The 141,277-nt window shown below is 46.7% G+C and overlaps 5 protein-coding genes, 1 long non-coding RNA gene and 1 pseudogene across 20 annotated transcripts; 5 read left to right on the top strand and 2 right to left on the bottom strand.

The window, feature by feature from the left end:
* The window catches only part of LOC132524961 (taste receptor type 2 member 39-like), a 1,111-nt pseudogene extending 249 nt beyond the window's left edge, over window positions 1–862 (top strand).
* Window positions 863–32,720: 31,858 nt separating this feature from the next.
* On the bottom strand, window positions 32,721–37,421 carry LOC132524092 (uncharacterized). Of its 2 annotated transcripts, XR_009541791.1 has the most exons (4): window positions 37,273–37,421; window positions 34,938–35,020; window positions 33,739–33,870; window positions 32,721–32,811 (listed from the first exon to the last, which is right to left on the bottom strand). It is a non-coding gene; the product is annotated as an uncharacterized LOC132524092 (long non-coding RNA). The 2 variants fall into 2 exon arrangements; XR_009541790.1 differs by lacking the exon at window positions 32,721–32,811 and having other exon boundaries at window positions 33,463–33,870.
* Window positions 37,422–56,910: 19,489 nt separating this feature from the next.
* Window positions 56,911–61,524, top strand: GSTK1 (glutathione S-transferase kappa 1). 4 transcript variants are annotated; one of them, XM_060156488.1, is made up of 8 exons: window positions 56,912–57,069; window positions 57,593–57,674; window positions 57,874–58,002; window positions 58,314–58,414; window positions 58,573–58,608; window positions 60,397–60,513; window positions 60,847–60,940; window positions 61,219–61,524. In XM_060156488.1, exons 1-8 carry the CDS (start codon window positions 56,998–57,000, stop codon window positions 61,266–61,268), a joined length of 681 nt encoding a protein of 226 aa, XP_060012471.1. In that variant the 5' UTR covers window positions 56,912–56,997; the 3' UTR covers window positions 61,269–61,524. The 4 variants fall into 4 exon arrangements, with proteins under 4 accessions (XP_060012470.1, XP_060012472.1, XP_060012471.1 ...); XM_060156487.1 differs by having other exon boundaries at window positions 56,911–57,069; window positions 60,847–61,524; XM_060156490.1 differs by lacking the exon at window positions 57,874–58,002.
* A 12,541-nt stretch (window positions 61,525–74,065) lies between these two features.
* On the top strand, window positions 74,066–77,169 carry TMEM139 (transmembrane protein 139). 2 transcript variants are annotated; one of them, XR_009541789.1, is made up of 2 exons: window positions 74,066–74,127; window positions 75,575–75,715. XR_009541789.1 is itself a non-coding variant. In XM_060155933.1 (2 exons), exons 1-2 carry the CDS (start codon window positions 75,032–75,034, stop codon window positions 75,966–75,968), a joined length of 720 nt encoding a protein of 239 aa, XP_060011916.1. In that variant the 5' UTR covers window positions 74,857–75,031; the 3' UTR covers window positions 75,969–77,169. The 2 variants fall into 2 exon arrangements, 1 of the variants encoding a protein (XP_060011916.1); XM_060155933.1 differs by lacking the exon at window positions 74,066–74,127 and adding an exon at window positions 74,857–75,357 and having other exon boundaries at window positions 75,575–77,169.
* Window positions 77,170–77,467: 298 nt separating this feature from the next.
* On the top strand, window positions 77,468–94,348 carry CASP2 (caspase 2). 9 transcript variants are annotated; one of them, XM_060156483.1, is made up of 11 exons: window positions 77,468–77,616; window positions 80,484–80,634; window positions 80,940–81,107; window positions 81,267–81,348; window positions 81,940–82,034; window positions 82,312–82,488; window positions 88,081–88,209; window positions 88,359–88,449; window positions 91,401–91,550; window positions 91,691–91,800; window positions 91,940–94,348. In XM_060156483.1, exons 1-11 carry the CDS (start codon window positions 77,543–77,545, stop codon window positions 92,069–92,071), a joined length of 1,359 nt encoding a protein of 452 aa, XP_060012466.1. In that variant the 5' UTR covers window positions 77,468–77,542; the 3' UTR covers window positions 92,072–94,348. The 9 variants fall into 9 exon arrangements, 6 of the variants coding, with proteins under 6 accessions (XP_060012466.1, XP_060012464.1, XP_060012465.1 ...); XM_060156481.1 differs by having other exon boundaries at window positions 80,940–81,128; XM_060156482.1 differs by having other exon boundaries at window positions 91,401–91,800; window positions 91,940–92,079.
* A 4,671-nt stretch (window positions 94,349–99,019) lies between these two features.
* CLCN1 (chloride voltage-gated channel 1) lies at window positions 99,020–131,647 on the top strand. The gene is made up of 23 exons (XM_060156479.1): window positions 99,020–99,277; window positions 102,491–102,611; window positions 103,009–103,140; window positions 103,739–103,867; window positions 104,102–104,235; window positions 105,434–105,511; window positions 106,540–106,618; window positions 112,791–112,916; window positions 113,247–113,331; window positions 113,554–113,655; window positions 113,987–114,071; window positions 114,346–114,495; window positions 119,084–119,153; window positions 119,340–119,450; window positions 120,831–121,044; window positions 121,279–121,412; window positions 123,672–123,910; window positions 124,195–124,306; window positions 124,727–124,803; window positions 125,038–125,076; window positions 128,772–128,876; window positions 128,978–129,064; window positions 129,600–131,647. Exons 1-23 carry the CDS (start codon window positions 99,098–99,100, stop codon window positions 129,969–129,971), a joined length of 2,961 nt encoding a protein of 986 aa, XP_060012462.1. The 5' UTR covers window positions 99,020–99,097; the 3' UTR covers window positions 129,972–131,647.
* Window positions 131,648–131,956: 309 nt separating this feature from the next.
* FAM131B (family with sequence similarity 131 member B) lies at window positions 131,957–140,449 on the bottom strand. Of its 2 annotated transcripts, XM_060155931.1 has the most exons (7): window positions 140,331–140,449; window positions 137,689–137,798; window positions 137,350–137,385; window positions 136,943–137,036; window positions 136,435–136,632; window positions 134,844–134,987; window positions 131,957–134,626 (listed from the first exon to the last, which is right to left on the bottom strand). In XM_060155931.1, exons 1-7 carry the CDS (start codon window positions 140,356–140,358, stop codon window positions 134,154–134,156), a joined length of 1,083 nt encoding a protein of 360 aa, XP_060011914.1. In that variant the 5' UTR covers window positions 140,359–140,449; the 3' UTR covers window positions 131,957–134,153. The 2 variants fall into 2 exon arrangements, with proteins under 2 accessions (XP_060011914.1, XP_060011915.1); XM_060155932.1 differs by lacking the exon at window positions 137,350–137,385.
* Between the last annotated feature and the right edge of the window lie 828 nt (window positions 140,450–141,277).

The following is a 141,277-nucleotide window of genomic DNA, read 5'->3' as shown; positions in this document are numbered from 1 at the left end:
AGAGTGCTACAAAGCTTCATGATGCTAGAACTCACCTTCAGTTCAACATCCCCACACTTTTATGATCAAGACATTCATCGTATATGATACGTTCAAAGGAAGTTTCATGTTCTTAAATGATTGTAGCCTCTGGTTTGCTGCCTGGCTTAGATTCTTTTACTTCGTGAAGATGGCGGATTTCTCCTACCCCCTTTTCCTCAAGCTGAAGTAGAGAATTTCTGGATGGATGCCCTGGTTTCTGTGACTATCAGTGTTTGTTTCCTTGGGCCACAGTGTGTTCTTCCTCAAAAACATCTACACTATGCATTGCAACCATCCTTTTTCTAGCCCCTCCTTCAACTCCACTAAGAAAAATTACTTCACTGAGACCAACGTTATCAGCCTGGTTCTTTTCTTTAACATGGGAATCTTCGTTCCTCTGATCACGTTCATCCTGCCTGCCACCCTGCTGATCATCTCTCTAAAGAGACACACCCTACACATGGAAAGCAATGCCACTGGTTCCAGGGACCCCAGCATGGAGGCTCATGTGGGGACCATCAAAGCTATCAGCTATTTTCTCATTTTCTAAATTTTCAGTGCAGATGCTCTATTTCTTTCCATGTCCGACATCTTTGATATCAATAGTTCCTAGAATACTTTGTGCAAAATCATCATGGCTGCCTATCCTGCTGGCCACTCCATTCTACTGATACAGGACAACCCTGGGTTGAGAAGAGCCTGGAAGCGGCTTCAAGGGTTGCGTTCACCTTTACTTAAGAGTGGACTCTATGATCCACACGCAAAGCACCTACCCCAACCAGCTCTGCCTTTCCCTCACCTAGATCTCTCTCTTCCTGCCTCCTTTCTTCCCCAAACCTGATCTGATCCTTTCACTCGATGTGTTTTTTGTATTGGAATTGGACCTTCATTCCTCTTTTGCTTCATGGGCACAATCTTAGTGATGCCTGACATATGCTTCACCTGAGTCTTCCATTTCTACCTCCCCTTTCTCTATCTAAAGCAGTGGTTCTGGACACTGGCTACACATTAGAATCTCTAGGGGAAATTTTTTTAAAAAAACACCCATGTCCAGGCCTGACCCCAGATCAGTGAAGCCAGGATTTCTGGTGTTTGAACTTGGACAATTTGTTCAGTTCTCAAGGTGATCCTGATGTGTAGCCAGAGTTGATGTAGCCACCAAAATAAAGGAAGGCTTTGCAACTTGAACTTCTGGCAACTCCTCTCTTTCCCCATCCACATGTCTTTTAAACAGATTCAGATTATTCGGGAAGCTTTCTGAGTAACAGCTGGAAATGCATTTTATCTCCATCCTCCAAAGACATAATCTGAATAATTTGGAATATTTATCAAAATTAACAGTACATAAAATATCTTTCAACCGAAAAATTACTAAGAACTTTTCCCATAGATAAGAGATGGTTTATATATATATATATATATGGAAAAAATATGTGCGTGAAGATGTTCACTGCAGGACTATTCATTAATGAGGGAACTCATATCTGAAATGGAAACTTATGCAAACATTTTTTTTTTTTTTTTTTTTTGCGGTACGCGGGCCTCTCCCGTTGCGGAGCACAGGCTCCGGATGCGCAGGCTCAGCGGCCATGGCTCACGGGCCCAGCCGCTCCGCGGCATGTGGGATCTTCCCGGACTGGGGCACGAACCCATGTCCCCTGCATCGGCAGGCAGACTCTCAACCGCTGCGCCACCAGGGAAGCCCCTATGCAAACATTTTTAAAGTGAGACGGATGCATGTGTCCTGAAATGAAAAGATCGCCAATATGTTGTTAAGTACAAAATACAAGCAGATATTCTGTGATTCCATTTATGTTTTTAATGCAATATAAATGCTTCTTGTGTATATATATGTATATATAATGTTTCTAGAAGGATGTACCAAAAATGATTTAACATAGGACTTCTGAATAGTGGCATCAGGTGTCTGGGGATAAATGAAACATTTACACGTAATTTTATAGCTTTTTGCGTTTGAACCATTTAGAACATGTATGCACTAATTTCAAAATTTTAAAACATTTATAGTTTTTTTTAATTACAAAGAAACTAGGTAAGTGAGCAACGTTTGAGGGAAAGAACCGTGTATCTTAATGAGTTGATTGAAACCATCGCTTTTTATGAAAATGCAAACCTTCAAAATCCTAAGTTAAACATCTCCACTCCTATCACTACCTCGTATTTTTCATTTTATTAGCTCAAGGGCTGCCGTGGAAAATCGCCAGCTTTCAATCCACTGACATGTCTAGATTCTCTGTCCCTCTATCAACCCCTCTTCACTTTCCTTCATAGCAGTTTGGAATACTGGTTAATCATACCCACACCCTTAAAAATGTTTTCAGCATATACAGATGAAGTGAGATGATGTCTGAGATTTGCGTTGAGATAATTCAGCAGGGCAAAGGGGTAGAGAGGTTTTGATGAGTCTCATGTTGATGATTTTTTTCAAACAAGGTCTCAGGTACATGGTTTTTTATACTAGTCTATTTCAGGGTATGTTTGAAATTTTCCCTAATATAATTTTTATATAAATGAATTATAAAACACTTTCATTTCCTGGTCCCTGTTTCCCATCACCCCCATCATGTGGAATAACTGCACATCTAGATGAACCCAACTATTTAACATCTCACATTTATTTCTTTTTAAAAAATTTTTTTTTTGGCGGTACGCGGGCCTCTCACCGTTGTGGCCTCTCCCGTTGCGGAGCACAGGCTCCGGACGCGCAGGCTCAGCGGCCATGGCTCACGGGCCCAGCCGCTCCGCGGCATGTGGGATCTTCCCGGACCGGGGCACGAATCCGTGTCCCCTGTATCGGCAGGCGGACTCTCAACCACTGCGCCACCAGGGAAGCCCCCCACATTTATTTCTAAGCAGCCTGGTGTTGCTTGAGATCTCTCACAACTGAAGTTATGTTCCTACAGATTCATGCTCTTCAGCCTCAAATGAGCAACATCACTGGGCATTTCTATCCTGTATTTCCCTAAGAAAGTCATTCATTAACTACCCATGATGACTATCTCATATCTCTTCCTCGGTCCTAAACCTCCAGTCTATCATCTCTCTGCCTTATTTTCAACTGATGAAGTTGCCCTTACATTTTCTTTTTTGATAGAAGGAAGTCATTAGGAGGTCATTCCTTCACCTTGCCATTAGCGAATCTATAAAACCACTAATTTTCTCCTACATTTCTAATGTTTCAATAGAAAGAGTGCCCTTCTATGAACATAGGTACAGAGAACAAATTGGTGGTTGTAAGAGGTGGGGGTGAGAGGGATGAGAAAAATAGGTAAACTGGTTTTATTTTTAAGTTCAAATAAAATTTAAAATTTTTAAATAAATCTAGGCAAAAGGAGATATTACAAACAGATCATAATCATGAATTTGAATGTGTTACTCAAAATTCTAAGAGCTATTTTTCAATGTCCAACTTCAAAATATACATGTTGAACACGTGTACATTTCTGGTCAATATATACTTAGTAGCGGGATTTCACAGTTACAGAATATGTGTATCTTCAGCTTTTATAGATGCTCCCAAACTGCTTTCCAATAAAGTTCACTGCATTTTCATACACTCTGAAATACTACATAGTACTAGAACAAATTCAGATAAATCACAAAAATGAAATCTCATAAACACGGATATAAGAGAGGATGGATATTACGGTACCATTTTTAACAATATAAGCATTACCGAAACTGCTCTCTGCAATTTTAAGACAGGATATGTGGGGTGACTATTGTCTAGAAAGGAGCAAAGGGGGACTTCTGGGGCACTGGTACCATGGTAATATTTTGTTTCATGATCTGGGTGCAAGTTACTTATTTTTAGTTTGTGAAAATTGATGAGTTATATAACTTCAATGAAGAGTTTAAAAAATTAAGTGGCTATACATGTATATATGTATTTGTGTATAAATACTTCAATTAAAAGGTTTTAAAAATCCTAAACAGGGCTTCCCTGGTGGCGCAGTGGTTGAGAGTCCGCCTGCCGATGCAGGGGACACGGGTTCGTGCCCCGGTCCGGGAAGATTCCACATGCCGCGGAGCGGCTGGGCCCGTGAGCCATGGCCACTGAGCCTGCGCGTCCAGAGCCTGTGCTCCGCAACGGGAGAGGCCACAACAGTGAGAGGCCCGCGTACCGCAAAAAAAAAAGAAATAATTTTAAATATGATAAACGCAAATCAAGAATTTAGAAAAATAATTACAAAATAAATCTAAGGAAATCATAAGGAAAACACGATTTATAAACATAATTCATTAAATATTCATTTCATGAAATATCAAAAGGTAGAGAATTAAAAATGAATATAAGAATTGGTTCATTGCAAAAAGACAAAATTAGTAGTGTTAACTTATATAATTGAGAAAGAAAGACAAAGGAATACACAAAATTTTTGAAAAAGGAAAACTTACCACAAACTGGAAAAATTACAATATTCTTAAGAATCTATTTTGTTCAACTATAATAAGCGTTTGAAAACCAAGATAAGATAGATGTTTCTAGAAAAGATGTAGTTTACTAAAATTGACTCCAACAGAATTATTCATTGTAGTTGAACTAGAGAAAGTTGTCAAGAACCACACCCCCAAAGTGCTAGGAATAAATGTCTTCAGAAGGGAATTACAAGGACTTTTTTTTTTTTTTTTTTTCGGTACGCGGGCCTCTCACTGCTGTGGCCTCTCCCGTTGCAGAGCACAGGCTCCGGACGCGCAGGCTCAGCGGCCATGGCTCACGGGCCCAGCCGCTCCACGGCATGTGGGATCCTCCCGGACCGGGGCACGAAGCCGTGTCCCCTGCATCGGCAGGTGGACTCTCAACCACTGCGCCACCAGGTAAGCCCTACAAGGACTTTTTAAAAGCAGATAATTTCAAGCCTATGTAAATTCTTTCACAGAATAAAAATTAAGAGAAGCTTCCAAATTTGTTTTATAAAATCAATATAATTTTGATATCAAAACACAAAAAAAACTGTCTCCCAGAAAACTACAAACCAACCTCACTTACCAATATTTAGGCAAAAATGCTAAATAAAACTCAAAGAGATCCAATATACAAGTTTATTCCATAAAAGTAAGATGGTTTAATATTAGAAAATGTGTCAATGCAATTTAACATATTAACACTTAGGAGAAAAATCATATAGTAATTTTTATAAATACTTTAAAAACAGGAGCAAAATTCAACATCAATTCCTATTTTTAAAATATTAATAAAATAATAGATGGATAATTTCTTAATATGATAAAATATATCTACCCTAACCTGATAGCATCATTAAGGAGGGAACACTATTATTTATATTAAATTCAGGAAAAAGACAAAGATGTTCACTTTCACCCTATTAATTAATGTTGTCCCAAGATACTACCCAATGCAATTATAAAAGAGAAATAATTTGAAAGGATTTTTAAAAATTAGAAGGGAAAAGACAGAAGTATTATATGTAGAATATATAATGGTATAAATAAAAACTCAAACAACTGAAAAAATTATTACAAATAATAATAGCATGAAATATGGAAGGGAAAAAAAACCCTTATAAGAGCAAAAAAAAGATAAAATATTAGCAATAAAGTTAACAAAAAATAAGCAAGATCTACATGAAGACTACTATAAAATGCCCCAGAGGTACACAACAGGAAATTTGAAGTAGAACAGCTACCATGTCATTGAGTGGAAAGAATCAGTCATTAAATGTAACATTTCCATAAATGAATCAAAATTCAGTGTGATATACACAAATGCCAAAATTTTTCTATACCAACTGATTACAAACATCATGTGGAAAAATAAAGTAAGCATATCTAGAAACATTCTGAATACAAATCAAAAAAATGAGGGAGGATTAATCCCATGAGATAAACATGTTATGAAGCTAACATAATCAAACTAGTGTGATACAGGACAATAAACAGCCAATGAAACCAAGTAGAAAGTCCAGAAATATGAGAATTTAGTATATGATAAAAGTAGTATAGCAAAACAGTAAGGAAATGATGGACTATTCAAATAAATGGTGTTAGAACAGTTAGACAGCCTTCTGGAAAAAGACAAATTTGGATGCATCTCCCACATCTTATACCAGGATAAATTCCAAATGGATCAAAGACTTAATGTTAAAAAAATTAAATGCTAGAAGAAAACTTGGAGACTTCAAAATTATCTTTGGAGTTAGGGAAGACCTTTCTAAAAATAAAACAAGAAAAAACCATAAAAGTTTATTAAACCTGATTACATACAATAAAGATTCCATATGGCAAAAACTACCACAAGCAAAGTCAAAGACAAATAAAAAACTGAGAAATAGTATCTGTTGCTCACATCCTGGATAGAGGCTAATTTTGCTAATTTTTTTTTATTATTAAGGATCCTTAGTTTTTTGGGGGGGTTGTTTTTCGGTTTTTTTGGCCACGCCATGGGGCTTGCAGGATCTCACTTCCCCGACCAGGGATTGAACCTGGGCTACAGCAGTGAAAGCCCGAAACCCTAACCACTAGGCAACCAGGGGACGCCCTAATTTTGCTAATATATAAAGGGCTCATATAAATCAATAAGACCAATTACTAAATTTAAACATTGGCAAAGAATATGATCTGGAAGTTACAGAAAATGAAGATGGCTTTTTAAAATTAAAAGCTTACAAAATGCAAAAAGGTATACAGAAATAAAAATTGTAAATCACCCATTATCCTTCAACCCAGAGACAGCTTTTGCTAATATTTTTTAAATGTGCATATGTGTGGTTGAAGAAAATTGGGCTCTGAATATAAATTTCTGTGACATTTTGTTTTTACTTAACATCTTGATGTTTATTTCCAATTTTATGAAATTGCTTTCCAAAACCTAAAAAACAAAAAAAGTTAAAAATGCTCAGCCATAAGCATAACTTATAACAAGTGAAAAATTAAGACTACTCTAATTTTCAGTCATCAGATTAGCAAAGATCAAAAGTTTGGTCACACACTGTGCTGGCGATTACAGGGACCACACAATCTCACAAACTGATGGAGTGTTAATTGCTACTTCCTCAAATGCAGTTTAGTAAGACCTATGAAAATTATGAAGGTATATCAGTCATGAGAAAGAAAGACATCCTGCCATTTGCAACGACATGGATGGACCCTGAAGACATTACATTAAGAGAGATGAGTCAGGCAGAGAAAGAGAAGTACTGTTATGATATCACTTGTATATGGAATCAAAAAAAGCTAAACTTGTTAAAACAGAGAGTAAAATGGTAGTTACCAGAGGATGCGGGGTAGCAGGTTAAGACAGAAATTGTTTAGGATACAAATTTGCAAGGAGTAGTAAGTAAGCTCTAGAGATCTAATGCACAGTAGTGAATATAGATAACAATATTGTATTGTAATCATCAAACTTGCTAAAAGACTAGAAGTTAATGATTGCAACCACTAAAAAGAAAGAATCATTATGTAATGTGACAAAGGTATTAATTATTGCTGCAATGGCAATCATATCACAGTTTATAAATGTTTCAAATTAACATGTTGCACACCTTAAATTTACACTATATGGCAAATATACTTCAATTTACAAAAAGAAAACGGAGATGCTAAAAAAATTATGGAGGTACATACATTTACTTAGCAATTTTATTTGGGGGATTTATTTTACAAATATACTTGAATACACAAAAAGTGACATTTGTTGCAATATTCTTTATAATAGAAAAAACAGTAAAATCAAAACATCCATTAACAGTCATCCATACAAAGGAGAAAGAACAGAGGGCAAGGAGGAGAAGAGAAAAGAAATACACAAATGTGCTTATATGTGGATAAGGAACAGCTTCCAAATGTATCATTAGGGCCAAAAAACAAGTTTAAAAAGCAGTGCCTTGGGCTTCCCTGGTGGCGCAGTGGTTGAGAGTCCGCTTGCCGATGCAGGGGACACGGGTTCGTGCCCCGGTCCGGGAGGATCCCACATGCCGCGGAGCGGCTGGGTCCGTGAGCCATGGCCGCGGAGCCTGCGCTCCGCAACGGGAGAGGCCACAACAGTGAGAGGCCCGCGTACCGCAAAAAAATATATAAAAATAAATTAAAAAAATAAAAAGCAGTGCCTTTACTATACTATCATTTGTATTTAAAAGGGTTTTTTAAAAATACTTGAGCGTATGTTTGCTTTCCTATATAAATTCTCTCTGGAAGATTTTAATAAGAAATTAATAACTATTTTCTTTCAAAGAAGTTAATTGTGTGGCTAGGAGACAAGGAGAAGGGGAATTTTTTGCTGTATACATCTTTGTATCTTCCGAATTTTCAACAGTATAAACATATAATCTATTCAAGAAATGAATAAAAATAAAATCAGAGGTGTTTTGTGATATGTTACTAAATGTTGAGAATGAAGTCATGCTTACTGTATAAAGCACACCAGGCTTCCTATAAAATGCTTACTATAGGGCTTCCCTGGTGGCACAGTGGTGGAGAGTCTGCCTGCCGATGCAGGGGACACGGGTTCGTGCTCCCGGTCCGGGAGGATCCCACATGCCGCGGAGCGGCTGGGCCCGTGAGCCATGGCCGCTGAGCCTGCGCGTCTGGAGCCTGTGCTCCGCAACAGGAAAGGCCACAGCAGTGAGAGGCCCGCGTACCGCAAAAAAAAAAAAAAAGAAAAAAAAATGCTTACTATAAAGGCCACTGCCACTCGTGTGTTTCCCCATCTTTGGTCTGTTTCAGCCACAAGTGGCAAAAAAGACTTTTTTCTCAAGTTATCCAGAACTAGCATATGATACATGATGGCCATTCTCTGAAGGCCAGGAGTATTCTCAATGTGTGTCAACTTGGGTTATGAGGGCATGTGTCTCTGGTCCAATAAATTTAAGAAATGCTGTATTAACCATAGCAAACAGTTTTATCACCACAGCTCTCCTCAGAGCCTTTAATTTGCCAAGATGCATTGAGAACCTCCATTTGGAAGTTTTAGAATGAGTTCCTATTTTGTGTGTTTTGAACGGGATTGTTTATCGCTAGATGTATAAATCAATTTTGTTACTGACATCCCTCCCTTTTGAGCTTTCTGATCTCCTATGCTTTCTTCATTATGCTTACATTTATAAAGTGGTTTAAGTCTGCTTTGTTGAATTGTTTTTTTTTTTAGATTTCCTTCCTCTTCTTAAACTAGAAATAAATTTTTTTCATACTGAAGAATGTTCAGTGAGATTTCTACCAACGTAAAATCTTTGTCTGCTTAATAAGTGTTTGCTTACGTGAATGAAAGATATTACCTGCCGTCATCAGTAAACAAAGGATGTTGCAGCCATCGAGCCATCACATTACAGCCACCCAGATGGGGAGCCCTGAGGGAATTCAGGATGGAAACAGAATGCCCGCCATCAAACCATCAGATACGGCAGGCACCCCCTGACGGTGCAGCCTGAGGAAACCCAGGATGAGAAAGCACAGTATACTGACCCCAATAGCTGCAGTGCACATCAAAGGAATGATTTCAGTGAGCCCAGATTCTTGCATCTTCCCATACATAGAAAAGTGCTAAATTCCTTAACTTGAGATATCTGGTTTGCTTTAATTGATAGTAATCTTTTGATGTTCCGACTAGGTGGTCTTTGTTGCAAAAATTCCTATATCCTGGCTTCCCCCCACCCCCTTTACCTATTCCCCCTTTACCTTTACCTAGTCTCTCAGAGTTAGCTGAGATGCTGCGTCCCGGGCTTAAGGCCTCAGTTTTGTCTGCCGAATAGAACATAACTCTCAACTTTTAGGTTGTGCATGTTTTTCGGTCAACATGTATAAATCTAAAATGTAAAACATCTCTCCAATTGAGTCCTTTATTTCCTATACACGAAAAAATTGTTTCTAATTTACCATCACTATTGGTATGACAAAGGGCTTCCCTGGTGGCGCAGTGGTTGAGCGTCCGCCTGCCGATGCAGGGGACACAGGTTTGTGCCCCGGTCCGGGAAGATCCCACATGCCGCAGAGCAGCTAGGCCTGTGAGCCATGGCCGCTGAGCCTGCGCGTCCGGAGCCTGTGCTCCGCAACGGGAGAGGCCACAACAGTGAGAGGCCGCGTACCGCAAAAAAAAAAAAACTATTGGTATGACAAGCCCTAGAAAGCCGCCTCTCTAAGTTCTAGTACATTAGTGATAAAGGAGCATCCCCCATATCATCTGCTGACTTTTTTAACGAAAGAATTTCTTTCACTCAGCCCTAGAGCGAGGGTAACGTTACCTACAGTCAACTTGAGAAGGCCAGAAAGAGATGTAAAAAACTAGAGACTAAAAATCAACTGAAAACAAAATCTGAGGAACCAGTAGTTACGGGAAGGCTCAGAGAAGAAAACTGGGCTGAATCTTTTAAAAAACGGAATTATTTAACAAAAATAGTAGCAACAATGACAACAAAATAACCACAAGTGTGGGAAGTGCAAGGAATGGTAAGAATAACCTGTTTATCCTTGAGCAAACAACTACACTTTCCAAATTTTAACTTCATCATCTAGAAGTGAGAGGGGTAATAATGCTGATCTCACAAGGGAGTCCAGGACAATAATTAAGATAATTTATACATGGTAAATGACTGATACAAGATGGCCATTTCGTTATTTTTTTTATAAAGCCATATAAGGGTAGCAACTAATGGTGAATCACCAATCTCCAGAGCTTAATCTATAATAAATTCACCAAATAAAACTTATTCCTCCTTCTCTTCCTATCTGCAAAGAATTAGGTTCAATTCCTTCTGAAATTGAAGCACTATTTCTTTTTCTTATCAGGAAGAAGCAGAAGCTTGTCCTAAAGGTCCCATTTTCTGAACTTCAACGTCCATGGACTTGTAAGAAGGGAAAAATATAGGCAAAGAGCAAAATCAATAAAGACCTTGAAACTCTCAAGCGTGAAAGAGATCCTATAGATCACTTGAATCTATTCAGAGCAGGTCTGGACTTTAGATGGAGTCATTGCTCATGACCTGGAGTGGAAAGGGCCACCGTCCTGAGACAAAAAAAGGGTGAACTGCCCTTCCCCATTTCATAACCAGTCTATAGGACAATGGATAAACATGGACACCTTGGGTGGAGTCCTCACTGGGCCAAAGACTTAGCTGCACTAGACAGCATTCCTCACATGTACCGTCCTTAAAAGCTACCAACAAATAATACGACTTTTTGTTGACACCATGAAAGCTGTCCAGGAAGGAACATGACTGTTTCAGGTGTGAAACATCTCATCTTTATTTGTGATTTGATCCCTCCTAAAGATTCTGTTATTTTTTTAAGTACCTGATATCCAAAATGATGGCATGGTATTTTTTCACCTTAGCAAATGAATTCTGAATAACATACTGGATGCCGAGAAAACTGGTAGGCCAATTTTGTCAACACCTTTTCCCATCTCATTATTCTTAATGTCTTAATGAAGACATTAAGTCAATAAATATCAAAACATAGCTATGGGCAGCTGGAAATAGGTGAGGGACTTCCCTGGCGGTACAGTGGTTGAGACTCCGGGCTTCCACTGCAGGGGACACGGGTTCCATCTCTGGCCGGGGAGCTAAGATCCCACATGCCTCACAGCACGGCCAAAAAAAAAAAAAAAAAAAAAGCCATCACCTGTGAGAAAATATTTATGGAAACAATTAGACTCTTCATCAAGCAGCTCCCCAAAGCAAGTAATAGATGATTGGGGAAGTACATGTCACATGTCACGATTGTTTGTCACTGTTTTCTGGTAATATTGTGAGGTTTTACTTTCTTGTGAAATAGCCTGATTGCTAGAAAGCTATTAAAAGCCTCATAACTCAAATTCTCAGGTACGGCTTTTTTTAAATTAGATTACCAATACTTATAAAAACATAACAATGTTCCTCATTTATAAATCTCCCCCCAAAAAATTACAGAAATGAAATTAAAGTTGTTTCACTTTTTTAAAATTATTATTATCAAAGTAATACCAGCTTTTGGTCCAAAAAAAATCAAATGCTGAAAAGGTGTTTTGTGAAAACCATCAGTCTCCCTCCTCACCTCAATTTCCACTTCCCAGAAGCTATGTTTTTGTTGATTTCTGGCTTTAGTTTTGGGGTGGTTACTGTCATAGGTCCAAGTGCATGTACCCAATACATGCACACATACACATTGCTTTATCCATCTGTAAACAATATCCATTGACCCATCACCGTAAAAGATGAGGACTGAAACGTCACTTCCGTTGCCCTCAAATTGCCCCTCTCCTCCTCCCAAATTTTAAGAGTTATATTACTACTTGTATTCCTTATTCTTGTTGCCTCAAAACTATTGAATGATTTTAAGTTGCAATTTCTTGTTCTACTATTTATAGTTAATGACTATCAACTCCACATGATACAAAAAGACTATATTAGCTCCCCTTGACTTCCAATGACTTCTCCCATTTTCTACTTTCTAACTTCTGAAAGCAACATGCTCCTTTTGCACTGTAATATGCTGTTCTGTAACTATAGTTCAGTCTTCTATGCTTTATCTATGAATTTATTTTAAATGTGGAAAACCAACAAGCAGCATTGCTAATGTTGTTATTAAAAGTATTATTGGACTTAGGACCAAAAAGAGCTTTCCGTTAAGTTCAGTGACACAGTCAATAGACCCAGATAAAAGGAGATTGTTTCCAACATAAAAATCAAATGCATTTTATTTTCTTACACTTCATCATTGACTCAACAGCAGGCAAAGTCTAGTTTGGGTTTGTAATTCTGCTCAATTGTCTTCCTTTATGTTGTTTAGATCATACACACTCCAAAAAATGATAAGTATACACTTTACCATTTCCTCAAAGGAATTCAGATTTTTGACCATGTTACTATCAGTTAGATGTAATCCACTTTTTTTTCCCAGAAGCAGCTTTCTCAAAGCCCTTCATCCTCCTATTCCATTCTTGACAAATAGCTCCTAACCCTGACTCATATTCATCACTACTGGAAATTCCTTCACTGCATGTCCCACTGGAAATTCCTTCACTGAATGTCTCGGTTATATCCATCAACTGTTTCCTAGATCTCATGTCTTACTCTTTTTTTAATTGAAATATATTTGACATATTGTATAAAGTGAAGATATAGCTGTTAACTTAATACATTTATATATTGTAATATGATTGCTATTGTAGTGATAATTAGCACCTCTATCATGTTACAGAATTATCCCTTTTTTAGTGGTTGGAATCATTAAGTTCTAGTCTCTTTGCAAGATTAATGATTATGATACAGTACTGTTGTCTATATTCACTACACTATGCATTAGATCGCTAGGATTTATTTACGACCCCTTATACGTCTGTACCCTTAAACAACATCTGTTCAATCCCCCCAACCCCCAATCTCCTGGTAGCCACTATTTTAACCTTTTCTTATTTCCTACCTTTCTTATTAGAATATATTCTCAAGTCACTTGCTCAGAAAGGTTACCATAAAAAAGTAAATTCTCTCAGTCCTTGAATGTATGGAAAGGATTTGGGGTTTGTTTGTTGTTTCTTTCTTGCCCTCACTCTTGATTGGTAGTTTGGTTAATTCTAGGTCTAAAATTATTTCCCTTAAGTACTTCGAAGAAATTTCATTATCTTTGAGCATTCATTGTTACTAATCAGAAATCAGAATGCAACATGGACCTCTGTCCTTTGTTGGTTTTTGTATTTTCTTTCTCTAGGTTCCAGGATCTTCTTTTTGTCCTTAGTGGCTCACAGCATTACACTTCATCTGGATGTAACTACAGTAACCATATAATGCCTAATTTTTTTTTTTTTTCGGTATGCGGGCCTCTCACTGTTGTGGCCTCTCCCATTACGGAGCACAGCCTCCGGACGCACAGGCTCAGCGGCCCTGGCTCACGGGCCCAGCCGCTCCGCGGCATGTGGGATCTTCCTGGACCGAGGCACGAACCCGTGTCCCCTGCATTGGCAGGCGGACTCTCAACCACTGCGCCACCAGGGAAGCCCATGCCTAATATTTTTAATGTAATTTAAAGTCCAGAGGCTGGACAAAATGCTCCAGGAAGTTATTAAAGAGCTTGGATCCTTCTAGCTTCTTATGCAATCCACTTATCATGTTTCTGAACCTCCTGTTCATGGCCACAAGGATGGCTGTGACACACTGAGGTATCACCTCTACATCACATGCAAAACTGGGTATAGGGACACCCCTGCAAGGAAATCTGCAGAAGAAATTATTTTTCATTGTGTGTGCTTGTACTCTTAAGAAAAGCAGGGTACTTATAATGAGAAAGAGGGGAGAATGATCATGGCTTAGGTAGTTAGTCTCAAATGTTCCATTTGATGAAACTTACATAAGACTAATTCAGGGCTTATCAATCAAAAGACCATGTCTTTCATCAGCACTCAGAAATTTTCTTCTATTTTTAAAAAATAATTGCTTCCTCTCCATTTTCTCTAATCTTGCTCCCTGAAATTCCTCAGTCAGATTCTAGACCTCCTGGATGAAACATCTGTGTCTCTTATCCTTTCTGTCCTCGTTTTTATCACTGATGTGTGCTCTGCATTCAGAGAAATTACCTTAACTTCTTCTTCTTTTTACTGAAGTCATATATTAACTGAATGTAATTTTAAATCATATTTTTAATTTCTAAAAGCTTCTTCTTGTTTTTATTTGTAATAGCATCCTTTTCTTCTTTTATGGATACAATATCTTCTCTGAGGATATAAGTTTGAATTTTTAAGTGTCCTTTGATCTTTATTTCTTCAGGGGTCATTTACCCTGAAAGCTTATCTTGGCTTTCTCTTGCAAGCTATGGATTTTGCTATTTCTGATAATCCCTGATTACTAATTCATGAGGGAAAATGAAAGGCTGTTTTGCATAAAAAGTGTTATTCCCTAGTAAGACAGTCTCCTGAACAGAACGGTTGACAGAGAGCTCTGCTTTGTAACTGGGTCATCCATCCGGTTCACCAGGACCGGCTTCTGACAAGTGGCTTTTCTTGGAGGTATGAGAGTGAGGAATCTGACATTAGCCTGGAAATCTAAAATGTCACAATAAGAAGGACTCTAATCTATGTGCACACACCGGCACTAGAAGCCCTAGTTCTTCCTGGGAAATGTATTCAATTTCTCTAGAAATGAATTGTCCATATGGGGGCTGCCAATGGTTCTGTGTGCAGGGGTGGGGAAAAGTTGGAAGGGATCACTGAAGCAGCTACCTGGCACACAAAATTTTAATGATACCTCTGGTTTTGCACCATACCTCACTCTCACTCTCCAAAGCTAGGAACCCTAAATGGGCCCTGGATGTGGCAAGTTGATGAGCTAACTCTGCACGTTCCCAGAGGTCAACCACGTGCCTATTCTGAGCATCCTCTACTCCACTTTGCCTATGATACATTTTCATTGATGGTCCACATCCAAGAAATGGGATGAATTCTCTAGTCTGCTGTTGGCCATCCCCACGCCTCTCTCTTCATCATTAAGATTTTTCTGCCAATGGAGTCTCAAAAGGGGAGGCAAATGCATCTGTTTGGTCTAACATTTAAAATCAGAAACCTTCTACAAACTTTTTTATTATGCAAGAACCTCTAAGCATATTTCAGCAGCTTAATCTTTGATGCCTACAATGTTTTATCATGGACCATCTTGTATGGCCCATATCTTAATTTTGGATCATAAAAATGCCCCCAAACTCGTTTTCTACAGGAAATTTCTAAAGAAATTTTTGAACTGGAACATTAACTCCATTGATAACAGGCTGATCTTGTTTTTGTTTTATGTCAGTGTTTTAATCACCTGTTAACAGACCTGTTAATTCCTTTTTAATTAATTTAATTTATTTATTTTTGGCTGCTTTGGGTCTTCGTTGCTGCACGTGGGCTTTCTCTAGTTGCGGTGAGCGGGGGCTTCATTGCGGTGCGCGGGCTTCTCATTGCAGTGGCTTCTCTTGTTGAGCAGCACGGGCTCTAGAGCGCAGGCTCAGTAGTTGTAGCATGCGGGCTCAATAGTTGTGGCTCACGGGCTCTAGAGTGCAGGCTCTGTAGTTGTGGCGCAGGGGCTTAGTTGCCCCGCGGCATGTGGGATCTTCCCGGACCAGGGCTCGAACCCGTGTCCCCTGCATTGGCAGGTGGATTCTTAACCACTGCGCCAGGGAAGCCCTGTTAATTCCATTTTGTGACTCCCCTCTTTGGAAAGTTTATCAATCCTTTAAGTTGGTGAAACAGTGGCAGCTCCCAATTCCCTTTTCTCAGTAGTTTCATAGAAAATTTCCAGAAAGCTTAAATTCATGAAAGCTGATTGTTGGGCTAGAGATGAGAGGTTTTATCAGTAAGTTGTTAGGTAAGTGTTTTCCTTAAAATAAAGAAAAACATCCATATGGGACCTCTTAGCATGTACTCTACACAGCAGTGTGCACGTCCCTCACCATTACCTTGGGAATTTTTTTCATAGGAGCTGAGAACAAACAGAGAAAAGATAAAAGTAGAACGCAGGCCATCCCAGCCGACTCTAACTTGCCCGCCAAGTATATAAGAAGGCATGGTGGCCGATTCCCTGAAGTCTTGTGCCTATCTCACCATGGAGACACTCTTCCAGCCATCAAGTAACGGGATTCTGTACAACAAACCTAGCTGAACACACAGATGGAGGTACTAGTGCCAGGAGAATGAGCAAGAGAAGGGGCAGTTTAAGAGAGAAGAAAAGGTGACATACTGGACACAGGGGTCACAGCGAGAGGAAAGAGGGTTACAGGTAGTAACTCTGCAGATGGGAAAGATGGGCTGGTGACTGGATAGTTATTTGGCTTGGAGACCAACTTCTACCTTTAACTAGCAGACAGGCGCAAAGCACGAGAGACTATCTTGAGTGGGATGAGTGTAACATGCAGTGAGTGAGTTTTCCCAGAATTATGTTTTCACCCACCAGGTGGCTGGGGGGTGGGGGGTTACTCGAATACTAAACCAATTACTTTAAAATGTAAGCTGCTTTTTCACACATTTGATTTGCAAATGTAAAAATTCATCCCTATCTTATCTCATCTGGGATCTCAAAAATTCCTCGCAGGGCATACATCTGCACAGAAACCAATTCCAATCGCTGGACGAGAAATTGGAGTAACGTCGTCTCCAGGCAGGACCAGTGAGAGGCAAAGGACAAGAGGCTGAGAAGTGGTGGGAATAGATGAGACGGACTCTCAGAAGGCACTGCCGATATCAGAAATGGGGATGAATTATAATGAGACTGACTTTGAAAGAGAAATACAGATGCTTGAAAAGCCCAAGGAAGAGCCATACTGCACTTTCTTCTCTCTCCCTGAGCAAACCCCTCTGTTCTCACTGTTCAATAAGAGCTTCAAAAAGCCAATGACTTCTAAAGTTGTGTCGTCCCATATCTCACTCTGGAACCCCAAGCCCTCTGTGTCTCCGAAGTCCTTCCTCCTATCTCCTTTTTGGACGCAGGTTTTTGCTAAACTAATAACTGTCTCTAACTATCCTGTGCCTTGCAAGTGAAAGCTCTTTCCGTTTGAAGAACTATTATGGACTGGCATTTATATCTGAGATTAAAAATAACCCTCACCAGACTGCCTGTAAGATGTGGTTTTCTGAGAACCTGCAAGCCTTGAGAATGCAAATCAGAAAAGGATCCGATTGCCACCAACACTTCTTGAGAAAACTGCCATTTGCATCTGCACACCAGGTCCCGGATGTCTGCAAATAAATCAGTGGCTCGTTCAAACCAGAACCCAGGCACAGATTGAAAGCTCATGTGGAGGTGGATTTGGAAGAAGGAGTGAAAAGGACACAGCTCTGGAAATTGGGATGAACGAGCCCAAGTCACTGTCAGAAGAGAAGGGGGCAGCACATTCCTCAGTGTCTAACCCTAACCTGACTTTGAACTGTATCGACAATGTTCCTTTAGTTCAATGGGTGTCATTTGCAACTGCTAGCCCTCCCTCCCTCCCACCCACCCCCAAGACACCTTCCTATACTTTCATTAACTACATCCTTTTAAAGAATGTCATCATTGCCAGGGACACATTTTCAGGCCTGGCATAGACAGAAGTGATTTTACTAAAAACGTGTCAATAAACAGTGATAATAGTAGCCCATCATGGCACAAAGTAGAAACAAAGTCCAGGGGGGACCTTCAAGATGGCTGGGACGAAGTGAGAGAGTAGCACCGACATATATACACTACCAAACGTAAGGTAGATAGCTAGTGGGAAGCAACTGCATAGCACAGGGAGTCAGCTCGTGCTTTGTGACCACCTAGACGGGTGGGATAGGGAGGGTGGGAGGGAGACGCAAGAGGGAGGGGATATGAGGATAGATGTATACGTAGAGCTGATTCACTTTGTTATACAGCAGAAACTAACACACCATTGTAAAGCAATTATACTCCAATAAAGATGTTTAAAAAAAAAAGCAAGTCCAGTTTTATCTTCCTTAGGAAACAGATTTTCCTGAAATCACTTCTATCCACACGCCTGAAGGTAGGAATCCCATTAACTCTTTATCTGGCCCCCTAAATACCGTATCATATCAAAATATCAGTTACAAAATTAAAAACCTGTTTTCTTTAAGATTCTATGCTTCCAAGCTCTGACCTGGCTTTCCCCAATGGGCTGTGACCTCTGGTCTGCAGCTTCAACTTGTACTCAACCTTCCCCACTTAGGAATTCCACAAAGTGTGTCTGTTTTAGTCTAGAATAGGCTGCAGAACCCATGGTCCTACCGTCCTTGTTTCTAGGGAACACACTGATGTCTTTAGGGGTGAAGGGGCATCACATCTGCAGCTTCCTCTCACACAGTTCAGAAAAAAAGTAATATGTATACAGTTGGCGTTTTGTATCCGTCGGTTCCACAGTCTCGAATTCAACCAACCACAGATCAAAAATATTGAAAAAGGAAAAAAAAAATTGCAGAATGTTCCAAAAAGCAACACTTGAATTTGCCAGCTCCTGGCAGCTATCAACTATTTACAAAGCATTTACTTAGGTATTATAAATAATCTAGACATGATTTAATGTACAAGGGAGGATGTGGAAGGTTGTACGCACATACTACATCATTTTATAAAAGGGACCTGAGCATCCTCTGATTTTGGTATCCACAGGGGAATGGGGGCGTGATTGGAATCAATCCCCTGCAGATACCAAGGGACAACTGTATACATATTTAGAGAGAAAGACAAGAATCTAGTAATATGGGCTTCCCTGGTGGCGCAGTGGTTAAGAATCCACCCGCCAATGCAGGGGCACGGGTTCGAGCCCTGCTCCGGGAAGACCCCGCATGCCGCGGAGCAACTAAGCCCGTGTGCCACAACTACTGAGCCTGCACTTTACAGCCCATGAGCCACAACTACTGAGCCTGCGAGCCACAACTACTGAGCCCACGTGCCACAGCTACTGAAGCCCAGGTGCCTAGAGCCCATGCTCTGCAGCAAGAAAAGCCACCCAATGAGAAGCCCGGGCACCTCAACGAAGAGTGGCCCCAGCTCGCCGTTTACCCACGCGCAGCAACAAAGACCCAACGCAGCCAAAAATAAAAATAAATAAATAAATTTATATTAAAAAAACAGAATCAAGTAATGCAGTAATGGTAACATTTCAATCATCCGGACGAAGGATATGCAAGAATCCTTTGTGCTCTTCTTGCGATTTGTCTAAAAGTCTGAAATTAAGTCAAAATCAAAGTTAAAAGAGGGACTTGCCTGGTAGCGCAGTGGTTAAGAATCCGCCTGCCAATGCACGGGAGACGGGTTCGTTCCCTGGTACGGGAAGATCCCCCATGCCGCGGAGCGACTAAGCCCGTGTGCCACATGTACTGAGCCCGCACACCCTAGAGCCTGCGCGCTGCAACTAGAGAAAGCCTACAAGCAGTAATGAAGACCCAACACAGCCAAAAAAAGAAAAAAAAAGTTAAAGAAAAATTACCTGAAGAGCACTGTGAGCTTTAAAGGAAATAATATCTATGGAAAAAATGCTCTATAAATTATAAACTGCTACATAAGTGTTTTTAAACTGGAAAATTACATCAATGAAATTCATTTGATGTAATTTAAAAAATTAAAATTAAAAAAAATTTAAAGTTTCAGTGGCTTAAGAAAACACGTATTTGTAACAGAGCAGTAGGGCTTTATGGGGCCTTTCCGGATGGACCCCTCCCCCATATCCTCTGCTTTAGCTCCTCTCTGAAGTACCTAGATAATAGTATCTGATGCACATTTCCTGGGTTGTTTCACAGATGCTAAAACCCCCACCAAATGGAACAAATTAACTACTTGATGACCATGAGCACGTAGCCCCCAGACCTACTGGCACCTAAGGATTAATACTGTTAACCCCTGTGACACCACCCTGTTACCTCACCATCAACAAATCAGAATTGTGCACGAGCTGATCACATACCCTGGGATGCACCCCACCCCCCAAACCTTGCCTTTAAAAATACTTTGCTGAAATCCATCCTGCTTGGTGCCCTTCAGCAAACACTGTACTTTCCTTCACCACAATCCAGTGTCCGTAGATTGGCTTTACTGCGCGTGGGCGAACGAACCCAACTTTGGTTCAGTAACATTTATTTCTTGCTCCTTCAAAGCCTTCTACATGCCCACGCCCTCCAAGCGCAGCTGTTCTCCATCTCAGGCATTCAAGCTGCTTGGAGCTAATGTTCCACCACCTCAAACGAGGCCCAGGGGTCACCTTAGCAAGAGAAGGGAGCTTGTGAGCTGCTGCCCTTGCTTTTCTGTGCATTGGTAAGGATGTCACAAATCTCCTTCCATTCAGGGCCAGAACAAATGACACAGCCCCGCCTACCTGTAAGGGGGGCAGGAAATGCAGGGACTTCCAGGTCATAATCGTGGAGCATTCCTGTCTCTGCTCCAGTATCTCCTCGAGTTCCCATTTTCTGCTGAACCCTTGTATTTCTCAATATATGTGGGAAAGGAAAAGGAGAAGAAAGGTATATATCTTACTTTATTCCTTCATTTCTCTTCTAATCACCTCGCAATGCTCCAACCTGGACTCCCTACCTGACCCCCAGTCAAATAGAGCAGGAAGCATCGCCTCCTTTAGGGACGGCCCAGATCAGGCCACCCCTGTTCAGAAGTGTAGTGGCTTACGCTTGTCAAAACAGAAAACAATGCTCTCCATCATGTGTATAGACGTGGGGTCTTGACTGGACAACAAATGAAGACAGCATTGAGAATAAAGACAGGCAAAGAGTAAACAATAAGCGTGTAAGAATTTCCCAAATCCACAAATACTGACCAACGTCCACTCTACACACACCTGGACTCTGCACATTTAATATTCTCAACAGCTTGTTTACACCCAGCCAAGTTCCAGCCACCTTGGAACAGACAAATTTTGGAGGTCACAGTACAGCACAAAAGGTGTGTGTGAGGCCAGAGCAACAGCCATCTCCGGGGCGACCACAGAATGTAGGTAACAACCCACCGCCCTACTTAAAGAAACAAAAACCACAAGTGCAGAGCACAGGGCTAACAGCCTCAAACACCCAGACAGATGGGGGAGAACGAGGCTCCAGGGAGAGAAGAGAGTGATCTTAAAGCAGGGCAGTAAATGAAGAAAGCACAGGGCTGCTTGGGTTTTACTGATTTCTGCACCGAGAGAAGGGCAATTAAGCAGCTCTTCAGGGAGAATCGAGTTACAAGGGTCCCTGAGCTCACTGGTAACTCATCCCACCTTCACGGTAACGTTTCTTACCCGTCGTCACAGAATAAGGACGGTTCTACTCCGCCCACCACAAACCGTGAAAATCTGGCACCAGAGTAACCCCCCCGTTTCCTCTGGTCACAGCCCTAAGCCTTGGAGTGCGCTTCCCAGAGCTTAGCTCTTCCATCATCTCCTGGGCCACCTCCTGAAGCAAAGTCGTGTGCTAACACACCCAGCACACACCTAAGGTAAGTCTTAGTTCTTGCCTTCTTCCTTCCTTCCCTCCCTCTTTCCTCCCTACTCTCCTTCCTTCAACAAATTACTTACCAAGATCCTAACGTGTGGCCAGGCACAATCTCCTTAATTTAGAAAATGAGACTTTACAACGTGCAATTTAAAAGTAAGAAGCACCTGTTCCCAGGTAGATAGCTAGAAATACATGCAGAGAGACAGAATCCAGCTCCGGCTGGATATTTCTGCCCACCCACCTGAGGAGAAAGAAAAAATCCAGGTTTTTTTCATTGCCCATCCTGGGTAGTATTGTGGGCATGAAAGCAGCATACGCCCACAGGGGTAGATACATAAAAAACGTCCTACTTCCAATACCTGCCAAGCACCTGGAGTAAAGCTTTAAAAGTTCATTCCTGGGCTTCCCAGGTGGCACAGTGGTTAAGAATCCACCTGCCAAGGCAGGGACCATGGGTTTGAGCCCTGGTCCGGGAAAATGCCACATGCCGTGGAGCAACTAAGCCCGCAAGCCACAACTATTGAACCCACGTGCCACAACTACTGAAGCCCGCGCACCTAGAGCCCGTGCTCCACAAGAGAAGCCACCGCAATGAGCAGCCCGGACACTGCAACGAAGAGTAGCCCCCGCTCACCGCAACTAGAGAAAGCCCGCGCGCAGCAACGAAGACCCAACGCAACCGAAAATAAAAAATAAATACATTCAAAAACAAAAACTGATTTAAAGAAAAACAAAGTTCATTCCTATTTAGAACCTAAAGAAAGGTGAATTCTGCTTAACTGCTCCCTGCCTCTCCCCACATCACTTTTGAGCGTGTTTCTTCTCTCTGGACCTGGAGCTCTGACGAGGGCCGGGCCCACTTCTCCTGCTTCGCATTTCCCCAGGCCCTATACTGATGTGGAAGGCACACAACATTTGTTTATCTTATCGCGTTATCCTCATTGCCTGCTGCACTCTCTCGTGACTACTCCACTCCATTCAAACCAACCAGCACCTCATTTCACGCATGAAACCTGCATCCATGTTTCGGGCTCCATGATCTCCAAAACAACAACAAGCAAAACAAAGCCATCTCACCCCAAATCATCACCTCTCTCTTTCAGAAAGAACTGTGAATAGAATATAGCTGTCATGTTTGAATGCTTCAAATAGTCATTATAATTATCTATAAACACACCCCATATAATAAAAAACAATAGGTAACTTTGGTTTTAATAATGGTCGCCACTCACAGTTGTCTTTGTCTATGGCTTGGTCCACTGTGTCGCAGGTCCCAGGAGTGAAGGAAGCCGGCTTGTCCAGCCACAAGGGGACAAACGGGGGTTTCGCTATCTCCTTGGTGTCCTCAAGAAGCCCACGGAAGTTTTCTGGCGATAGTTTCTGGGTTCGGGCAGCCATACATCTACACGTTGGGAAGCATGTTGGTCGGATTCGGAGCTGCAGAGGTGTGAGCTGCGCCCCTTCCTGTGGAGCCGTATGCCCTGGCTTTTCCTGCCAGCACAGACTGGAAAGACCGTCTACATCTTTTTCCCTATGTGAGTGCCAGTAATTCAGTCCGGGTCCTTCCAGCCTTTTCCCACTCTTTTCTCTTCTCTCCTTCCTCTAATTCCTCCCACAAATTTCTACGTAAGAGAAAAATCATCCGGCGTTCCTGAGAAAATAGGGAAAACCACGGGCTTCCGGAGGCCTCCCCACTGCTCGGCCTCCGGCTGCAGACAGCTCCGCACTCAGCCGCCTCTCCCCTTCTAGGAAGAGGGTCTTTTTAGTTCATGGGGTGAATCAGTAGAATTTTGAAATCCCCTCTCCCCCAAAATCATCTTGTAGCAGGTTTATTCAACGAGCCGGAGTCTGCAAGGGACCCTGAAAAGCGATTTTCTCTCACCCCATCATTGCCTTTGGTTTTACAGCCTAAAAGTTCTTTTTCCAGCCTCGAGCAACCTTCCAGGTAGAGCCCGTGGCTTTCCAGACAAGTCAGGAATTAAAACAGCATAACCTTCAGTTAAAAACAAAAAAAATTCAGTTCTATTGTAATCAAAACCATTATCTTCCACTTAATTTAAAGTCCGTCCTCCCTCCAGCTAGGCCTGAGCTACACAGCCGCTCCGCCCCACGGACGGGGGAAGAGCTAAGTGAGATCTCTTCATCAACCTCGTTTCCCACTAGCTCAGGCACCTCCCATTCCTGGGAGGAGCCAGGAAAGAAGGAAGTTGAGTCAGCCCTCGGTATCCCCAGGTTCCTTATCTGCAGATTCAAGCAACTACAGGTGGAAAATATTCGGGGAAAAAATTTCCAGAAACTTCCAAAAACTAAAACTTGAATTTGCTGGGCACCCGGGAACTATTTACAAAGTATTTACGTTGTATTACTCTGCCATTTTGTATAAGGACTTGGGAATCTGCAGATATCCTTGGGGCGTGGGGCAGGCAGGTGCGCGAGGATCCTGAAAGCAATCACCTGCAGATACCAAGGGAGGACTGCAGAAAACACAGAATATTACTTAACTAGTGCTGATGCCATCTGGCTACTCCATGCCCAAATACCGACTGTCATTGGCAGAAAATACCTTCCCCAAAGCTGTCCACATTCTAATCTGTGAAACCTGTGAATACATTACCTTCCATTGAACAAGGGACTTTGTGGATGTGATGAAGTTTAGGACCTTCAGATGGGAACGATTGGCCTGGATTATCCAGGTGGGCCCAATGTAATCCCAAGTGTCTTTATAACAGGGAGGCAGGAGGGTCAGAGTCCGAGAAGGAGGTGTGATGGTGGAAGCAGACGTCAGGTGATATCATTGCTGACTGGGAGCTGGGAGCTGAGGAAGGAGGGCAGCCTCAAAGAGTTGGAAAATTCAAGAACAGAAATTCTCCACTTGAGCTCCCAGAAGAAACACAAGCCTGCTAGCACCCTGATCTTAGCCCCCCGAGACCCATGTTAGACTTCTGACCTCCAGAGCTATGAGATCATGAATGTGCATTGTTTTAAACCACAAGTTTTTGGTAATCTATCAGAGCAGCAATAAGAAACTAATATGCTGACTCATGGAGAACTTTCCAGACTCCCACAGTGGGTATCTTGGCATGTACTGTATGGCCAGGCTGCTCAAGGTGGCTGTTCTCTTGTTCTCTGTACATCCCCTACTCGACCAGCGCCTGCTTCACCTACACCTACTCACACGACTGACCTTGCCCCTCTGCTAGTTTCCATGGTAACCAATGAGCCAATCTGACATCAATTCCCCCTTAACTAGCAATCTCTCCCCCTCCGTGGCCACCCCCCTACCTCTACCACCCCCACCCCGGAGGGACGACTGCCACCTTGTCCAGCCTGCGGTCCGCCGCACACAGTGGGGTGCGGCTCCAGGACCTTGCCTCCAACATGTAAGATCCCCCATCCATTAAACCACTGACGTCTCTGTTGCTGACTCCGGGCTCTTTCTTCGGTCTTAAAGCTGGGCATGCGCACAGGCCTTGTAGGCCGTCAGGGTACAACACAACACGTACCTTTCTTGAAAGCACTGTTTCTCAACCAGGGGCAATGTTTGCCCCCACCCCCAAGGGGTATTTGATAAAGTCTGGAAACATTTTAAATTACATTAACTGGTACAGGGGGAGGGGGGCAGTGATTTCTAGTGGGTGGAGGCCAGAGATACAGCTGACCAGCCAACAATGCACAGGACAGACTCCTACAACAATTATTAGGTCCAAAATGTCAGTAGTGTCAAGGCTGAAAAATCCTACTCTAAAGCAAGCAATGAACTCTTTGGCCTCTTAGAAATCTCTCTCCTGTCCAACAGACGGTCCCCCTCCAAGAGGGTCCTTCAAAATACCTTGAGATTGATTCACTTCTACCACCTGTGCCTGAGGGGAGGGTCATGAGCCTTCTTGGCTCACCAAACATCCCCAATTCCTGCAGCCCCTACTGAAGGATCCTCTCTTTTGTAGGTTAGAGGTGGGAGGTTGTATGGCTCTTGACATAACTGACGCCATCTTGGTTCCACACAGTTGCTCCAGTCCTTACGCTGACCCTACCCAGGGCTGTGTGGCATATCACTTCCCTGTCATCAAGGGCTTTGTAGTTAATAGACATTTTTTTTTTTTTTTTTTTTTTTTTTTGCGGTACGCGGGCCTCTCACTGCCGTGGCCTCTCCCGTTGCGGAGCACAGGCTCCGGACGCGCAGGCTCAATGGCCATGGCCCACGGGCCCAGCCGCTCTGCGGCATGTGGGATCTTCCCGGACCGCGGCACGAACCCGTGTCCCCTGCATCGGCAGGCTGACTCTCAACCACTGCGCCACCAGGAAAGCCCTAATAGACATTTTTTAATAATCATTAAGACCAAGTGGCCTTTATGCTCTGTTAGTCCCCCAACAATGAAGAACTGTGCTGATGTGTTCCCAGCTCCCAAAGACTAGTTACCCATTCATAAATCCTGACTTAGGAATGCACATCCTGCTTCTTTCCAAGCACGCGCCCCCATACCCTCTTATAGGTTAACTGTAAAGTTGTCCCAGGGGCCCCTCAGGGTTGTAGAGTGCAGCTTCTAACGCTTCTGGATTGTTGTCTCCTGGTCACACACTGTGAGTAAGTCACCCTATAAGAAATGGATCCAGGGCTTCCCTGGTGGCGCAGTGCTTGAGGGGCCACCTGCTGATGCAAGGGACACGGGTTCGTGCCCCGGCCTGGGAGGATCCCACGTGCCGCGGAGCGGCTGGGCCCGTGAGCCATGGCCGCGGAGCAACGGGAGAGGCCACAGCAGTGAGAAGCCCGCGGAGAACAAAAAAAAAGAAACTGATCCACTGATTTTATGCAGCTGCCTGCCTTGTTTTTCGGTCTCAAGGGAGAGCAGATACAGGGATATATGTACAGCTGATTCCATTTGTTATAAAGCAGAAACTAACACACTATTGTAAAGCAACTATACTCCAATAAAGATGTTTAAAAAAAAAAGATAACTTCTCAGTTGGTGGGCACTTTTCATTCCCTCCTTCCTTCAACAGAGATGAATTAAGAATTCTCTCCAGATTATGTGGCCGCTTATCACCAATTGTATTCCACTTGAATGGTTTAGAAAACATTCAAGAGCCTCATTTAACATCCTGTTAACACACCTTCCTTAAGACAATTAAGGCATTGTTAGAGTTTAGAGATTTTCCTGTTAACTGATTCTGCAGGGAAGCATTGTAAGCAAACATTTCCATGAAATGACGATGATTTTCATTTCCTGAATGTGTCTTTCACACAAATTTGTAGAATTGGAATGGGTAGAGACACACTCTAATATTGTATGTATCAGAGAAAGGACATGTACAAACGAAGGAAAAGCGTATAGAGAGCATGGCGGGGTCTGTGTGCTTCATCTAGTCATTCATGAATTCAACAAATATTCTACTCAAACATGACCTTTCCATCAAAACTCTCCCTGACCAGTGTTTAAAATAACCCACTTACCACCCTATGCCCACTTTCCATCCTCTCACCCTTCTTTCTTTTTTTAATTGAGATGTAACGGCACGCCATAAAATTCACTCTTTTAAGTGTATAATTCAGTGGGTTTTAGTATATTTACAAGATTTGTGCAACCAATCACTGCTATCTAATTCTGGAACATTTTCATCACCCCAATAAGAAACCCTGTTTCTTTAGCAGTTATTCCCCATTTCCCCTCCCTAGTCCCTGTCAATCACCAACCTACTTTCTATCTCTGTGAATTGGCCTATGCTGGGCATTTCATATGAATGGAATCAGCCTTTTGTTTCTGGCTTCTTTTACTTAGCATAATGCTTTCAGGGTTTATCCCTGTTGTAGTATACATCTCTACTTCATTCCTTTTTCATGGCCGAATAATATTTCTTTGAAAGGATATACCACATTTTAAAAAATTTCTCAGACAATTTGGGTTGTTTTCTCTTCTTCACTATCATGAATAATGCTGTTACATATGTTCACATTCAAGTTTTTGTGTAGACATATGTTTTCAATTGTCTTGTCCTACCTAGGAATATAATTTCTGAATCATATGGTAACTCAATGTTTAACTTTTTGAAGGACTGCTGAACTGTTTTCCAAAGTGGTTGCACCATTTTACATTCACACCAGCAATGTATGAGGGTTCCAATTTCTCCACATCCTTGTCAACACTTGTAATTGTCTTTTATTTTTGCCATCCGAATGGATGTGAAATGGTAGCTCATTGTGGTTTTGATTTGCATTTCCCTAATGACTAAGAGGGCTGAGTGCTCTTTTTCACGTACTTATTGGCCACTTGTATATTTTCTTTGGAAAAAATATCTTCAAATCCTTTGCCTGTTTCCTTTTTTGAAGTACAGTTGATTTACAATGTTGTGCTAATCTCTGCTGCACAACAAAGTGACTCAGCTTTACACATTCATTTTTAATATTCTTTACCATTATGGTAAAGAGACTGGATATAATTCCCTGTGCTATACGGTAGGACCTTGTTTATCTATCCTAAATGTAATAGTTTGGCTTTGCCTGTTTTTTAATTGAGCTGTCTTTTTATTGCTGAGGCTGTAAGAGTTCTTTATATATTCTGGGTCCTAGACTCATCATATATATGATTTGCAAATATTTCCTCCCGTTATGTGGGGTGTCTTTTCACTTTCTGGATAGTGTCCTTTGAAGCACGAAGCTTTAATATTTGAAATATTTGAAAATTTTGAAATATTTAAAAATTTTCTTTCATTGTTTGCACTTTATATGTCATATCTAGTAAACCTTTGTGTAATCCAAGATCACAAAAATTTACACTTATATTTTCCTGTAAGAATTCAATAATTTTAGCTCTTACATTTAAGTCTTTGACCCATTTTGAGTTAATTTTTGTACATAGTATGAGATAGAATCTAACTTCATTCTTTTGCATGAGGATATTTAGTTGTTCCATCATTTTTGAAAAGACTCTTCTCCCCCCATTAAGCAGTTTGGGCACCTTGTTGAAAATCAATACTTTATTTTCTTTATGGTGCTTATCACCATCTGAAATTATACCATCTGCCCTTCTCAAACTCCCTCACTCCTCTCGCCCCATATTTTCTCCCCCCACCAACACACACAAACTAAACTAAGTTTCACAAAGACAAAATTGTCTCACTTACTGTTTATATCCCATGTTTGGGATATAGTCAGCAATTAATAAATATTTGTTGAATGAATGAATAAAGGAAACTCCACTTTTTTTTTTAGGAAAAAAAAATGGCCATTGTATGTATCTACACTTCCTGAGTGCAAGAAATCATTTAACTTAGGGCAAAAAAAGATTGTTGTGTGATGGGCCTAAATGAGATTTCATTACCACTTCCTGGACTGGGTGTGAAGAAAGTAATTAGGCAAGTAACTACACACTGATAAAGAGAGAGTCTGCAGAGAACTTCAGTAGAAATCCAAAGGCAAGTGTAAAGGGACTATCCAAGATGCAGTACTTAATATTCAACAATGTCCTCATCGCCTAACGATGTCTACTTACCTCTGAATGGTGAGCTCGACGTACTAAACCAGCTCTCAGGTCAAGCGCAGTGTTTACTGGTATTCTAGTATTCTGATGTTTTGAATTCTTCAGAAACAGCCTCTGTAGTCACCTAAAGTTAGTCTATTTAAGGAATATAGTTTTTATTTGCAATATGTCTTTCAAAAATAAATATTAACCAACATGTTAATTAAAAGATACACTATTAAGAGACAATATAAGGACTCTTCTGATGGTCCAGTGGTTAAGACTCCGTGCTTCCATTGCAGGTGGCACAGGTTTGATCCCTGGTCTGGGAACTAAGATCCCACATGCTGCACGATGTAGCCAAAACAAAACAAAAAAAACCACCACAACAACAAAATCTCATATTTAAAAAAAAAAAAGGAGAGACAATATGAATTTTCTTATAAAAGCTTTCTGAAGTATTTCTGACCATGAATATAAAGATTCAGAGCTCTCCCTAAAAGTGAGTAGATAAAACTCTTGGCCAACCGCCTAAAATAGAAAAGGTTCTCAAAGACTTTCCTGAGTATCTTCTTTGGAGAAATGTCTATTTAGGTCTTCTGCCCATTTTTGGATTGGGTTGTTTGTTTTTTTGTTTTTGAGCTGCATGAGCTGCTTGTAAATTTTGGAGATCAATCCTTTGTCAGTTGCTTCATTTGCAAATATTTTCTCCCATTCTGAGGGTTGTCTTTTCATCTTGTTTATGTTTTCCTTTGCTGTGCAAAAGCTTTTAAGTTTAATTAGGTCCCCTTTGTTTATTTTTGTTTTTATTTCCATTTCTCTAGGAGGTGGGTCAAAAAGGATCTTGCTGTGATTTATGTCATAAGAGTGTTCTGCCTATGTTTTCCTCTAAGAGTTTTATAGTGTCTGGCCTTACATTTAGGTCTTTAATCCATTTTGAGTTTATTTTTGTGTATGGTGTTAGGGAGTGTTCTTGTTTCATACTTTTACATGTAGCTGTCCAGTTTTCCCAGCACCACTTATTGAAAAGGCCGTGTTTTCTCCACTGTATATTCTTGCCTCCTTTATCAAAGATAAGGTGACCATATGTGCGTGAGTTTATCTCTGGGCTTTCTATCCTGTTCCATTGATCTATATTTCTGTTTTTGTGCCAGTACCATACTGTCTTCATTACTGTAGCTTTGTAGTATAGTCTGAAGTACAGAAGCCTGATTCCTCCAGCTCCGTTTTTCGTTCTCAAGATTGCTTTGGCTATTCGGGGTCTTTTGTGTTTCCACACAAATTGTGAAATTTTTTGTTCTAGTTCTGTGAAAAATGCCAGTGGTAGTTTGATAGGGATTGCATTGAATCTGTAGATTGCTTTGGGTAGTAGAGTCATTTTCACAATGTTGATTCTTCCAATCCAAGAACATGGTATATCTCTCCATCTATAGAGTCATACAGAGTGAAGTAAGTCAGAAAGAGAAAAACAAATACCATATGCTAACATATGGAATCTAAGGGAAAAAAAAAAGGTCATGAAGAACCTAGGGGCAAGACGGGAATAAAGACACAGACCTACTAGAGAATGGACTTGAGGATATGCGGAGGGGGAAGGGTAAGCTGGGATGAAGTGAGAGAGAGGCATGTACATATATACACTACCAAACGTCAAATAGATAGCTAGTGGGAAGCAGCCACACAGCACAGGGAGATCAGCCCGGTGGTTTGTGACCACCTAGAGGGGTGGGATAGGGAGGGTGGGAGGGAGGGAGACGCGAGAGGGAAGAGATATGGGAACATATGTATATGTATAACTGATTCACTTTGTTATAAAGCAGAAACTAACACACCATTGTAAAGCAATTATACTCCAATAAAGATGTTAAAAAAAGACTTTCCTGAGGCTCCTATTTAGAAAGAAAGAGCGTGCCCGCCCACTAGTGGAAGAATTAAGTAATTGCTTGATTTTCCAAGAAGGATTCATTGACTTCATCTTATGGTGAAAACTGTTAGCTAAGCTTTAGAGCCACATAATTCATTGCCTGCACGAGAGGTGAATTGAAGAGATCATTGAAAACTCCAGGGACTACAGAAGCCAGGAACATAAAGGTCTATTTTCTGGGTAAGAAAAACAAACCAAGTGCCAGGAAAATAATCAAACTGTATTTTTCTGAACTATGACTGCAACCAAACCACATAATATGTGCATGTGTGATACTGACAATTGTATCTCAAATTCAAAATTGAAAAAAAAAATCAAGATAAAAGGGTTTCCCTGGTGACACAGTGGTTAGGAATCTGCCTGCCAAGGCAGGGGACACCGGTTCAAGCCCTGGCTGGGGAAGATCCCACATGCCGCGGAGCAACTAAGCCCGTGCACCACAACTACTGAGCCCGTGAGCCACAACTACTGATCCGACGTGCCACAACTACTGAAGCCCATGCACTTAGAGCCCGTGCTCCGCAACAAGAGAAGCCACCACAATGAAGAAGGCTGCGCACCTCAACAAAGGGTAGCTTAGCCCCTGCTCGCCGCGGCTAGAGAAAGCCCGCACACAGCAACGAAGACCCAACACAGCCATAAATAAATAAATAAAAACCAAGATAAAAATTGGAATATTTTACTTCTAATATTTTCTTTCACAATTTGTTGACTTTTATTTTGGAACCAGAAATCTGCAACTTTTTCTTTGGCAGCAATATTTCATTGCTAAATCTTGTTTTAAGTTTGATATGAACTCAGAATTCAGCCTTGACAGGTAGTCTTGACTAGAAGTGATGTTTGACATTGGAAAAGAGCTGTTGAAAAACGTAGGCATTTTCAAAGATTTTCCAAAAGTCTCTGCACAATTGCTAAGGTATTTGCAGGAGTCTGACTTTCTAGTGTCACTGTACTAAATTTTCCATCCTGTATGACACCATGGACCGTCTTCCACATTATAGGTAAGAATTGATAAAGGAGCACAGAGCAGTGGGAGGTTAGTTCCAGAGTTTGAGATCAATAAACCACTTTGGAAAGTCAGTTGTCAGTGTATCCATCACGGAATTCAGGCCATCAGTTACAGTTCGAGAAACTAATTCTAGCACAGAAAAGAGGACCAGGTAACACTGTGCCGGATAACTGTCTCCATCATGCTGTATAACTACTGTGGACGGCTTTGTAGGAAATACTCAAAGTGTCTGTCAACCCAAAGGGCCAAGTATGTGACAACGATCTTTGCTGCTTAACATAAGCAAAGATTTTTCTTTTTCCTCAGATGATGTGAATGAGTTTGTTTCAACAGTTCAATAATACTCCTTAGCTTCAGCCATGACTAAGCCTCTCAACCTACCTGCCGTGAGGAGACTGCTGTGTTACGTGTCCAATTCATCAAACAGCACCTGGAACACTCTGTGGTCCAAACCCTAGGAGGAGATCCAGCTTACAGGTGGTGAGCTCTGTGTCTGTGATGCATTCCATTTTTAACTTCCAGCAGAAAGCAATTTCTGCTGAATGATGCAAATGAGTAGATGTAAAAGCTGTGTCCTCATGTAACTTACGACATGAAACTTACATTTAATGCAAGTCCAATATGAGCATCATCTATCCCAGGAACATCATCTACATAAAATTGTTTGAAAGTTTCCTCTGTTACAAAAATGAATTTCTTACTCACTTCCTTGTATTGTGCCTGTCATGGGCATGCTGTCCAAAATATTTTCAATCATAAAAATTCTCAGGGCTTCCCTGGTGGCGCAGTGGTTGAGAGTCCGCCTGCCGATGCAGGGGACACGGGTTCATGCCCCGGTCCGGGAAGATCCCACGTGCCGTGGAGTGGCTGGGCCCGTGAGCCACGGCCGCTGAGCCTGCGCGTCTGGAGCCTGTGCTCCGCAACGGGAGAGGCCACAACAGTGAGAGGCCCGCGTACTGCAAAAAAAAAAAAAAAAAATTCTCAAACCCTTGGGGCTTCCCTGGTGGTGCAGTGGTTAAGAATCCGCCTGCCAATGCAGGGGACACCGCAACTAGAGAAAGTTCACGCGCAGCAACAAAGACCCAACGCAGCCAAAAATAAAAATTTTTTAATTAATTAATTAAAAAATACCCCTCAAACCCAGAGTGAATAAATAGAGCTAATTATTACATCTAAATACTACTAAATATGTAACCTCATCAGCTGTAATAGCAAACGTCACAATGTTTAAAACTTTTCACACAATTTATCTTTTCGTTTCCTAGCCATATTTCCAGGACATTGAACAACAGCATTTCCAGTTATGCTTACATTTGCCCGGGCTTCCGTCTTTTCAGGACACACAATTTCCGCTACATTCAAAAGATACTCTGTTACAACTTGCGGTCTGTGAAGACTTTGATGTCCCAGGCAGATTTTTCCCTTAAACACATAACTGCTTATTTTATGAACAACCAGCACAAACCTTGCTGACACTTCAGTTCTCTTGGGAGCGCATTAGGCTTTGATCACATCGCTTCCACATCCCTGGTCTTTGTTCTTACAGCGGTTTATTTCATAGGGCATCTAGGCTGTTTTCTTTAATTACATTTGTCAACTAAGAAAAAACAAAAGGTACAACCTAAAGAGTTATGTTTTATTCAGGGACATTACTGAGGACTATGGACTGGGAGACAGCCTCTCATATAGCTCTGAGGAACTGTTCCAAAGAGGTAAGGGAAGAGCCAGGATATATAGTTTTTGTTGGGGAAAAACAAAAAACAAAAAAACATGTAGCTGAACATCAGAAGATTACTGCTAATCACAAAAAAACAGACATGTCAGGTTAATGATTTTAGTGCTTTTCTACATATGGGAAGATGCAAAAGTCTGGGTCCATTGAAATTATTCCTTTGATAAGCATCTTAAATATCTAGGGCCAGATAGTTTTTTTCACCATCCTGAATTTCCTCTCAGGGCACACAGTGGGGTGGCAACAGTGACTGACGGCTCGATGGTGGGCATAATTCATTGTTTACTGTAATGGCAGGCAACATTCTTTGTTTACTAAAATCCAAGCAATATTTTTTTGTCCCCATATCCTTTCCCAAATAAGCACATAGGAATGGTTTTCAGTTTATAAAGAACATTTGACCCTCTAGGCTTATCTTCTTTTTCCTCCTTTTCACAGAGATATGAGAAATATCTTTGCTTTCCTAACACTATGTAGTAGAAGTGATTTTCACAAGCTCAAATCTCAGTTTTTAAAAATATTTTAATTTTCAACCTCTGGATCTGGTATCCCTCTACCTGGTGGGAGAATTGTCCTCTTAGTTTCCTCCAGGAAGTCAGTCAGTCACTTCCACGAAGATGTTGGGTGGCTTGGTTCCTGTTGCCCCAGAATTGACCCTAGAGCCCACACTATAAACCACACAGGAAAGTACCCTTTACCTGTAGTCATTCTCAACCACCCCCTGCTCCAAATCAGACTTGCAACGGGGAGCTTTGGAGATGCCAATGCTTAGCTTTTCTCCAGAACAATGGCTCAGAATTTTTGAGGGTGGGAGACCTGGGTGTGGATTTTTTTTTTAAGCCCTTCAGGTAATTCAGGCAATTCTGGTATGTAGACAGGGTTAAGAAGGACAGATTAAAGAAAGCAGCCAAGAACTAAGGTTATGTACTTACCCTGAAAGTTTACCAAAATGAGGAAATGCCAGCCCTACTGTAACCAGCCAGGACCCCAACAGCAACCCTCCACCTCGGTCATACTTTTAAAAAGGTGAGGGGAGGGAAAGAAAAGGAGGGTGACATGAGTCATGGGCAGCATGCTGGACAGTGCCACAAAGCCCTCTCGAGGAACTCACTTGTGCTCCTCAGGAGATAGCCAGTACAGGGATGCCTGGCCCCCAGAGGCACCATGGCCAGATGGTGTAGGGGAAGCAGCACCCGCAAGACAGTACATTTACCACAGCAGCCAGTAAAATAATGAGACATCCTCCGGCCCCCCTCTCCACACCAGCACCCTGGAGGAAGAGGAAGGAGAGACCAGTGTCTCAGAGCCTACCCCCTTCCCATCCAACCCAAGCAGATGGGCCTCAGCTCAAACTGTGCTTGGGACAAAGGGAGAAGGTAAGGTTTAAACCAAATATGACACTAACTTGGATTGAATAGTAATAACTAAAAAAGACTAGGAAAGATGCAACCTGCCCAAGATATCACTACGGGATTGAAACCGAGCAGGACCCTGTGGGGTCCCACCGGGTACAAAAACCTTTCCATGTCTCCTGTCTCTTGTTTGTAGAAAAAGGTTTTAGACTCCTAGACCTTTCCTTGAGTTCCAAAGCGCAGATTCAAACAGTTACAACTAGGGAAGTGAGGGAATGCAGAAACAAAGGAAAAGCAAGCCCAACAAAATCTTTTCCATGACGGTTAGCTTAAACTAATGCCTTGATTTATGACCCCAAACTGTGGAGATAATGTCCTGTGGCTTCAACCAGCTGCCTCAAGTGAACTTAAAATTGATGACACCAGGAGGGCTAATTAAGAAATGAAGCTTCTGAACCACCACAAAAGCTCTGAGTAAATAAAAAAATGCTTCAGCCAAAGCTTTTGCTCTCTCCTGGAAAGAAGGGATCGCAAGGCCATGATTTACTAGTTTGCTTTGCAGGCGCTCACAGATCAATCACAATCACCAAGGACACGCCGAGTCACGTGACAGTGCCAGGACGTCTGCAACGGAGGCCTTATCGGGAAGGTGAGATCACAAAGACCCCTTCCCCTTTACCTTTTTTGCCTTTAAAAACCTCGCACCCCAGGGCTTCCCTGGTGGCACAGTGGTTGAGAGTCCGCCTGCCGATGCAGGGGACATGCGTTCGTGCCCCGGTCCGGGAAGATCCCACATGCCGCGGAGCGGCTGGGCCCGTGAGCCATGGCCGCTGAGCCTGCGCGTCTGGAGCCTGTGCTCCGCAACGGGAGAGGCCACAACAGTGAGAGGCCCGCGTACCGCAAAAAAAATAAACAAAAAATAAACCTCGCACCCCAGCCAGCCAACCGGTTGGACTTGAGGAGTTGGCACCTCCTCTACTAATAAACCTTTCTCTGCTCCAAACTCTGTTTCAGTTTGGGCTCACTGCGCATCGGGCACGTGAACTTGGGTTCGACAACAGGATGGGAATAGATTCAACAGCACAGAGCTGAGCGCTATGACTGAAGGGGAAATCTTGTTCATGTTTATCCCCCTCACTGAGTTGACACTGCTCCCTAAACCAATTATTCTTTAGTGTTTTCTCAGTCATAGTAGGCTTGAACCCTAGGATTACAAGATTTTCTTAGGAGTCCTCCTTCCTATCCTCCCGGAGGTGAGGTATCTGTGTTTGGGGATCAAACAGACTTGGAGGGGGCAGGAGGTGGATGTTCCTCTGTCCTTGCACTGGCTTCATCAGAACCCAAGCTGGCAAAGCCTCCTTGGTATGACCGACCACCAGACCCCCTTGGAATCTACTAACTCCCATCTGCAAATTTCCAAACCCTTTTTGCGAACACAAGGAAGATACAGGGATTCTCCCAAGGGTGGATGGGCTGTGGGAGACTCGGGAGCGAGTTTGCAAAGCCCCCTCTGCCACTGACACCTCCACGCAGCCATGAGTGATGGGCCAGGACGTAGGGCCCCTTTCAGAGAGATGCTTACCCTCTCCAACTCTTCCCTCCCACTTCTCTCATTCCTCCCTAACTTGGAAAAGCATTTTCTAGTCTGCATGGTGGTGCTTGAGATAGAAGTGAAAGGAAAATGGTTCCCCAATCACATATTCTTCCAAATCTGTTCTAGCCTACACCTGGACCAAAGTTTTTGAACTTAATAGCTAAGAATTTCAAGCCTTTGGTGTTTGGTTCCACCATGAGAGTCTCCCCAAAATACAGGTGCCTCCATTCTAGCTCCCCAAATGAGAAAGGATCAAAAAATAAACCGGCCCCCCCATCCCTATAAATACGGTGCCTGCCCACACGCCCCCTATGCTTTCACCGCTTAAAATCAGAGATAGGGCTTCCCTGGTGGCGCAGTGGTTGAGAGTCCACCTGCCGATGCAGGGCAAACGGGTTCGTGCCCCGGTCGGGGAGGATCCCACGTGCCGCGGAGCGGCTGGGCCCGTGAGCCATGGCCGCTGCGCCTGCGCGTCCGGAGCCTGTGCTCTACCAAAAAAAAAAAAAATCAGAGATAAACATGAATGAACACCAATAGAAGATGCTACCAAATCAATGGAAATCAATAATTATGGGCAAGAAATTTGGGGAGATGTTATTTATTACAAACTTGTATAAATTGGGACAAAATAAGAAAGGTGAATTCACTGCTTTGTCATACATGAAAGCTGGTGACCAATACTACTCTCCTCTATTAGTAGAAGTAACATAAGTAACATGACTCTCTTACTGAAGATGCGGAATTTGTCAAAGAACCTTGTTTTCTGTCTCTGGCGATTATGAATAAAGTCATTCTTGTACCCGTCTTTGTGTTGAATTTTGCATGAATTTTCATGTCTCTAAACAATGCTTTCTTAACTTGGCAGTATACTGCTTTGTCTGGTGCTATTTTTAAACAAATATGATTTAATCATACAATTTTATAATAAAAATAAATCTCTCACTTAATTTGAAATAAAATTAATTTGCGATTAGGGAAAGCCATTTTATTAGCCTTCCATTTATACGATAACAATTATAATAGGGCAAGCACACGGGCACGAGGCCTCAGGGTCAAGAGGAATTGGTGGATACTATAACACTGAAAAGTCATACATACCTGTTTTAAATGGGCAGCCACTATTCTACTTCAAACAATTCACCACGCAGACCCAATATTGCCAAATCTTCTAATTTTTCAAGAGAAGACAGACTTTTGTGTGTACATATATGCAATCTCCTAAATTTAGATGTTAGCCTATAAGATAAAAATTGATCACTGGTGGACTAATGCTGTCCAACATTAGGCAGTACAAGACAAAACACAACGGCTGGCCAGATTTTGCTTTAGGTTTCCAAATGATAAGAGACCAAGTGAGAAGAAAGGGAAGGGAGAACAAAGTAACAAGAGTGACATGTGCGAGAAGCAGAAAATAGAGAGAAAGAGACCAGACCAGCGAATAGTCTCTTTTGCTTCACTCCTGGGTTTGTGACAATGTACGTGACACCCGTGCCTCGGGCTTTTCCAGTTCTGGGTCACCTCTGGGTAACCAGGGGGGTGGGGCAGGGTACCTGGGAGGGGTTGCTAGACAAGGAAACACTCCTTACTGTTCACTGTCACTCTCCAGAATGAGAACGTCAGCAAGGCCTCAGAAGGCTGGTCACAAAGTGAGACACCCCACCTCCCAGACATCTTGGAACTACAAGTTAGGAGATTGGGTTTTCTTGTATTTGGTATTTTTAAAATCAGAATTACGGATGTAACTGAAAAGAAGGCTACTGATCATATCAAGCTTAAGGGGCTTGTAACTGGTTGTAAGGTCACCAGCAAAGACTAAATTCTGAGTTCCTGGGTCCTCAAGCACATATTTCAGAGAGTCCCTCACCTCTTAAATGGCAAAAAAATCACACACACACACACACTCTCTCTCCCTCTCTCTCTCTCTCTCTCACTCTCCCTCTCTCACATTTGTCCCTTTATAGTTCAGACAACTTGGGACTTACTCAGCTGTAAAGAAAAATGTTTATGAAAACACACTGTTTTGATAGGTTTCCTAAGTGATACCTATTTAGGACTATTTAAGGTTGGCATAACTGTTATAGCAAAACAAATCTGATTTTGACGTTTCATTTCAATTCCTAAAGAATAGAGAAATACACATTTTTTCCAAATACTACATACATCCATACCCACTGAAAAACAGAAAATTGATTTAAAGTCATCATGTCATTAATATGAACCCTGCCAAGAAAATAAACTGTATAATCTCTCTCCGTGCTTATTATAAAGAAATATTATCTCATTGTTTGCAAAAGCGGAAGGCAGCAGAGCGCTAACAAGGGCTTTAAGGATGATAACATCCTTATCAATACTGTATGTTGCCCTACTTTAACCAGATTAAGTTCTCTCCACTCCTCCCTCCCTCCCCCCCCCTTTTTTTTTTCCTTTCTTTCTGTAAAACACACCTAAACTTCCAGAATGGGCCACAATACCCTGTCTTTGAATTGGTTGGACAGAAAACAGAATTCCTAAGGGATCCACTTTGCAAACTCTACACAATACCCTTGTCCCCTGAGAGATGTTGAAAGTTAGTGTGAAGGATTTCTTTACCCGCAAATTCATCCCGGACATCATCCACCACGTGCAGCAGCTAAGGGGATATTGGCTGCCGTGGAAGTCCAGTCTGGAAGGCCCAGTGCAGGGCCAGGTGTCTCAGACCTGGCTGAGTCCTTGCAAATGAGAACTGAACTAGCAGCTGGGGTCAAGCCAAGGGCAGGGATTTGAGAGGCACCAGATCTTCCCACAATCCAGCATCATCTTCCCCTTCTAGTACCTCAGTGTCTGCTAAATTCCACTGTGGTTCCTGCTTTACTGGGAGAGAATTCCGCTGGAATTCTCTTTCATTATTCTCTCTTTTTACTTTGTTCTCCCTTTCCTTTCTTCTCACTTTGTCTCTTATCATTTGGAAACATAAAGCAAAATCTGGCCCGCAGTTGTGTTTTGTCTTGTACTGCCTAATGTTGGACAGCGTTAGTCCACCAGGGATCAAGTTTTATCTTATAGGCCAACATCTACATTATTTTATTTTTGGGCTCCTAAGCATCTATTGAATAAGAGACAAGACACCATAAGTTCAATCAACCAGTTACAAGTCTTGAGTTGAGAGAGGACAGAAACCAAGGGCAGAAATCTGAAGCCATCGGGGCAGGAAAGGAAGAGACGCTGAGGGGGAGGGAGCCTTCCACCCAGCTCCTGTTTCCCTCATCCATCTGGAGAGAAGCGGACTCCTTAGAGGAAGGTGGAGGAATGGAAATTTCTTCCACACTCAGTAGCATGGGTTTGTGGGAAGAGGAAGGGATAAACAAGCTGGGGGGCCAGTCCCCAACGTGTGAAGGCTGGGGGAGCTCTCTGGACCCCTCCTCTAGACCGGAAGGCAGTGCCTTCTACAGGAGAGGTGAAAGATGGGGGGAAACGCCCATCTCTGGGGTCCTCTGCGGGGAGGTCACAGGTTACAGGCAGTTAGACGTTTCTATCAGTGGAAGGAAGACGGAAGCATTCTGGAGCCTGGGACACAGCTCAGGTGGCCCACACAGGGCAGGCCCAGGCAGAAGACAGCAGCCAGCAGTGAGGGGTGGAGAACAGAGCAGCAGGTACTGGGAAAGGGAAGGTGTGAAGGTGCTGAGCACGGAAGACAAACTTGGCCGGTCTCGTTGGGAGAAGCCTCTGGGGATTATCCCTGCAAGCAAGCAACCAAACAGAACATCTTCCCAGAGCTTTCCAGAGGAACTTTCTGGGTGGGACCCTTCACAGTTTGGGGTGCAGTATGGCAGAGGTGCTCTGTGTCTGCAAAGCTAGCCTGTCAACCAGCCTTACTGAGGGGGAAATGGACTTTTTTTTTTTAAGTTTCTGGTTTATCTCTCGTTTGGTCTTCCTCATTGTTTTCAGTAAAGTGTTTAGAGAATGTTCTGCCCTCTCTCAGCTGCATCAGGAGAAAATAAGAGAAAAGTGGTTTTGAAGACAGTTCAAGGAGAAAAAGCATCAATAATCCCCTGGGCTGGGCTTGGTTCGGTGTGGCAGCAGCAGTGAGAGGGGACCTGAGAAAAGAATTCCAAGGTGGAGCATGAATGGAAAAATCTCACGTGGGCAGCAGCTGCGCCCCACTCCCCACCCACAGCCCTCGCCCTGCTGCTCTGCAGTCCCCAGAGTCCAGATGACTTAAGCTTGGGGTCCTGGCTCTGCTCCTTACTGGTGTGTGACGCAGGCATGTTAGTGCATGTCTCTGAACCTCAGTTTCTGTATCTGTAAAATGGGAACAACAATAATAATACCTACCTCCTAGGATTATCTATCTCACCCTAAGAAATGAGTGAGATAAAACACTGTCTGGTCCAGAGTAAGCTCTCAATAAACGTTAGCCATTTATAGTCTGAAGGTAAGGGATGTGAGGTTGAGATGTCTAGGTGTCTAGAATGAGGACATTCAGAGCAGGTCAGATGTGAAAAGCCAGCGCTCAGGTTGGGCCAGATGCACAGAAAGGGCTAGGCCCATACCGGGGGCTCCGGAAAAACACAGTTCAATCTGCAGCAGCTCAGTCACTCCAGCGGGAGGAAGGGAGGGAGAGGGGGTGCCCTGAAGTATTCCGCTCCTGCACCCACTCCGGACAACATCAGAAAGACTCCAGGCTTTATAGCCCCCCTGGCAATTATTCAAGTCCCTATTTTGAACAAAGCAGGGCACTAGGTCAGGGGTCAGCAAACTTTCGGTTGCGGGCCATATAGTAACTATTTTAAGCTCTGTGGGCCACATGCAGTCCCTGTCACAAGTACTCAACTCTTCTACGGTAGCACAAAAGCCACCAGAGGCAACATGTAAGTGAATGGGTCTGGCTGTCCTCCAACAACATTTTATTCACTGGCACTGAAATGTGAATTTCATATAATTTTCACATCATGAAATATTCTCTTGACTTTTTTCAACCATTTAAACATGCAAAAAGCATTCTCAGCTCATAAGCTCTACAAAAACAGGTGGTGGGTCAGATTTGACCCCCAAACCACAGTTTACCAACCCTGCACTTGGTACTTTCTCCAACCCAAGGGGGCATCAAAACCTACCATCAAACCCCACTTATCTTCACCGTAAACCAGAGACACTTATCATGACAGTTTTTGCAATGTTTTGAACATTGCAACTTTCCAAATATGTTTGCCACTTATAATTTCTCCAGGTTTTGTCCACATCTTTGCAATCCCTAAAGCACAACCCTTTAATTTTTTTTTATATCTTTACTGGAGTATAATTGCTTTACAATGTTGTGTCAGTTTCTTCTGTACAACAAAGTGAATCAGCTATATGTATACGTATATCCCCATATCCCCTCCCCCTTGCATCTCCCTCCCTCCCTCCCTCCCTATCCCACCCCTCTAGGTGGTCACAAAGCACTGAGCTGATCTCCCTGTGCTATGCAGCAGCTTCCCACTAGCTATCTATTTTACATTTGGTAGTGTATATATGTCCATGCCACTCTCTCACTTTGTCCCAGCTTCGCCTTCCCCCTCACTCCCGTGTCCTCAAGTCCATTCTCTACGTCTGTGTCTTTATTCCTGCCCTGCCACTAGATTCATCAGTACGGTTTTTTTTTTTTTAGATTCCATATATGTGTGTTAGCATCCAGTATTTGTTTTTCTCTTTCTGACTTACTTCACTCTGTATGACAGACTCTAGGTCCATCCACCTCACTACAAATAACTCAATTTCGTTTCTTTTTATGGCTGAGTAATATTCCATTGTATATATGTGCCACATGTTCTTCATCCATTCATCTGTCGATGGACACGTAGGTTGCTTCCATGTCCTGGCTATTGTAAATAGAGCTTCCATGAACATTGTGGTAGATGACTGGTTTTTTTGTTTGTTTTTAAACAGAGAACAGGAGTATTTATTTATTTTTAAAGTTATTTATTTATTTATTTTTGGCTGCATTGGGTCTTCATTTCGGTGCGAGGGCTTTCTCTAGTTGTGGCAAGCGGGGGCCACTCTTCATTGCAGTGCACAGGCCTCTCACTATCGCGGCCTCTCTTGTTGCGGAGCACAGGCTCCAGACGCACAGGCTCAGTAGTTGTGGCTCATGGGCCTAGTTGCTCCGCAGCATGTGGGATCCTCCCAGACCAGGGCTCGAACCCGTGTCCCTGCATTAGCAGGCAGATTCTCAACCACTGCGCCACCAGGGAAGCCCCAGATGACTCTTTTTGATTTATGGTTTTCTCAGGGTATATGCCCAGTAGTGGGATTGCTGCGTTGTATGGTAGTTCTATTTTTAGTTTTTTAAGGAACTTCCATACTGTTCTCCATATTGGCTGTATCAATTTACATTCCCACCAACAGTGCAGGGAAACTTTTAATTCTTTGTGAAAAACAAACAGACATCTAATGCCCTGGTCCCCTCTCTGCCACCACCATGATTCTGTTAAGGACACACACACAGTCTCCAAGTGAGTTTTTATCTAAAGCTTTGAGAGATACCACCCTGAAGCTATTCAATCGATAACAAGGAGTAAAGACTGGCAAACCAGTCCCTACAGGGTCCCTGGGAATGTTTTGTTTTGTTTTGTTTTGTTTTGTTTGCGGTACGCAGGCCTCTCACTGCTGTGGCCTCTCCCGTTGCGGAGCACAGGCTCCGGACGCGCAGGCTCAGCGGCCATGGCTCACGGGTCCAGCCGTTCCGCGGCACGTGGGATCTTCCCGGACCGGGGCACAAACCCGCGTCCCCCACATCGGCAGGCGGACTCTCAACCACTGCACCACCAGGGGAGCCCCCAACCCCTTTTAAAATGCTCTATTCTTGGCTTCAGAATCTGTTCAGCTGCCTGTTTTTTCTCCTGTTTCCTTATCCATCAACACCTTTCAAACACAGAAGTCACTCACAATTTGTACACTTCATCTGCTGCCAACGCTAAAGCGACCAGCCATCCAGATTTCAAAACTGAAATTTCCACATCTCAGAACAACGTTCGGATCCGGGCAAACCAGAACAGTTGGTCACCCTATAGCATCACCCAAATGACTGAGGCGATATTCAGATTTCAAGTGTTACCTTCCAACTGCAGTCATGCTATTCTCTCCAGTGCCCTTCCTTTACAAGCAGATATGCACACACTTGAACTTTGCACATGCACATACATTCCACCTTCTTAAAATCCTCCAATGGGTTCCCGTTACCCACAGGTCTTCAGATTGGCACGCAAAGCCCTGCAAACTGCATCTCAGGCCTACTTTTTCTGACAGATCTTGATGCTTTATTTCATTCACTCTACGGAATATAATCACTTACAAGGGCTTGGTTCTCTTTTTAAATCTTAATTATGGAAAATTTCCAACATACAGAAAAGAGAAGAAATATACAAGGATCCTCTATGTATTAAGCCTCAAGTACTGTCAACATTTTGTCAGTACCATCTATTGAAAGCTTTTTTTTTTTTCCTTTTGTGGTACACGGGCCTCTCACTGATGTGGCCTCTCCCGTTGCGGAGCACAGGCAACGGACCTGTGTCCGAACCTGTGTCCCCTGCATCGGCAGGTGGACTCTCAACCACTGCGCCACCAGGGAAGCCCCATCTATTGAAAGTTTTGAGTAGGGTTATTCTATGATTCAAATATTTCTAGTAGCTTTAGCCCAAAGGATTCTGTGGGTTCTAAAGTCGAAAACTGTAGCAACGTTGTGTCACTTCCCCTAAACGCCGTGAACATCCTCAGTCTGTGATCTGTTTGGCTTCAGATCGCCACACGTGTGTTCTCTGAATTTTCGCTCTTCCAATTCTACTTTGCCTGTTTCAACAATGGTTAAGTAGGCCCTGCTGTATTTAGCTTAAGTTCCTCTAAAAATGGTTCTGCTTGTTCTTCCTGACTCCTCTGTCTCTTTGGCCATTTGTGATGCAACACAGACCCTGCAACTATTCTGTTTTCCCTTCTCATAAAGCAGTTGAACAATTTCACATTACTCTTCAATATGTCTGTCTTCATTTGAAGGAGTTCTACATCAGTCATAAACTACCCGTTTCTGTTCTCATATAAAAAATCAAGAAGAAAAGTCTTAAGATCTCTTTATACCCCCCTGCCCCCGCCAAACTAGGTTTTAATTACTTTCCAAATCTCTTTTCCAGTTTTCTCAAAGAAAGCTTAGTGCTGCAATGTGTGCCTTCTCAGACATTTTCACCTAGGGTGTATAGGCAAATTGGTTCTCGGGAGAAGAAAGAAGGAAAGAAAGCCAGAAAGAAAGAAAGAAGAAAGAAAGAGAGAAAGAGAGAGAGAAAGAAAGAAAGAAAGAAAGAAAGAAAGAAAGAAAGCAAGGAAGGAAGAAAGAAAGAAAAAGAGAGAAAGAAGGAAAGAAAGAAGGAAAGAAGGAGAGAAAGAAAGGAAGGAAGAAAGAGAGAAAGAAGGAAAGAAAGAAGGAAAGGAGAGAAAGAAAGGAAAGAAAGAAAGGAAGAAAGAGAAAAAGAGAGAAAGAAAGAGAGAGAGAGAAAGAAGAAAGGAAAGAAAGAAAGAAAGAAAAAGGAAGGAAGGAAGAAAGAAAGGGAGAGAGAAGAAGGAAAGAAGGAGGGAAGGGAAGGAGAGAGGGAGGGAGGAGGGAAGGAAGGAAAAGAAAAAGAAAGAAATCCCTAATGTGTAGAATTTTCTGATTTCCATTGGGTAAATTCTCCCACCATGATGGACTTTGAACTACCAAGGAGATGTCAGTGGATGGATCGCGGGGAAGAGATGCACACCATCTACGCCCTCTTGGCGGTAGGAGCCAATTACAGCCCTGCACTCCCTCTTCCTCTCGGGAAAAATAGCAGAAAGATTGTACCTACTGATTCCAGAGCTACACAGTCCAGATATTAACACAGTAGTACCTCTGTGACGTTGGGCAAGGTGCCTAACTCCTCTGAGCCTCAGTTTCTTCATCTTTAAAATAAGGATAATAACATGTCTGTCTCATGGGGTTACTGTCGTAACGTGCAAAATTCTTAGAATAGTGCCTAACATACTGCAGCCACTGTACAGTAACGCATTTCCTGTTACTACTTGGGACTGAAAATCAAATGGTGTTGTATAAATTTATTGCCACTAGATGGCACCCTCCTCATTTCTGTAGCAAAAACCCTTTCCGCAGAGGTATTCGCAATTCGATACGGAAACAAGTCATTAATTCAATCATAGGAATGAACTGACAAAAATGTTCCCCTTTCATCTCCCAGTTTAAGCTTCATATTTTCCTCTGAAAATCCATTAGGAACCCAGCTATTGACCCTTGAGTGTAGCCACCTCTAAAACTCTAGGCAAGACTTCCCCGGTGGTGCAGTGGTTAAGAATCCGCCTGCCAATGCAGGGGACACGGGTTCGAGCCCTGGTCCGCGAAAATCCCACACGCCGCGCCACAACTACTGAGCCTGCGCTCTAGAGCCCGCGAGCCACAACTACTGAAGCCCAAGTGCCTAGAGCCTGTGCTCCGCAACAAGAGAAGCCACGGCAATGAGAAGCCTGCGCACTGAAACGAAGAGTAGCCCCCGCTCTCTGCAACTAGAGAAAGCCCGTGCGCAGCAACAAAGACCCAACGCAGCCAAAAATAATAATAATAAATTTAAATGAATAAATTTATATTAAAAAAACAACTCTAGGCAGAAGCTATTAATATTTTCAATCTTATAAGAAATCAAACCAAAGTCGCAGTTGTCCCTGTTACAGAGGGGTCAACTCCCTGCCATTTGCTCTCCTCATCTCTCTCCCCTTGCTCAAAAGAAAACAAGATGGCTTCAAATATGACGTCCATTACCACATCACTCGCTTCCCTGCCCAGCAAGGAGACCTAAGTCAATTGAACAATAGTTCAGTTCTATAAATACTTACTTAGCTACTGTATATGTGAGGTACTAGGCCAAGCAGTAAGGATATAAAGGTAAATAAGAATCATATAGAAGCAAGGAACTTACTTATCAACAAATCTACAAGATTTTCCCAGAAATAAAATATTAATTTTTAAATGAACTCAACAACTTATTTCTAAAACTTATATAGAAGAAAAGAGGCATCTACTAGATAGTAAGACATAGTAACCTCAACCATGTGTGAAGGCATACTACTGAGTTATAGTGAGACTAATACACAGGAAAATGAGCATAAAAATGGACTCATTCATCCACGGGAACTTCAGATATGATAACATGTGAACCACATATACGTGGGCAGAGGACAGATCATTCATTAAGTGGTACTATGAATAAGACTCACTGTTTGGAAGAAAATAAAGTTGGATCCCTTCCTCTTACTTTATACAAAGGTAAATCCAAATGGATAAAAGACCTAAATGTGAAAGGTAAAATTAATAGAAGAAAATATAGAATAATTTTGTGACTAAAGGGTGAGGAATGGCAAAATCCCAAAAGCTCAAAAATTGGCTGGAGTTCCATTCAATGAAAGGCACAGATGACAGTCAGGGAGAAAACATTCACAACATAGGAGACCACTAGCTAGACTATACAAGGAAAACTGGGGAACACACACACACACACACACACAGAGGCAGAGGAAACTCAAACGCACAACAGGAGAGGTCCTCATCCTCACCTGTAACCAGAAATATCCAAGTTAAAACAACAATAATATACTACTTCACGTTCATCAGAATGGCCAAAAATTACCAAATGTTGGCGAGGATGTGAAGAAAAGAAAGCTTGGTGCTGCTGGAAGGGGTGTGAAATTGCACCGTCATTCTGGAGAGCAATCCGTCAGGACTTGGTGAAATAAAAGATTCACACATGCTTTGACTCAGAAACTCACTCCCGGGTACATTCCAAAAAAGAAACTGCAGCACAAGTTCATGGGGGACAGAGATAAGGATGGCCCTCACAGCATGATTTGTGGAGGTCGGAGCTGAAGGCACCCCTAGAGAGGAGACGGGTCAGCAAGGTACAGTGGGTGCCCGGTGCAGGATGGCATTGGAGCAGTCACACTCAGTGAGCTAGAGGGACAAACAGCACCGTGGAGAGGGTGTAGAGACAAGTGGAAGACGCGAACAAGATCTGTGGGCAGCAGGAGGTATTTCGGGGGGTGATGGAACTGTTCCATATCTTCATGGTCAAAATAAACTGTATGCCAAACAAACAAAAAAAAGATCTGTAGCCCAACACCACCTACGCATGTGGAAAACACCTCCCACACAGAACAGCGGTAGAACAGCTGTGGGATGTCATCACCCACAGCAGCGCGACTGGGAAAAGCACAGAACAGGGCTTCTGGAGCCAGACCACTTGGCTTCAAATCCTGCCTCTGCTGCTTACTTGCTCGGTCACCTTGGGCAAGTCTCTCAACCTCTGTGTTTAATCAGCTTCATCTGAAGAATGAGAGATAATAATAGTAACTAACTACTCAGTGGGGTTCACGAGCAGAGTTAATAAAAACACTTCAGGCCTGTCAGCAAGTACTGAGTGGTGATGTTGTTATTAGCCATAATAATATGAGTGGCGGAGCAAGAGCGGAAGAGAAAATTAAATTAAAACAAGTGTGTGGACTTCCCTGGCGGCGAAGTGGTTAAGAATCCGCCTGCCAATGCAGGGGACACAGGTTTGAGCCCTGGTCCGGGAAGATCCCACATGCTGCGGAGCAACTAAGCCCACGAGCCACAACTACTGAGCCCGCATGCCACAGCTACTGAAGCCTGCGCGCCTAGAGCCCGTGCTCCGCAACAAGAGAAGCCACTGCAATGAGAATCCCGCGCGCCGCAACAAAGAGTAGACCCTGCCTGCCGCAACTAAAGAAAGCCCGCGCGCAGCAACAAAGCCCAACACAGCCAAAAATAAGTTAAAAAAAAAAAAGTGTGGGGACTTGTATGTATGATCATAGTGAGCTATGAATTGAAGGGAACGATTAACTTAACTTGGTACCTGAAGTTAAAACACACACACACACACATCCACACGCACACACCAACACACGTCTTCCTCCCTGCAGAAGCTTGCAATACAATGGGAGAAACTGAAAATTTCAATACACTATGGCAAAGACATGGTAACAGAATGCACAGGGCAGTACAAGAACCCAGAAGAGAGACATTTAGCATAACCTGCAGGTTCACAAAGGGATTCTGGAGGATAGGAGTCTTGATGGGCAGTATGGTTTAGGGCTTAAGATTTGGCACCTGAGTTAGGATCACAGTTGTGCCTCCTACCAGCCTGTATGATTTTTGGCAAGTAAAATTCCCAGAGTAAAGACACCTAGAAAACACCCATCCCTAAGAATATATTATTAGAGCTCAAAGACCCCAGCGGAACCTCACCATAACCTTAACTGTGATCAACACTCTCTCAAGGCAGTTCACATCTCTTTAAGAACAATCCCTAAAAGTGCATATTGTCAAGCATGTGTACAGTAACCTAAAGGCCTAAATATGCATCTCCTCCCTGGTTTGTTTAGAGCATGGAGGGGGGCAGGGCTGTGGCATTCTTTTGCAGTCTTCAGCAAAGGAAGGGAACAGACAGTGGTGATCATATCAAATCTTGGAAGCAGAACGGAGTGATGACTGTGCTGGCCTTTGAAATCAGGAGGCGTAACCAGTCAGCTGCAAAGGGTCTTTTGAGCAACTGGCCCGTGAGTGGCTGCAAGGCGGCCCACACACCATCATTGGCACGTGTACTGTTGGCTACCAGCTGCCGCATTAAAAAAAAAAAATCCACCAGACACACACATTGAGTCAGTAGCTAGAATGTTATTTTGTCCTAAGGATGTGTTTCTTGGTCCAAGAAAGGGACTCGATCACTGGAGAGTTTACAAATCCCATTTGCAAAACACTCGCTAGGTTTGTTCATTTTTCTCATGGAAGGAACACGAAGACAGAAATACTTGAGTGGCCTGAAATTTGCTTAGGGAATCACCTTGGAAGGAAAGAAGGAAAAGGACATCACAGACATTCTTTCAGGCACAATTCCCATGGACAGAGCTGAATAACATGTTCTCTAGCAGTTTTGAAACCAAAATCTGGTCAGGGAAAGAACACAAGGTGCATTCTTTGAAACTGAGAACAGTTTCCAACCCAGGAAGTGGCCACCAAAGTTTAGGGTCACGTTCACAGAGACCAGCTCCAAATTCCACAGGTTCAATTCCCACCTCCACCACTTACCGGCTTTATGACTTTATGCAAGTTTCTGAATCTCTCTATGCCTCAGTTTCCCCATCAATAAAACAGGGACCAGGGTCATAATAGTACCTACCTGAACAGCCATTTGGGCGGACAGTTTGTCAGTTTCTCAAAGAGTTAAACATAAACTGATTGTTAGACCCAATAATTTCACTGCCAGGTATCTATCCAAGAGAAATAAAAACTTTTTCACACGAAAACTTGTATGCAAATAATCCTGGCAGTGTTGTTCATAATGGTAAACAGCTGCGAATAATCCAAATGCCCATCAACTGGTGAATGGATAAACAGAATGTGGTCCATCCATGCAGTGGGGTGATTCAAACCCTGAGAAGACATCTAGTAATTATATGACCTCAGAGAGTTCTGCTGTGGACTTCCCTGGTGGCGCAGTGGTTAAGAATCCACCTGCCAATGCAGGGGACACGGGAAGATCCCACATGCTGCGGAGCAACTAAGCCCGTGCGCCACAACTACTGAAGTCCACGCGCCAAGAGCCCGTGCTCCACAAGAGAAGCCACCGCAATGAGAAGCCCGGGCACCGCAACAAAGAGTAGTCCCCGCTCGCCGCAACTAGAGAAAGCCCGCGCCAGCAACAAAGACCCAACGCAGCCAAAAATAAATAAATTAATTAATTAAATAAATAAATTTTTTTAAAAAAGAAAGTTCCGCTGTGCCAATTTTCAGTCAATACCCACTCCTACTCCCAGCCTCAGGAGAAACCAATGATCTGTTTTCTGTCTTCTCTGAAAACTTCATATAAATGAAATCATATGATATGGAGTCCTTTGCATCTGTTTTCTTTCACTTTGCATATATTTTGTCACAACTGGGGTTGGAGCATGCTACTGCCACCTAGTGGGTAGAGGCCAGGGATGCAGCTAAACATCCTACAGTGCACAGGACAGCTCCCACAGCAAGAATTACCCAGTCCAAAATGTCAGTAGTGCTGAGGTTGAGAAATCCTGCTCGACCGGAATGAAAGTGTGAATCGATGAACCAATGAATCGTTTTTTACACTTGAATTTAAGGACTGTCCTCTCAAATTCTAAGAAAAATCTCTAAAAATATTTCAACACCCCTTCCCTTTCCACGATTTGACATTTGTTGCTCTAATAATAGTATTTTTAAAGAAGTCCCCAGGATGGGCAAAATGTCAGAATTATTATATCAGGAGCGCTGTGATGCTCTGCACAGATCACCTTTCAGACGTGACCCCCATCTCGTGGACTGTTGCCAGCTGACAGCCTGTAGGTGGGAAGTCACCTCAGCCAAGGTCAAGCCCTCTTCCCAGGGCAGCTTACATCCTATGCCAGGTTTATTGCGGGAGGGGGGCGGCAGGTAACAGGCCAGCAAGTCACCCAACTCGGGGTAACTCTGAAGGGCCAACTCAGCTTCAGAATTCCTTGGGGGCTGGCTGAGGCCTTTGTTAAGACAGCATCACAGCCCAGCATCTCTCTCCTCCCCTTCTTGTCCCTTCCTTTCCATAGGTGTCAATCATAAAATCAATCCCTAATAGAGCTCCTTCTCTCTAATCTCCAGGAATCAACCTCCCAATCGTGACAACTGGAAACAATGGCTCTGGCTTCTAAAATTTATTTTGGAATGTAAGTATTTTTAATGTATAAAAGTCTAATCTAACAGTGACAGAAAGATTCATGCAAACTAACCTCTAGTGACAGAAAGCAGGTCACTGGTTGTTTGGGGTGTGGTTATTGCCAAGGGACACAGGAAACGCGGGGGATGATGGGTATGTTCACATCCTGATTGTGGTGATGCTTTCACAGGTGTATGCATATGTCGAAACTTAGCCAAGTGTACACGTGAAATATGTGCTGTTGATCGTATGTCAGTTGTACCTCAATAAAGCTGTTTTAGAAGGGGGAAGAAAAAGAAATTATCAAAGCCTGAAAGGGAGTCTTAGAAATTAAGAAAATTATGTATAATCCCTAATACAGCTATTTTCATTTTTTCCATTGTTTTTTGGTTTTGTCCCTATGTCCAATATGTGCGTATTTTACAAGGGTATAATGACAGCATATATTAGCTGTTCTCAGCTGCGATGTTGTCACACTGGTATGTCCTGATGAGCTACAAGATGTTCCAACTAAATTTGTTATTAATCGTATTTAAAATACCTGGTTTGGGGCTTCCCTGGTGGCGCAGTGGTTGAGAGGCCGCCTGCCGATGCAGGGGACGCGGGTTCGTGCCCCGGTCTGGGAAGATCCCACATGCCGCGGAGCGGCTGGGCGCGTGAGCCATAGCCTCTGAACCTGCGCGTCTGGAGCCTGTGCTCCGCGGCGGGAGAGGCCACAACAGTGAGAGGCCCGCGTACCACAAGAAAAAAAAAACCTGGTTTGCCAAGGTTTACCTCTTTTAATATAGCACAGCATATTCCAAGATTAGAACCATAATAATGTCAACTTGAGTCTCTTGCATTCTGGGATGGTTTCTTATGTGTGGAAGCTAGCACACAGAATTCCACATCACCCTTGGCATCTCCTTAGGAAAATGTCAGGCGCTGAGAACCAGTGATGTAAATACTCAGTTGTATCTTGGAAAATATTATATCTTAAAACTGTGTCACATGTGTTGCCACATGGCCTTCATAATTGACATTTTCCTTAAATCAAAGTAAAATATACAAAAGCTAATAAATCATATAAGTAAATCTCCTTGAAATCCCCTCCCCCCGCTTTCTGCCAGTACAAATTCCTAAAGGCACCTTCCTTCCTTCCTTTTTTAATTTTTCTTCCTTCCTTCCTCTCTTTGTCCTTCTTTCCTGTCTTCCTTTAGTGGGTAGATAATATACTCACATGGGTCAAAAATCAAAAAGTAGTAAACATGATATACAACAAAAAGTCTCCTTCCTGCCCTGCCCCCAGTCACCTAGCTTCCCTCCTCAAATGCAACTGGTTTTATCAGTTTTTTAGCTCTCCATCAGTATCAATGAGCATATATGGGTATGTGTATATCCACACACTTAGAGAGTATTTAAACCCTGCAAAAAAAGATAGCAAATTATTTGCACTGTTTTACACCGTGTCTTTCACTTTTCAATATACAGGCTATCATCCGATATTAACACATAAAGAGCTTCCAAATTCTTTTTAAAGTTGAAAATATTATAAATATTGGTGTATTGAATTAGACCCACATGGGTGAAGCTTTAGGTAGTTTTCCAATCTTTTGTTAATGACAAACAACGCTGGAATAACCTCACAGCACATCATGTAGGTAAACATGTTTATAGTATAAATTCTTAAAAAGGGAATTGCTAGGTCAAAGGGTGTGTGCATTTTTAAAACAGAGAGATATTGCTAAACTGCCCTGCTTAGAGGTTGTACTGATTTACACTCCCACCACTTACATAAGACAATGATTTTCCATGGATTCCTGCCAACTACCTGAGTCATAACCCTTTTTGATCTCTGCCAACTTGATAGATGAAAACATATCATAATGTAATTTTAGCTCACAGTTTTCGTAAGTGTATATAAGCAGGTTTGTGTTTTACAGCAATCTATTTGTCCATTTCTGTGAATGTTCTGTTCATATCATTTGCCTGCTTTTCCACTGGGCTTCTGTTCTTTTACTTTATTGATGTTTTAGCTCTTTCTACACTAGGATAACTACCTTTCTGACTGTGAAATGAACCCAAATATTTTTCCCAGTTATTTTTTGACTTGCTGGATTTTGCCAAACAGATTTTTAAAAAATTTTATGTAATTGAATATATAAATCTTTTCTTCTAAGGCTTCTGCATTTGGTACTAGTTAGCAAAGCTGTTTCTACTCCCAGAATTTTTTTTAAAGGTTTTTTCCCTTAAGTTCCTCAGGTACTTTATTGGTTTCTTTCTCTAACATTAAATATTTGATCCATCTAGAGATGTTCCTTGTGTAAGGTGTGAGGTATGGGCCCGGTTACATTTTGTTTAAAATTACCAGTTGTCCCCTACCATTTAATAATCCATCTTTTACTGATTTTAAAAAGCAACTTATTTAAAGCATTTCTGGTTTCAAATATGTAACTGGAAATCACATGATTAAAGCTGTAGCGGTGTTTTGAATGCAGGCTACTTCACTGACTTGTGTGTGAAAGCTAGGATTTAGTTTCCATACGCTACCCTTTCTCTCCCTCCTCCAAAGCTTGATAAGTACATCATGTTTAGTTCCTCTGTTACTAAGTACTATTAGTTACTTTAGCTACCTTAAATCATTGACTTACACCACTATTTCTAGTTCCAACTAATCAGTACCAAGACACTCCTTTCAGCAAAGTGCAGATCATTCTGCACAGAAGTGTACATATTTTTTGTTGTTGTTCACACTCCATATTACCCACAACAGGGCCCAATCTAATTCATAAGTCATAATAATAATGGTGCATGAGGCAGGATACAGAGACTCAGATCAATGTTTACCATTCTATGACTCTTAAAATAAATATCCACGAGTCCACAGTGATATAAATAAATCATCAAATGAATGAACGAGTGAATGGGACAATTCTCCTTTCGGAAGAATTCTAATTAATAAATGTAGAAGAAATGAGGGAAATAGAAAATCTCGATTAGAACACCACAGTAATCATTGCTGCAGGCAAGTTCTACTGATAAATGATAAAACTGGTAGGTGAAAGTTTAAGGAGGAACAAGACTTATGCAAGCCTCAAAGTATCTCCCCCAAAAATATGTCTTAATTACTGCGATGGTTTTAACATATGTCCACAAATTCTTTGATGTTCTTCCCTCCAGAAGGTGGGTTTAATCTACCCAACCCCTAACCCCACCCCCCAGAGTGGGCTGCACTTAGTGACTTCCTTCCAAAGAATACAACATGGAAAGGAGGGAAATACTGATCAACAGTGACCAAGTGATCAAAGTTAACATCACTGACAATGAATCATGTTTATGTTGGAAACCCCCTGACTCAAGTGCAGAAGAGCACTTCACCTCTGCGGTATACTTCCCCCAAATCCATAACCCCAGACTTGGCATGAGAAAACACCAAACCCAAATTGAGGGACACTCTACAAAATACTTGCCCAATACTTTTCAAAAGTGCCAAGATCACGAAACACAAGAAAAAGTCAAAACACTTTCATAGATAAGAGGACTGGTGGCACAGTGGTTAAGAATCCACCTGCCAGCGCAGGGACATGGGTTAGATCACTGGTCCGGGAAGATCCCGCATGCTGAGGAGCAACTAAGCCCATGCGCCACAGCTACTGAGCCTGCGTGCCGTAACTACTGAAGCCCGTGAGCCACAACTACTGAAGCCCATGAGCCACAACTACTGAAGCCCACACCCCTAAGAGCCCATGGTCCTCAACAAGAGAAGCCACCGCAATGAGAAGCCCACACACCGCAAGGAAGAGTAGACCCCTCTTGCTGCAACTAGACAAAGCCCGTGTGCAGCAACGAAGACCCAAAGCAGCCAAAAATAAATAAATAAATAAAAACTTGAAAAAAAAAAAAAAAAGAGGAGACTAAAGAGACATGACATCTAAATGCTGTGGGGTACCCTGAACTGGTTCCTGGAGCAGAAAAAGTCATTAGTGGAAGGACGGGTGCAGTATGAAGCCTGTAATCTAGTTAATTTTTAAGTGTTAATTTCTCAGTTTTGATGTTATACCATGGTTATGTAAAATGTTCACATTAGGGGAAGCTGGTTGAAGGATATGCAGAAACTCTTTGTACTACCTTTACAACTGTTCTGTAAGTCTAAAATTATTTCCAAATATAAAGGTATTTTCAAAATAAAATCTTATTACCGGGCTAAATTAGCTCTTGGATACTTTTAAATTAATATCAGTATTACTGGAGGAAAACAAAGTATAATTTTTTTAGTTTCAGTGATCATCAAGAAATTAGTTTAATGTGAAAGTGAGTGAAGATAACCTCATTTCTCATTCCATTTTCTTTGTTTTACTCTATGTAAAGGTTTCCACTGTGTCCTTGTATTCTGAAGGCCTAGGATTGTTTTTCCAATGCGTACAAATGAGAAGTGGAATGTTTATTATGTTTTAAAATTCATAAAATTAGTAATATTAAGAATAATTTTAATAAAATTAAATGGAACTTAGAAAGTTCTGTTTCTTTGCATTAAATGTAATCCCAGTATAAGACAACATGACATACTTACCGGTAAAAGTAGGGCAGACCATTCCCATTATCCCTCCAATTATCGTTGCAATAAGGTCTCCTTTCCTTCACTCACTCACAACATGTATTGATTACCAAATATATTCCAGACATCGTCCTAAACTCTTGAGAAATTAAAAACAAAACAAACAAACAAAAGTATCATTGGGGCACTTCTTACTCTGCCCCAGTCCCAGAAAGTTCTTGTAACTGCCAACTAACACTAATAACTAACGTGAATAGGAACTCTTTCACTCCTCACAAGTCTATAGGTAGGGTTATCATTATATATCCCGTATTTTTATGCCTATTTTTACGAGGGACGAGGATACTGTAGTTCAGAGAGGTCAACAGGCTTGCCAGAGGTGCACAGCTAAGCAAGAGGCAAGTGCATCTCAAACCACGCCCCTTTGCCCCACACTCCACCCCAGGGCAGGGCGGTGACCACGAGGTGAGCGGGTCACCACAGCGGCGCGCTCCCCAGGGGACGCCCCTCACCCTCGCCCTCCACGGCCGCCCTCGGGTAGCCCCCCACACTCCGACCAACCACCTGACTCTGTCCCGGGGGCAGATTTCCCCTGCGAGGCTGCGCGGCCGGGGCGGGGCGGGGCGGGGCGGGGCGGTCCTCCGGGGAGGCCGGGCGCCGGGGCGGGGCCGCCGGGCGCCGGGGCGGGGTCGCCGCGCGCAGGAGGAAGGAAGTACCCGCCGGCGCGCTTCCGGGGCCGTGGTGGCTTCGCCTGCGCCCAGCTGCACCATGGGACCGCTGCCGCGGACTCTCGAACTCTTCTACGATGTGCTGTCCCCCTATTCCTGGCTGGCCTTCGAGGTGACGCCGGGGGAGCCGCTTCGGCCGGGGCTTGGAGGACGAGGGCAGAGGGAAGGACGAGCGAAGGGCGTAGGGACCGCAATCTCGTGAAAGTCCTGGCGCTGCCCGACGCGGTTTAGGACAAGCAGATAGAGAGCCAGGCTGAAGGTCACTTTGTTGGTAAACCGGATACGATCGCTGGCTCCAGGTCGAACCCTTATAGCCTAAGGCAGGGGCCTCCCCCAGTGGTTAAGAAGATGATCAACTTCAGAGAATCAGGATATAAGCCCTCTTCGTAGCCCTCCGATTTCCGTTTGGTGGGGGTGTGTGTGGAGTGAAGAACAGATTAAAAACTGTCCACAGGACCAAAGGTCCTGGGGTCGATTTCTAGCAGTGGAGAGGGTTTTGCCCTTTCAAACCAAACAATTTAGGACGTCCTCATAACCCCTTGTCTGCGCCTATAGCTTCTGGCTGATGACTGCCGTGAAGCACCCTTCCCCTCCCTCAGCCATTTTCACTCTCTATCTTCGCCCCCGCCCTGCAGGTCCTGTGCCGGTATAAGAACATCTGGAACGTCAGCCTGCAGCTGCGCCCGACCTTAATTGCAGGGATCATGAAAGACAGCGGTATGAAGGCCGCAGCGTTTCCGGCAGGGATTTGAGGGAAGACTGATTGCAAAGGCCCAGGGGAGTGGCCCTCCACTGGGTCTTCATATTGGCGGCAGCAGCTAGTAACATGCCCTCTACCTGAAGCCCCGGTAGGGGTCCCCCAGTCCTGGGACCCTTAGGTCGTCCCTCACCAGTGAGCCCAACTTTCTGCTTGCAGGAAACCAGCCGCCAGCTTTGCTTCCCCGCAAAGCCCTATACTTGAAAAATGACGTTAGGCGCCTGGGACGGTATCTCCAGGTTCCCATCCACTTACCCAAGGATTTCTTCTTTGTGATCTTTGAAAAAGGTGAAGAGAGTGGGATGTAGATGGGGCCTCAAGTAGAGAGGAGTGGATTTGGAGATTGCAGGACCAGAAAGGAGGGGTTCGGGTGATTCCATGAAGTGAAACAAGCCTTGGGAAAACTCAGGATCAGAGTTAAGGGAGCAGAAGGTTTGAGGATGTCAGGGGAGGGAGAGCAGGACAAACGGGTTATCAGAAACGTGGGTGGGAGCCTGAGGGCGTTGGAGCACTGGGGGGTGTCAGAAGCAGGAAAGAGCTGGTCTTCCATGGGGAAACAAGCTAGAGGAGCCCTACCTCTGAGTGCCTCTGTCCCACAGGAAGTTTGACAGCCATGCGCTTCCTCACCATCGTGAAACTGGAGCACCCGGAGTTGCTGGAGAAAGTGTCCAGGGAACTGTGGATGCGCGTCTGGTCACGGGTGAGGGCGGGGCTCTGGGAACTCACTTGCAGGGAGACCCTGGATGATTCGATGACCCTGTCCTAGGCTCAGTCCAGGTCCTGCCTTCCCCATCGTTCACTGACCTAGTGTCCTCCATCACGCCCCTCACCTTGTACTGAGTGTCCTCTTTTTTCCAGGACGAAGACATCACGGAGCCCCAGAGCATCCTGGCCGTGAGTGTCCCCACTCCTCCCATGGGGAGTCTGAGGACAGTTGACCTCCGGGGGCAAAGAGGACATCGTTTTCTTATTGGGTAGAAGAGGTCATAGTTAGGGGAGAAAGGATCTTTGATAGGCGAAATTACTAAAGGGTTGGAAGTAAGAGGACTCGCGAAAGACTATCCCATGGTTGAAAGAGGAAGTGCACCATTCTACATGGGTAGCACGTATTTGATGCAAGAAGCCAGTGAGAGAGAGGTGTTGAATGTTGGCACCTGCAGATGTGAAGTACTGGCAAGTCTTGGCCCCAAAGACTCCAACACAGACCTCACCATCACATCCAGGAGACTTTAAAAACAGGCTTTAAAAAGACAAAAAGAGGGCTTCCCTGGTGGCGCAGTGGTTGAGAGTCCGCCTGCCGATGCAGGGGACACGGGTTCGTGCCCCGGTCCGGGAAGATCCCACATGCCGCGGAGCGGCTGGGCCCATGAGCCATGGCCGCTGGGCCTGCGTGTCCGGAGCCTGTGCTCCGCAACGGGAGAGGCCACGGGAGTGAGAGGCCCGCGTACCGCAAAAATAAATAAATAAATAAAAAGACAAAAAGAGATAACTGACTCGAGCCAAAATTACTCAGAAGCCTGAGTGAGAAAAATGGAAATAGCTCAAAACGTTAAAATGTGTGCCAGCCATAGATAGGGCTATGAAAAGTTAAGTGTTTCTGCAGGATTGAATCGGAAAATTCAACACCATATTTTTTTTTCCCTTAAGTTTACAAAAGACAGTTGAGGCATATTCAAATGTAATAGATAAAACGACAAGTCACAAAAAAGTTAAACATACAAAGCATGCCAATGTATCCTTCATGTTTTTATTCTTGCAAAGTCTATGCACAGGCTTGCTTTTTCACTTAATATTTTACAGTCCTTTTCCATGCCATTTAAAACTCTTGGAGAGTATAATTGTTAGTTTCCACATAGCATTCCATTCAGTGGATTTGTTCAGTTAACCACTGCCCTATTATTGAACCCTTGGTCAGAACACAATTCCCTCCTGTGGTCAAAGACAACGTCATGGATGACTTTGCATTTCCCAGTCCAGGTCGTGGAGGTCAGGTCCCAGTGGTTGTCAACCCTGGCTGTATATTAAAATCACCTGCGCACCACCGCCCAGAAATTCCGACGTACTTGTACTCAGGGATGACATGCAAACTGGGATTTTCAAAAGCTCCCCCAGGAGATTCTCATATGTGCAGCTAAAGTGAAGAGCCACCGATCCCAGCAAACCCCAAACTGAAGCCTTCAACGTTCTCTTGAAGCCAGACACTCATAGCTGTAGCCGTGTGCCTTGTCCAGAGTCCGCAGGAAATTCTATAGGAATTAGAGCCCAGCCCTTGATTCAGGAGTTCTAAGAAGTAGGAAGGCACGAGCCCCAGACTTACTGTCGGGGGACTCAGATTCTAGCATTGGCTCTGCTACTAACAAGCTCTTCAACACTGACCAAGATATGTACCGTTTCTGGACTTCAGGCTTATCTGTTGACAAAGTGGTTGGGAAGCTGGTCTCTAAGATGCCCTCTGGCATTAAATTTCTGCAACTATGCCTCTGCCACCCACTCTTTCCACCCATCTCATGATTTTGAAGGGAAAAACAGCCCCCGTTGGCAAGGATAGACCTCCACTCATGGGTGGGTAAAGGCATTGCCAGGATAACGTGGGGACACAATATTTAAAAAACCGGTTTTTTCCTGAGATTCCCCTCCCCCACTAATGCAGACACAGTTGTGTTCCCTACCCCATCCCTTCAGGCTGCAGAGAAGGCTGGCATGTCCACGGGACGAGCCCGGGAACTTCTGGAAAGGGTCTCAACACCACAGGTGAAGAACCAGCTCAAGGAGACCACTGATGCAGCCTGCAAATACGGGGTGAGCAACTCTGTGTGTCCCCAGCCTCAGTGCTGAGACAGGGTCCCCATGCTCCTGTCCAAAAGCTGCTCACCAACCGTGAGCCCTCCTGGCTCTCCCAGGCCACCCTCACCCTCTCCCTTCCTTTCCCTGGACCCCAGGAAAGGAAGGGAGGGAGCTAGGTGGTGAGAGAGGAGACACAGCGCTCTCCCTAGAGACCCGGAGCCTCTTATCGGACGCCTCTGGCTGCTTTGTCTGTGACCTCAGACCAGTATTGACGTGCAGCCGTCAATGGCAGCCCAATAACCGCCTGCTCCATCACCCTCCTTCCTGCACGCCGACTGCCTTCTCCAGGCCTTTGGGCTGCCTGTCACTGTGGCCCACCTGGATGATGAAACCTACATGCTGTTTGGCTCTGACCGGATGGAGCTGCTGGCACACCTCCTGGGTAAGTTACAGGTTCATGCTGAGCTGCCCTTGACCCCACCGCTGCGTGCTATCAGTTGCCCAGAAGGATGGATTCAGAGCACAAAAAAGGACGTTCTAGGCCCTTCCAGTAATGGAGCCTCATACACACACAGGTGTGCCTGAGGTGGAATGGGGAGGGGGCCGCCTTCTCCCACAGGAGAGAAGGAAGCCTCTGTACCTTGAAGCCAGGCGGAGCTCGTCCTAGAGGACCCCCCGGGGCCTGGGCGGCCAGCCTCTGGCATGATTTTCTCCATCCAGGAGAGAAGTGGATGGGCCCTGTGCCTCCAGCTGCAACTGCCAGACTTTAAGGAAGCCCAGAAGCAGCACAATTACTGGTATAAGAAGCAGACTATCTCCCTACCCCTCCTCCACCGCGGGGCCCTGGGAATCTGGTTTCCTGCTCATAGAGGTTCCTCTCCGGCCCTGGGGGATGCCGGCGAGGGGCTCTGCAGTACACCGTCTACCATTATCTCACGGCTGCCGTTACTTCTGTGCCTCACGAGTGCCTTTCGAGAGCCCCAAACTGCTTCCCACAAAATAAACCTAATGCCATCAGGCATCATAGTTCTGGGTCTGTGTCTTCCCTGGTGTTTGTGTGTTCTTGTTCCTGCGATCACACCTGGCCATTCTAGGTGTTTGAGAAGAGCAGCTCACTGTGTGCTCCCAGCCCCCTGCCCACCTTGGGGCAGCTTACGTGGAGGGAGCAGGAAACAGTCCCTCTTTCTCTTCTACAGAAGCTTCCTGAGTCTGTCAGAGACAGAAAACTAAGCCGGATGGATTTTGCCCCTAACCAGTTGGGCACTGTCTTCTGACCAGCCGTGGTGCCTGAGACAGGGCTGGGGCCAGAAGCCCCTGGGGAATGAAGGCTGGAGGGAGCCAGAGCATGACTGAGCTTGCATCCAGATATGTAAACGGGGTCCAGCTACTCTAACCAGGACAAGGCCAGGCAAGGAGACTGGCCGGAGCTGCCATGGCCTGAAGACGTTGCTCGTCCCCTTATGGTTCCTTCCCCTCACCCACAAAGCAGATCCCAAGGAAAACTCAGGCCTTTCTCCCGGCCTATTATGACCCCTGTTCCCTCCCACACAAACCAATAGCTTTCCCACTCCCCCAGTTATTAATCCAAAGTCCCTGCTCTTTCTGTGCCCACTGTACGATCATCAGAATGCCTTGTGTTTCGATAGGGTCTGGACTTCTTTGTCATCCCAGACTAATGTGGTATAATCTCTTATTGTAGAGGCAGATTTCCCAGTCCTGGCCACTCTTCCTTTAAAGGCTCTAGCATCCTATTTTTCTTTTTCTTTTTTTTAAGAGTAGTACTCTTTTTTTTTTTTACAGTTATTCATTCATTCATTCATTCATTCATTTATTGGCTGCGTTGGGTCTTTGCTGCTGCAGGCGGGCGTTCTCTAGTTGCGGCGTACAGGGGCTGCTCTTCGTTGTGGTGCGCGTGCTTCTCTTGTTGAGCACGGGCTCTAGGTGCGTGGGCTTCAGTAGTTGTGGCATGTGGGCTCAGTAGTTGTGGCTCATGGGCTTTAGAGCACAGGCTCAGCAGTTGTGGCGCACGGGCTCAGCTGCTCCGCGGCATGTGGGATCTTCCCGGACCAGGGCTCAAACCCATGTTCCCTGCATTGGCAGGTGGATTCTTAACCACTGCGCCACCAGGGAAGTCCTAGCATCCTATTTTTCTAATCCAATAGAAGAATTTAATCTTCACTGAAGGAATGAGACAATTTCTCGGCTAATCCTTAACACGTGTGATCTAGATTTTAATGTCTGAACTTACGCCAAATAGAATAAAAAATGATTATATTAGGGTTTTCCCGAAATGAATCAATAGGATGTTTATAAATATATAGAAAGATTTATTGTGAGGTATTGGCTCACATGACTACGGAAGCTGAGGAGTCCCATCATTTGCCATCTGCAAGCTGGAGGCCCAGGAAAGCTGGGGTCAGTTCCAGTCCAAGTTCAAAGGCCTGAGAACCAGGAGAGCCAATGTCCGAGGGAAGGAGAAGATGGCTGTCTCCGTTCAAACAGAGCAAATTCTCCCTTCTGCCTTTTTGTGCTATTCGGGCCCTCAATGGATTGGATGATGAAAACCCGCATTGGTGAGAACCACCTCTTCTGCGGATTCAAATGCTAATCTCTCTGGAAACACCCTCGCAGGCATACCCAGAAATTATGTTTTATCAGGTCTTTGGGCATCCGTTAGCACAGTCAACTTGCCACATAAAACTAACCATCACAGCGAGAAAAGGAAAAGCCTCCAAATGCAGCTCTATTTTATTTCAATTAAGGAACACTCTTTTCTATAACTTAAACTGTTTCATACTTAGTTGCTTCCTCTCCTCTCCTTCTGATCAACAGTTGTAATATAAAATTTGCAATTATGTCAATGCTCAGAATTCAATACTGAACCACTTCCTTGTGTTGTAATTCAAATTCCAAGCTTACCAAATAATGTTATGCTCCTAAAACACAACTTTTTTAGGTAAAATTCTTTAAAATTATATATATATATATATATTTTTTTTTTTTTGGCTGCGTGTGTCTTTGTTGCAGTGCGCCAGCTTCACGGGCTTCTCTCTAATTATGGTGTGTGGGCTTCTCTCTAGCTATGGCGTGCGGCCTCCAGGGCGCCGTGGGCTCTGTAGGTTGCAGCACGTGGGCTCTCTCGCTGAGGCACGTGAGCTCAGTAGTTGTGGCACGTGGTCTTAGTTTTCCCACGGTAGGTAGGGTCTTCGTTCCCTGACCAGGGATCAAACCCACGTCCCCTGAATTGGAAGGTGGATTCTTTACCACTGGACCACCAGGGAAGTCCCCAAAGTGATATTTTTTTACAGAACCAAAACACAAGTGGTAATTAAAGACAACAAAGTACTGCATGCATGTGGTAAAACAAAAACAAAAAACAGAGCAAGGTGTGAAATGAAAAGTGAAGAGTTCTCCCTTTCCCACTCTTCACTTTTTTGTGTATGCTTTGAGAAATGCCCTTTTTTTTTTTTTAACACAAATGTCAGGCATAATACAGAGATTCCATATACCCTTCATCCAGTTTCCCCAATGGTGACATCTTGCGTGTCTGGTACAATAACACAACCAGAAAATTGGCATTGATACAATCCATCAACCTCATTCAGATTTCGTCAGTTTGATATGCACACATTTGTGTGTCTGTGTTTAATTCCGTATAATTTTATAACCTGTAGACTCATGTCACCACAACCACAGTCTAGACACAGAATGCTTCCAGCTTAGGGAACCCTCATACTGCCCTTTTCGTAGCTATAGCCACCTCCCTCCCTCCCTCCCCACTTCCCTAACCCTTGGCAACCACGATCTGTGCACATAGTTGTCATTTTACGAGGGCTGTATGAGCGGAATCAGACTGGCTTGTTTTCACTCAGCATAACCCCCTGAGGTCCACCCAGGGTACTATGTGTCTCTGTAGTTTGTAGCTTTTTTCTCTTCGTTGCTGAGTCCTGTTCCTTGGTATGGATGTGCCAGTTTGTTTAACCTGTTGAAGGACATTTAAGTTGTTTCCACTTTGGGGCTGAAAAATTTCAAATTCCAGCGTGAGTGTGTTTGTGTGTTTGTGTGTGTGTAGGCTTTCCCACACCAGCAAGCAATTTTCGGATGCCAGCAGGGTTTTCAAGAATTCAACTCAATTCCGACACTATCTACCCGGAGATAGCATTACATTCCACGTGTAAGACCACCCTCCACTTCCAGGTGCAAGTCCAGGTCGTCACCTGGACTTCTGACACTTCTGACAGACTGGTTATAAACCAGAGGTTCCCATGACCCCCTTCTCGGGTTTAATTAATTTGCTAGAACGGCTCACAGAACTCAATAAAACCCATTTACTCACTAGATTACTGATTTATTATAAAAGTATATTAAAGGATATGATTCAAAACCCAGATGAAGAGATACATAGGGCAAGGTCCTGAACAAAGGAGCTTCTGTCCTCATGGAGATGAAGGATACATAGGGTGAGGTCCTGAACAAAGGAGCTTTTGTCCTCATGGAGCTTGGGGACCAGCATGGTGGCACATGGAAGCATCCTGGTTTCCCATTGTGGAAGCTCTCCGAAAATGGGGTTTTTATGGAGACTTCATTACATAGTCATGATTGACTAAATCTCTGGCCAATGGCAATGGATTTAACCTCAAGCTCCTCTCTCCTCCCCAGAAATCAGGGAGTGGAACTGAAAATTCCAACCCTCTAATCACTTGGTTGGTTCTCCTGGCAACCAGGCCCCCCCGATCTTCAGGTGCTTCTAAAAGTCACTTCATTCACAAAAGACACCCTTATCACTGTCAACGCTTAGGAAATTACAAGGCTTTTGGAAGCTGTGAGCCAGGAACTGTGGACTAAAACCACATATATATGAGAAATATATTTTGGTCATCTGAATATCCAAATACGTGTATATAAATGTATATATATCTATCTATCTTATCAATCACAATATCACAGGGGCTATCCCAGGTAAAGCTGCTATGAACATGCATGTACAGGTTTGTGTGTGCACATGAATTTTCATTTCTCTGGGGTAAATGCCCAGGAGTAGTTGCTGAGTCATGTGGTAAGCGAATGTTTAGTGTTGTAAAGAAACTGCTCTACTTTTCCGGAGTAGCCATACCATTTTCCCTTCACACCGGCAATTCATGAGTGATACAATTTTTCCACATCCTCACCAGCATTTGGTGTTATTACAATTTCTTATTTTACCTTTTCTGATTGGTGTGTAGTGGTATCTCATTGTGATTTGAATTTCCATTTCCCTAACAATATTGAACATCTTTTTGCCTATGGGGTTGAGTGGGAAGGGGAATGATGGAACTTTCTGGGTGATAGTAATGTTTCCTATCTTGATTGGAGTTTGGGTTACACCAATGTAAATTTTATCAAAACTCATGGAATGGTCCAGTTAAAATCTGTGCAATTCACTGCATGCAAATTTTACTTTAAAAAAAAAAAGTTAACTGTAAACTAGTATTTAATTCTTGTTACTTTTATGCACGCTGAAGTAGCTAGGTGGAAGTGTGCTGATGTCTGCAGCCTACTTTGAAATGTATCAAAAATAAGATATATTGATGGATAAAGTGATGGATAGATATGTAATAAAGTATAATGAAATTAGAAGCCCCTCTAATCCTTTTTAACTGTTGAAATGTATACTATGAGTATAGATTATTTTTTAACTAAAATAATTATCTTTAGTAATCTATATCTTTTAAGTTTTATGTTTAAAAAAATTTGTTAATATGGGCTTCCCTGGTGGCGCAGTGGTTGAGAGTCCGCCTGCCGATGCAGGGGACGCGGGTTCGTGCCCCGGTCCGGGAGGATCCCGTGTGCCGCAGAGCAGCTGGGCCCGTGAGCCATGGCCGCTGGGCCTGCGCGTCCGGAGCCTGTGCTCTGCAACGGGAGAGGCCACAACAGTGAGAGGACCGCGTACAGCAAAAAAAAAAAAAAAAAAAAGTGTTAATATCCACACATTGATACTTTCACACATTGATACTATCTCAGATACTGTGTTTAATCATTAACTCTTGGGCTTCCCTGGCGGCGCACTGGTTGAGAGTCCGCCTGCCGATGCAGGGGACACGGGTTTGTACCCCGGTCCAGGAAGATCCCACATGCCGCGAGGCGGCTGGGCCTGTGAGCCATGGCCGCTGAGCCTGCGCGTCCGGAGCCTGTGCTCCGCAACGGGAGAGGCCACAAGAGTGAGAGGCCCCCGTACCGCAAAACAAAACTAAACTAAGCTAAACTAAATCATTAACTCTTTCATACAGCGTGTCAGGCTGTCATCTTTCTATCCACCTCAGAAAATCCTGGAGACCAAGATCAAAAGTGTTACATTTCCTGCATAGATAACTAGAGATTAGCAGAGGACGATGTACAATGTAAGTTACAAACAAGTGCTCCACAGTGAAATCCAGTCCCTGTGACAGGATGGTGGCCCTGTTGGTGGGTCCCTGGTGTGGCCATTACACTCAGACTTTGGCTGTAGCTCCTGGGTCATAGCCGGGCTGCAGGAGCAGGGTGGGAAAGGGGTGATAAGCTTGGGCTTATTTTCACCAATTTACAAATTAGGAACTGAAGCCCAGAAAGGTTAAGTACTTACCCAAGGTCACACAGTTAAGTGGTAGAGCTGAGATTTGAAACCTGGGTTGGCCATCTCCAAAAAATATGTGATTAACCACAATACAGCCCTATTTTCTCATGCATGGGGACACAGTTATGTGGGACACTGTTGCCACTATCTGTAGAATTTTCTAATAAAAACAATGCTTTTTGTTACTTGGCAAAAACCACACTCAGTTTCTTAAATTTCAGGGTTGCTTTTTGTGGCATAGTGCTGAATACCTGACAGCACTGAACACCATTGTTCACTCAGTTCATTCCCAGTGAGCTTTGTACAATGTTACAACTAGCTGGTGAGGGTAATATTTATCCTTACATACTTGAGGATTCTTTGAAAGCATTTCCGTCCCCAAAATATCAATGTTTCTGATTTACTTCCTGTTATATCATTTAACCACCTTCCCTACACATTTGGAGGAGCTGTAAGGCAACTAACACAGAAGAAAAAACCCTCAACAGAGTTAAAAGATCAAGATTCTGAGTTTGATTCTAACTAAACAAATCATGGGCTTTCTCTGAGCTGGTTTCCTCCTCTGTAACATGAAAATGATAATCAGATTTACCCCACGATTGTTATTAAGGATCAAATGAGATTGTGGATGTGGACCAAATTGTTTCTACCACCAACACAGTGTTAGAAGAAGTCACGTGCACATGAGGCTTCTAAGAGCTGTTCAGTTAAAATGTTACTTTTTATAATCAGTCTAAATTAGCTCATAAAAGATGAGCATCCTGATAGAGACTACAATCTTAATTTCCTAATCTTGCTTTATAGGCCAATAACCTTATTTTATCTTCTGATATTCTCTTTTGCTACCTGAAAATCAGTCTTTTCTTAAGACGACAAACAATGGGGGAAATGGCATCTAACCACTCCTCCAGGGAAGACCAGGGTAACAATCTTAGAATGTCATAGGTGTTGTGTTAAATTAGGCAGCCAAAAAAAAAAGTGTTAAGAGTTGGACGACATAGTGGTTAAGAGCCAGTGCTCTGGACTGGGACTGTGGGTTCAAATCTTGACCCACCCTCGATTAGCTATGTATTTTTCTCAAGTCTCTGACCTCACCTACAAAATGATATAATAACTACCCCTTATTACATTATATTTTAAGTTACCTAACTTGTGTAAAGCATTTAGCACAATGAGCAGTACGTACAAAACACTCCACACATGTTGGCTGTAAGTATAAAACAGATCCAGATTCAGAAACACAAAACCACAGAAATCTGGAGACACAGAAGCACACAGCGGTAGATGCCCGTGACCCTTCCCAGGAAGGCTGTGGATTATCTGCACTTCTCCCTTTTCCCCTGACCACCCACTTCCCTTGCACCATTATCCTCCAAAATGAGGCATTGTGGTAGACCAGCCAAGAGGAGAGTTCCAACCTCTAGCCAGGTGCTTTGTGGGAAGCTGGCAAGTAGAAAGCGGAAAGACAATTGAATTAAGTGGTGAATTCATATTCTGCTAAGGATACTAAGTTGATAAAGAAAAAAGGAGGGCTTCCCTGGTGGTACAGTGGTTAAGAATCTGCCTGCCAATGCAGGGGACACAGGTTCAAGCCCTGGTCTGGGAAGATCCCACATGCCGCGGAGCAACTAAGCCCATGTGCCACAACTACTGAGCCTGCGCTCTAGAGCCCGCAAGCCACAACTACTGAGCCCGTGCGCCACAACTACTGAAGCCCACACGCCTAGAGCCCATGCTCCATGACAAGAGAAGCCACCGCAATGAGAAGCCCTCACACTGCAGCAAAGAGTAACCCCCACTCACTGCAACTAGAGAAAGCCTGCGTGCAGCAACGAAGACCCAATGCAGTCAAAAATAAATAAATAAAATAAATAAAAGTTTAAAAAAAAAAAGAAAGTAAAAACTTTGGGAAGGAGTTTGGCCACATGCATTCAGGGCAATAAAAACTTTCACCATGCTTGTCTCAGTAATGACATCCTTTAGAATTCAGCTGGAGGAAATAACCGCAAAAGAAGGAAAAACTACACCCAAGAAGATAGAATTTTATATATATATATATATAAAAAAAATATATATATATATTTTGGCTGCTTTGGGTCTTCGTTGCTGCGCATGGGCTTTTCTCTAGTTGTGGCGAGTGGGGGATACTCTTCCGCTGTGGTGCGCAGGCTTCTCACTGCGGTGGCTTCTCTTGTTGTGGAGCACCATGAGCTCTAGGCGTGCGGGCTCAGTAGTTGTGGCACACGGGCTTCAGTAGTTTTGGCTCATGGGCTTAGTTGCTCCGCGGCACGTGGGATCTTCCCAGACCAGGGCTCGAACACGTGTCCCCTGCACTGGTAGGTGGATTCTTAACCACTGTGCCACCAGGGAAGCCCAGAATTATATTTTTTGTTGTGCGTTTTTTTTTTCTTTTTTCAGAATTATATTTTTTAAACAGCTTTATAGAGGTACAATTCACCCCTTTAAAGTGTAAAATTCAATGGGTTGTGGGGTATTTTTGGTATATTCACAGAGTTGTACAAGCATCACTACTACCTAATTAGAAAACATTTTCATTAACCCAAAGCAATAAATCCATTCACAGTTACTTCCTATTCCTCCCTCTCTCCAGCCCTTAGCAACCACTAATCTACTTTTTTGTCTCTTAAAGCATTATTTTTGATGACCAAGAGGAAAAAAAAAAAAGAAAAATTGAATAAAATAAACTCAATGTTATTGAATAACATAATATAAAGGTCTGTTAAATTATGGTATATCCATTCAATAAAATATTATCTTATTGGCTGTTAGAAATTACTACAAGAAAAACTATATCAAAAGGCAATTCTGTTACAATGTTTAAAGTTTTTTTAAAGATAACAAAATGGTGAACATACTCTGATCTCAACTAGAGTATATTCTGGTTTGTGTGTGAACAGACTGGAAGAAATGTATAGAAATTTTAAGTGGCCATGTTAGGGTAATGAGATTGTGGACAATTTTTTCTTTAGCTTTTAAATATTTTTAACATTTTATATTTTTTTAAAAATGGAATTTTTAGAAAATCTATTTAAAATTATTGAAATAGAGAATATATTGTAGGGCACAGCCAGACAGCAGTCCAGCCCCTATGACTTGGATCCAGTTCGTACTTAACAATTCTCTCTAGTGCAGGCTCCTTCTAGCAACCAAGAGCCTTAAGCTACAAAGGTCCCACCTCACCCAGGCTGCATGACTTTTCACACTGTAGACTTTCAGGCCTTCACCCTTTGGCCCTCTTACCTCTCAGCCGACACTCCCCAAACCCCCCAGAGCTCACTCCTTAACTAAGCCTTCTTAGTTATCATTGCATACCAGTGACTCTTGGCCAATTTCCTTCTATTAATAGATTCACTGTAGGTCCTTCTGATCCCAGCCATACTTTCTCCTTATGAGCTGAATAGTAAGAAAATTGGTGGAAACAAGATATTCATCCCTCAGTATTGGTAGGGGATTGGTTCCAGGACCCCCAAATGCGATGAATGTGGAAAAGCCTTCATTCAAAGCTCACATCTCATTGGATATCATAGAGTACACACTGGAGTGAAACCCTACAAATGCTCAAAATCTGAGGATGCTCAAGTCCCTTCTATAAAATGTTGTAGTATTTGCATACAACCCAGCACATCCTCCTGTACACTTTAAAACCATCTCTATGGGGCTTCCCTGGTGGCGCAACGGTTGAGTGTCTGTCTGCCAATGCAGGGGACACGGGTTCTGAGCCCTGGTCTGGGAGGATCCCACATGCCGCGGAGCAACTAGGCCCGTGAGCCACGACTACTGAGCCTGTGCATCTGGAGCCTGTGCTCCGCAACAAGAGAGGCCGCGATAGTGAGAGGCCCGCGCACCGCGATGAAGAGTGGTCCCCACTTGCCACAACTAGAGAAAGCCCTCGCACAGAAACAAAGACCCAACACAGCAAAAATAAATTAATTTATTAATAAACTCCTACCCCCCACATCTTCAAAAAAAAAAAACCATCTCTATGTTACTTATAATACCCAACAATGTAAATGATTTGTAATAGCTGTAAATACAATATAAATGTTATATAAACAGTTGCCAGCACTCAGCAAATTCAAGTTTCGCTTGTTGGAACTTTCTAGATTTTTTTTTTATGAATATTTTCTATGTGAGGTGGGATGAATGTGAGTCAATGCGGAACCCGCAGATTTAAAGGGCCAGCTGTAACTGAAACCATGCCCCTCAGACTGGGACTCGAACCCATGCAGCTGGGACTCAAACCCGGCCAGAACCCACAGTCTTCCAACTGAGATCACACACCTGGTTTCAGGACTTAATGAAGCTCCGTTCTTGATGTCTCATCGCAGAAAGAATTCAGTGAGAGACAAACGGATAGATAAGAAGTGGATTTATTTAGAGAGAAACACACTCCATAGGCTGTGGGCCATCTCAGAAGGTGAGAAAGGCACCAGGGTATGGGGTTGTCAGTTTTTGTAGGGGTGGGTAATTTCCTAGGCTAATGAGTGGGAGGAGTATTCCAGCTATTTTGGGAAGGGGCGGGGATTTCCAGGCATTGGGCCACCGCCCACTTTTTGATCCTTACGGTGGGTCTCGGAACTGTCATGGCGCCTGTGGGTGGTGTCATTTAGCTTGCTGATGTGTTACAGCGAGTGTATTGTGAGGCTCAGGTCTAGTGGAAGTTGACTTGTCCGCCATCTTGGACCCATTTGGTTCTAATCAGTCTATGTCATGTCCTCGGGCTATGTCATGCTTTCAAAGGTTGTGCCCTGACCCCTTCCCTCCGGTTTCATAACAAGCAGCTCTCCTCCTCTTACTAAGTGCAAGCTCCCTGTGCTCGCCACACGATGGGCCAACAAATCGGGAGGCAAGGAACACGACTTTATTCGGAAAGCCGGTAGACCGAGAAGATGGCGGACTAGGGTCCCCCCAAAAAACATCTTATTGGGGTCTGGATGCCAGTTTCTTTTATAGAATCAGAGAGGGAAGTAAAGTAAAAAGGTAGAATAGAAAGAGAGAGGCAGGGAGGAAGTAAAGTAAAAAGGACTATCAGTCTCGCAAAACATCGCTTGGAATGGCCAGCCTCGGGGAGGGGATGTGTTGATTTCTTTTCTCTCGCAGCCATTCACAGGTGGGTAGGGTTCCCAGAGGCGGGCCATTATGTATGATTATAATAACAAAAGCAATGAGAAAGGCTAAAGTCAAAGAAACAGATCCCACACGGAGTCAAAATTGGCTCTCTTCCCTGTTACACTCCCACCCTGCATTCCCACTTCCTAGAGAGACACGGCTCATTTAGACTATCATAGCCTTCCTGTTACGTCGATCACCTCCCTCTCCGTTGTCAGTCTGGGGCAGAGAATCGACACTGACACCCCACCACTACTTACACACACAACCCCAGGCACACTCACTCTCAATCATGTCATTTCTGTTCTCCTCCTCTCTCTTCCGCACCCCCCCAACTCCACACATCCTCCGCTGCAGTAGCCCTGGCTGTGCCCCAGGACTGCTACCCCTTCGGTTTGTCCACTAGTAACATTCTGAAGGCACAGAGTCCAGCCCCGTCTCAAGAACAAAGTACGCCTCCAGCACCTGCCTCACCCAGACTTACTACTAGATCCATAACTGAAAAGAGTGGGTTCCAGATCCCCAGTGTGTGGTGAGCCCAGGTGGAACGGGAGCCTTCCAATGAGAGCACTCAGCTGTGTTCAGGGAGCACCTACCACGTGTCAGGAACTGTGTTAGCGTCAAAGATTCAGGATGGTTGACACTACTCACCTTGAGAAGCTCACAACAGAAGTGTTGCCCAACACAGGTTCGCTTGTCGGCTCCACAGTGAGGCCCAAGAAGCCCAAACGTCAGCGTTTGGGGCAGAGAAAAGTTATTGCCAGGGCTGTGCAAGAAGAAAGAGCAGCACTTGCTCAAAAGACCTGAACTCCCCGATGGTTTGGGGGAAGAGTTTTCAAAGGCAAAATATGAGGTGAGGGCTGTGAGGTGTGCGACCTTCCTCTGATTGGTTGGTGGTAAGGTAACAGGGCGGTGCTCCAGGAATTCTGTGCACAGCCTGAAGTTACCATCCTCCACCTGGGAGGAGGCCTTAGCTCCGGTAGAAGAACTCAAGGGTATGTTGTCACTATATCCCTTGAGGAGGAACCGGGACTTGGCTTTATCGCTCCTCCACGGTGTCTACATTGCCTTCCTTCCGTAATTAGAAACTGTTTAAATCTGCCCTTTGAAACTCAGGGAAAGTCTCGGAGGCTAAAGGCTTTTTCCTACCAACAAGAAACAGGGGACCCAGAAAGGCTTTTGTACCCAGGAGGGCTCCTCAGGGTCCTGCTCAGTTTCAGAAGGAAGGTGTGTAAACAGAACGTCACTATATAGCAGGAAAAGGTGTGGGCAGGGGAGGAAGGAACGCCGTGCAGACGCAGTGGAGACAGTCTCTGCAGCAGGCGTCACCTCGGAGGTGGCCCGTGAAGAATCAAGAGTTAACTGGGCCAAGAAGCATACACAACACGTCTTACAGGTCTGCAGAAAACAAGGAACTTACAGAAATGGTACTTTGGCAGCAGAAGTAGGACACATCATTCCATGTCCACAGTAGTGCTTACGGTGTGCAAAGCACTGCGTGATCCCCAGAGATCACATAAACCGTGGCCTCTGCTCCCAGGCACAAAACGTATTACCTAAATATAATGCAAACTGCTCGGAATACCAAGCGCATTGAGAAGAAGGGAGAAGAAATGTGAATTTCACTCTGATCCGAAGTACAAACATCACTGGGGGTGAGTTTGGGGAGGACTCTCTTTAGGGCGCTGTAGGGGATGGGTGGAGTAAATAAGAGGCAGAAAAATCAAGGTGGGGCAGTAGTAGGAGTTCAGCCTTCAGCAGAAAGGGGGAGGAGGAATCTCGCGCAGGATTGGGGCAGAAAAGTGGGTGGAACCAGTGGGCGCCACCCCGTCTCCTCCTCCCAAACCCCCCCTACAACCTACCTACCTTGCAGTCTGGTGAGACAGGTGAGGGAGGAACTCCTAACGCTGGTAAGAGGGGCAGGAGGGTCGTGGCTTTGGGGCTGGCATGTAAGGAGGCGGTCTGGCCCCTTTGTAGAATCGGCGACTCCTTCCTCTGCAGAGCTCAGGGAACTCCTGACAGGCTGGCTGGGGGTAGTGGCTGCCTAGGTGCTGCTGTTGTGTTGCAGGGGGATGAAAAGGCTTCTCCCCACCAGCCTCCCAGCCCCTGTGCTAATAACTCCAGGCAGGAAACTTGAAATCCGAGTTTACCGAGTGAGGGCCGGTAGAGAGCGGGGGACCGTGACAGCCATGGGGCACGGAGAGGTCAAGAATCATCTGGGCCTCTGTCCATTGCCCTAGACCTCTATTGCCTTAGACCTCTGTCTGTAAGATTCTCAGGTAGTTGTGTCCTGTGGCTTTGTTGTGTCTTTGTGCACTTTCTCCCTCCAACTGGAGCGTGGGGCTGACGGGAGCAAATGGGAAGACGGGGTCAAACAGGGTAAGTGGCGCCCTACAAGGTCAGACTGAGGGACTCAGACTGGGCAGGTGGGGGGTGGACGTTCGTTGCAAGCAATAATAAAGGGCGGGGCCCGCCTATCACCTAGATTCCAGAGATGCCGTGAGTCCTGAGGCCCCAGGCAGGGCCTGCCTAGGACTGGATCCTGGAATGGGTAGAAATACAGAGACGGAAGGGAGACCATAGGGAAGAAGTTAAAAGTAAGGAACGTAGGGCTCTGACATAGTAAACTCACATGAGGGCTGGGAGTCAGAACTTCCGGGCTGGTTCCTGGCTATTCCACACATACTGATACCCTGGGACAACAGTGTGATCCTAGAGAGAATCCCAGAGCTGAAGGGGACCCTGCAGATCACTTCTTTGGGCCCTTTATTTGATTTGAGATAGAAGAAACAAACCCAAACAAAGGTGTCTGATATGCTTACTTTGAAATCTAACCTAGCGGTGATGCCAATTGCTAGTTTAGACACAACAGCTGTGTGTCTTTTTGCAGGAGCCTGGGGAGGGGCCATGGTGCCAAGCCAATTCTGGGGGACTCTGGAGAAGCCGCTTCTCTTCCTGTGTTGCACCTCCTTCCTCCTGGGGCTGGCTTTGCTGGGGATACGGCCGGACATCGCCCCTGTTGCTTATTTCTTTCTCACCTTGGGTGGCTTCTTTTTGTTGGCCTGCCTCCTGGCCTGTGTTTTGGAATGGGGGTCTCGATCAGTGCAGACCGAGAGCCCAGGGGCCTCAAGCAATGCACGGTGAGTTAAGGGGTGGGCAGGATTGGAGGATTACATGTGGACCCATTCTCCCTGTGTCCCTCTAGACTTTAGGCGGACAGCCTCTGCTTTCCCCCTGTCACTGGTATCGGGGTCAGGGGCTAGTGGAGGGGTCTTTTGCTGGTAGAAGATAGAAAAGGGAAAAAAGGCTTCTTTCAGGAAGCCACTAATGACCTTATTTCTCCCCCGCCCCCTTCAGGGACAATGAAGCCTTTGAGGTGCCAACCTACGAAGAGGCCACAGTGTTGGAATCACAGTGCCACCCCCCAGGGGCGGATCAACCACCCTCCTACACCAGTGTTGTAATCCCCCCAGAACTTGAGGTGAGACAGCCTAGCCATCCAGAGGAGCCCAGGAGAGCCAGACTGGACAGGCGAGTGGGCTCAGAGGGGTCTGTGATCTCAGGAAGCCCTGGAAGACCTCCAGTCAGCCTGCGGCTTCGGGGACCACGAGTTGCGTCCACTGTTCCTGATCTGCAGAGCTTGTGGGCGCCCCCCAAATTGGAACCTCTTACTCCACCCCCTGCCTACGATGTCAGCTTTGGTCACCTCGATGATGATGTTTTCTATGGAAACAACTGGACACCCCACTAAAGGACTTTCCCAGGATATGTCGTCTTTCTGCACCAGACCCAGTCATTCATTCGAACAGTGCTTCCCAGTGCCTGTTATGTGTCAGGAACTGTGTCTCCACCTGGATGTCACAAATGATGACTTTAACCCAGAGGGGAGTGAGGCTATGGTGAGCCCTTCCCAGTTTTACAGTGGCACATCCCAGGGATGTAGGCGGCACAATTTGAGTCTTCAGGCAATATTCAGTGACCTACCCCATACCTGGTATTTCCAGAGTTAGACTGAGGGTGAGATGAGGAGATTCCAGAGAATCTAGTGAAGGAAGAAAAGAAACAATATCTGAGTGACAGCTCTGTTGCTTCTGTTCCAGGTGCTTTGCCTCTATTAGATCACAAAAATGAGGTATTATTGTCCTCATTTGAAAAACGAGGATCCTAAGGGTCAGAAAAAATTGATAATTTGCACAGGGGCACACTGCTAGTAAATAACACACAAATGTCTTGAATTCTGCTCTTCTGATCCCATAGCCCTTGTGTTTTCAATACAAGGCAACAGAAGCCAGTTCATGCACACATCTCTCAATTTCTGTCTTGGTCAATGGCTGGTGAGGGGTAGAAGACTTCGTGTAGACAGAATGGGGGACCAGCTGTGTCTGCAGACAAGGAGTGCTGAGTGGGACCAGGAGTGTGCCCAGCCTCCTAGAGGAGCAGAGCTGATCAAAACTGTGATGGCCCCTGCTCCAGATGGGAAATTCCTGCCCCGGGGGGCTAGACAGCAGTCCCCAGTGCAGGATCCCATCCTATCTAGAAGCAGTGGAGTAAACTGCCCCAGGGGTAGGGACATCTGTTTCTGAGGATGGGTGGATATGATGGTCAGAAAAGAGAAAACCCGAGGTCCTTTGCGAGGGGTGGTGGAGCATCTAAGGATCCCTCTTGCATCATCTATTATGAAGCACTGGAAACACTTGCACTGTCTGCAATAGCTTCAGCCTCACCCCTGCGCCTGACCCCGCTGGGTTTTACCCGAGGACCCCCTGCCCTGTTTCCTCAGATCCAAACAGAACACCAGCTTCTCTAATCATGTGCTGTGCCTGTGATGCAGGTTTGAGCCAACCATCGCTGACCCACGCTCATTCTTTACGCGGGTATCTGTCTAGCGCCTTCTAGTTCTGTCCTTGTCCTCCTTACCCTGGTCCCAACAGTTAACTTTAATAAAGTGAAAAGCCCGGCCACACCCATCTCCATACAGTTCTTGCAACAGGCGGGTGAGGAGAGGTGGGCGGTTCCGGGGAGGGAGCTGTGATTTCCGCGGGAACCGACGACCAATCGGATGGCCAAGTAGGGCGGGGCGGCTCCTCGCTTCCCCTTCCGCCGAGCGCGCTCGCTCATCCCATTGGACAGCGAGTCCGCCGCGTGGGTTCTGCGCCTGCGCGCGCTCCGGCGACGGCGCGGCCGGCCTCGCGTGGGGGCGGAGCTGGGATAGCAGCGCGCAGGCGCTTTGCGCGCCGGCGGACGTGGGAGGGATGCGGGGGACCAGAGGGCTCGCGGTTTGTTTGGGTTGTGGGCGGTGCGCGCACAGCCCGGGAAAAGCGGGAAATGGCGGCGCCGAGCGCAGGCCCCCGGTCCGCCCTCCCGCAAAAGGGGCTGATGACCGCTGATAGGGGGCGCAGGTGAGTGGGGAGGGTCCCAGGGGTCCGTAGTGGGACCCAGGGAGGGAGACGCGGGTTTCAGGCGTATGGCCCTGGCACCCCTCCCCTCGGAGCCCCTGGAAGCCGCGGTGTCCAAGCTTCCAGCCAAGGGTGGGAGGCCGGCTGAGCCCCCGAGGGGAGCGCGGGCGGGCGAATCTCTTCTGGGCCTCGTTCCTCTCGAGCAAAGATTCCCCAGCCTCCATTCTTCCAATCCCGGAGGCTCTGAACCAGGCGAGCTCTTTCCAGTCCTGTCAAATCTCGGTTTCTCTTAAAAGATTCTTGATTCTTTCTTTTCCTCGGTTCCCTTTTGAGGAACTAAACTCTGTACTCATAAACACCGATGAGACCTGCAGATCTCGGAATTCTGCCTGATGTGCATTTGTTTCGGATTGAATATATCATGATCCGTATTGCGTTGGGTGTAATGACCAGATTTTCACAGCAGTCAACACAGATTTTGGGGTTTGGGTGTACTCTGAGACAAGGAAGTTCCCGAGGCTCCGAGTGTCTCAGCCTCTGCCCCAGTTAAATCGTATCATGGCAGACATCGCCCAGGATAACATATTTGAATGCCTCCCGGTCCAGACCCAGGTGATGAATTGAGGACTTTGGAACCAGAACCTGCAGAAGGACACAGAATCAAGACTTAAGAATCGTCTTTGTGTCCTTTCCTCCACCCGCTCCCCCCTTTCCCGATGTGTCCTAAAGTTCTAGGTGATTGTGGTTACTTTTGGAAAGTCCACCTTTGAGACTCTCCCCGTAGTATGGAATCCTGCAAGGAGCAGGTGTGTGTAGAATGGATACTGCTTCAGATTAAACCTAATAAATTATTGATTGAAAATTCAAGTCTACAACTTTGAGTTAAGCACGGGGAGTCGATTAGTGAATTGTGTGGATGATACTGAGTAGGGAGAGGCTTTTTGAGGGGGCTTCCTAACGGAATGTCAACATTTAAGGGCAGACCAAAGGTCCTGTGAAGGAAACGGGGACCTAGTAAGCGGAGAGGGAAACTGGAGAGAATGGTGTCATGGAAACCAAGGGAGGAGAAAGTTTTAAGGAGAAAATGCTACTGGTAAATTAAGGGGAAAAAGTCGAGTAAACCCACCCCACCATTGGTGTGTATCCTGAGGAAATACCCAGAATCCAGCTACGATGTTATTTTGCGATTGAACTATTAACACTTATTTTTACCAGAGTTCATACATGTTGTCATTGTTAACTGCTTTGGTATGTTCCAAGGTGATTCTTTTTGGTTTTTTTTAAATTAATTAATTAATTTATTTTTGGCTGCGTTGGGTCTTTGTTGCTGTGCAGGCTTTCTCTAGTTGCGGCGAGCGGGGTCTACTCATCGTTGCGGTGCACGGGCTTCTCGCCGTGGCTTCTCTTTGCGGAGCACGGGCTCTAGACGTGCGGGCTTCAGTAGTTGTGGCACATGGGCTCAGTAGTTGTGGCGCGCAGGCTCTAGAGCACGGACTCAGTAGTTGTGGTGCAGGGACTTAGTTGCTCCGCGGCATGTGGGATCTTCCCAGACCGGGGCTCGAACCCGTGTCCCCTGCATTGGCAGGCGGATTCTTAACTACTGCGCCACCAGGGAAACCCCCGGAATGCATTTTAAAATAGGTTTTTGAAGTTATAATCTGAAGCTGGTGCCATATTCCTTTCTCACTACCATCAGGTCTTTACTGTTGTCATGTACTTGGAAACTGTGACTAAGCAGGCTGGCACACCCTGGATTTATATAGATTAGGCACATAGATGTTACACACTGGAAATGGGATTCTTTGAGTTCATCAGCAGAAGCTGAACTCTTTCCAAACGCATAGCAAAACTAAGGAATCCTTGAAATGAAGACATCCCTCGTAAACTAAATTCCCAAAATAATTTCGCCTTTACATGCTTTAACTCTTTGAGTGATTTCAGGTTATGTTGATTGTTTTCATCATTTGAATTTATCTACTGTGACTTTCCGTCAGATTTTTTACTTAATTCGGTTCTTATAGGATCCTGGTCATTTCTAGTGTTATTTTGTCACAGGAACTTACCGTTTTAAAAACCATAGTTGTGGGGTTTCCCTGGTGGCGCAGTGGTTGAGAATCCGCCTGCCAATGCAGGGGACGTGGGTTCGAGCCCTGGTCCGGGAAGATCCCACATGCCGCGGAACAGCTAAGCCCGTGTACCACAACTACTGAGCCTGTGCTCTAGAGCCCGCGAGCCACAACTACTGAGCCCGCATGCCACAACTAATGAAGCCCGCGTACCTAGAGCCCGTGCTCCGCAACGAGAGAAGCCACCGCAATGAGAAGCCCGCGCACTGCAGCAAAGAGTAACCCCCGCTCACCGCAACTAGAGAAAGCCCGCACGCAACAACGAAGACGCAACACAGCCAAAAATAAATAGATAAATAAAATAAATTTATATATATATATATATATATATAAAGGATTATTTTAGACTCATATCACTGTCAGCAGCCTAGATAAGTAGTGTGAAATGTTTTCTGGAATACTCCTTAATGAAAATTGGTCGGTCAGATGGAGGAATATTCCTTCTTGTGAGTATGTCTACTCGTGTGTGTGTTATTTTTGTCACGATAGATATTTCCCCTCGTCAGACCATTCATCTCAGAAGATGGTCTCAGTTGAACATCCTCCATAAAGGATTGTATATCATTTCCTTATGATCAGTGTGTTACTGCTTAATACTTCTATGATTTTAAGCACGTTCAATAAAATATGTCTCATTTTAGTTATCGTAAGTCCTGTTCTTTATATTTCTCCTACCCACACCTCTTCCGTTCCACTTCTCTGCCAGATCTTGTACTTGACAGTTTTTCTGTCTTTTATCTGTAGGATACTGGGAGTGTATGGCATGCATCCTGACCATCAGGAAGCTCTCAAAAAGAACCGAGTGGTGCTGGCCAAACAGCTGTTGCTGAGCGAACTGTTAGAACATCTCCTGGAGAAGGACATTATCACCTTGGAAATGAGGGAGCACATTCAGGTATCTGAAGGCAAAAGAGAAAAGCCAAGTGAATATATTAGCGGTAGGAAGAGGAACAGAGCATAGTAAAGTGTGAAAAAGATGTAGTGCTTTACTAAGGAAATGAAAATGCTCTTCTACCCTAGAGCATTTAACAGAAAAGACATATAATTCAAGAATAGTGGGGGAAGGGCTTCCCACGTACATATTTTTCTGTAAAAGGAGTTCTTGAGATGGATGATGCTGTTACTAGGAAGCTCATCTGGAGAAACAGAATTACAGCTGGATAAGTAAATGTGATGTCATGTTTTATTCTTGTATCGTAGGCCAAGGTGTGCAGTTTCAGCCAGAATGTGGAACTCCTCAACTTGCTGCCCAAGAGGGGCCCCCAGGCTTTTGATGCCTTCTGTGTGGCCCTGAGGGAGACCAAGCAGGGTCACCTGGAGGACCTGTTGCTCACAACCCTGGCTGGTCTTCAGCACATACCCCCACCGGTATGGAGCCCTAGACACGTGGTATGTTAGGAAGGGTTGGTTTGGTAGGAAGGGCATTTTTGAGACTGTGGTGAAGTGGGGAACGGGACTAGATTTCTGTATTATTTGGGCTGGACCAGCTCCCTAAGGCCTGGTACGGGGGGTCCTGCTTTCTTACAGTTGAGCTGCGACTACCATTTGCGTCTCCCTTTCCCGGTTTGTGAGTCCTGCCCCCCCCGCAAGCAGCGCCGCCTGTCCCCAGGTGAGAACTGATGGCGTAAAATGGGTCCCGCAGATCGACTTCCGCTTCCTTGATTGGCGTCTGACTTTGCCCCAGTGTGAAACCTATTTTCGTTCATATTGGAACGGTTTCCTCAGTGAATTTGTTAGGGACCAGCAGGACAGTTCAGATGGGCTCTGGGTTGGGCCTGTTTTTCTTCTTCCGTCATAGATGGTTTTTTAATGGTGATCGGCCCTTGGAGCAACTTGTGCAGGTAGGAAGTTCCTGCACATAATTGGCCTATCTCCTCTGTAAACCTTAGTTATTTTACGATGAGGAAAGATACATCATGGGCCTCTACCCTGCTGATTGAGTATTCTAGTGATTAGAACAAGGCTTTTATCATATACCCCATTCAGTCATTTACTGAGTTGAGCACCTACTACTATACGCAGGCTAAGTGCAGAGGATCCAGTGGTGAACAAAAGCAAACAGGGTCTCTGCCCCCATAGAGCTTACAGACAAGGGACGTGAGCCAGACCAGTAATTACGAAAAGGGTGCTTGAAGTTACAGTGAAGCACTAGGATTGCTGTGTAGGTTGTGTGCTAGCTTTTCTGCTCTCTATGCCGCAGATACAGTGGAACACTCCCTAGACCATGGAGATGGGCCTCCCAGCCTTCAGGTGAAGTATTGCACTCCTGAGTTTTATCAAGCGCACTACCAGCTGGTGAGTCTTGCAAAATGGCAAGAGGAAAAGCGTTGGGAAATGAGATACCCTTCCTGGGCATCTGAACTTAGTTCGTGTATATACATTTCTTTCCTGCCTTTATTAGTCAGAAAATAATTGCTGATTGAATGTGTTCTGTGGGTATTTCTATACTTGACCTGGTGGGATTAAGAAGAAGAACGTGATGTCTGTGTTTTCTTGAAATGCCTCGTCTAGTGGGGGAGGCATAGTTTCTGTCCTCAAGAAGCTCACGGTCTAATCGGCCTCCCCTCCCCAGGCCTATAGGTTGCAGTCTCGGCCTCGTGGCCTGGCACTGGTGCTGAGCAACGTGCACTTCACTGGCGAGAAAGACTTGGAATTCCGCTCTGGAGGGGATGTGGACCACAGCACTCTAGTCACCCTCTTCAAGCTCTTGGGCTACAAAGTTCATGTTCTTCTTGACCAGACTGCACAGGTACCCGAGGCAGGACACGCTGACATGTGCATTAGAGAACGGGACAACATTTGGGGGCCAGAAACGTCCATGCTCCTCTGCCTGCTGGGTTGTGCCTTACTAGAGTTATGTTCTCTCCCTACCTTCTACTTGCTGTGTTCTGCCGCCCATCTTGCAATCTAGTTTAAAAAAAAAAAAAAAAAGGGCTTCCTTGGTGGCGCAATGGTTGAGAATCCGCCTGCCAGTGCAGGGGACGTCCCACATGCAGTGGAGCAACTGAGCCCGTGCACCACAGCTACTGAGCCTGTGCTCTAGAGCCCACGAGCCACAACTACCGAGCCCGCCTGCTGCAACTACTGAAGCCTGTGTGCCTAGAGCCCATGCTCCGCAACAAGAGAAGCCACTGCAGTGAGAAGCCCAGATACCGCAATGAAGGGTAGCCCCCGCTCGCCGCAACTAGAGAAACCCCGTGCGCAGCAACGAAGACCCAACACAGCCAAAAAATAAATAATAAAAATAAAACAGAAGAAAAGAGAGAAAGGATTCAGGCCAGCCAGCTGCCTGGGTGTTGACTTCTCAGGGTGGCTGTGCGCTCCCTGAGTAAGAATAGTCCAGGGTCGGGTTCTCACTTTTACATGCTCAGCAACTTGATTCCCAGTCCCTCAGGAGGTGAGATACTGATATGCACCCAACCAACTAAGAAAAGATATTTATAAGTCAGGGTTACACAGGACAGTGACTTCTTGGTTGACGTTGCTGCCTAGGAGTCCAGTTCTCAAGATTACGTTGGCAGATAAAATTCTTACAAATGAAAGTTTGCTAGAATTGTCCTTGTAAATACTGTTTTGTGGTCATTGCATGAATTAACCTATTCTTTTTTTTTTCTTTGGGCTGTGTTGGGTCTTTGTTGCTGCGCGCGGGCTTTCTCTAGTTGCAGCGAGCGGGAGCTACTCTTCGTTGCGGTGCGTGGGCTTCTCATTGCGGTGGCTTCTCTTGCTGCAGAGCACGGGCTCTAGGTGCGCGGGATTAGGTAGTTGTGGCTCACGGGCTTAGTTGCTTCGCGGCACGTGGGGTCTTCAGACCAGGGCTCAAACCCATGTCCCCTGCATTGGCAGGCGGATTCTTAACCACTACGCCACCAGGGAAGTCCCTAACATAACCTATTCTTATCACTTTTGTGGCCACAAGACAGATCTTAGCGTAGATTACTTCTGAGCTAGGTTCCTGCAGGTCCTAAGCATTCTTGTTAGGATTTAGTCCCCTTCAGCCTCAGTTACTGGGCTGTACCACTGACTTTGTTACCTTTAGGTAGTTCTGTTTTGAAATTGAAAATAGTCCATTGGTAAATTAATACTAATTCTTTATTTTGATTCAGAATAATAGTGCTTTCCTAAACTTGCCTTTGGGAATATCCATGGTAAAATTAAGGTTTCTAGAAGATTCTCTTTGGTCTCTTGAGGTAGGGTGGTCAGCATTGTCCGTGGTCTTCATTTCTATTTCTCAGCTGTCTTGCTTCTGTGAGAATAATTGTGTATTTGCTAAATTTGGGGTAAGGCCAGATTCATTGGTAGGGACCTGAATGTTGTTCTTTACATGCTATTACCAGCTTCCCAATAATAGCTCAGGCAAAGAAGTAAACCCACCCTTGCTTCAAAGCCATGGCTGGAACAGCTCCGTTCTACATCAAGTATTCACGTAGGTTATATGCTTTCCTGAGAGATCTGCTGGGCATGAAGGGAATAAACGTGGGACAACAGCTGTAATTCTTACAGAGGGAATCCTATTAGAAGGTCACGTAACAAAATGAATGCGATTTACATTTCTTTACAGCTTTTGGTCTAGTCATTTTTTTTACTAGGAATTTATTATGTCATGGTTTTCCAAATTTTATGCAGTTGATAAGGGATTTTATGTACTTGATAGTTAAAGATACATCACTAAGCAGCAGGTCATCTGTGTACTACTGATTCTTACCTTAGAGACAGTAGCTTGGATGGGCCTACGGGCCCACTTCACAAATGCCATTCCCTGATGCAGATTCCAGGACCTGTTGGATTCTGATTCTCTGGTTACGTTGTTCTATAACTTGAATCGCAGTGGCGTTCAATTTTGAGCACCTTATAACAGGGGGCAACTATGTTAGCTGCCAGAGATTTTTTTTAATGTGAACCTTGAGTTCAAGGGACCTCATTTAGATGAGGGAGTCTTGATATCAGTTTAAAAAAAAAAAAGAGGCACATCCCCTTATTTCCTAAGGACAACAAAAGACTAGAGACAGTGTCTTCTACAGTAGTTAAGAGGAAGAAACCATCACCTGGGTAGATGTGGTCAGAAGGATAAGTGGAGGATGTGAGACTTAAGCTGCCCGCGAAGGATGGAAGCTACTGAGGCAAGAGAGGAGGAGTGAAGGGGTCCTACACAAGGAGAACAGCATACAGATTAGAAATGTGTGTGTTAGGGACCTTGTGGGTGAACCAAATGTCTAGGGCACAGGAGTTCCAACAACAAGATTGGGGAAAAAGGGACCAGAATGCACAGGGCCTTGAATGTCTTCCCAAAGGAATTAGACTTCCTTGTGTTGACATTAGCACATCGTTAGTGGTTTTTGAATAGAAAGGTGACGCATTCACAGTGATGATTCAGGAAGATTAATATGACAGTAATGAATGAGGTAGAGACCAGTGGCAGGGAATACAGTTTGGAGTTAATATCATAATGCCAGTATGAGATGGTGGGGGCCTGGACGGGATAGTGGACCAAAAGGAAAAGAGTATATGTGAAAAATAGTATAATGGCATGATTGTACTGTCAGTGCTTTGTGATTAAATAACTACCTATGGAAGAAGATGAAGAACGTAAGGAATTGAGGGCCTCAGAGGAAGTCAGGGCCAAAGATGTAAATTTGGGAACTACTTGTGTAGGAAAAAGACTTCAAGTAATGAGAGATTATGATCCTTGAGAAAAAGCAAAAGGGCTAGGACTGAACCTTCGGGATATCACCCTCCATGTACGCTAGTCCTCAGCTCTGGAGATTCAGAAGCAGGAGGAGGACGTTGCAGGACCAATTTCTGACAGTGGCCAATCGAACTTTCAGATGCAGTTAAAACCAGGTAGCGACAGTGGGTGTGATAATTTGGTGCGCTAGGCATCTGTACAGGATACTATCTTTCTGATAGAACATCTCAAGGGGCTCAATTCTTTTTTTTTTTTTTAAACTTTTTGGCCATGCCACAAGGCATGCAGGATCTTAGTTCCCCGACCAGGGATTGAACCTGTGCTCCCTGCAGTGGAAGCGTTGAGTCTTAACCACTGGACCTCAGGGGAAGTCCCTCAAGTCTTTTATATAATTATTTGGTGAGCAAAGAGACAGAACCAAGAAAATTTAGATCCTCTTTTTCTCCCCATATTATTCCTTTTTGCTTTAGAGATAATTCCATTGAAAAATTGGAGACAGTGTAGTCTCAGAGAACCATTTCGCCCGACAGTGCTGGAGAGCACGCTATTATCCTCACCGCTCATGTAGGTGTTCAGTGCTTCTGTTCATCATCAGAGTCTTTTCTTCTTGCACTACCTCATGAGTTTTACTAGTTCTAGAATTACAGTTTATTGTATATTAGGAAATGAGATACACTTTAAAGTGGCAGGTTTCCTTTCACCATGTCGTGGTATTGGTTTGTAACTTGCATTTGGTCACAGACGGATTTGAGGGTATAGGGGCAAGCTGTGGGTCATCTCTGGAAAATACAGCTGCCAGTAAAATTTGGGGTATCATTTCAGGGAGTTCACAGGTTATTCTTTTCTTCTGTGTTCCCCAGCCAAAAACACTTGGAAGTGTTAAGAGCCCTGCTATTTATAGAAGTTCTGTAATTTTATCAGAAATAGATCTAGAGATCCTATTTTAAGCTACGCTACTTTCGGAAAAATTTCCCCAAATGACTAACCCCCATTGATTGAATGGTTTAATCTTATTAAATTCAGTTACAAAGCCCATGTGTTCTTAACTTTGGGCTTTGTTGTCTTCTATTTACTGACCTAGTAATCTCACTTAAGTGCAAAATGCTCCTGAGTGCCTAACCTGTATATTCCCTCCTTGGAGCAAAATGAACTTCACCTATTACATGTTAAATTCTGTTACAGTCAACTCCAGAGGGGCAGTAGGCTCTTGAGATGATATATTCTTAAAATGAATGAATTTTGGATATCTTTTATTACCTTAAGATCTCCAATATTATGGTTGGGTTCTTTTTGCTCAGAAAATACACATGCTCTTTCAGCACAGCCAGTTTCTCCATTCCCAGTGAAACTGCAGACTTTCAAGTCTCTTATTAAGTCTCAATTATGTGCAAACAGAACTATTCCAAACAGATAAGCAGTTCTCAAACGTTAGCACATCAGAATTACCTGGAGGGCTTGTGAAAACAGTTTGCTGGGGGCCAAGACTCTGCAGTTCTTACAGGTTCCCCTGTGACGCTGATGCTGCTGTTTTAGGGGCCGCACTTGGAGAACCACCGCAATGTATTACACAAGTGTGTGTTTTACTGGGGGCTGTGTATGAACTGTTAGATATATGTGTACTGTAACTGTTCTGCCTAGATAGCATATTCTTCATTATATTTTGATCAAGTTCATAGTAGAATGAGCCTGTTTTCTCTCTGCTCATCTCAGAGACAATCCAGACATCTAGAGTTGTAGAGGGAGACATAGGTTTAAAAGTTGGTATCATATTATTGTACTGTTAGGTATAATGCTTCAGTTAGAGTGTTATTCATATATGGCAGTCTAGTGCAAGATCAAAAAGATTCTTAAGTTAGACTACACGGTTTCTTTGAAAAGATAATATTGTTACCCTTCATTAGACAAGTACATTGCAACGGCAGATCTTTGCAGCATGTGCCAGGCACAGTGGTAAGTCCTTTCTGGGCCATATCTCATTTAATCTGCACAAACTTGGAGGAAATGTACGCTTCATTGTCTTACAAAACGGGTACTAGAGCTTTGAGGGGCTAAATAACTTGTTCTAATTTATGAACCTAGGGATCCAGCTGAGGTCTCTCTGATCCCTTGGCCCATATATGTAGTCATGACCCTGTACAGAATCCTCCATAGAGTGTGTTCTTCCATGGACAAAGCGTTTTATACAGACATCATCACTGTCTCCGGGAACTTAAATTCTCGGACAGACAACAGCAAAGGAGTACTGCTGTTCTCTACTCTCACGATCCTGTGAGCCCTCTGTCACACAGCAGTTCTTGTAGCTGTTACAGTTTACCCGGCGGTCCCCCTTGTGCCATTTATATACAAGGGCATATGCTCTGAAGAAGGATCGGGTTGATGATTGGAGAATGGATAAAGTTAGCTAGCTCCTTCATTAATAACTTGCTTTAATCCAGGAGTTCTTAACATACCTCAGTGAGCCTGTGAATTGTAAAATTATATTCAGAATTTTGTCTGAAGTCATGCAGTTTTCTGGTGCATCTCTGACTTCACTTACCATCGACCACAGGAATGTAGGGAACACACTGTACCTTCTAATAGCTTAGGGTTTCAGACACTGAAGAAAAGCTTACGTTGGTGCTGACTAGTGAACAACGCTGAAAGGTGTCTTTCTTCTAGGAAATGCAAGAGAAGCTCCGGGATTTTGCCCAGCTACCCGCTCACCGTGTCATGGACTCCTGCATAGTGGCGCTCCTCTCCCACGGCATGGAGGGCGGTGTCTATGGCGTGGACGGCACGCTGCTTCAGGTGCGTGCCGTCCCGTGGCCGCAGCTCTGCAAGCTGGGCCGCTTCACCTCCCGCCTGCCCCTCTCTCCAGTGACGGCTGCTGTTGCGTGTAGGACTCAGGAGGTCCCACTGACCACCAACCTCCCTTCTCCCTTGTTTGTTTCTGGCAGCTACAAGAGGTTTTCCGGCTGTTTGACAATGCCAACTGCCCGAGCCTACAGAACAAACCGAAAATGTTCTTCATCCAGGCCTGCCGTGGAGGTGAGTGCCCTGGCAGACCGGCACCTGGGTGTGGCTCCTGGGCAGCCTCCCACCAGCTCTCACTTTCCTGTTTGCTCCTCTCAGGTGCTATCGGATCCCTGGGGCACCTCCTTCTGTTCACTGCTGCCACCGCCTCTTGCTCTGTAAGTGTCTCCCAATGCATGGGGTGTGCTGGGCCTTGGGCAGCCCCTGGCTCTCAGGCTGGTCAGCCCTGTGCACCTGCCACATCCTGTCCTGCCAGACGCTCTCTGCCAGTGTCTTCGCCTTCTTTCCTGAGGACGCTTCCTTCTTTCTGTGCTTATTAACGCTGATGCGCTTTTTTGGTTACTTATTCCAGTTAAGGATTTTCCGGCTGTCTCTGCTTCCTAGCCCTCTCACTTTATGCTCTTCCTCTTTTTTTTCTCCACCTCTCCTCCCCCTTTCCACCTTCTCCTTTTACTTCTCGTCTCAGCTACACTGCGTTCTCGTCTCCTCCCTTCTCTGTGTCACTCACGTGTCACGCAGGAAAGCAGCGCAGAAGCCCCGTGTCAGCCTCTGGCTCGTGCTCTTCCGTGAGCTGCTGCCGCCCCTCTTCTTTCTTGCACGCAGTCTCTTTTACCCCTTGAAGAGCCAGGACTCCCCGACTAGGCTCAGAAGACATGGAGGCCTGCCTCTCATCTTGGAGGAAAACAGTAATAACTAAAAGCTCTAAATGTGGAGTCCGATTCTGCCTCTACCACTGACTAGTTATGTCAGGTTAGAGAAGTTGCTCGATGTCCCTGCACCTGAGTTTCCTCAGTATAAAATGTAGATAATCATCAGACCTACTTCATAAGGTCAGGCTGTTATGATGCTTAAGTGAAATGGTTCGTATGAAGGACTTACTTAGCATAGTACCTGGCCCATAGGAAATCCGCGGAAAGTACCAGCTCTGACTGTTAGGACATGATCCGTGCCCCTAAGGGGCTTGTAGTTTGATTTAAAGGTCACTTTGTCCAAGCATTCAAATAATACATTTTTTACATGGGTGTGGAGTAACAGATAGATCCTTTCAGGGAAAAGGGGGGAATGCAATGACAAGCCTACCAAGATTAAAAAGATATCCCCTTCCCCCCGCCAAAGAAAAGGTGTGCTGAGCCAGAAGTATGCCCGAATCTAATTTAAAAACTGCGCGTCTGCATCAGTCATATGTAGTGGGATGTGGCTGACCACGTGATCTATACCTTTAGCTACAGCTCAGATTTTGGACTTCGAACTTTGACAGATAATAGTACAGAGCTATTGGGAGCTTAAGTAAGAAATAATGCGATAAATTTTTTTTTCAGGACGACTACCATGGCAGGGAAAAGTGCTAAGAAAAGAGTATGTGCAGGCAGGAGCTTGCTTTTTTATGCACCTGCTGTATCCCCAGTCTCAGAGCACTACCTGATATGTAGTAGCACTTCATAAATATTGAACGAATGGATGGAAATTAATCTGCCTAAAAAGCGTAGCAATGATATAAAAAACATATATGGGGATACTGTGAAAAAAACATTTATTGATTAACAGATCTGAGACACAAAGACAAGGGAGAAGGCTCCTTTCTCTTGAGGGACACATTCAGCTTGGCCCATTTCCTTTAGGAGGTGTCACTAGCAAAGTAAAAGGAAATAAACATGTTCATGATCATTTTCTCCTCCTGTGTTCAGAGATTATATACAAATACTAGACCTGGATAGGGGAGAATTGCGCTCTTCTGGGCTAACGTGAATCTTCTCTCTACAATTAAATCCTTCAAGGCATGACCAGTAGCCAGCTCTTCCTTTGAAAGCCTGAGCTCAACTGTCTTCCGCTCTATTCAGTTAACATAATTGATGCCTGTTAGAAGGACCGCCCCACCCCGGATGACTGGCTCCTAAACTGGAGTGTAAGCTCCAGAAGGGCAGGGACTTTTCACTATATCCCTAGGGCCTCAAACAAAAACAGTGCCTGGCATATGGAAGTTGCTCAGTACATTTTTATTGGATCAGTGAACCTTGGTCATTTTCTGCACAGACCTTCAAGCCTCACTCCCGTTTCAGGCTGTCTTGGGGGTCCTATGAAGAGGGAGGAGCATAAAAGAAAGCATACTTACTCCTTCACCTTCAGCGTGACAGCCGTGTGTCCTGTGTCTCTCCTACCACCCCCACGACAACAGCATCAGAAAGAGAACATGTCTTGGGGTAGATAAGGCCTAGGTCAGGAGGTTGGACATGTGCTCAGGGTATGTTGAGAATCTACTGCTAATATTGAATAATAGTGTTCTTTTTACATTGTGTAGGAGAAAATAGTCAAATTATCCCAATTTTAAGTTTCTTTAAATTTCTCAAATTTTGCACGCCAGCTACAACTTGGCTTATGAAATTAATAAACAATAAATGATTTAAAAATACCCAGAACACCCTGAAAACAGCTGATCATGCTTAGTTTTATAATTTGTTTATTGATAGATTTGAGGTTGTAGTTTTCATATGGCATAAATGTAGTAATCATATTTTTGGTTTCTTGTTTTTTTTTTTTACATAATAAAACGAAATATATCAATATTTTATTGTGTATTGCAATAAGGAGCACTTTGACTTCCAGGAATATTGACAATTGAACAAGTGAATCATGGACACAGATGGCTTTTCATTCTGTTTACGAGGAGTATTTGGTTCAGCACTTGCCCCGTCTTACACAGCGTGGACAGAGCTCGGACTGTGTGTATGTGCATGTGCTTGGGCGCGGCGTCCGGCCTGTCATGGGCACCCTCTGTGTGATCGGTGTACTCTGGCGGAGTAATGGTGTTCGCTTGTTTGTTTGTTTGTTTTTTAATTCATCAGCCACAGGTTGGAGGCAACAGCTGGAAATGGTTCTTCCCAGTCAAGGTTGCAGGGAACTCGGGCTTGCCTGTGACAGGCCCAAGAGAGGAAATAACATCTCTGTCCACTCTGTCTGCCTTTGTACAGATGAGACGGATCGTGGGGTCGACCAGCAAGACGGGAAGAACCATGAGCGATCCCCCGAGTGCGAGGAGAGCGATGCCAGTAAAGAGGAGGGGCTGAAGATGCGACTGCCCACTCGCTCGGACATGATTTGTGGCTACGCCTGCCTCAGAGGTATCGTGAGTTCCAAAGGAGAGATCCCAAAGGTGGCGTCTCTCTCTGACTGCGGAGGGAGCGGGTGTCGGCGAGGTCCGTCCAGCTGTGTGAGGGTGCCCGGGACCTTCCCTGTGTGCTCACTGCTGTCCTGGTTGCAGGGACCGCTGCCATGCGCAACACCAAGCGGGGCTCCTGGTACGTGGAGGCCCTCACTCAGGTGTTCTGTGAGAGGGCGTGTGACAAGCATGTGGCCGACATGCTCGTGGAGGTAAGTCGGCTCAGTGGTGCCAGGAACCTACCTTCCTCCGCCCTTGCCCTGTTTTTCACAGTGTCCCTACCCTTCCTCTTCTGGGATCATGGAAACACCTGATTCTCAAACCATGGGCCCTGGGTTTCTGCCTTTGCAGGTGAACGCGCTCATCAAGGAGCGTGAAGGCTACGCCCCGGGCACGGAGTTCCACCGATGCAAGGAGATGTCCGAGTACTGTAGCACTCTGTGCCGCCACCTCTATCTCTTCCCGGGACACCCTCCCACGTGATGCCACCTCCCATCACCTGGGCCACATGGAGGCCGCTGGACCACGGGAGGTGTGATAGAGCCTCCTGTCTCCAGGACGCATGGTTTCTGTCCCTCCCCCTCAGGGATTGGGAATATCCCAGGCTCATTTCACACGCCCATCGTCTCCATCTTTGACCTCGGACTACAGGCCGGCTACTCCCATGGGAGGCTCTCTCCCTGTGGAACCAGCTCCGGCTGGACTTGTTGCCTGGAGCGTTTGGCCTCAGTTGAGGGACCTGGCAAGTGATGTTACGAACATAGTGTCTCGATGGGTGGGGAGAGGGCATGTGGGTTTCCTCCATGTTCGTGTTCAGTTTATGCCCGCAGGGCTCTTGTAGGAAGCGTTTGGTGATTGCTTTTATTACTTTAGTTGAGATGTCTCAGAGGTCATCTCCCATCTTTTCTGTCACATCCCAGCCCCATTTGTCTCAGAGTGAGTTTGGAAGGTGTCCTGGTTTAACATAGACCTTTTTCATTTGGTTTCAAAAGGCCGAGCAGGACAGGAGTCACTCTCTGCTGCTGTGGGTGGGCCCGTACCTGTGCATTCATTCCCTTCGGTTCCAGAATGTTACCCCCCGGAAGGACTGTCTTCTCAACTCCACTCTTGGCTCCTTGGGGCTCAGGGAATCCAGCGTTCAGCAGAGGTTAGGGTTTGGATGCCTTGTATCTGTTGCCTGTTGATCTTTGCCCACGGAAGTTTCAAAGATCTTTTAATTGGTTGTCCTTTCTCCGAGCTTTGTACCTGAAATGAGCCCTGCAGGGAGTGTCAGCAGAGGCAGATAAGAGTGGTATGCTTGTTCATACTCTGTAATCTGTCACCTTATCCTCGTTTTTCTTCCTATGAAGTGTCCCCTCTATAAAAGCTTCCTAGTTATCTCCCTGCTTCCTGTTTCTCCCCTCTTCACCTTCGTCTCATCCTGTTTACTGCTGCCACCAGCTCTGTCTAAAATACTGCTTAATTGGATCATTTGGCTGCTCAGGGATGTGATGTAGTACCTTGTTCCCTCTTTCTGCTTCAGTATTAAATCCCCTCTTGATTTTATGTGGCCAGTTTCCCCTTCCTGTTATGACTTTCCATTTCAGGGAGACCACTGCTGTATATGTTATTTGTTCACTCTAGAAGCCATCTTTATCTGTGCTTTTATGAAACTTCCCTATTCTTTTTTTGTGTGTGTGTGGTATGTGGGCCTCTCACTGCCGTGGCCTCTCCCGTTGCGGAGCACAGGCTCCAGACGCGCAGGCTCAGTGGCCATGGCTCACAGGCCTAGCCGCTCCGCGGCATGTGGGATCTTCCCGGACCGGGACACGAACCCGTGTCCTCTGCATCGGCAGGTGGACTCTCAACCACTGCGCCACCAGGGAAGCCCATTGGTTTGGGTTTTTAAGTATAAATCTGATGCTGTTACTCCCCTGCTTGGAACCCTCTGGTTTCCTATCACACCTCAAATAAAATCCAGACTCTTTACCTTGGCCTGCAGGGCCTCACTAAGTGCTGATTTCCCCGTAACCCACTGCTGTCCTCAGTTTCTCAGACATTCTGAGGCCTTTCCTGCCTGAGGCCATCAGACACTCCTGGGTCCACTGAGTCCACTCTTGTGTCTGGTGGCTTCTTTCTTTATCCTTCAAGTCTGAGCTTAAATGCCACCTTGTTGTGGAGGCCTTCCCCGGCCATTCTGTCTCTAAGAATCATGTTTCTTTATTACTGTGTCCTGTTTAGTCCCCCTTATTGCACTTACCACAATGCGTAATCATCAATTAGCGTGCTTCACTTGTTCATTCCCGTCTCCACTTTAAGCTCCATGAGAGCAGAAACCTTGTCTCTTTTGTTCACTAATATGTACCCAGTGCCTGACATGTCTTGGATCTTCAATAAATGTTTGCGGAAGGAAGGAAGCGACCCTAGCTAGACTCCTACTTTTTGACAAAATTTCCCTTTTGGCAAAATACCCAGTTTAGTATTTGTACTATTTCCCCACATGTTTTGTTTCATCCACTCGTATCATTAGCTCCTGAAGACAGAAGTCGCACGTAGGACAACCTTTTCCACACCTCGTGTGGTTCCGGGCACACTGCTCAGCCTCTCGTGGTTCAGGTGCTCGGTGAATACTTGTTCTGCAGGGCGTCGGAGACTTGTTGCCAAGTGCTGCCCTGGGCTCGGTATCGTATGGAAGTGTTTGGGTGACAGAACCTTTCCTCTTCCCACTGCCAGGATTTTGTATTGCCATCTGGTGCCAAATAAACGCTCATATTTATTACCGATGTGTGCCTGACGTCTCTGTAGCTGTAGATAATCTGTGTCTAAAGCGCACTTACTTCCATTGCCTTAGCTTCTTACAGCGTTCCTCACCACCTCACAAGGCATACCCAGAGCCGAACACCTCTTGTTTTGCTGCCAGATCTTTTTTATTTTTATTTTTTTGCAGTACACGGGCCTCTCACTGTTGTGGCCTCTCCCGTTACGGAGCACAGACTCCGGACGCGCAGGCTCAGCGGCCATGGCTCACGGGCCCAGCCGCTCCACGGCATGCGGGATCCTCCCGGACCGGGGCACGAACCCGTGTCCCCTGCATTGGCAGGCGGACTCTCAACCATTGCGCCACCAGGGAAGCCCTGCCAGATCTTTTTTATACAACCAGATCCACACCTTGGATGAGCCCATCTCCATTGTCATGGCCACAGGCAACCCCAAAATATGGCTACCAGCACTGGGACTCCTCATGGTCAGAAGAGATGGAAGAGTCACTGGCAAACAGTGTTAGTTCTGGATTGCTTAGATTATGGGATGGAGGCTTGAGAAACAGGTTGAGCTAGAATAGGATGAGGATCCTAGAATTTCCGATCTCACGTGATCCGATTTGGATTTAAGGTTTTCCAGGGTGGTCATAGGTCGTCAGAGAATTCTCGGGCAGCATGGAAGAGGTCTAAGTAGTGGGCTGTGTAACCTGGGAGTTCTCGGTGTGTGATGTGTCTTCGCCCAGAGAGGTGGGTGTACGCATGCAGATGGGCTACGGGGGGCTAACACGTTCTGTTGGAGCATTGTGGTAGGAAGCTGCTGTGGACCTTGGGGGAAGGAAGCTTGTCCAGGAATCCAGAGGAGGAAGAGTTAACAGGGATGAAGCTGAGCTGAAACATCACTGGGTGGAGGAGGGGCACTGACCTGTGGAGCGGGCCCCGGGGACCTTCTCCAGGGCTGGGAGGTGGAGACACAGCCCCAGGGAGGGGCACTGGAATAGTGGGAGGAAAGAGTTTGGGAGGCCGGTGTGTTGGGGATTAGAGAGCAGCATATGCTGAGCTGGATTCCACGTCCTTCCTGCCCCACCCTTGAATAAGGGTATCAGGTTGAATTTCAGAGCTCTGTCCCCTCTGCCAGGGGATTTTCTAAAATTATACCCCATCCCTGAGCTGGGGGTGGCCGTTTGCTGCCCTCCCCCATCCTGTTTCCTGTAACAGGGAAGAGGAAAACAGGAAGAAATGGGGCAGATGGGATATGAGCAGAGGGGGAAAGTGGTCTGAGGCGAAGAGGTTCCTAACAGCTCTAGTTGCCCGAGCGTTCGGTGCACCTCCCAGGCGCTGTGCAGGTTTACACCATCCTCCCACAGGCCAGGAGGGCGTCATCTCCCTGGTTCTTTTTCAGAAGTGGAAAATGAGGCTCAGAGACTTCAATTATCCAAAAAAAAAAAAAAAAAAAAAGATGTAGCTTTAAGGACATGGACTCTAGAATTAAATAGATGGCAAATGGTGGCTTGGCCTTTTAAGGTATCAGAGACCGTGGCTAAGGTACCTAATCTCACCCTTATCTAAACACAGGGAAATCATTGCTACCTTAAAAGGATGAAGGATGCTACCCTATGAGGATGCATCGTGGATCCCACAGGGTTAACACATTACACATCTGTTAACCATCTGTTAACCCCATAGCCCACCTGCATGTGTACACCTACCTCTCTGGACATGTGAGATGGCTGTTAACCATCTCACAGAATAAACTTCAGTTTAATGACACAAGGTAACATTCAGAGCTCACTCTCACAGAATAAACTTCAGTTTAATGACACAAGGTAACATTCAGAGCTCACTTTGGGGCAGGCACTATGACTTTCACGTGCGTTCTTTTCTCCCTGTAACCCTGTTAAGTTACTGCCTTTCTGAGGAAACGGAGGCCAGGATGGGAAACAATCTGGCAACTTGAGTTCATGCTCTCAGCTAACAATATTGCTTCTGTGACTTTTTTCTTAGCATGAGATTTTCTCCCTCCTCACTTTTTGGGGCCAGAGATTTTTCCCACTGAGCTGGGAGAAGGAGCCTGAGACCAGAGACTTTATTCCATCTTAGCCCTTTTGGAGTAGAGAATAGGGAAAAAGTGTACTGTATCGTGTTCAAAAATACAGAAGGGGAGAAAGAAAGAGCCCTGTCCAGCGCTCTCGGGAAGGCCTCATATGCAAGGTATGGGAAGGGACCAGGGATTTTTGAAGGATCTGGAAGGCAAGGTCCAATAAGCAGTAGAGGAGAAATGACTGCCAGTGAGGACAACTGCAAAGGGAAAGCGTGTTCAGAGGAAGTTGCAGTTGCCTAGGTGAAGTTTCAGCAAGTAGGTGGTCATGGGTTCCATGCTAGGCTGGATGTGCAGAGGGGAAGCCATGACCGAAAGCGCCTTAGAGAGAATGTAATGGTGTATCATCCAATGGTTGGAGAGGCCAGACTTGAAGAGGTGGGAGTCTGAAAACAAGGGTTTAACCCAGGGAGAAAGTTCCTGCTTAAACTGATGTGGGGATGCCAAGGGGCTGGCTTGTTCACGACCACCTATACCCTAACACATATCCCCTTGCACCTGTGACCCAGATGGTCATTTCAACAACCTTTCTTCAAATAGAAATTCTATAAGCCTATAGGTTTTAACCTTCTAGTCTCATGGACCTCAAGAAAGTCTACTTAAAACCCCAAAAGAATACATATACGGTATACATATCTCATAGATAAATGCATGCTTATGAATTTGTTTCCAAATTTAGGAGCTTTTCAAAGAACTCCCCAGAAACCCATCTTTGGCCTTCCAACTAAGAGCCTAAGCGCTGTCACCCATGGGCTGTTGGCATGGAGGGGGGCACCGTACATTTTATTTTCTTCTCTTGCAGGCTGATAGCCCATGAGATTTTAACTAGCTCTAATCTCAGACTCAAGATCATTCCTCTCAAATCCTTGCCCTCCAGCACTAGCAGCTATAGACTTCCTCGACCCTCGTGATTTCAGAATCTGGTTTTTAGAATTGCTGCTCGTTCTTCTAGGCGGCTTGGTGGAGTATGAGGGTTTTCTCAGTGCCAACAACCTCTGCCTTCAAATTCTGGAATCCACAACCAGGACCTGATTTTCTCAGGAACGGTGAAGAAATTGCAATTGCCCTAGATACCTGTTTCTTGGGATTATGACGCCCCTACAGAAACCGGCTACCTTCAGGGGAGCCATACTCCACAAAGGCGTGGAAACCTTTTCTGTTTCTGAAGCCCCCCGCAAAGAATATAATTGCACTTCGGCATTCTATCTTCTTTATGAAGAAAGTATTTCTTTCATCTCACGCCATCCCCTTAGATCTCTTTTCTTACATTCTGCCTGCAGAGGAGTGAGATATTACAGAACCTCCAGGCCCTCAAATCACACATTTTTAATCTTCGTGGGTAGATTATAGGCCTTCAGATTTATGTTAGAAAAGGTACTTTTAATGGAATTCATTTTCTCACCTGCTTTGGACAGTCCCATTCAGCCTAGAACAAAATGTAATTGCAGCCCAGATGTTTGGTGTGCCTACCCTGCAGCCCCTGAACGTTGGTTGTCCTGGGACAGACCTCACTTGGGGATGAATCCTAAACCACACATTGGCTCACGTTTATCAATTTTTTTCTATAGTGAAGAGCTCAGAGGGGAAGGACTGTACTAGGAAAACTGGTTTAAAAAAAAGTGTGATGCCAGATAGAGTAGTTTGGCCTTGGCCAAAAATTATTTATTGACCTGAAAAGGGAAGAATATCAGAGTACTTCCCTGTCATCTTTTACGTGTGTCGGGCTCATCGCGAGAAACGCCCTTTCCCTTCCCTCCTCGGCCTCCCTCGTTCCCCTGGCCCACTTCCCCTTCTCCCCCGTTATCTAACCTGCCCTGATAGACCTCCGAGGGATGCTCCACGGTCTAAACGGAGGCTCAGTCCCTCCCTGTACATCCAGGCTGCTGGTGTGGCTGACGTGTACCAGTCTGGGACGTGGGAGAAATGCCAGAACGCGAGGCTATTACCCCTGTGTCCCACACCCAGGGGGTGATGAAGGTGTGGTCAAGGGGATGACCCCAAAGCATCACCAGCAGCCTCTGGCAGACAGAAAAGTCAGAGCTGGAGGAGAAAGCCGAACACTGGCTGGGTTGGGGGAGAGCTGGTTCCACAGATGAGAACTAAACCTCAGGAAGACACAGAGCCGGGAACAAGCCCGCAGGGAAAGATGGCAGAGAGGCGCCGGTTACTCTGCCAGGTGAGCTGCCCCCCGGTGCTTCGGGACCCTAGGACCACTCCATCCAGCTCCTCAGCCCTCATGTCCCCACAGACTGAAGAAAAGAGGTGGGTTGCTTAGAGGAGGCAGACCCGGGGCAGCACACAGGTCTGAGAGCATGCGAAGCCGTTTTCTATCCTGGTCTGGGCAATGTTTACAGCCGGACCAGTGGCTTGGGGCTGGGAGCTTCCTAGTGACTAAGGAGGGGGACAGTGCTGGCCCTGCTGAGGGAATTCCCTGCGGGGCTGTCCCACAGGTTCTCATCCCAACCCCTCCCCCACACGGCTCTCACACCTGCTTCGACCCCAAGCAGATCAAATGTGTCTGGGGGGGGGGTCATGTGACGGAGAGATGGCTATAAATAGCTGGGGGTGGGCACGCTGCCCCAGACGCCTTGGGGACAGGCAGGAGGGCAGGCTTAAGGAGCTGTACTGGGGGGAGGGCAGGGACAAGCAGGCCGAGGTCTGGCTGGGGGAGGGAGCATGGAGCCATCTGGGTCCCAGAGGCATGGGGCCGAGCCCAGCTGGTGGGGTAGCGCCCCCCAGTACCAGTACATGCCCTTTGAACACTGCACCAGCTACGGACTGCCCTCCAAGAGTGGCGGCCTGCAGCACAGGCTCCGGAGGGATGCAGGCTCCCGTCCCAACGCCCGCCCCACACAGGTAAAGTCCTAAGGGGAGGGGGCGGTGGATTCGAGGAGACGGTGGTACCATGGACTGGGGGCAAAGAGGAATCAGGTGAAAAGAGGGAGCACTGTGATCTTTTTAACTTGAAAAAGTACACAGTCATGTGTTCAAAATATGAACATTCTTCAAAAGTCTGGGTTCAGCCTTGTGAGCTCCTTATACAGAGATACACGGTACTTTAACACAAGCTTTACTAACAGAACCCCCGAATCCTGGGGGGAGAGGGCAGAGCCACACATGCATGACGAGCTCGTGCTTACGTAACCCACACGAGGTGAGTGGCAGAGGGGACCACACCTCTGTGTGCGTGAGCTGTCCTTACACCCTCACCCGCACGCAGACACCACCGGATTTCTCCCTCCCCACCCTCGGCAGGACACACACAAATCAGCACTTCTGCAGAAGGCAGAAGAGTTGGGATGAGTGGAGAAAATGGACTGAATTGCATATCAGTGATCAAAGGTAGACCAGTGTCAAACGAGCAGAAGAAATATAATCAAACTTTCAGGTGGGAGGATTAATTAAGAACCGATGAAATGGCAGGCACCTGGACAGGTACAGAGATCTGTACCCAGAGAGAGGGGCTTGTGAACTAATTAGGGATGTCCAGGGATAAATATCCCCCAGGGCTTCTAGACATCTAGGAATGGGCAATGGGATGAGCACCGCTGAAAGACAGGCTGGGAGCTTGTCGCAGATAAATACACAGGTTAGGATTAGCGAGTGAATGTGCATGCAGAGAGGGCAGGATGGAACCTGTCAGGAGGACCAGGAAATCAAGATTTAACAGTGTTTTAGCCAACGAGGGGGTGGACTGTGGTTCCTCTAGTTCACGGGGTCTAGACAGGACGGGGAAACTGAGGGCTGGCCTGGGCTGGTGATCTCAGCGCCGGGGTCAAGAGGATCCGCGTCTCAGCCCGGATCCATCCCGAGGGTGGTGGGTAAGGGCAGCCCCGGAGAATCAGGTGGGGACCGGGACACAAAAGCCAGCAGAGGCTCCAATGGTGAGTCAGAGAGGGCTTCCTGGAGGAGGGGACCCTGGAACACTGTGTGGGGTTGGACAGAAAGACCTCTGCTCATGGCCCTGGGCTCACTGTCACCGTGTAGGCGGTCTGGGTGGGATGACGACTTGCGTAAAGGTGCAGTTATGGCATCTTCTGGTGACAGTGAGGAAACCAGGTACACTAGCGTGAAGCTTCCTGTTGCAAAGGAATGCTCAGGTGACTTGGGAAGTAGGGTTCCAAAGGACCTCCAAAGGGCCCTGAAAGCAAAGAAGGGGAGTTTGGACTTAAGTTTTCCTCTGTTTAAATTTTATTATGGAAATTTCACACTCATACAAAAACAGAAAGAGCAGTGTAATGAATGCCCAAGTACCCCTTGCCCGATGGTCAGTCATCAGTATTTTGTCAGCATCGCTTCACCCATCCTCCCAGCCCCAGCCCCAGCCCCCCCCACACGGGTGTTTTTGTTAAGGAATCTGGACGCTGCGAATGCTTTCAGGTTTGCCTTCTCCCTGCCCCCCCAGCCCTGCTCGACTGGTGCACACTGGTCCAGCCAGCACAGATCCAGCTCTTTCAGTGTTTCCCAGCCCAGTTTGGCATGGAGCACCCTCTTCTCGTCTCCACCAGCCTGGGAACCAAGGGGGCTGAGGCAGCCCGTGTGCTGGCCCCCCGTGGGTAATGTCTTCTCTCGGGGGCCAGGTAGGGCACAGAGGGAAACACGGCTTCTCTCAGTCACATCCCAGAAGACGAAAGAGCCATGAGCAGGGTATTAGTGCGTGCCTGTCCAGGACTCGGGCATAAACTCTACTTCTTGTATTGTGAAATCAGATCTCTTCTACCCAGGCTCTCCCAGAACCAGCAACATGGCCTGGCCTGACCCTGGCTCCAGAGGACGTAGTTAGTGCAGTGGAGGTGGGGCAGTTAGAGACCTTGTACACACACACACACACACACACACACACACACACACACACACACACACGCACACCCCAAACACGCAAGCTCTACTTCAGGAGGAAGTGGACTGCCTTGCTTTATCCGGGCTGAGTCCAGTTTGTGCATTTGAGCACAGGAAGGGGAGGTAGATGGGCTTTCTCTAAGCCTGGCAGGGCAACTGAGGGGCCTCATTGAAGCTAGACACAGCAAGGCCAAGAGCAACGAAGAGTCACCTGCTGGTCTTTCCTTACCCCGTCCACATCAGTGTGAGGGGTCTGGGGAAACAAGAGAGAGGCTGAGACACAGGAAGCAGTGACACAAAAACATGTAATTGATGCAGATGCCCAGTATCAGCACAGTTTTTAAAAAAAATACATTTATGTATATATGTATGTATGTATGTATTTATGGCAACATCGGGTGTTCATTGCTGTGCACGGGCTTTCTCCAGTTGTGGCGAGCAGGGGCTACTCTTCGTCGTGGTGCCGGCTTCTCATTGCAGTGGCTTCTCTTGTTGTGGAGCACGGGCTCTAGGCGCGCAGGCTTCAGTAGTTGTGGCTCGCGGGCTGTAGAGCGCAGGCTCAGTAGTTGTGGCTCATGGGCTTAGTTGCTCCGCGGCATGTGGGATCTTCCCGGACCAGGGCTCGAACCTGTGTCCCCTGCACTGGCAGGTGGATTCTTAACCACTGCGCCACCAGGAAAGCCCTCAGCACAGTTTTTGTATCCCTACTTCAGAGTAGAAATTGGTCCCCTTGATTAAGGCTGCTGTTGACCAAGATGACTACAGATGTGCAAAGGTGTGGATGGATAGACAAGGGTGAGGAGTGGGAAAAGTGCAGACGGAGAATGGGAAGTGGAGGGCACGGATGACCACAAAGTGACCCTGCCCAAGGCCCTCAACACCCAGGATTTTATTTTATTTTATTTTTATTTATTTATTTTTTTTGCGGCACGCCGGCCTCTCACTGTTGTGGCCTCTCCCGTTGCGGAGCACAGGCTCCGGATGCTCAGGCTCAGCGGCCATGGCTCACGGGCCCAGCCGCTCTGCGGCGTGTGTTATCTTCCCGGACCGGGGCTCGAACCCGTGTCCCCCGCATCAGCAGGTGGACTCTCAACCACTGCGCTACCAGGGAAGCCCAACACCCAGGATTTTTAAAAGCTGTTTGTTTGTTTTATCTATGGATCTATATGCTTCCCTCTATTTCTTTTAACTCTTCAACAAGACAGACCTTTCCCATCTCCCTCTGTCCAGATCTATGGCCATCACAAAGCGCAGTTCTCAGACAACGAGCAGGACACGGGGATGCCCAAGACGATGGACTCCAGTGCTTCCATGGACAGCACGGAAGAGGATCACTATTCTAAATGTCAAGGTGATGGGGACCGGGGGATAAAGGAATGTGTAATGCAAGGAGGTACAGGGATTAGGACACTAGCTCAGAAGACGTGCTGCATATTTCTGGCTCGTCATCCCCACACGCACACCAAAGCCCTCCTCCAGGTATTAAGGAGAAGACATGGCTCCCATGTCCTTCTCACTCTGCCTTCCTACTATCCCTTCCACGCAGCCCCAAGAAACTAGGGTTTAGAAAGGAATCAAGTAGCCAATGGGGAATTGGACTTTGGTGCCTTCTGAAGGGCAGAGCAATGAGAAGAAACTCAGGGAATGAGACATAGAGACAAGACCCCAAGGGCCCTGCACGTCCCGTCCTCAGCCACACACACACAGTAGTGACTGGTTACCTGCTCCCCTTTACTTTCTTTTCCTAGGTTGTATCCACCGTCTGGGACTCGTGATGAGAAGAAAATTAGGGGAAGACTGGATCTTTCTGCTGCTTCTGGGGCTGCTTATGGCTCTGGTTAGCTGGTGCATGGATTATGTCAGTGCCAAAACCCTTCAGGGTAGGTTTAACCTGGCCCTTTGCCCTCAGCCCTCCCCATACTGCAGTTGTTCTAGAGTTTCGACCTAGGGTAAGCTGTTGGGGGGGGCTTTGGGAGGAGGATGGTACACAGAGGAGATCAGGTGTAGCTCTGGCCCAGGATGAGACCAGACCCAGACCCAGATCCATTTTTTCTGCCCCTCCCACCTGCTACCAGCCAAGCTGTGGGGACCCCTCTCACAGGGTGACCAACTTGTCCTAGCTCTCCTAGGACTTTTCAGTTCAGGCAACTGGAAACACCTGGAGTCCCAGGAGCCCCTCAGTGCCGGGTTAACCGGAGTGGTTGGGTGAGCCACAGCCGCCAATGACGCGCCCACAGAGTGTGGTTTGCTGCACTGGCGCCCACTTGACCTCCTACCAGTGGTGGGAACTTGAACGGGTCGCGTCTCATCCCCCAGCTTAGACCCCCCCACTGTGTCAAATGAGAACAGTGCCATCTCTGAGGTCGAACGGGACAGCCATGGCGGGAGCACGCTCCTAGCACGCTGTTCCATGCCGCGAGTGGGATGGCAGCAACATGCCATCCACATAGGACTAAGCCCAGACGCCTGTCTCTGCAGCCTACAAGTGGACCTACTACCAGATGCAGCCCAACCTGCCTCTGCAGTTCCTGGTCTGGGTCAGCTTCCCACTCATCCTCATCCTCTTCAGTGCCCTCTTCTGCCACCTCATCTCTCCCCAGGCTGTCGGTGAGAACTTCCCCATCATGCCATCAACATAATCCAGCAGAATCTCATTGGCCTGTAGACCTCGCGCTCCCCTCCCTCCCTCCCCCACCCCCCTGACAGTCCTTTCGCCGCTTTGCTACTGTCCTCCCCCCATAGACCTCTCGCCCCACCCCCATGTCCACTATCTGGATGTCCGTCTACCTTTAACCTCCAGCTTGAACCTGCACATAATCGTTTTTTTAAAAACCCTTTTAGGCTCTGGAATCCCTGAAATGAAGACAATACTTCGCGGGGTTGTCCTGAAGGAATATCTCACCCTCAAGGCCTTCGTGGCCAAGGTTGTGGCCCTGACTGCGGGGCTGGGCAGTGGCATCCCTGTGGGGAAAGAGGTAGGACTCCAGTTACTGTGGGGTGAGCTGGGCTGGTCCTCAGGCAGAGGGCAGCACGGAGTCTAGAGGGAGCTCCGGGGGCAGCCGTGGACCATGGGGATTCCGGAGGAGAGATACATGGGAAGGTCCTCATCAGCGCTGGGAGCACCTTAGAGCAGAATCTCGCATCTTGGGCACAGTGGGCGTTTGGGGCTGAGTAATTCTTGGTTCTGGGGGGCCGTCCCGTACATTGTAGGATGACTAGCAGCCTCCCTGGCCTCTACCCCCTACATGCCAGCAGCCGTCCTCTCCCCGCCCCCAACCCCCGTTGTGACAATCAGAATGTCTCCAGACATTGCCAAAGGTCCCCTGGGGGCAAAATCTCCCCCAGTTGAGAACCACTGCCTTAGAGACAATCCAGACACATTCTGTGAAAACTGAGACCTAAAAGAGGCTGTTTTTTTTCAAGGTTATGCTCCTGTACCTTCTCGCCCCCCCTGCAGCCAGAGTTATCTTTTCAAAATGGAATCAGGAATGTCTGCCCTCTGGTCAGGAACTTGAATGGCTTTCCATTCCTCTTCAAATGAGGTCCACACTTATTCCTGGGGCCTAGGGGGCTGTGGTGATCAGGCTGCCCCTCCTCCCCCGAGCTTGAGTGACAGGCACTTTCTGCCACTCAACTGCGCGAGCCTGCCACCCCCCCCCCCCCCCCCGTGGGGCTCCTGCACTTGCTGTCCCCTCAGCCTGGAACATTCTCCTTCCCGGTGCCCAAGCGGCTCACGCCTCATTTCCATCAAGGCCTTACTCAGTTGTGACCTTCCCCATCCCACCCTCAGTTTTCCTGTCTCTCTCTCTCTCCTCTGACCCTCCCTCAATTTCTTCTTAGCCCCTAGCATTTCCTTTTTCTCCCTTTTTTTTGGAAACAAATGTATGTATGTATGTATATATGTATTTATGGCTGCGTTGGGTCTTCGTTGCTGAGCGGGGGCTTTCTCTCGTGGCGAGCGGGGGACATTTTCTGAAATGATAATATGCTGGCGTATCACCCCCCTTCCTCCCTGGGATGAAGCTCTGCGAAGGCAGAACCTCTATCTTGCTCACGTCTGTATTTCCAGCCCCTGGTACAGTGCCTGGAGCAACCAATGTCTGTCCAAGAATGCCGCCAAGCCCCCCATCCGGCCCCCTGCCCCTGACCCCTCGTCCCCCTCCTCTCTCCCAGGGCCCATTTGTCCACATTGCCAGCATCTGCGCCGCTGTCCTCAGCAAGTTCATGTCCGTGCTCTGTGGGGTGTACGAGGTAAGGCTGAGAAGGCAAAAGGAGCTGGGGCTGTGCGCGCTGGCGGGTGGGGCAGGGCTGCCTTGGCCGTGATGCTGAGCCGGGCACTGCGCTAACCCACGCTCCGTCGTCCCCACACACGTGGCGCCACCCGCCTACTGCAGCCGCGCGATGCCGCTGTTTAGCCTGTGCCCGTTCCTTGACGCCCCCCACCCCCACCCCGATCCCTGCCCCCGCATCGGGGCTCGGCACGTGGTCCGCTCCTCAGCCGCCCGGGTGTCAGTTCCCCTCCGGTGCCGCCCCGTCCCTTTGTTGTTTCTGCCCCTCCACCCCGTCTCGTGCGCGCTCCCCCGCCCTGGCCGCGAGCTTCTCTGTTGCAGACTGTGCCTGGGCAGCTTGATCTCCTGGTGTCGGCCTGCGCGGTGGGCGTGGGATGCTGCTTTGCAGCCCCTGTCGGAGGCAAGTCCCACTTCCTCCCTACCCCGGTGGCCCGAGGGGTTGGAGCGGTTGCCACAAGCTTTGGGGTGGAGAGGGGTGCTCGCGGAAGGGACTGGTGGGTGGGCCTTCAGGGTGTGACCCTGGATCACAGGCCCTGGACTCCAGGCGCCCGCGCTTTTTTTTTTTTTTTTTTTTTTACCAGAGAGCTGTCTGTTCTTTTGAGGCTGGTGGCTGTTTCTTGCCGGCCTTATTGGTGCTGTTTGTCTGAAGTCCTTTCCTGTCTCTCTTGCTATTGACACTTCTTGCCGTGATTGTCCCCATCTCCAGCCCCTCTCTGGTGACCATTGATTGGCTGACCTTCCTTCCATATATTTGCCTAACATTTATTTCATTTTCTATGTTTGACCTTGTGCTAGGAGATCACTTCCTGTTTGCCAAACTAACTTGAGTTTCTCTTGGCCTGGGATCGCAGGGGGGAGACGGGGCCACTGTGATTCCCTGTGACTTAAGCCGCTCCTTCTTTATTCCCCACCCTTGCCTGTTGTCCTTTCCTCTTCTGCCCCCCTGCCCATCCTTCCCATCTGGCTCTTTGTCTGTGTCTCCCCTAGTAGCAGCCATACTATTACACTGACATGCTGACCGTGGGCTGTGCAGTAGGAGTCGGCTGTTGCTTTGGGACACCGCTTGGAGGCAAGTGATTTACCCCCGCCTGCGTCTGTCCACTTGCCTGGTCTTACTCCCAAAACAGTTTTTGTCAGCATCCCCAAGTTCTATTATGAGCAGTGAAAACAAGAGTAAAGCAAGAATAGCTTTTAGTGAGCATTTACTATGCGCGGGCAGTGTTCTAAGGACTTTACATCCCTTCCTGTCCAAAGCTGGATGAGATCTACATTAAGGAAGAGAGGGAGAGTTAGTGACTTGAGCAAGGTCATCCTTTTAATAAGTGGTAGAGCCAGGAAGGAAAACCGAGGCAGCCTTTATGGGTCCCATACTTATATTAAAACCCGTCGTATTGTTGGATATTTTTGCTTTTCACTTATTACATCTTCTAACAGGGGACTCCTGTGGATGTTCATCTTGGTTTTTTGCTCTTGAATAATTCATTTTTGTCATTGTTGTTTTTAATTGAAGTATAATTGACACCTCTGTGTATTTTCTTCTCCAAGGGAAGACTTACCTTTGGTTGTATGTTGTTAAGGACACAGAAGTCTAGGTGGACCTTATTTAGATTAATGGTCAGCTTTATTTTTATTTTTTGGCCGCGCTTTGGGGCATGCGGGATCTTAGTCCCCCGACCAGGGATCAAACCTGTGCCCCCTTCGTTGGGAGCGTGGAGTCTTAACCACTGGACCGCCAGGGAAGTCCCAATAATCAGCTTTAAATGAGGACTACAGATGGAAGTAAAGTGTCGTTTTTCCTTGCCAGCAATTTAAGATTGAGTTTAGCTCTTTCTACTAATGTTAGACATAGGGTAACCTTTCAGATTATTTTCCTTGTCCTGAATAACTAACAAGTGGGCATGGTCAGAGAAAGCTGTTGTATCTGTTTATTTACCCATTGATAACAGTTATAACCAGATTAACAGAGCAAGGATTATAAAGATCATTCATTGGATTCATTGGTGATAAAAAAGACACCATGTTGACAATCTGAGAAGCAAAACTGCAGGAAAGGCATATGCTTCTTAAACGCACCAGCTGTTAGAGGTGTCTTTCAATTATGAACATGTAATCAGTCCTTGCATAGAGGAGTCTTCAGGAAACTAAGATGACTTGGCTCAGGAACGATATATGGATAAACGTTTACAGTTAATGAAAATGTACCATGCTCACTTGAACTGACACTGAACCAATGTCAGCGAACACGTCAGCTGGCATCCTGTTTGCACTTTTGTTGTCAGCTCTTGTCGTTAAAGTCATAGTCACCAGCCAGTGAAGGGTCGTGTGTTTGAATTTCTGCACACATTAAATGTTCACACTTGCATTTATACCCGCTTTCACCTTTATTTGGTCTTTTGTCTTACAAATCCAGAAGGTCTGAAGAACGTTTTTAGAAAGGTAGCATTTTTTTTTGTTTTTGTTTCTAATCAGATTCCTTTAAAGTGAAGAGAATATGAATTTTTTGCATAAAACTAGAATTTCTGGGGTGAATGAGGAAGGTTCTTCATGATCCGGTGTAGAGAACGGGAGAGGCAAATAGAAAAGTTACAGATAAAACATGGCTCCTGAGAAAATGTTAAGCATTGAAAAGTCAAAATGCTGTTTTCAGGATGTTTGTAATAAGTAGCAAATATCAAATGAATTTGCAGATAACATTACTTGATTGCCTTTATTTTATGAACATAGACTAATTCTAAAATTTAAAAATTAGAATAATTTATTCACTATATGGTCAACTCTTAATTCCTTACACCGATGAAAGAAATTTGCTTCACTGTTTGGCTAAAATGGCAAATATGTTTTTGCTTCCATATGTGCCCTCTGCCGTGAGCCCTCTGGGCGCTGTGCTGGTTCCTGTGCTCTCAGGTACCCATGGCTGAAAGGGTGGACAGGAAGGCAAGCAGACCATCACACTTCACTCAAGAAGTGTCCCAGTGGCAGCCTGGGCAAAGTGCAAGGAAGATATTCTGGAGAGAGAGGAGACAGCATTGCAAAGTCAAGATGTAAGGGACTAAAATTAACATATATGTGCATTTCTAGAGGATACAGGGGAAGGAATGACAGGAAATGAGTCTGGATAGGTACCTGGGGGCTGAATCATGAAGGTCCTCTTAGGAAATGCACAAGAATGTCAATTTCATTCTCTAGGCTAGAATTAGCCCGAATGTGTTTTATGGAACACAGTTCATGGTGTTAACAGACATAACCCGTAAACAGTGTTCCAAGATAAAATAAGTTGAAAAATACTGGGTTCAAAAGGTAGTTTTTTTGCGGTACGCGGGCCTCTCACTGTTGTGGCCTCTCCCGTTGCGGAGCACAGGCTCCGGACGCACAGGCTCAGCGGCCATGGCTCACGGGCCCAGCCGCTCCGCGGCATGTGGGATCTTCCCGGACCGGGGCATGAACCCATGTCCCCTGCATCGGCAGGCGGACTCCCAACCACTGCGCCACCAGGGAAGCCCCAAAAGGTAGTTTTTTAAACTGGAAGAGTTATCAGAACGTTTGATATGCTGACATGTATTGTGAATATCCCAAGTGTAGCATTTCCCACAGAATTCTTTTTGCAAGGACCTTCTTATGGAACTCATAGTATCTCATGGACCTGACTTTGGGGAACGCTGTCACAGGTGAAGGGGAGCCATGGAAGAATTTCAAATAAGAATTTCAAATTTCCTTATTTGAAATTCCAACTCTGGCAGATCTGTGCAGGATAGAACTGGCCTGTGGATTAACAGGATTTATCCAAGATTAACAAGAAGACTATTGTCATAGTCCTGATGCTAGATAATGAGAGACCGAACTGGGCAGAGGCAGAAGAGACAGAGAACAGGATGATATATATGGGTGATAGAAAATAAAATCGATGGGACCTGGTGGCTGATTTATGTGAGGATGTGAAAGGTAATAAAGGAGGAGGAATCTACGCTAACTTCCAATTTTACAACGAGGGAAATGGCGTGGATAGTGATGCTGCAAGCAAGATAGGGAATATAGGGGGCTTCCCTGGTGGCGCAGTGGTTGAGAGTCCGCCTGCCGATGCAGGGGATACGGGTTCGTGCCCCGGTCTGGGAAGATCCCACATGCCGCGGAGCGGCTGGGCCCGTGAGCCATGGCCGCTGAGCCTGCGCGTCCGGAGCCTGTGCTCCGCAACGGGAGAGGCCACAATAGTGAGAGAGGCCCGCGTACCACAAAAAAAAAAAAAAAGATAGGGAATATAGGAAGTGAAACAGGTCTGGGGGAGCTGATACATTTCACTTTGAATACATTGCATTTGAAGTTCCTGTGGTGTCTCCAAGTGATACCAAATAGGCAGCTGGCTTGGTGAGTCTGAGGTTCAGGAACTGAGCTGAAAGCATTGCTTTGTTAACCAGTAGGTTAGCATGGAGGTGGTAGTTGAAGCCATGGGCATGAATGAAATTGAGAAAGTGTGTCTATGAGTAGCAGTTGTTGGAGACCAAGGACAAGGCGCTGGCTGGGCAGAGGCAAAGGCGCCAGGGAGAAGGCAGAGAGGAGCCTTCAGGGTGGGAAAGAGAGCAATATTACAGAACCTAGGAGACTAGAGAGTTTCCAAATGATGTTTGTGTTTTTAATGCTTTGTTTCCTCTTAGCAGCACATTTTCTGTCTGGCTCAGGCGAATATGAAAATGAGCTCTCGTTCCGAAGTACACAGTGACAGACTGTTAGAGAAGGTGTCCCAGAACCACATCGCAGGAAAGAAAATCTAGCCTAGGATTTCAAAAACTGGTCGTAAACCATTCATGAGTTGGATAGTTTACATCCGACAAATCAAAGCCGACTTTGGTTTTGTTACTGGTAAAGAAAAGGAGAGGGGCTTTCCTGGTGGCGCAGTGGTTGGGAGTCCGCCTGCCGATGCAGGGGACGCGGGTTCGTGCCCCGGTCCGGGAGGATCCCACATGCGGCAGAGCGGCTGGGCCCATGAGCCATGGCCGCTGAGCCTGCGCGTCTGGAGCCTGTGCTCCACAACGGGAGAGGTCACAGCAGTGAGAGGCCCGCGAACCGCAAAAAAAAAAAAAAAAAAAGAAAGAAAAGAAAAGGAGAGACTTGCTCTACCTGACTCCCCACTGTGTCAAGTCCTTTTAGGCCAAGGAAACAGCTGCCTTACCGGATAAGATTTGGGGAGCAGGGGCAAGAGGTGGTTAGCAAAGCTCTGTCCCTCAGATTCCCTGCTTTCTGAAATGCCCCCCATCTATTCTCTTCTGCTCTCTTTCGTCCTTCCCCGTCCCCCTCTCCCCTCTCCTTTCTGTGCATCCGTAGAACAGGCCTCGAGCCCTGATTATGTACCAGGCACTGTGTTCGGTGTTGGGTTCCAAGGAACTTTCAATCCTGGGGGAACTCAGAGATGTAAACAAATAACTATACCTGAAAGTGCTAAGTGCTCTGATAGTCCAGAATTCCGAGAGAACAAGGGAAGGGAAGGACTGTTTTTACCCGCGGAGGGGGATCGGGGATACCTTCCCAGAGAAGGCGCCATTGAGCTAACCATGAGGAATCCCCTGTCCAGATGCAGCAGCTCCTCCACGAGGAAGTAACCACACTCCCTTGGCATAAATGACTTCCTATCATCGCTGACTGTCACCTACGGAGGAGAGGGCTGGGGGGCTTGCGCTGGCCAGCAGCCGTTCTCGCAGAGAGCAAGGGGAGACGAACCTTATCTAGTTCGTGGGCTTTCCTAGGTCTGGGCCTCTTCTCCATTCATCGAATTATGGGCTGCATTTCCTTGTTTTCCTTCTTCATTTCCGATAAAAATGAGGCTTAGCCAGGTGTTAGGTAATTCTCTTGTAAGTTTTTTCTTTGCATCTAATCACAGTCTATTCCCTGACTCTTGGTATGTTTAAAGACTATTTTCTTTGCATCTTTTTTTTTCCTTTATTTATTTTTGGCTGCTTTGTGTCTTCGTTGCTGCACGCGGGCTTTCTCTAGTTGCGGCGAGCAGGGGCTACTCTTCATTGCAGTGCGCGGGTTTCTCATTTCGGTGGCTTCTCTTGTTGCGGAGCATGGGCTCTAGGCCCGCGGGCTTCAGTAGTTGTGGCATGTGGACTCAGTAGTTGTGGCTCATGGGCTGTAGAGCACAGGCTCAGTAGTTGTGGCGCACGGGCTTAGTTGCTCCATGGCATGTGGAATCTTCCCGGACCAGGGCTCGAACCTGTGTCCCCTGCATTGGCAGGTGGATTCTTAACCACTGTGCCACCAGGGAAGCCCTCTTTGCATGTTTTAAGTCTATCTTTTATACCCTTATTAGCTTCCTTACTTTGTCTCCACCAACTCTTGCTATTTTTCTATCTATTTACCTTCTCATTTGTGTTCCAGCAACTACTCTCAGAAACAGTACAACTTAGGACTCTTAATTAGGTTTCCTTCTACCTCACCCACCTTTCTTTTTTTTAAAAAAAAAAATTTATTTATTTGGTTGCATCAGGTCTTAGTTGCGGCCCGTGAACTCTTAGTTGCGGCACGCACGTGGGATCTAGTTCCCTGACCGGGGATCATCACCCACCTTTCTTAAGCATAATTGTTTATAGCTTCTTCTGACCTCTTGGTTTTCCCCCTGGATTTGGTCCTTTTCAGTCAGGTTTTTAATATTAATTTTTTTAAAAAATGTGGATGAATCCTCTTTCCTTTCTTGCAATATTGAGTATTGTCAGCTCTCACAAAGCCCTTTCCTATTCATTTTTCTTATTTCTTCCCTAAAAGTTGCATGGTACGTGGTACATGGGAGAAGGGAGGAGAGATTGAGGGGGGTGTTAAGGAGAGTCCCTGTAAATCTTGAGCTCTGCTTGGCACTCCGGTGAGCACCTGCTCTGGAAGCTTTCTCTTCTGTAACTTTTCTTGCAGAAATTTTTCAAATCCCTGTGGATACCAGACAACTGTGAATCCCACCCAACCTTGCTTTCTAAGGGATGGAAAGGGCACGACCACCTGACCCTCAGGTTTCGTGGGTTAAACCCCCTCATTTCCCATCCTCTCTGTATCTTGTTGAACCACATCCCTGGCCTGCAGAAAACTGCTAGCATGAGCAGGTATATGGTTTAGAGCATGGCGCACTCTAAGAGATCATCACTTCCCAGTTCTGCTCCCCCTGTGATTGAAGTTTCAGCAAAAGCTCCTTGGGACCACGGGGTGGGAGTGCGGGAGAGAGCCTCGCACTTTTGTCTGCACCTGACCCTACTTCCTGGCCCCTACAGGAGTGCTGTTTAGCATCGAGGTCACCTCTACCTACTTCGCCGTGAGGAACTACTGGCGAGGATTCTTTGCAGCCACGTTCAGCGCCTTTGTTTTCCGAGTGCTAGCCGTGTGGAACAAGGATGCTGGTAACAGGGGAGCCCTGGGGTGGAGGCGGTGTGAAATAGGGAGGCTGGTAATGGGGCGTGGAGGGAAGTTCTGTGGGGCAGTGCAGAAAAAGAGTGGATGGCATCATCTGGGAAGTGAGACCAAGGCCCAAGGGTATATATAGGGCAAGGATACAGGTCATGGAATAGGGGAGAGTGTCTCAGCCAGGAGTGTTAGAAAAAGGAAATCAAATAGAAGAGGAGACATTGGGATGGGAGGGAGCTTTAATCCTTAAAACCTATGACCCTGGTTCCTTCTCGGTGCGTTTCTGTGATGCTCCCACCGTAATCCTTGGCCTTTCCATCCTATAGTCACCATCACAGCTCTCTTCAGAACCAATTTCCGAATGGATTTCCCCTTTGACCTGCAGGAGCTCCCAGCCTTTGCAGCCATCGGGTCAGTGGGTTTGTCTGCTCGGAGGACAGTGGGGAACCAGGGCTGGGGCGTGGCTTTGCACTGGAAGGGACCCAAGTTGGGAAGGTGGGGTTGGTGTGGGTGAAGTGTAAATTGTTGGGGGGAGGTGGGTAGAAAGGGAAGGTGTGTGCCTGGCATTTGTTTCCCTGCGGTAGCCAGGTCCGAGGGATGACAGTATCATTTCTGCATAACTTACACCCTCAGGATTTGCTGTGGTTTCCTGGGAGCTGTATTTGTGTACCTGCATCGCCAAGTCATGCTCGGTGTCCGAAAGCACAAGGCCCTCAGCCAGTTTCTGGCGAAGCAGTGAGTCACCGCCCGTCTTCTGCCCTACCTGTTTACCTTGTGCTTTCTCCAAGAGTTCCTCCCTTTTAATCTTTGTAGAAGGCGTTAAATGCCTTCAGGTGGCTTGTGATAAAATATAGAAGCCCTGATACTGTACAAGGATGAATGGTGTAGTTTCCCCTTTAAAGATTGCTTGTTGGTGGAGAGAATTCTCTGTCTAATGGCCTGAGACTACAGTAGACTCCAGTTTTACTGTAGTAGACGACAGTAAAACTTTGGCTTACCAGAGTCCAGAGAGTTGTCCACTATGGCCTGACTAAATTAGGGTGAGGATTAATTGTTTCTTTTTCAGCCGCCTGCTCTATCCTGGAATTGTTACCTTTGTCATCGCCTCCTTCACCTTCCCACCAGGAATGGGACAATTCATGGCTGGAGAGGTCAGCTCCAAGGGTGACCTCTGAGGGTGGGAGTCAGGTCACTGAGCACATGACTGGGACAAAGCCAGGACGGGGCCACATGGAAAGGAGGAAAGAGCACAGGTGTCCCTCAGGCTTCTGAGCATATGTGCTTTTGCCCAAGGATAGACTCTCTCCCTGAGAAAAAAGCAAAAGGGTCCCGTGAAAAATGAAACTGCGGAATTGGTTCTCTTAAAAAAATGGAAGTACCGAACATCCCTGGAGAACTGCTCCCTTTTGCTTCCTCCTCTCACAGTTGATGCCTCGCGAAGCCATCAGTACCCTGTTTGACAACAACACGTGGGTAAAGCATGAAGGGGACCCTGAAAGCCTGGGCCAGTCAGCTGTGTGGATCCACCCAAAAGTCAATGTCGTCATCATCATCATCCTCTTCTTCATCATGAAGGTACCTCTCCCTACATTCCTGGCTCCCTGGGCTTCTGTTTTCAACCTAGGAACCGGGGTGTGCATAGGGTAGGGAACGGTAAAACTTCATTTGGTCTTCGTCCAACCTAATAAAAAAAAAACAGTTTGGAAACCAGAACGTAAGTAAGTTGCTCATCTAGAGAAGTGAACCAATATCTGGGTTAATGTTCCGTTCATGTCAGCTTAGTGATGTTGCCATAATTATTATAACCCTTCTAAAGGTTCCGCTTGCTAAATTATTGAGACAGCAGCCAAGTAAGTAAGGACAAGAGCTTAGCAATACAGAGCTTAGCAATACAGATAACTGTGCAAAGACCTCAGATAAATTAACCAAATCCCCCCACATGTTAGATAATTAGGTACTTCATTCTCCATGCATCTGATTATCCATTTTCAGATGATTTGCATATCCATTTTTTCCCCAGTCTAGTGGATGATCTCTTTTCTAGAATTACAAAAGGGATAAAATATTTAAATCCACTTTATTAGTGACTATAAATAATTTTTATAAATGTTATTATTCTCTATTTAGGTAGTGAGGCTGTGAGGATTTTGCCATTCTTAAACCATTTTCTTCTAACTTCAATTAGGAAACAAAAGCTGATCTCTTTTATAACAGTTCTTTTTCATATTTGCCCATTAAGGATCACGTGTTTATAGACTTCTCAATTACTGCCTTATACAGTATATTTTTATTTCCATCACTGGTTGTGACATCTGTTATAATTGCTGATTGCCTTTTTTTTCTCTTTTTTGATGATTGCCTGATTATTCATAGTATGTCTTGCTTGAATAACCCAACATTTTCCTCTATATATTAGGGCCTTCATGTGAAAGTCTGTCCACATTAATCTTTCATGTTTTTTCATACCTTGCTATTAACTTATTCTTGATATTTATTGTGAATCTATATTTCCCCAGGATATGAGTCACTAAGTTATATTTATATTGTAATAGCTGTAGTGGGTTCATTTATTCAATAAATGTTCTCATGAACCTACTGTGTGCCAAATATGTAATACTTGATTATTGATCTTTGGTGAATCTAACGCTTATGGTTGAAAAAAATTATTTTAAAATTTCCTTCATGGTTTTTTGCTGCTCATTTAATGTGCTTGTCAATGGTCTTATCCTTAGAGATACCAGGTGCTTGACATACCAGGTTCCAATTCTGTCACTTACGTTCTCAGGATTTGCTGTGGGGTTTCTGGAGGCTGTATTTATGTATGTTCTTTTTCATTCCATTCCAGGGGGATTAACTGGGTCTGTGGCTTCCATATTTTGCACACCCACTTTATTAATTAGATCATTTTCATTTCTTCCTTCAAAAGATTTGATATTTTTATCATAAAGAAGTTCTCAGTGTCTTGTTAGGGGTCTGATTTTGGGACTTTCGTTATAGAGCTTATCTTCTCTAATTTATAAACCCCGGCTTCCTGTAATTGGTTGTTGAGCATACAAACCCATGTGCGGTAACCAAGTCCAAGTTTTGATGGCATCTCAGGATTTCTTGTTCAATGATGACAATGGTGTTTTTCTGATACTCCTCTAGACTGGGCTGTGTGGTAACTTCGGGATCATATATACTTTTGAAATGTTAAGCGTTTGAAAATTTTTGGAGAAACAAAATTCTGTATGTATTTTCAACATTTCCTTCCCACCTGACCTCATTTCCTCAGATTCCCAAGTATATCTCTGGATTTCACCTTACAGATTAAAATTTATTCTGAGAAACCTACTTGGATTATATAGCAGGACTCAACTCTATGTCATTCTTATTAATTTCTCACTGAATCACATCCTCAACAATGTCTACATAATAAGTGAATTGAGAAGAAACTCACATTTCTTGGGCTGTATTTCAAGCCCAACAGATTGAAGCAGGCCTATGCTATTCTATAATATTTTAAATGTGAAACCATTCACTGCTATAAATCCATGATATTACCTAGTAATCACTGCTTCCAGCATTTTCACTGTCTTATCATTGGACGCATAACCATACCCTTGTTATTTCCAAAGTGTGGACAATAGGGTGCGTAGGCACATTAAAACATACAAGTGACTTAGAACTATTTGTCCACAGTTTGATTTGAAATTTAGCTTATGTGGTCTTCTGGCAGTCTCAGTGCTCACAGATAAGATTCTCAGTTCAGCTCTTTTTTTTTTTTTTTTTTTTGCGGTACGCGGGCCTCTCCCTGCTGCGGCCTCTCCCGCTGCGGAGCACGGGCCCCAGACGCGCAGGCCCAGCGGCCATGGCGCGGCATGTGGGATCCTCCCGGACCGGGGCATGAACCCGCGTCCCCCGCATCGGCAGGCGGACTGTCAACCACTGCGCCACCAAGGAAGCCCAGTTCAGCTCTTTATAACACTGATGAAGGGAACTTCCATCTTCTCAATTTTAAGACATGGAAGGCATCACCATGTTGTAACTCTGGAGTGTTTATAATGAGTATGAATATAATTACAACATCTCAGTTTCCTTTTTAATAAGTCTAACATTATTACCTAGATCCCTGAGTTCTCAGTACTGCCTGAGGCTCTGTAGCATTCTTGCCTAATCTTCCTATGGTTCCTTCCTGTGAAGGGTTTAAATAAAGTAGAATCTGTGATAAGGCGTCTCTAGTTTCCCAGTTCTCTAGAACTGGGTGTCTAAAATCTTGGGAATTATTGGTATTCCAGATCACTTACCCTGCTTCTGGATCTTCCCTTTCATGTGCTAACAGCTCAAAAAGAATGCTAGTCTCGGGTCATTCTCTGTGCTATAGGAGTTGATAACTTCAGTGTCCCCTGATCCTGTTGCTATTCTTACACTTATCTTGGAGGATAATCTGAAGTTCATCCTCTGAAATCAGACCAGTCAGCCACCTATTATCTTTATTACTGGAGCTTTCAGATTAACCTGAGCCTACAGAATCCCTGTGGCTTTCATGTACTTATTCCTAAGAGACAGTACAGAATCGTTCAAGGGGTCTCAAAATGTTGTATGTCAGGATCACTTAAGAAACGCCTACAAGTGCCTAGAACTCTGTCTCCAGACAGTCTGATGGGGTAGCTTCCAGTGGTGTCTGGTCATCCGCAGTTTAAACAAGTTCCCCTGAAAGCATTACTGTTGGATGTTTTAAGCAAATATTAGCTCTACGTGTTTCTGCTTTGCATGAATACTGTTTGACCAAACTCTCTTTTTTCCTTCCATCCTTCCTTCCTTCCTACCTACTTACTTAACTCACCTACCTGCATCCTGCCTGCATTTACTGAGCACTGTGCCAATGCTGAGAGAAGGCAAACACAACAAGATACACTGTTGTTACACACTCGAAGAATTTGCAATCTGTATTCTCTTCAATTGTACGTTTAACTTTGCTGCTCTCCACTGTTTTAAACAGTCCTATTCTGAAATGGCGACATATGTATTTTGCCTCTTCTCAGAGGTTGTCTCTTGAGGACAGCCCTGGCTCAAAAGACTCTCTCTCTAAGGTTCAGAAAATTAGGAAACTTATTTCTCATTAGTTTACAATAAAGTTCGTGCAGTGTTTAAATTGTAAATATTTTGAGCCTGGGAATTTTTTTTTGACCTTTAGCTGTTGTCATCTTTCACCAGATTAGTTTGAGATCATTTTCTAAGATCGGCTTACTTATTTGGGAAATGATATGTAAACCTGTTGCTTAATTTTCATATCATGTCTCATATGTTTATTTCTTTTACAGATATTTCAAAAGGTCAACCACTCCTCCTTTTTCCATTCGGTTTCTCAGTTCCTTTGCGTTCTTTGCTGCAGAATGTACACATTGCTTTTGCTCAAATCATCCCAATTCCTGTTGGAATACTACCTTGGCCTTGGAGGTCCTTTCTATCACGCTGGCTGGTTTAGCTGGCTCTCTCAATGGGCTCTTGCAGGTTGGTCAGGACAGATCTGATTTTCTGATCCTTTGTTGAAGGTGATTTGATGTTAAAGGAAATGCTCAGGCAGGACTCTCTTCACTCCGGGTTCGCTTGTGAGGCTTGCCATATAGATGGCTTTGTAAATGGTCATAGTGAAGCTAAAGCAATCATGCAGTAAGTCACTATGACTTTAAGGTGTCTGCCACTTAGAGCTGGGGCTTTTTTTTCAGAAACAGTCTGGCCAGGAAAAGGTATCCTCCACGTTCAAGAGCTCAGGCTGCTTAGCTGAGGTGACCTTTGTGGGCTAAGAGGATACAGTAGGCTAGGGCCCTTTTGGGGGCAGTGACAGAGGAGTCCTCTGGGGCCTCACTGCTTGTTTTTATTGCCTAAAGGCAAATATTGTCACTCCAGGTAGGAACAATTTGGGTTGAACCTTCTTATAGTGTTGTCTTTGGTGAGCTCTTAGCCTGAGCGCCCCATGTGGTTTTGGTTCTGGAGGAAGGGTGACAGACAGGATGGCTTCCAGAAGGATTAGCTATCCCAGGATGTCTGTAACTCTTGAAGCAAGAAGGAGGAGGATAGTGGGAAGGAGGTTGAGAGTGTGTGTGTGTGTGTGTGTGTGTGTGTGTGTGTGTGTGTATTGGGCAGAGTTGAGAGGGTGTCCTGACGCCTCTTTTTACCCCAGTTCTGGATGTCCATCGTGGCCACCACTATGCCCATACCCTGCGGAGGCTTCATGCCTGTGTTTGTGCTCGGTAAGTTCTGATGGGAAGCCTGGGATCTTACTGATGGCTGCAATCTAGTGTACTGAGAAAATAAGGAAAGGCCTGGAAGGCTGGGGGTTTGTATTTAGTCTTAACGCCCAAGGAGGTATGGCTCTGAAGAAAGAGGATAAAGACCTTGAATCTCTCAACACCTTCCTTCCTTTTGTCTCTCCCTAGGAGCTGCATTTGGAAGGCTGGTAGGAGAGATCATGGCCATTCTTTTCCCAGATGGTATCTTATTTGATGACATCATCTACAAGATCCTACCTGGGGGCTATGCAGTAATTGGTGAGACACATTCCACCCTCCTGTCACCCCAAATACCCACACTCGAACTCTCCCATGATATCTGTATTCCAGGCTACACAATATGGTTTTAATTTAATGCTGTTTAATTCAACTTTTATTCACATAATCAACCCTTGGCTCTGACTCTCATTAGCTCTTATTAAACATCTCTGAGCCTTAGTTTTTTGTTTTTTTGTTTTTTTTTCAGTACGCGGGCCTCTCACTGTCGTGGCCTCTCCCGTTGCGGAGCACAGGCTCCGGACGCACAGGCTCAGCGGCCATGGCTCACGGGCCCAGCCGCTCCGCTGCATGTGGGATCTTCCCGGACCGGGGCACGAACCCGTGTCCCCTGCATTGGCAGGCGGACTCTCAACCACTGCGCCGCTAGGGAAGCCCTCTTCCCATATTTAAATAACAAATATAGTTAATGCACTAGGGACTATTTTGGTTGGTGGGAAAACATAACCAAAAACAAGTAAGACAGATTCTATTGTCTAAGAGCTTATGGAATCATAATGATTTAGATCTGCAAGGGCCTTAGAACTTATCTAATGACCCCTTTCACCTTAGAGATGAGAGCATAGGATTCCAGAAGAATTAAGTTCTATTCATACAATTGAGAAATAGTAGAATCAGGATCTCATTGATCCAAGTCTACAGCATGATTCCTGAATTTTGACTCTATCCACTCATAAATTGTTGGCATCAAAACCTGAGGTCTGGGCTTCCCTGGTGGTGCAGTGGTTAAGAACCTGCCTGCCAACGCAGGGGACACGGGTTCGACCCCTGGTCCGGGAAGATCCCACGTGCCGCAGAGCAACTAAGCCCGCCGTGTGCCACAGCTACTGAAGCCTGTGCGCCTAGAGCCCATGCTCCGCAACAAGAGAAGCCACCGCAGTGAGATGCCCGCGAATCACAGCGAAGAGTAGCTCTCTCGCCACAACTAGAGAAAGCCCGCGCAGCAACAAAGGCCCAACGCAGCCAAAATAAATAAATAAACTTATAAACAAAACAGAACAAAACCTGAGGTCCAAGGGAAAACACTGTAAATGGGTTTTTAAATGCTCAGTTAAGAGTGATCCAAACTTTTCAAAGCAAGGAATAGATGCCACATCACCATCTTTAGTTTATAAATGAAACTTTGACCACACACAAAATGTTTGTAAATTGCCGAAGGTCATAGAATGAGATCAAAACGACGAGTTTCTAACAGTTCAGCATTCTAACCCTTTACTCCTGACAAATGGTTATCTCAGGAGTGTTGGCACTGCCCAGGATCATGTGTCCCCACCCTGTGTCACTCCCGTCGCATCCCCATGGAGCCCCCATGACAAGAAAGGCAGCCCTAACCCACCGGTACGCTCCTGTGTCTCATTCTAGGAGCAGCAGCACTGACTGGGGCAGTATCCCACACAGTCTCCACAGCCGTGATTTGCTTCGAACTAACGGGTCAGATCGCTCACATCCTACCCATGATGGTGGCTGTTATCTTGGCCAACATGGTGGCTCAGAGCCTGCAGCCCTCCCTTTATGACAGCATCATCCAGGTCAAGAAGCTACCCTACTTGCCTGACCTTGGTTGGAACCAGCTCAGGTCAGAGGCACCAGCTGGAATTAGTTCAGATTTGATGGGGTTGGTGTGGGAGGTTCTGAGATTGAGCATGAGGTTAAGGTCAACGTCTGGAAGCACTGCTTTTTACTTATTTTTATATTCCCACGCACTTCATAAATATTATGAGTGATCAAATGCATGGCAGACCTGACGGGAGGAGTGGAAGGGACAGGCATGGGGTAAGGCTAACCCTGCCTGTGCTTTCTCCCTCTGCAGCAAATTTACAGTTTTTGTTGAGGACATCATGGTACGGGACGTGAAGTTTGTTTCAGCTTCTTGCACTTATGGGGAGTTGCAAAACTTGCTCCAGACCACCACAGTCAAGACTTTACCACTGGTCGATTCAAAAGGTCAGTGGGAGGGAAGGAAGCAGATTCCTGAGCTAGTGACCTGCACAAGGGCTCCACAGAAGTGGAGGCGGCACTGTGGTGTGGGCTTGTCTAAGGGGCCACCCAGGCTGCTGCAGGACGCTCAGCCTTAGGGAACATGGTCATCTTCAAGGAAGGAAAAACACAGCCATAACACAAGCACAAGAAGACAGTTAAAAAAGCCAATGAAAGAAATACAGTTGATTCTCATTAGTCCTTGTAGTTATGTTCTATAAAGTTTCCAAGAACACTGAATTAGGGACACTATACTGAACCATTGCTCCTAGAGGAAATTGAGGGTGAGGTTCCTGCAAGCCTCTGGTCACAACACTTTCTTCAAGTAATCAAAGCATACACTTGTCTTAGGTGTGTTTCTCCTTAAAGACACCTTATTTAATTCATCAGCATTGAACTCACCATGACCAACAGAAGGTTAGCTCATGGCTGAACAAAGCTTTTATCTAACACACTTTTTTTCTCCATAAGGCACAGCACAGCCTTCCTGCTTAGGGGCAATTTTAAACAGCCAAATTGGGCTTCCCTGGTGGCGCAGTCATTAAGAATCCACCTGCCAATGCAGGGGACACGGGTTCGAGCCCTGGTCCGGGAAGATCCCACATGCCACTGAGCAACAAAGCCCGTGTGCCCCAACTACTGAGCCTCTGCTCTAGAGCCCATGAGCCACAACTACTGAGCCTGCACTCTAGAGCCCATGCTCCGCAACAAGAGAAGCCACCACAATGAGAAGCCTGCGCACCGCAACGAAGACCCAATGCAGCCAAAAATAAATAAATAAAATAAATAAATTTAAAAAACAAAAACCCTTAAAAAACAGCAAAATCACCAACACAAAAAATGCAAAAAACATGGCATTCAATGGACCACGAAAGAACATTTGTTTACAATATGAAAGCTGGAAAAAAAAGGGCAGAGCATCACCTTGTTCAGACTCAGCTTGGAATGTGTGCGTGGGGTAACTCAAATTTTTTGCTGCTCTGCACATGTCTATGAATGATGGGAAAAGTACTGCAAATATTGATTTTGGGTTACAAAGATATTTAAGCCCGTAGGTGAATTCACAAATAGGGAATCCAAGAATAATGAGGCTTGCCTAGAAATCTTACGGCCCCTTATGTGGTTCTCATTGCTACCTAGCTAAGTGATAGCTGTTCTTTAATGCCCAATTTGAGGAGCAGATGAAACTGTTCCATATGAAGGAGTGAACGTGTTTAATGAGCAGTGATTTCACCTCCTTCACCATCCTTTCTGCCCACCTTTGGCACTTAATCTTGCTTTGTATTATTTCTTATTGTGGTTTCTATATCTATGTCTTATCTTCCTCAGTAGATTGTGTATCCCTTGAGGGCAGAGACTATAACACCTGTCTCACTCAGACTGCCTCCTTATAGGTATTTACTGGATATTAAATAAATACGTGTCTAATGATTGTATTAGTGTAATAGAATCATTTAGGGATATTTGGAGCCATTTAACTTGCTAGCTCTAATTTCAGATCATCAGAGTATCCAAACTACTCAAATTAGCTTAGTTTTAATATTTTCCCAAATGCCAAACACCTTTCAGTGGCCTCTAACGCAGTGGTTTCTCACTGGACTAGGGGTACAGCCGATGGGCTGCAGGGTTTTCATAATAATGACTAAGACCTCATGGTAAGATTTGTCTCAGTAACACTGCTGCAATCTTATGGCCTCAAAACTTAATGAAAATGTTAATTATAGTAGCAGAATTCTGATAAATACATAAAAGACCTTCCCAGGAAAAGTAGGCATTCTGTTTATATCTACAAGGACCCAGAGTCTTTAAGTGATTAAACATCAGATATCCTTGTAGACTTCTTTCAAAGTATATTCGTTCATCTCAGTATGAATGGCTTTTAATGTGTCTTCTTTTGGGGACAGTGTTGATTAGCCTATTTTAATACCAAGTTCACCTATTTACAAACAATCTATGTAAGGGCTGCATCAAAATAAGTACAAATTAGCACCAATTAGTGTACTACCAATTGGGGCTCTAAGTGCTAAATGGGTGAAATAATAGAGATTGAGTGAGATCAATCCTGGAAGACTTTTGAAATGAGTTTTTAGGAAGAGAGGGTAAGAGATGAAAAAAGATTGGGTGCTGGGCTTCTGTCCCTGACTCCATCCTGCCAAGCAGGGCCGGGGGGTGGGGGTGGGGAGGGTAATTGAGCGGGCCCTCAGGCTGAGCTTGGATCTCCCCCAGATTCGATGATCCTGCTGGGCTCCGTGGAGCGTTCAGAACTGCAGTCCCTTCTGCAGCATCACCTGTGTCCTGAACGGAGGCTGCAGTTAGCCCAGGACATGGCAAGGAAGTTGTCAGAGCTGCCCTTCGACGGGAAGGTGCGGCAGGCTGGGGAGGGGCGCCGTGGCGTCCAGGGTCGACCTGAGTCTTTTGCCTTTGTGGATGAGGATGAAGATGAGGACCTCTATGGGAAGCCCGAGGTGAGTGGGCTGGGAAGGGCCGGGTGAACAGGATAGATGGGGCAAAGGGAAAATAGGAAGAGAGAGGGAAGATGCTGATCATTGACAAAGTCAAAGAGACAAGTGCCCCTGGGTCCAGGGACTGAAGGAGATAAGGTTGCAACTGATGGTACCGTGAGAATTCCAAGTGCTATAAGGACTTCTGAACTGAATAGAGTTAGATGGGTTTCCCAGGACACCACCTGGTAAAGACAGGAAAAGGTAGCCTCTTCTTTGGGACTGAGAACTTTTTCTATTCTTTGCAGCTGCCTCCTCTTCCTCCTCCTCACCCCTTTCCTACTGCTCCACTGCCCCCTGAAGAGCCCAACGGGCCCCTGCCCGGCCACAAACAGCAGTTGGAAGCACCGGAGTTTGAAGGTAAAGATTCTCCCATCATGCACCTCACCCTTGAGACTGCAGGTAAAGATTCTCCCATCATGCACCTCACCCTTGAGACTGCAGGTAAAGATCCTCCCATCATGCACCTCACCCTTGCCTCATGCCTTGTGGTTGTGTCTGGGCACTCCTCAACCTAAGGGCTCCTGCTATGAGGAGGGGTGCGGCCTGAGGATGGTGGGAGGGGGTTTCTATTCTTCGAGTCTCCATGTTACCCTCCCAAGGCATGGGGGCAAGGGCTGGATTAGGAGGATGGAAGGGGAGAGTTCCTGTGGAGGTGAAGCACCTAGAAGTATGGACCTTTTGTGGTGAAGTGTCAGGACCACTTGAAGCCCCTGACCATTTCCTCCCAGGATGGATATTTCTTTCTTTCCATTTCCATTCACTCACCACTCCTCTCAGGTCAAAGACCCTCCATCTTTCAGTCCCTGCTGCGCTGCTTGCTGGGCAGAGCTCGCCCCACAAAGAAAATGACCCAGGTGAGAGGAGATGTGTTGGGGGCGGGGGACATGGGACAGGGAGCTTGTCTTTGAGGAGCAAGAAACCCATGATCCTTAAATCAGGAGAGAAGAGGTCCCACCAAGAAGAAGCTTCATCATATGGAAGGGATGATGGGTTGGAAAGAGGCATCTGTGGCTTGGCCAGGGAGAGATGGCTGTGGTTCCACTTGGAAGAAAAGGGAAGGAACTTGGACCTATGTCTTTCTTCTCTAGGATTCAGAGGATTTAGTGGATAACATGTCACCTGAAGAGGTAAGTAAAGGAAACAGGAACCTGGGGTGGGTTGTTTTGTCACATGAACATATTGCTCACTTTTTTCGACCTTCTTCATTGTGTTGTTGTAAGAGTAACATGGGAGTCTAGGCAGGAAAGCGTTCTGAGAGGTTGGAAATGAGGTGTGGCCATGGAGACAGTACTGAGCACGTTGCTCGGAGGTAGGGGAACATGGCGGTGTGCTCATGGGGACCGGCGTCATTTCAGGAGAGGGAAGTTTTGAGCCTCTGTGTGTAGATGCGCCCGTGGTGCTAGGATGACCCTTAGAGCTTTTAGACATTAGGGAAGTTCTAGACCAGGCAGAGGCTATGCGGGATGGGTGAGATTTACCTGCAGGAAAATGGCACCTGGCTGCCAGCACTTATGCAAACCAATGTGGACTAAGATGGGGCATTCAGTGTCTGGTGAGGTTACTCTGCTGGATTGACCAGGGTCCTGAGACAGTGGACAATGAGAAGATTCCAGGAAGCGAGACTGGGAAGAACCACAAACTGAGGGCAGATTCTGACAGTGTCGCCTCATTGGGACAAACCACTATCCCCTATAGAATCCATGAGAGGGAAAATCAAGTACTGAGTGGGTTTGGTTGTGCCGAGTGAACAGAACGTGGCACAGTGAGTGGGAGCAGGTGGCTGAGCTGTGCCCATCAGAACTACCCCGGCGTGTGGAGAGACACTGACAGCATCCATTAGCAACTATTCCACTTAGTAAAGGAATGCAGCTTGCTTCGAAGGCTGAAAGGTAGAGCTTTAAAAGTATGTAGCTGAGCTTCCCTGGTGGCGCAGTGGTTGAGAGTCCGCCTGCCGATGCAGGGGACACGGGTTCGTGCCCCGGTCTGGGAAGATCCCACATGCCGCGGAGCGGCTGGGCCCGTGAGCCATGGCCGCTGAGCCTGCGCGTCCGGAGCCTATGCTCCTCAACGGGAGAGGCCACAACAGTGAGAGGCCCGCGTACCGCAAAAAAGAAAAAAAAAAAAAGTATGTAGCTGACAAAATACCATAATGTGTATTATCTTTAAATAAACATCCACTGGGTGTCCAGAATATATATGTGCTAAGAATTAAAAGTACTCAGGGTTGGAGGAGGGGGTGGTGAGTGACAAGAGAGAAAGGCAGTCTTCCCCTTCTCCCCTTGACACCCCTCGAGACACACACATTTCTGATAAATGACCTAAAAAATCAAATGGATGATCACAGAAGAAAAAAATCGAACTATTCCTTCTGCCCACAAGCAGGAATCAGATAGGCCATAACTACAATTAAGGATTGCCTTACTAGGGTGCTCAAACCAATAATACTTTTTTTTTTTTTTGCGGTACGCGGGCCTCTCACTGTTGTGGCCTCTCCCGTTGCGGAGCACAGGCTCCGGACGCGCAGGCTCAGCGGCCATGGCTCACGGGCCCAGCCGCTCCGCGGCATGTGGGATATTCCCAGACCGGGACACAAACCCGTGTCCCCTGCATCGGCAGGCGGACTCTCAACCACTGCGCCACCAGGGAAGCCCAATACTTTTTTTTTTTAATACACTGAAGAAAGCCAACTCGCTGATCAGTGAGCTTATTTAATGACCGCTGGAAATAAAATGCAACTAGGGATCAAAAGAAGATAGATCATACATTTTTAGGTGATATCTTTCTCAAAGAAGATTTTAAGCCACTCTCAACTCTCATGGGAACCACCAAGACTTTTTGAAAGGATAAGATTCAGTAGGAGTCAAACTTCAGGATATTTTAACACAGTTTTCAGGCTAGATCAAGATGACACCCTTGACAATATCAAGATGATACCTCTGGGAATAGTCAAAGAATTCCGTTCTAGGTTGCCAGAAGTCCTTGCTATGGCTTTTTTTTTTTTTTAATTTATTTTTGGTTGTGTTGGGTCTTCGTTGCTGCACGCGGGTGTTCTCCAGTTGCGGCGAGCGGGGGCTACTCTTTGTTGTGGTGCGTGGGCTTCTCATCGCGGTGGTTTCTCTTGTTGCAGAGCACAGGCTCTAGGCGCCTGGGCTTCAGTAGTTGCGGCATGCAGGCACAGTAGCTGTGGCGCACGGGCTTAGTTGCTCCGCGGCATGTGGGATCTTCCCAGACCAGGGCTCGAACCCATGTCCCCTGCATTGGCAGGCAGATTCTTAACTACTGAGCCACCAGGGAAGTCCTCTGTCTTGTTTAATTCTGCTGCTCTGTTAGGGATACACACAGTTAGAGCCCTGGTTTGTATTTGATGCTGAGATTTTTCAAGTCATGGAACACATCAGACAAAGAGCAGAAAAAAGCTGGGGGTCCCAGGAACACGATCAGCAGTCAAGGTCAGAAGCCCACCTCTGTGTAATCTTGGGCAGACACTTAAGCACTCCATGCCTCTGTTTTCTCATCTGTAGAATGGGGATAATGATAGGGTTGTCGCAGAGGATTCAATGAGTGAAGCAATTAGAATAATGCTTGGCACCGAGGAAGTGCTTGGTGCATGTGCACTGGAAATGGTTCTGTTAGTGTTGTTCCCTAAGGGCAGGCAAAAAAGGAACCAGGGAGGCCAGAAATGATCATAGAATGCTCCAGGAGGACAGGACCAGCCAAACCAGGGTTGGCAAGGGGCTGCTCCCCCCGTCCTATAAGTAAATCCTTTCTGCAACATACCTGCTAAGTGGTCATCCATCCTGTGAGAATTTTGTGTGAACCTATAGTCAGGGAAGGTGAGAGTTTAGAGGAGGTGTAATTGCAGTCCAGAAAGAGCAGGACGGGACAGATGGAAAGCACAGCGCTGTGGACCAAACACGGGACACGAGAACTAGGGGATGGCCTTCGGTGACGTCCTCTGAAGCTTGAAACGTATAGATTTGGGCAAACAGGAAAACAAAGTAGTACCTCATTCAGAAGGGACTGCCTGAAAAGAGATTACAGAAAATTTAAAAGTCATTAATGAGAAACAAAGCGATACTGGATTATTCAGAATCTTGGGGATTTTTGACGTGCACATCTAAAATCCAGAGGAAAGTTCAACTATTGCCTTAATGCTTCGGTCATAGACAAAACAATGTAAACCAAACCAAACACACAGAAACGGCTTGTTTGAGTCAACAAAGTGCCACGTGACCCAGGACAGCTCTTCCAATCCAACAAATCTTTGCCGTGCTGTGTAAAAGGTCAGTGTGCTGGTTTCTCCATGACACACAGCAACTGATAGCACACAGCACTCCAGAGGAGTTCCGCCCAGGGGGCAGAATTAAGACAAACGCCAGCCTAAGATGAAAAGGAGAGCCTGGCAGAGCACGTCTGACCCGGAGTGTCAGGCATAGGATATGGGCGCAGGGTGGGGTTCTTGGGGAAACCCAGAACAGCAGTCGCAGAAGCGGAAGCACATCTGGCTTCACTGGAGCTGTGGGTGTTACAGGAGTAGTGGAAAATAAGGCTGGAAAGATGGGTTGGAAATAAGTGTTTGGGGCACCAGGAAGAAGGAGCATGTTCTGAGCACCTTGAGGGTGAAGGTTGATTTGGGGCTGGAGGAGGGAAGAGAGCGGTGCGGCTCCCTGGGGGAAAGGGAAGAGGACTAGTGGTCTGGAGGAGCTGTGACGGTTCACTGTGTATTTCAGGCTTCTGGGCCAGGGCGAGGAGGGCTGTTTGGGGTCAAGATCTGAGGTTTGAGGGGGCTCTGATACTGGGTGACGGCCCTCCTCTCCGGCAGATTGAGGCCTGGGAGCGAGAGCAGCTGAGCCAGCCTGTCTGTTTTGACTCTTGCTGTATCGACCAGTCCCCCTTCCAGCTGGTGGAGCAGACATCGCTGCACAAGGCGAGTCCTTGCCCGATGCCCACCGCCTGCCGAGCAGGGCTGCTGGGAGGGCCGGGAGGTGCGGGGCCTCTGCGTGCTGACCTGCCGCCCTTTCCTCGCAGACTCACACGCTCTTCTCCCTGCTCGGCCTCCACCTTGCGTATGTGACCAGCATGGGGAAGCTCACGGGGGTGCTGGCCTTGGAGGAGGTAAGAGCGATTGTCCCATTTGAGCAGTGAGGAAGAGTGGGGCACAGGATACGGGGGTGGGGGGCAGGGGTGGCCTTAACATCCGGGAAGTTCCTCCAGATTCCCCTCCTGTTTTTCATGCAGAGACTGGAGGGGGGCGGAAGTGCAGCCCTGTGCCCTTCTAAGGACGGCATGGGCTTGGGATGGGGGTTCAGGGCCCGAGTCATGGTTTCATAGGGGTGCGCTGTGGTGGTGCATGGAAGGGGGAGGAGATGGGAAGTGGCTGAAGAAGGCCTGAGGGTTGCTAGGAAGGGGCCGAAGGAGGTCCTGTGTCAGGGGTCTTGAGATTCACTGCTCTGTAGGTGGGGCTTTTCGTCCATCATGCCCCTTTTTTCCTTTTTCTGTCTTCTCCTTGTGATCCCTCCTCGCCATGCATCTTGCTTTCCCATGCTTTTTCCTTTTATCGTCTGCTCCTCTCTCGTGTCTGTTTCTCTCACTGCCCCTTTCTTCTTTTCCTCCCCATGTCGTACCCTCTCCCCTTCCCTCTGCCCCGCAGCTGCAGAAGGCCATTGAGGGGCACACCAAGTCTGGGGTGCAGCTCCGCCCACCCCTTGCCAGCTTCCGGAGTGCAACTTCGACTCGAAAGACTCCTGGGGGCCCACTCCCTGCTGCAGAGGCCTGGAGCCTGCCTCAGGATGGAAGTGGGGCCACTGGGGCAGGGGATGTGGCCCCTGCCTCCCCAGAGACCCCTGTGCCATCCGCCTCCCCAGAGCCCCCTCTCTCCTGGGCTCCGGCCAAGGCAGAGAGTGAGCTGGAGGAACTGGAGCTGGCGGGGGCTCCGGGGCCGGAGGGGGAGCTGGCCGACATCCTGCAGGGCCCCAGTCTGCGATCCACCGATGATGAGGATGAAGATGAAATGGTCCTCTGAGCGCCTCCCAGACCGCCGCATAAAGACCAGCCAGAGACCCAGGCTAGAGGGTGGACCTGTGTGGAAGAGGGTATTTCCTGAAGCCGGAGAGATCGCACCAACATCCGGCCTCTGCTACGAATTTTAAAATGTCATCCTGATCGTGTTGGAGAAGGAGCCAGGATCTGGGCAGGAGTAACCTTGGTCCATCATTTGGGCATGTCCCCCCGTCCCCAGACAGGCGGTGGTTGTAACCCCTGCGAAGGGCCCCTGGTAGTCCACGGGCTTCTTGAGTTTGCCTGTGTGCGGGTGGGGAATGCCTGCCTCTGCCTGGCCCCCCTCACTCCCCCACACTCCCCAGTGTTCTTGTCCCAGTGTCTTCCTGGCCTTGCCCATCCCCCGTCAGTTTCCCCGGGGGCGGGTGGGGTTAAGGCAGGCCCAGGATGACTGGTCCTGCCAGTGCCATGTGGGAGGAGGAGACGGGGTCACCTCATGGCCTCATGGACTGATGACACCAGAGTGTACCTGCGAACTGTCCACAGCCCCTTCTCTCAGAGCCCCCCACCCCGTCCTCCACTTGCCCACAGCCATTCCCTGAAATTTGCCTCCAGACTCCATCCTGGCTCCCACTATCTGTCCCGGGGCAGAGCCATTACTAGGGCGGGGAAAGGCCAATCCCACTTCCCCCTCCTTTGTCCTCCATTTAAGCAGTGAGGCATGGATAAAGAGCCTGTGGGGGACAGCCTGGAAGAGGAAAGGTCGCAGGAAGGCTCTGTGTGAAAGGGGCAGTACCCAACCGTCCTGCGGCCAATGGATTTACTTAACTCCCTCTGGCAGAAATTCCTCCCATCTCACATCACAGCTTCCAGTTTCCAGGTCACTCCCTCTCCGCTGTAGTCCTTGATCTGTCCTGCCCAAGGGTCAGCTCTGCCCTTGAGGTGCTCTAGCTGGGGCTTCTCCTTCCAAGAGTGGGAACTCAGGGCAGCTGGGCCACTGGTTCACCCAGAGACTATACCTTCTTAGGGACTGGTTCTTTGTGTTTCTCTTCTAGGGGTTCAGCGTCAAGATGGCAGACCTTTTTCATGCTTCCCACACCTGGGAAGTCAGATCCTTATCGTCCCCAAACCAGCGACAGGGAGACTGCCATCACCCTGCCTTTTCTATAAGTGGTCCCAGGTGCTCTGAGCGGCCAGAAACCCTTGCTCCCACCCCCAGGGCTTTTGTCCATCCCTTCTTTTATGCCTCGTTTAGTTCTGCAGTTGTGCCCCCTCCCCAGCATTCTCCTCCTTCCCCACCCTGTGCCCGGCCTCCATCATCCCCCAAATAAGACACTCATAGCCGAAGGTGCCACCACGTTGTTTAGTGCCATTGAACAGAGCCTGGAGCCCTCTCCAGCGATACAGCCCTTCCGCCTCCCCAGGCCAAGAGAGAGAGGCTGTAGCCTGGGGAGGGGGGCTGGCTGTGGGCCTTCGAGCCCAAGCCCATGTGTATATAATCTATAATATTTATATATATATTTATATATAATTCTCTCTGTAATATATGTCATAGAATCTCTCTTGGGCTTGGGGTGGAAATGTCACATTAAGAAAACATGCTAAGACTGGCCATAAAAATGGATATTCCCTAGACCTGGAAGACGGAGTATGGGATGTACAGGTGGGGGTGAGAAGAGGTAATAAACTCATTCACCAAGATTCCCTCCTTGACACAAGGATAAGAAGGAAGGTGTGGGTGGGGGGGGGGGCGGGGCGGGGGCGGGGGGAGGGGAGGGATGGAAGATTTGGATTTTCCTTTAATAAAGTGAACTCAAAATGAAAGGGCACCCCCCCACACCAGAAGAAAATCATTTAGCAAGAGAAGTTTCATTCACCATGATATGAAAACAGCCCCATTCTGGGACTGCTGTAAAACGTGCGGCACAGCCTTTAACCCCAAGGGAAAAGCAACCCTCCCCCATCCCCCAACAGCCTCTTCCTGCACATGCCCCTCCCCTCCCCCTAAAATAGGCTATAAGCAAACCCCATGCACCCTGGCCCCCCCCAGCACCAGAGAGGCAGTTCCTCCCTCCAGAAGAGTCCTGAGAGGGTCTCAGGCCAGCTCCTCAGGTTTTCTCCCTCTTCAGAGTGGAGACGCCTCCCCCCCCGCACCCCGCCCGACCTCTGGGCAGCAGCGATGCCAGCACCCACGGATGCTGGGCCACGCTCACGCTCACGTCCGAACTCTGCTAGAACCCTTGAGTTTTAGTCGTCTTTTGGCAGGGACCAGCAGGGACCGTTTGGCTTCCTCAGTGAAGGTGGGAGGAAAGAACACTGCTTTAGATGACCTTTCCTAACTCCACAGAGCCCTGAGCGAAAAAGGAACCGTGCTGCGTGAACCCGCTCCCTGGACTGGATGTCCGCTGTGGTCCGGGGGCGGAATATGGGACACGAGGGGGGTGAGATTAAGAGAAAAGGATGATGCCTTAGAGAGGGCAGTTTGCACAAGATAAGAAAACGGGGACCACGTGAGAGGAGGGAACTGTGACATGCAAAACCCCAAGGACCTGCAGCAGGAGTGCAGGGCGAGGCCAGCAGCGAGGGCCTGAGTGAGGCCACGTGAGCACGCACAACCCTTTAACAGTTTTAGATGAGGTGACTTCAGCTACCTGTGCTCGCCATGCCTAGTCCTGTTTCCTCCAAGAACCAACTTCAGGTAGCCATCCTCCCCCTCCCCAGAAGATGTGGACCTGGCCTCGGTTGCGTTTCAGGGGCACAAGTGTATGACACTGTGGGCTTGACGGAGGCAGGGTCACAGATGGACAGAAGCACCCCAACTCTCAACCTCCTCATTCTGGGACACCGTTGCAGCAGGGGAGGGGCAGTGTGCTGCCGTCTCTTCACTCTACCCTTCGACCCTGTCCTCTGCCCTCAGGACGTCTTACAGGAGTGCTGGGGCTCCAGGGCTGTGCAGAAGTCCCCACCAGAATGGAGAGTGGGTGCAGAGGGCAAGCAGTTTCAGGGGCTTATGCCTCATTGTAAAACATCCTGGAAGGAAGAATACCCAGATCCTCCTCTCCTTCTCCTCAGGAGGGCGGGGGGTGGGGGGACACCTGTGAGGCCCTCCTGGGAGTCGGTGAAGAGGGGCCAAGGGAGCCCAGAGCCCACGCTTCTCCTTGGCAGACACCCTGCCCCGGCTGGGGGCCTGACAGCACCGGACCCCTCCCTCCACCCTACTCACCCCTGAGTCCCCAAGAAGTTATAAAAATGTAGAAAAGGCAGAGAGAAAAGTGTAAACAGCTCCAGAGAATTAGGGGTAGATGGAGGGAGACACAGCCTCATGCTTCCCCGTCTAGCCAAGACACCTGCATCCTGTGTCACCCCCCTCCCCCCACACCGCCTCGGGGCCCCGGGGTTCCCAGAGCAGGAGACAGAAGAAGGCAGAAAAGGGAAGCAAGAGCTGGAGTCGCCAGCCCTGGCGGGGTCCTTTCCCATATCCTTAGGGTCCTCCTTCCAGCCACAGGATAGTCAAGATCCCAGAACAAGTGGCCATGTTTGTCCTCGGTCTCACCAGTGACCGCCTGGTCTCTGGACAGGCCTTGTGCCCCTGTGCATCCCGGCGGCCACGTCCACCTCCTCCGTGACTCCTGATTTCAGAAGCCAAGTTACCTCTGAGGGCAGAGCCAGCTCACTCTGAGGAGACGGGGTCTGTACGTTGCTTCCCCTGTGCCCATCGAACCATGTCCCACAGCCCCTGAGGTCTGTTCCTCATAGGAGGGATGAGCTTGGGCCACAGCCAAGAAAACAGAGTTGGGAAAAGCAAGAGTGACGTGGACAAAGGAGGCCTTCAGGCAGCTACAGTCAAGGCTCCTGGAAGACGAGATCAGGGAGCAAAGAACTGAGATCCAGGGGCCGGCCACGGGCCGCTCTGCGCTCCTGTGCTCAGGACACACACCGGAGCTCCACCACCACAGACCCAGAAGCCCGCAGCCAAGCGAAGTTCATGGCCATCTGCTTGCCTGGGCCTCAGTTCCTGGACCTGTGGTCTCTACAGTGCAAGCCTGGATAAAATCCCACCCCGGCCCTCCGTTTTGCTGGCCAGGACTCCTGGGCTCGTGAGAGTCTTCTGCCCAGGCTTCCGCCGTACTGCTGGGGGAAGGGAGGGTGTGGTTGCAGCCGTGCCCCTCAGGTGGGAGTGGAAGGTGGGGCCTTCAGTGGGAGGAAGCTAGTTGTTGGTCTCTCCCTCCTCCTCATCAAAGGACTGCACGCCTGAGGATGTGACGTCAGACACCTTCCGACTGAGAGCGGTGGGCATCTCGGGGTCTTCTCGTGGGGAAAGCGACTCCAGGTCCCGACATCCCGCATCCTCTTCCTCCTCGGGCGCCAATGGCCTCTTCTCCTCCTCGGCGGGGCCCCTGGCCAGGTCCACCCCGCCCACCCCTGGAGCCCAGTCAGTGTCTCCCCCCAGCAAGGCTGGAGGCTCCTGAGCGGCGTATCCCGAAGCAGGTTGGGAAGGTCCCATTTCGTGCAAGCTAGGCTGTGAGTCATCAAATGCGGGGCCGAGATAGGATCCTGTGGCCGGAGAGGCAATGAGGGACTGGTCGCTTGCTTCCCAGGCGTCCGATGACCCCAGACAGTACATGCCCTGGGACACGTAGGAGTGAGGCCATCCATCCATCGGGGCTTGAGCAAGGGCATCTGTAAAGAGAATCACGGCGGTTGGTGGGGTCGCAAATATCAAAGGCAGTAACAACAGCACAGAGGATTGAGGGGGAGGTGCGGGGCGGTGGGTGAGGGGGGGAGTAGGAAAGCCTATATGAACAGGAAGTCTTAGAACAGAGGTGCATGGAGGTAGCCTGGATAGTTGAGGAGGCCCCTTAGGCCTCTGGGGTCGGATTCTGGAACCATCCCTCACCCTGACTCTCCATCAATTCCTGGTAGTTGTCACTGTAATTGCAGCCCAATGGCTCCTGGGCGGAGTTGACACTCATGTCCTCACCATCCATGGAGGACCAGGCCATGAGAGTGGCCTCGGAGATAGCAAACTGTTCCATGACGCCTGGGAGAAGAAATGTAGTCAGCACGAGATACCTCGGGGAAGCCTGAGACACATGCATGGGGCAGGGGGACGTCAGTGCAGCGCTGTTCAATAGAGATATAACGCAAGCTACTTATGCAATTTTAAATTTTCTAGTAGCCGTATTAAAAAAAAATGAAAAGACATAGGTGAAATTAATTTTAATAATACATCTTATTTAACCTAATCTATATAAAACATTATCATTTCAATGTAGAATCCATATAAAACTATTGAGGTATTTTACATTCTTTTATTCATACGAAATCTTTGAAATCCAGTCGATATTTTACACTTACAGCACATCTCCATTCGGACTAGCCACATTTCAAGTTCTCAATGGCCACATGTGGCCAGTGGCTACTGTATTGGACAGCACAGCCTTGGTATATGCCCCGAAACAAGGCAAAATCGTGGGGGACTTCCCAGAAGGTCAGATTTAGGATTCCTAGGGGAAAGAGTTGGGGGGGTCTTCTGGTGAGATATCCTAAGGGATTGAAATTGGGGATTTCCAGAAGTTTAGCTTTGGAATTTTTTTAGGAATGGTAGCTAGTGCTAGGTAGTCAAGGCCAGAGGAGTCTAAATGGGAGGGATTGTAGGCCCACAGTGGTATCAAGTTCAAGGTCTGGGAAGGACAAGGGAGGAAGGATAGAATAATGAAGATGGGTAGACTTGGGGTTCCCGTGTTGGTCAAAGCCATGAGTAAGTTGAAGCTTACATTGCTAGCTGCCCTACACTACCCACTACATGTTTGTCTCCCCTCCCCACTGATATTTCTTCCACCACCCACACCACCAACCAAAGAACCCTCTTGTCTATTCCAGATCTATCATTTTTCCTAGGTATCTTATCGAGATCTGCCACTAGGGCTCGGGCAGGGTTGTAGGTACACCGTATGCCTGCCTCGTACCTATACTGAATTTTAAAAGCTCTTCTGTACACACCCTCTCCTCACCCAGGTCCCTTGATCTGGTGGTTGTCACGAGTAATGTGACCTGTAATTGCATTCATGACTGCAGTGTGCTGATGGGCAAAGGCGAGAAGAGAACCCCAAGGCTTTTCTTTCATTTTCATCATAAAACATGAGTAGAAGCACAGACTTTTGAAGCCTAAGATACCTGCCTTTTTTTTTTTTTCCTCCTGTACTGAGGGAACCCAGGGTTTGGACAGTCCCACCATGCAGGAGAGAAGGCATCAGGTGGACCCACAATCCCATGTTAACTCCCCTCAACTTCCGAGACGATAATAAAAATAAGTTTGAGGGTACTTAGAATAAACAAGTCAGAGTCCTTGAAATTAGAGCTAGTTGGGAAATTAAGTCTGATGGTATCACATGAACAGAGCCAGTCCTACCATAGGGGATCAGGCTGAAGGGTCGGTCTCTGGCCATCCTGAACATGTGTCTCTTGAGGGGCTGGGGAACAAGTACCTGCTAGGAAACGTGCCTCCTTCTCGCCATCGCTGAGGTCGGAGTAGGCGTCTGTATCCCTGCGCACGGCCTCGTGGCTGTGTTGCGGCTGAATGGCTGGTGCCTTCCCCCAGCCCTGCCACTCGATCATGTGAGCCACCCGGCCCTGCCCCATGGCTGTGGGCTTTGTCACATGGTCCTTCATGCTTCGCGAAATCCCTGAGGGGCCAGACATCCCCCAGGTGCTCCAGAACATCACACAATACCCGCACCAGATCTGTCCCGCCCCCGCCCCCGCCATCACCCTCACCCTAGCCCCCTGGGACTCCATCCCATGAGGGGGCAGGTATGCCCTAAGACTCTGTCTATGAGGGGCCGCCTGGAGGATGGGAGAGGCTTGACAGAAAGGGCAAATAGGTCCGGGGTCTGGGGATGAGGGTCTTCTTCAGGCCTGAAGGGGCAGGGACACTGAAAGCATGAGCCCCGAGGGAGTCTCCCGTCTGCACGCATCCCCAGGTCGGAGTCTCACCTGAGAACGATGACTTGGCCAGGGCCCCAATGCCATAGGCGTTAGAGTTTCGCTTAAGCTTCGGAAGAATGGAAGTGGTGTCCTCCATGGAGAGCTGGGACAGGGAATGTGGGAGGAGGGGCAGAGGAATAAGAGGCTATGAGGTGCTTTATATGTGGAGGACAGTCCACGGTTTCCAGGAGTAAGGATATGAGCCAGGGCGGGCGATCAGGCTACCATTGTACCCGGGGGGTCCCTAGGAGGCCTATCCCCCAACCACCCTTGAGAGTTTGGGGGTGGCTAAAGAATGTGAGGGCTGCCAGTGCCCGCTGGAGGAAGGGGGCGCTGTGTGCTACGGCAGCAGGTGGGAGAGGCCAAGGAAGAGGAGGTAGGGTGGGCTGCAGAGGCCTGGGGGGAGCTGAACTCACATTGATGCCATCCCAGGAGAAGTCAGTCCGGGTTTGCTGTGAGGAAAGAGGAGAGGGAGTGGGTACCCGGGGCACTTCCTCAGAGGGGCTTCCAGAAGAGCGTGAGGTAGAGAGGGCTTTCCTGAGATTAACATGGGGAACTGGGATCTCCGCGTGGAGCGTTTGGCTTGTGTTTGAGGAAAGGAGGAGAAATGTTCTGTGAGGGCGTCAGTCTGAAGGTGTGTCTGGGAGGTTGTCCTGGAATTTAGGAAGGTGGCCGAAGGACTAGGCTTATGCATGGTGGTTCTGGGGGTGTTTTCGAGGTCCTCTGGGAGGGGGGCTGAGCACGGAGGGCCTCACCTCAGTGGATGGCCGGTGGAGGCTGCTCCCGTGCAGCGAGCTGGTGCTGTCCATGTTGATTTGGTCCACATCCTTCAGGCCCTTCCAGTCCACGGCTATCACTTCATTTCCTGAGATGGACAGATGGTTAGCTGCTTCCCTTTCACCTCCCTATGCCCAACCCGAAGGCCCGTCCTCGTCCTTTTCCTTCAGAACGCTGAGGCCACAGATGGGGGCCAGGCCCTCCAGACCCCTCCCTGCCCCCCCACTCCCACTCCCTCTTCTGATTGCCTATTTTCATTTACATCCCCACTCGCCCCAAATTTTTGTTAGGAGAGATAATAATGCTGAGCTCAGTCAGGAATAGCACACTCGGAAAAAGTGTTCTATGGCCTCATTTGTTGTTGTTTAAATGGAAGGGTCAGTGGCTGGGTTTTAGAAGGAAAACAGGTCTCCATTCTATCCTGAGGAATCTCTGAGGGTTTCTGTATGGGAGTGCACGGGAGCTGTGCTTTTCCTCTATTATGTTCCTACAAATAAGGGCAGAACTTTTCCAGGGGCAAGCTTCCCTAAGTGTTGGCCTTATTATTTGTGAGGTGCAAGGATTGCATCTTCCCTAGTGGATCCTCCAGAGGAGTTGGTGGATTTGTCTGACAGGAAGGAGGTCTGGTGGGGATAGAGGCAAGAGCTGGGTGTGTACACCTAGAAGCAATGAAAGCAGAGAAAGCAAAGAGTGAGATGGAATCATTTTACCTAATTCTTGGGAGACAAGTGATGGATTAAAGAGGAGAGAAGGGGGACAGCAGGAGGAGAGCAGGGGACTTTTTAAAATAGGAACTAAAAGAATAGGAATTTGAGTCAGAGAGAAGACAAAAGACAATGGGAGAGGGTGGACAGGGTTTGAGGGCTGACTGGCAAACTGGAGGACCTAGGAAGATGGTAATTCTGCAGCCGAGGCCACAGCTCCTCATAAAGGGGGACTGCTGCCGTGAGGGGTGGGTATGCCAGCTGGAAGCCTTGGGGAAGAATCACTTGGGTGGTAGACCCAAGTGAACCACCTGACCTTATAGATCTTTTCTACACATAAAGTTTTTTGATTCTGAATTTAGGATTAGGCGTCCACTCTTGAGGAGGGGTGAATTGAATGGGGTCTTGGGCACCAGGAGGCATTCGGCAGGCAACAGCATAGCTGCTGCAAGAGGAAGGGGTTGTGCTGGACAGGTCTGAGAGAGGTAAGGCCCCTCCGAAGTGGGCACACTCTCCCTTGGGGCTACAGGGGAATGGTGAGATGGGTCAGACCAGTGGCTGGAAGGGAAGAGGAAAGATGGACATCTGGGCGGACAGAGCAGGAATGGGCAGGCAGAGGACAGCCTCTGAGGGGAAGGGAGATGGCGAGGGCAGAGTGGGACAGAGGGGTGAGGGGAGGTGGCCTTTGTAGAAGAGGGAGAGCTGAGTCAGAGCCATGGGGGGCAGGGAGGGGGAGGGAAAGAACCCAGAGAAGAGGTGAAAGCAGAGGAGGAAGTGGGGGTATCCATGGAAATAAATCGGGTCTCAGAGACATCAGGCTTCCGGAGAGTGAGTTTGTTTGTGATAATAATACGAATTATTCTCTCCGCCTGAGGTCACTGGGGCATGTAGGCGGGAGAAATTGGGAGTCAGAATGGGAAAAATTGGGGGTTTTGGGAGAGGGTTGAATCAATCTGCTGAGCTGTGAGAGCGGAGTGGGTGTACGGGGTGCAGGAGAAGGCACTGGGTAGCAAGGCAAATGCTGAGGGGAGAAGAATTCCGAGGCGCCTCTCTTCCTTCCCCCGGTCAAAGGTAAATAAAGAGCTGGCCCCGCCCCGCCAGCCCCCGCCGACAGGTGCAGCCAGGTCCCCGGGTTCCCTCGCTCGGCCAGCCCCACCCTCCTGGGAGCGGGCTCCCGACCCCTCTCCAGCCCTCGAACCCCCGGCCTCCCCCCGGCGTCCCCGGCTCTTCCACCCCAACCCAGCCCGGCCCCATTGCCTCCGGCCGTGGAACCCATTCCCCTCCCGGAGGCACCAGGTTCACCCCGCCCCCGCCCCGGAGGGAAAATGCACGTGAACAAAGCAAATCGGGGGAGGCAGAAACGACCGAAAAAGGCAACAGAGAGGGAAAGAGATGGGGGCAAAACACCCAAGCCAGATGGAGGCGGAGCGGGGGCGGGGGCGTGCGAAAGGGACTCGGGGCTGAGACTGAGACTGGGGGTCCTTAAAACGGGGGGCTGCTCCAGAAATGGAGGGGGGGCGAGGAGGCGCTGGGGAAGGCAGAGTCGAGGCCGATGGCCTGGAGATGGAGGGTGTGGGAACGGGAGAGTCGGGGAGGGCGACGGAGGAGAGAGAAGGTTGGCGGGGAGATGATGGAGAGGGACCGCGCCTGGGCAAGGGCAATGGAAGGAAGCCGGAGGGAGACGGAGAGAACTGAGTCCAGAGGGATGCGAGGCCCGGAGGCGCGAGGGGAGAACGGGGAGGAGAGAGGAAGGCAGGGACCGCGAGGGCACAGAGGGAAAGTGAGGGAGCGCGGCGGGGCCGGGCGGTGCGGAGAGAGGGACCCGGAGGGGCGCGGGGATTGGTGGGGGAGGGGCCGGAGGACCGGACCCCGCCGAGTCCTGCCGCCGCCCGCGCCCGCGCCGCCGCGGTACCCACCCACGGTCCGGGAGCCGATGCAGCCCATGGCTCCGGGCCTCCTGGCCGGGCCCTCACCGACGCGGGGCGGGCGCCGGGGGGAGCACCGGGAGCCGCGCCGCCGCCCCAGCCGCTCTGCAGCGCCGCGGCTGTCTCCGCTCGGCTCCGCTCCCCCCTCCCCTCTCCATCCCTCCCCACGGCAGCCTCCGTCGTCGCCGCTGCCGCCGCCGCCGCCGCCGCCTGGCTCCCCCGCCCCGGCTCGGCTCGCGGCGGCGTGGAGGGGGCGGCCCGGGGATTGGTTGCGCCGGCGCCTCCCCGCCCTGCCCCTGACCCCGCCGCGGCGCTCCCTCGGGGAGCCGGGCTGTCTGGGGGCCTTGACGCCGCTTGCCTCTCTCGCCCTTCCCCAGAGCCACTCGGGGGCTGCTCGCCGGGTCCCCGCTGGGCTCGCGCCCGGGGGCTGCTGGAGACCCGGAGGATGCCCGCCTTGGGTCTCAGGAGCCGGGTAAAGAACCCCGGGCCCACCCTTCGGATCTGGGGGATTGATTTTGAGGCTCGGGGTTGGGGATGTCTAGAGAGAAAGTGGGGCGGGAGTGAGAATAAAGCCTGGATGAAGGGCCTTGGCCGCTAAATTCCGCAAACACTTGTTTTCTTCCTGGGGCTGCATCTGGGACACAAACGGGAGCGTGATTGGATGCAGCTCCGGTTGCTCTGCGTTTCCTGTGCGCTGTTTTATCCACCCAAACAGATCGCGAAGTCTTCGCAAGTGGATCGTGTTTTAGACTTGCCGGTGCTCGGCGCTCGCGGGAAAATCGGGCATGGGTGTGGGGATGGTGCAGATAATCTTACTCCAGTTCTGATCGGGGAGGGGGATAGAAGATAATTCGATCCCATCTCGAGGGAAATAAAAATGTCAGGACCCGAGGCTGGCTACGAGACAGTTTTATATCCAGTGTAACTTTTCTGAGCAT

Source organism: Lagenorhynchus albirostris, chromosome 8, assembly GCF_949774975.1.
Source record: "Lagenorhynchus albirostris chromosome 8, mLagAlb1.1, whole genome shotgun sequence".
NCBI lineage: Eukaryota > Metazoa > Chordata > Mammalia > Artiodactyla > Delphinidae > Lagenorhynchus > Lagenorhynchus albirostris.
The sequence above is the reverse complement of the archived record's forward strand: the minus strand, read 5'-3'. Positions and strand labels throughout refer to the sequence as shown.

Coding starts and splice junctions, on each gene's coding strand:
- GSTK1 (XM_060156487.1), top strand. CDS start 56,998: ATGGGACCGCTGCCGCGGACTCTCGAACTCTTCTACGATGTGCTGTCC. Junction 58,415..58,572: donor GGATGCGCGTCTGGTCACGG/GTGAGGGCGGGG, acceptor TCTTTTTTCCAG/GACGAAGACATCACGGAGCC. Junction 58,609..60,396: donor AGCCCCAGAGCATCCTGGCC/GTGAGTGTCCCC, acceptor CCATCCCTTCAG/GCTGCAGAGAAGGCTGGCAT.
- CLCN1 (XM_060156479.1), top strand. CDS start 99,098: ATGGAGCCATCTGGGTCCCAGAGGCATGGGGCCGAGCCCAGCTGGTGG. Junction 114,072..114,345: donor GACAATTCATGGCTGGAGAG/GTCAGCTCCAAG, acceptor CTCCTCTCACAG/TTGATGCCTCGCGAAGCCAT. Junction 128,877..128,977: donor AGCAGACATCGCTGCACAAG/GCGAGTCCTTGC, acceptor CTTTCCTCGCAG/ACTCACACGCTCTTCTCCCT.
- FAM131B (XM_060155931.1), bottom strand. CDS start 140,358: ATGGGCTGCATCGGCTCCCGGACCGTGG. Junction 137,386..137,688: donor TCCACCGGCCATCCACTGAG/GTGAGGCCCTCC, acceptor CTTTCCTCACAG/CAAACCCGGACTGACTTCTC. Junction 137,037..137,349: donor TCTCCTGGGATGGCATCAAT/GTGAGTTCAGCT, acceptor TCCCTGTCCCAG/CTCTCCATGGAGGACACCAC.
- TMEM139 (XM_060155933.1), top strand. CDS start 75,032: ATGCTTACTTTGAAATCTAACCTAGCGGTGATGCCAATTGCTAGTTTA. Junction 75,358..75,574: donor GGGGCCTCAAGCAATGCACG/GTGAGTTAAGGG, acceptor CGCCCCCTTCAG/GGACAATGAAGCCTTTGAGG.
- CASP2 (XM_060156480.1), top strand. CDS start 77,543: ATGGCGGCGCCGAGCGCAGGCCCCCGGTCCGCCCTCCCGCAAAAGGGG. Junction 77,617..80,483: donor ACCGCTGATAGGGGGCGCAG/GTGAGTGGGGAG, acceptor TTTTATCTGTAG/GATACTGGGAGTGTATGGCA. Junction 80,635..80,939: donor AAATGAGGGAGCACATTCAG/GTATCTGAAGGC, acceptor CTTGTATCGTAG/GCCAAGGTGTGCAGTTTCAG.